The sequence below is a fragment of the Manis pentadactyla genome, chromosome X, assembly GCF_030020395.1.
Source record: "Manis pentadactyla isolate mManPen7 chromosome X, mManPen7.hap1, whole genome shotgun sequence".
NCBI lineage: Eukaryota > Metazoa > Chordata > Mammalia > Pholidota > Manidae > Manis > Manis pentadactyla.
Genome location: NC_080038.1, coordinates 145555344 through 145693759, shown reverse-complemented (window position 1 = coordinate 145693759; position 138416 = coordinate 145555344). Strand labels below are relative to the sequence as shown.

General features: G+C 55.5%; 4 protein-coding genes across 14 annotated transcripts; 1 reads left to right on the top strand and 3 right to left on the bottom strand.

Annotated features, from left to right (window-relative positions):
* The first annotated feature begins 19074 nt into the window (after positions 1 to 19074).
* On the top strand, positions 19075 to 41020 carry CCNQ (cyclin Q). Of its 5 annotated transcripts, none has more exons than XM_057495423.1 (8): positions 19075 to 19250; positions 22199 to 22909; positions 23077 to 23298; positions 32377 to 32539; positions 33091 to 33274; positions 34756 to 34888; positions 36892 to 37119; positions 40479 to 41020. In XM_057495423.1, exons 5-8 carry the CDS (start codon positions 33105 to 33107, stop codon positions 40566 to 40568), a joined length of 621 nt encoding a protein of 206 aa, XP_057351406.1. In that variant the 5' UTR covers positions 19075 to 19250; positions 22199 to 22909; positions 23077 to 23298; positions 32377 to 32539; positions 33091 to 33104; the 3' UTR covers positions 40569 to 41020. The 5 variants fall into 5 exon arrangements, with proteins under 5 accessions (XP_057351406.1, XP_057351405.1, XP_036743111.1 ...); XM_057495422.1 differs by lacking the exon at positions 19075 to 19250 and having other exon boundaries at positions 21220 to 22517; positions 22770 to 22909; XM_036887218.2 differs by lacking the exons at positions 19075 to 19250; positions 22199 to 22909; positions 23077 to 23298 and adding an exon at positions 23740 to 23878.
* Positions 41021 to 47218: 6198 nt separating this feature from the next.
* Positions 47219 to 104923, bottom strand: ATP2B3 (ATPase plasma membrane Ca2+ transporting 3). 6 transcript variants are annotated; one of them, XM_036887136.2, is made up of 22 exons: positions 104677 to 104923; positions 86386 to 86738; positions 82129 to 82326; positions 81773 to 82030; positions 81369 to 81494; positions 80678 to 80803; positions 79319 to 79360; positions 77882 to 78046; positions 77384 to 77598; positions 76413 to 76655; positions 75815 to 76056; positions 73140 to 73374; positions 69556 to 69735; positions 69385 to 69472; positions 68990 to 69096; positions 67764 to 67955; positions 66090 to 66303; positions 65538 to 65749; positions 64597 to 64704; positions 63013 to 63195; positions 57760 to 57846; positions 47219 to 47564 (listed from the first exon to the last, which is right to left on the bottom strand). In XM_036887136.2, exons 1-22 carry the CDS (start codon positions 104682 to 104684, stop codon positions 47244 to 47246), a joined length of 3903 nt encoding a protein of 1300 aa, XP_036743031.2. In that variant the 5' UTR covers positions 104685 to 104923; the 3' UTR covers positions 47219 to 47243. The 6 variants fall into 6 exon arrangements, with proteins under 6 accessions (XP_036743031.2, XP_036743033.2, XP_036743032.2 ...); XM_036887141.2 differs by having other exon boundaries at positions 47418 to 47564; positions 57693 to 57846; XM_036887138.2 differs by lacking the exon at positions 57760 to 57846.
* A 6594-nt stretch (positions 104924 to 111517) lies between these two features.
* Positions 111518 to 124930, bottom strand: BGN (biglycan). Of its 2 annotated transcripts, none has more exons than XM_036887215.2 (8): positions 124781 to 124930; positions 116501 to 116752; positions 116062 to 116174; positions 115347 to 115560; positions 114679 to 114789; positions 114328 to 114421; positions 114071 to 114209; positions 111518 to 112696 (listed from the first exon to the last, which is right to left on the bottom strand). In XM_036887215.2, exons 2-8 carry the CDS (start codon positions 116739 to 116741, stop codon positions 112499 to 112501), a joined length of 1110 nt encoding a protein of 369 aa, XP_036743110.1. In that variant the 5' UTR covers positions 116742 to 116752; positions 124781 to 124930; the 3' UTR covers positions 111518 to 112498. The 2 variants fall into 2 exon arrangements, with proteins under 2 accessions (XP_036743110.1, XP_057351493.1); XM_057495510.1 differs by lacking the exon at positions 124781 to 124930 and adding an exon at positions 121062 to 121098.
* Positions 124931 to 132442: 7512 nt separating this feature from the next.
* On the bottom strand, positions 132443 to 138356 carry LOC118913320 (uncharacterized). Its single transcript, XM_057495417.1, has 6 exons — positions 138344 to 138356; positions 137446 to 137635; positions 137233 to 137300; positions 136913 to 137067; positions 134980 to 135180; positions 132443 to 133384 (listed from the first exon to the last, which is right to left on the bottom strand). Exons 1-6 carry the CDS (start codon positions 138354 to 138356, stop codon positions 133112 to 133114), a joined length of 900 nt encoding a protein of 299 aa, XP_057351400.1. The 3' UTR covers positions 132443 to 133111.
* Between the last annotated feature and the right edge of the window lie 60 nt (positions 138357 to 138416).

Below are 138416 nucleotides of genomic sequence, written 5' to 3'. Positions count from 1 at the left end.
CATGCTGGAGCCCTCAGTTTGCGGTCACTTTTTCTCTTTTTGTTTTTTTTTTTGTACAATGAGCATGTGTTTACATACTGGCTGTGTAAAGTTTAAAAAATGTATTGAAAAAAGACCTAGACTGTTGATCCGGAGCCCTGGTTGTGAGGCCTGGCTTGGCCTCTGCTGTTTGGTGTGGCCTTGAGCAGGCCTCTCCCTCCCTAAGTCTTGCTGCCATTATCTATAGAACCACAGGTTTAGACTGGGGTTATTCATTAATCCTTCATTTATTCATTCAACAGACATTGGTTTAGCGGTGGCTCTTAAGAAAACTGTTAATCATGGAAAATGTCAACCATAAACAAAGGTAGAGAGAATCGTTAATGAAGCCCTGGGGCCTGATCAGCCAGTGTCAACAACTGCCAATGATTTGCTTGTGTTTTGCATTTATACCCTTCTTCTTTTCTGGAGTATTTGTCAGAATTTGCTGTTTTGAAACAATTAGATTTATAGCAAGTTGCACAGAGATGTCCAAGAGGCTGGGGCCCCGCCCCAGGCTCCGGCAGCATCGGCACCTTGAATGTCCCGCAGGCGACGCAGGGACCATCCCAGAGCTGCTTGTGCTTGTGCGTGTCTGCGCAGTTTCACCGCCCGTGTGGGTCTGCGTGGCATTGGCACACTGCACACAGATCCTTGTGCTGCCTCTTTAAACAGAGGTGTTTCTATAAGAAACTCCCCAAATGTTTTCCAGAGTGACTGCCCCATTTTGCATGCCCGGCAGCATGGGGTGAGGATCCACTTGCTCTGTATCCTGGCTGGCACTTGCTCTTGTCACCACTTTGCAGGGGCCATTCGAGCAGCGGCACAGTGGTTTTGCTTTGCACTTCCCTGATGGTTAATGACGAGCGGCTCTTCATGTGCCAACTGGCCACCTGCATGCCCAATTTGGTGAAATACCTTTTGTCCATTTTCGAAGTGGATTGTTTGCCTTTTGGCTGTTGAGTACTGCTCATCCTTTTCATTGATACTTCCCTCTTTTTTCCTGGAATATTTTTTTAAATGAATTTTAGTTTTAGAGAGTTCCCTTGTACCCCCACCCTGTTTTGCTTAATGTTACCACCTGACTGTTCACACCATGGTAACATTGGCAAAACTGAGAAAGTACAATACTAGAAACTTACCTCCAGACTTCATTCACATTTCACCAGTTTTTCTACTCATGTCCTTTTTCTGTTCCAGGATCCCACATTGCTTCTACTCTGGAGTATTTAAAAATAAATACTAGATGTGATGTCATTTCACGTATAAATACTTACCTATGGCTTTCTAACAAATAAGGGCTTCTAAAATGACCCACAGCATCATTATCACACCTAATGATGATGCCCTTTTAGAGCTGGTTTGTTCAGATATGAATGCTGGCATGCTGCACACTTAGCATGAGGTTGATATGCCTATTCTGTCTTTAAAAATCTGGAACAGCTGCTCCCCACCACTTTCCATGCCATCTGTTGGTTGAAAAAGCCAAGTCCTTCCTCCTATAGAGTTTCTTGCAGTCTGGGTGTGGCTGATGGCGTCCTTGTGGTGTCTACCATGTTTCTTTGTCTGCGGCATTTCCCGTAAACTGGTAGAGCGAGAGATGTGATTAGATTCAGGTTAAATTCCCTTTTTGGCACAAGACAACCGCCCCATAGGCGGGGCTGAGCACTTCCCATCCTATGAGGCCAGGAAGTATACCATGCGGTCGCTGCATTTCCATGTTGTTCGGGTGGATCGGCAGATTGAGGCGGTTTTAGTACCACTGATGGTCTCCAGCTAGGTCCATTATTGAGGGTTACAAAAGGGTGATTTTCTAATTCTGTATTTCTTACTGCTTTTCCTAGTTGGAATTGTGTAATGGAAGAACTTGCCCTCATCAACTATTGGGTTATTATGAAATACAGATGATCCTGGAAAAGCCGGGTACATGCACGAGCCTTCTTTCTATTTATTACCATCCAGAGTAATGACTTGGTCCCACAGCAACTTCCAGGATCACCAGTCATTAAGATTGCCTGGACTGTTACATATTGAATATGCTTCAGTCATTGCTGTTGGTCTTCCTTTTTTTTTTTTTTGTAGATAATTATTTTTTTTATTGAAGGGTAGTTGACAGCCAGTATTACATTACATTAGTTTCAGGTGTACAACATAGTGATTCAACATTTATATACATGACAATTCTAGGTACCAGCTATCACCATACCAAGCTGTTACAATATCTTGACTATATTCATTACATGCTGGTTACTTATTCTTTTACCATTGGAAGTGTGTACTTTTCTTTTTTTTTTTTTTTGTGAGGGCATCTCTCATATTTATTGGTCAAATGGTTGTTAACAACAATAAAATTCTGTATAGGGGAGTCAATGCTCAATGCACAATCATTAATCCACCCCAAGCCTAATTTTCGTCAGTCTCCAATCTTCTGAGAACAAATTCTTACATAGTGAATAAGTTCTTACATGGTGAACAGTACAAGGGCAGCCATCACAGAAACTTTCGGTTTTGCTCATGCATTATGAACTATAATCAGTCAGTTCAAATATGAATACTCATTTGATTTTTGTACTTGATTTATATGTGGATACCACATTTCTCTCTTTATTATTATTATTTTTCATAAAATGCTGAAGTGGTAGGTAGATACAAGATAAAGGTAGAAAACATAGTTTAGTGTTGTAAGAGAGCAAATGTAGATGATCAGGTGTGTGCCTGTAGACTATGTGTTCATCCAAGCTAGACAAGGGCAATAAAACATCCACGTATGCATAAGATTTCTCTCAGAACAGTGGGGGTGAGGTTCTAAGCCTCACCTGGTCTTCCTTTTGATGCCCAGATGGTCGGTCTCCTCCCAGGCCTGGGGGAACTCCTTTGAGGCGGCTCCCTTGTTTCCTTGATGCACTCCTAGCTGTCTGAGGGCTTCTTCACTTGTCACAGAATGTCCCAGGCTTATCTTGTACATTTCCTATTCCATACCTAGATTGCGACATTTCTCCAAGGAGTCCTAGCTCCTTGTAGAAGGAAATGATATTCAGAGACACCACACCTAAGCATTGCTGAATACTGCTGAGATTGCCTTGCAGTTCTTTTTATCATTAAGAACTATCCCATTAGGTATGTACAATCAGAGTACGTGTTTACAAGACATTGAAATATTTCTTTGTGTGGTTATGCCACCAAATTTTATGTGGTTCTGTTCATTTGTTTTTGTTTGCTTTTGACTCTTAGGGATTGCTTTGGTTTTCCTTTTGACTTTTTAAATTATAGAAAATGTTTTTCATGAAACAACATCTGTATAGTTATACCTACCCCCATCTATTATACAAAAGATGGTAAATTGTGCTGTGCCTTGCTTTCAGATCTATCACTATGTCCTGGAGACATACCAGAGGGTATATGGAGCCCTTCTTCATCCCTTTATCCAGCTGCATGGTGCTCCGAGATGCAGGCTTAGCACAGCTGACTCAACAAGGCTCTAGTGCTGGATGGTGTTGCTGTTTCTAGTCATTGGCTATTACTGATAAGTACCTACTCTGTACAGGTCTTTAAGACTCCCTTCTTCCTTCCTTCATTATTTCAACACATGTAGAGTGCTGGCTGTGTGCCAGGCACTGGGCCAGGCTCTTGGGGTACAGTGATTTTGGAGGAGACTGCTGGTTGCTTCCCCAGTGTCTATTTGCTCATTCTTCTCCGATAACAGATCTTTAGCTGGGCTCATGACAGCCTGAATAAAGACTATATTTCTGAGCCTCCTTTATAGTGAGGTATGGCCACATGATCAGTTCCAGCCAGTGAGATTTAACTGGGAGTCTTGCATAGCACCTCTGGGAAGCTCCTTTCAGAGATGCTGCTACTCTCCTTGTTCCCCTTATTCACCTCTTCCTTTAGTCTCTTCTTCAGCTCCATTCTGGTGTGATGGCTGGACTCTAGCTGCCATCATGGATCAAGGCAATGAAGGCCACACCTTAGGGATTAAGGATTAGGGAGAAGTGAGTGGGAATGATCTCAAAGGACCCTCGATCCTTAATGATTTTGTGGAATAGCCGTACTAGCCCTGAACATTTTACTCTGAACTTAATTAATGCATAAGACAAATAAATATCTGTCTCGGTTAAACCATCATTATTATAACTTTTTTCTCATATGTGTACCTAAACCTAATCATAATTGACAGATGTGGTCCCTATTATTATCTAGTGGGGGGGAGAGCCATTTGATGACACATCTAATAAGCAAGTGTGTAATTATTATTGCAAAAACATCTATGAAAGAAAAATACAAGGCCATCCTTCAAGAAAACACAAGAGCGAGGAAAAGTACTGGTTAGATGAATGTAACCAGATTTTTGCAATCAGAAAACCAGTCAGAAAGCTGTTTTTATGTCAGCGTTCATATAAATTTTGTGATATTTCAAAAGGTATGAGTTGATTTCTGTTTCCTTCAGTACGGTAAACTAGATGCTCTGAATGATCTTTCTGATAAAACAACTAAAATTGCTAAATAAAATACTTAAAAATCATCTTTTTAAAATGTCCCAGTGTGATGGTGAAAAAGTCAAGACAGGAACCCAGAGAGGTAAACAGAACACTGAAAGCATTTGTCGACCTTGGTGACCTTGAGCTTCAGTCTTCATAGCCTCATGGATTGTGCGAAAGGCCCAAAGCTTGCAAAACAGCAAGTCCAATAGGAATCAACACCCTTCTCCCTTGCTGCATGAAAGTAGGACACAAAAGTTTACATCATCATTGGAAGGGTGAGCTAGAGATACTAACTACCACCTCTTTGCCCACCAGATCTTGAGAAGAATGGCTTATTTCCAAGCCTGGCATGAGAGGGAGGGGAAAATATCTGCTCTGTACATTTGAACTCACAAGCCAGCACAATGTGGATTTGCAACTGGGGTTATAATTCCTGGGTAGTCCATAAACTTCTCAAACTGAAAATATAGTTTAAAATGGTTCTGGGTTGGAGTGTCCCCAGAAAATCATCAGAAGCCATTGCAAATCCCCTCTGGAAGAACCCACCTGCAATCCAGGTTTCAAGGCATTCTCACTATGAAGTTCTAAGAAATAAAAATATCTAGTCAGAAAATATGAACACAAGTTGTGGGTAAAACTAACATTTCCAGAGTATCTCGCCTGGCTTTAGTGCATTTGCATATCCTCAGGGGTGGAGAGAAGTTCACCTCCATGTCAGTGGGTAATTACCTGGGCAACCCAGGGCGTGTCTGAACCTGAGAGGTTAAGGGGAGGGGCTGGTGTGCTTCCTTCTTCAGGAGCAGAGGAGAGAGACGGCCCTGGACTGCAGTTTGTAAGCAATAAACGGGTTTTAAACTTTATTTCTCCCTTTGACTGATTTCGGTTTTTAGACGTATTTTGCCCTGGGATTTCCTCTCCCTGGACTTACACAAGTGAAAAAGGGAACATGACCCCATGGGTGAGTGCCAACAGAATAAAACCCATGAAGACTTCAAATAGTGGAATTATCAGATACAGAGGATAAGATCAGTGTGTCTTATATGTTAAGAGAAAGAGAAATAAAGGAGGGGATTAAAAATATAATAAAGGGCAGAATTCTATAAAAATGACCAAATATAAATGAAAAAGAACCAAATAATACTTTCAAAAATGAAAAATAAAGTAATTGAATTTAAAAGTCAGTGAAGGACTTCTACTTCTGATAATGATAAATTAATTAATTCATGCCTACTTCCTAATGAGGACAATTTATATAAATCACCTGCCTGAAGGCATCACAGAGACAAAAGATGAAGAATTCCAGGCCAGGATGCAGAGAAGGACAGGGACTGAGAGAGGTGAGGCCAGTGTTTGGAACTGATTATCTCCTGGTGGTGTCTACAGAATCTAGAATGTGTGGGTTGGAGACTGCAGAGGGCTATTGACAGTTACACGGGGCTAGAAGGACAGGCATTGGAATCCTGGACCTGCCAAAGGAGCATCCTGGCAATTCTCTCTCATTTTAGTTGGGACCCTGTAGAGCTGTTCCCTAGCAGTAAGGTTATTCAGAAACAGAAAGAGTCTCCTAGGATTTTAGCTAGTTTTTTATCCTCTCAATCCCTGAAAGTGGATTAGGATGATACTAGATTGCTAATGCCCTCAGAAGTTCACAAAATCAAGTGGAATCTTCTCTGGAGGAAGATCATCTCATCCTCACCCTCAAGTTATTGCTGCAAAAATGTTTGCAATTACAATATTTAGCAAGCAACAAAAATAACTAGGCATATGAGGCAAGAAGGCAATATGAATGAAAAGCAACAGAAATAACAGTTAATAGAAAAAGATCCACAGTGGCTCTAGACTGGAAATTATCAAATATAAAGTTTAAAATAACTAAGCATATACTGCTCAAAGATATAAGTGACAATACTGATGATTATGGTAGATAACTGACACTATAAAAAAAAGCCATTTGAAAATTTTAGAACTAAAAATGACAGTAACCAAAACTAAGAAATGAATGGACTGGTATAATAACAGAATATGTTTGGCTGAAGAGGCTGTCAGCAGACTGGAAGATAAGTCAGAAGAAACTATCCAGAATAAAGCATGGAGAGACAAAGGTATATAAAATTAAAAAAGTAAATAGAGAGGATGTGGTGAGATCCAACATATGTGTAATTGAAGTCCCAGAAGAAGAGGAGAGAAAGAATGAGGCATAAGCAATATTAAAATGCATAATGACTGAGAACTATCCAAAATTCGGGGAAACCTCAGACCACAGATTATAGAGGGCTTAGGAACTCCATGCAGAATAAATGAAGAGAAATGCATATCTAGGGACATTAGCATAAAATAGACAAAAACCAAATTACTTAATTGTGAAATGTTGGAAGCTTCATGTTTGAGATCAGGTACAAGATAAGGTGGTTACTGGCTAACACCAATTCTATTCGACATTGTACTTGAGTTCCTGGCCATCTTTGACTTGATAAAGGGCATGTATGAAAAATTCACAGCTAACGTTATACTTAATGGTGAAAGACTGAAAACTTTTCCCCTAAGATCAGGAACAAGACAAAAATATCTGCTTTTGTCACTTCTAGTCAACATTGTGCTTGGGATTCTAGCCAGGGAAATTATGTAAGAAAAAGAAATAAAAGACATCTGTATTAGAAAGGAAGAAGCAATACTCTCTCTATTCACAGATGACATGACCTCATATATAGAAAATCCTAAGGAATCCACTAAAAAACTATTAGAACTAATAAACGAGTTCAGCAAGGTTGGGGACATAAGGTCAATGTACAAAAATCAATTGTATTTCTATACACAACAATGAACAATCCAAATTAAATTAACAAAACTGTTATATTTATAAGGCATCAGTAAGAATAAAATACTTAGGAATAAATTTAACAAAGGAAGGGCAAGGCTTGTACAACAGTATATTGTTGAAGGACATTATAAAAGATCTAAACAAGTAGAAAGACAACCCCTGTTCATGGATCAAAGAATTAATATTAAGATGGCAATACCCTCCAAGTTTATCTACACATTCAATGCAATACCTATCAAAATTCCAGCTGGCATTTTTGCAGAAATTGGCAAGCCCATCCTAAAATTCACAGTTTTAGGGATCCAGAATAGTAAAAACGATCTTGAAAAAGAAGATCAAGATTAGAAGACTCATACTTCCTTATTTCAAAACATACTACAAAGCTTCAGAAATCAAGACTGTGTGGTACTGGCATGAGGATAGACTTACAAATTAATGTAATAGGATTGAGAGTCCAGAAATAAACTCTAACATTTACAGTCAATTAATTTTTCAACAATGGTGCCAAGACAATTCAATGGGAGAAAGAATATAGTCCTTTCAACAAATGGTGCTCGATAGCTGGCTATCCACATGCAAACGAATTAATTTGGACCCCTACCTCCTGCCATACACAAAAAGTAACTCTAAATGGATCAGAGACCTAACTGTAAGACCTCAGACTACAAAAGCCTTTGAAAAGAAAATAGATATAAATTTTTATGACCTTGGATCATATAATGGTTTCTTAGATATAACACCAAAAGTACAAGTGATAAAAGATAAAATAGATAAATTGGACTTCATTAAAATAGTTCTGTGCTGCAAATGATACTATCAAGCAAATAAAAAGGCAATCTATAGAATGAGGGAAAATATTTGCAAATTATATATCAGAGAAGGGACTTGTGTCTAGAATATATAAAGAACCTTCACAACTCCCCCAATAAAAAGACAAATGACTCAATTATTAAAATGGGCAAATAACTTGAATAGGTACTTTTCCAGACAAGATGTGCAAATGGCCAATGAACACATGAAAAGATGCTCAACATCATTAGTCATTAGGGAAATGAAAATTAAAATCATCATGCAATCTGGAGGCACACAATGGCAGTTTGTCTCATTACTTGTGATGGTTACTTTGACCACTTGGTTAGTAGTGTCTGCCAGGTTTTTCCACTGTCAAGTTGCTATTATTTTCCGTTTTGGGGGAGACATTTTGGTACTATTCAAATATCCTGTTCCTCATCAAACTTTCACCCACTAGTTTTTTCATCCACTGATCATTTTTACTTGAATCATTACTATCATGGTTGCCAAATGGTGATTTGCTAGTTCCATCTTTCCTTCTGCATTTATTGCAAATGGTAGGATCTGTTTTTTTCTTATAGCTGAGTAATATTCCATTGTGTATATGTACCACATCTTCTTTATGCATTCATCTACTGATGGACCTCTTCTGCATTTATTATTTGGCTTTTTACTGTGAGAAAGAGCTTCCCTTCTCCCCATTTACTTAATTATTTATATCAGTGTGGACCTATGGGTTCCTTACCATCTGGAAGAGCAAGATGTTCCAAGCTCCTCCAGCCTTTCCTTGTCCCCCATTCCGAGAATCAGCCATTTATCTTAGGATTCCCTAGTTCGTTTTGAGTGGATAATTGTACCTAGAAACCTATTGGGAAATTATACACACACACACAACATACATATATGTATAAATACAAACTATATACATATATATGTGTACACTTCCATACATCTGTATTTATCATCTGTCATCTAATGCCTATCTATCTATCTATCAATTATCTATCATCCATCTATGCATCCACAAGCCCGTACTGACTGACACCTTTAATTCCAGGTTCATTCTAGTCTTTTCCCATTTGCTTATTTGTAAATTCTTTGTCACCGAGAAAGCTGGCTCTCATCATCCACAATATATTTATGTATTTTCTCAACCCTAGAATACTCAGAAAGTAGGTTCAGAATTATCAACTCATGTCCCTGTGAAAAAGAAAACTCTCTAGAGTTCAATATCTGTTTCTATTATTTCTTTTGGCCTTTAGCTTGAAGGTATATAGTTTAAATTCAAAAGTGTTCAAAAGTGAGTTGGGCTAGTTCTTTTCTTTCCCTTCAGGGTAGTTGGGGCATAGTTTGATATATGGTTTGGTCCATTTATTTCCATTTGTATTTCATTTTAGGATGTTTCCCCCATCCTTGGAATTTTATTTATTTTGGGCGATTTGAAGTTCGGGTGCTCTCTGTCTTCTAGTTATGCTAAGGGCATGTAGTTTTATTTGTTCTTGTTTTTTTAAAAATTGATTTTTATTTGGAAACTATGTTGAGAGTTCTAGATTTATGTGACTGCTGTTATCTTGGACCCAGAATTCTCAATGAACAAACAAACAAACAAACAATGTTTTGAACATGCTTACTCTTTCCCATTTTATTTATAGATTGAATACAATTGTAATCTAAATGTCATTTTTAAATGGAGCTTGACAAGGTGATTCTTAAATTTAGATAGAAGAGAAAATGGTCAAGAATAGCTAAGACACTGCTAAGCAGGAGGTGGAGGGAATCGCCATAACACATTCTAAAGTTATTCTAAGGGTACTGCATTTAAGACAGTGTGGTATTGGCAAAAGATGGACAAATAGACCAGTAGGACAGAATACAGAATGCAGAAGCGAGCATGCCATGTGAAGAAACTCAATTTCCGACAAAGCTGGCATTGCAGGTGAGCGGAGGAAGGAGTATTTTCTTCAAGAAATAATGCTGTGATAATTGATTATTCATATGGAAAATAAAGTCTGACAACATCAGGTTGGCCAGTCTGGGGAACTGCAAGAAACCAGATACTGCAGGTGGGCCTGGGAATGGGTGCAGCTGCTTGGGAGAGTGGCTGGCTGTTCCTTAGCGGGGTGGAGGGTGTACATTTCCTGTCCCTCAGGGATTTCCCCCTGGATGTCATCACTAGAGAAACTCATGCCAGCTTCAGGATGCGTGTCCACTGATGCACAGAATAGCCCTGTTTGTAACAGCACAACAAGCGGAAGTAATCTAACCATCCATGAAGCTGACAACGACCTGCACACCAAGCCAACAATGGGACTAAATGGATGGAGGTCAGTCCCTCAAGAGAATAGGACACTCAGAGGACAAATGGATTCCAGCTCTCATGGAGCAGCTGGGATGAGACTTGTGAATCCTATGCTCAGTGAAAAAGCAAGCTGCAGAAGAATGCAAACAGCATGAGTCCATTCATATAAAGTTCACATCAGGCTAAAGAAGATATGTAGTTTGGGGGTGCCTACAAAGGCTGTGAAACTCTAAAGAAACGCACAGGAGTGGTAGATGCAAATCTCAAGAAAGAAGTCACCTCTGAAGTGTGGAAGCCCGGGCTGGGGGACCAGAAGGACCTGAGGCCCTTCGGAGGTAACGTCGTGTCGCCTTTCTTTCTCCAAGCTGGGCGCTGAGTATATCGGGGCTTATAGTTTGTTCTTCACACTCACACATGTTTTGTAAATATTCTTTTGGTCTTGTCAGTATCTTCATAGAAACAATTTTAAACATTGAAAGTTCTGCTGAATCACCTATGGAGAGGCACCTGACTCTGTCGTGGCTGGGAACCTCAGAAGTAGCCCGCAGGTTTCGGCGCCTCCCCAGGGAGCAGGGCCCAGTGCTCCGGCCCTACAGTCTTGGTCACAGCAGCTGGTACCCAGGGTAGGGTGGTACCTGTGGTTAAAGTACTGAAGTACTTCTGCACCCATTGGAAAATTGGAGCTCAATTGCTCCCCACCTGCTAATCACCCTAGCTTCCCCTCCAGGGCCCCCTGCTCCCATCCTGATCCCTGAACTAGGGCTTGTGCTCAGCACAGCAGAGACCCTCTGGGCCTGGGCCATCCAGGGCCAAGTGAGAGGAACATCTAACATTGGAGCTGCCCCTGTGCGGCGGCAAGGCCCGGCACCCCCACTCTTGGCAGAGAGAAGCCCCAAGGGTGCGTCCGCCCACTGGTCTGTTTGCCACTCGGTCCATCCACAGCCAGTTTGCTAACGACCAATTCGCCTAATTACTGGATCACCTCCAAGCCCAAATTTGGAATTCAAATGAAGGAGTTTATTTTCATTTTCTATTCTAGCAGTGGCTCCAGCTTAATCAGTTCTCTAATGATCAATTTGCCTAATTTAAACAAAAGTTAAGCATTTTGAAACCAATTCACCAAAGGCCCTTCTGCCTCTGTGGTATGTTTTCAAGCGCCCCTTCACAGCCGGGTTAGGGGTTACTTGCCCCCACCGGGTGCTCTTGTTCTTCTTTCAAAAGTAGATGTCACTGGTTGTCCACACTAGAGCTGCCCATTTGCCCTTGGACTTGGCATTGCCTTCTTCTGGCTGGGCCTGGAGTGCTGGGCACGTGCCTGAGGTGGAGGCTCACTGCAGCCCTGCTGCTGCCGCTCCGGGCCCTGTCCTGTGAAGGGGCAGGGTGGGCAGCGATGTACTGGCCTCAGCTGCATGTTATGTCTCACTGTATCGCATTCACAGAGGAAACACAAAATGATGTACAAAGTGTCTGGATAAAATATACTTAGTCCTAGAACAAAACAACCCTAGGAAAAGACCTTTATACCAAAAGGCAAAAACAGTCTTTAACGTATTTCAGAGAAAAGAAAACAGAAAAGGACATGTGTAAGATGTGGCAGAGGTGCTGGTCTAGCAGAGTGCCCCCCTGGCTCCTCTCGCCTCCGGCCCCAACAGCTCTGCCTTCGCTGGCCCTTGACGCTGGGCAGGTCACAGCTGCTTCCTCCCCTGCAAAGTGAGGCCAGAGAGGCGCGTCCTTCAGCTTGGTGAGGCCCAGCAGGTTAATCCACTGCCGGTGGACTGGGCTGGGAGACCCCTCTAACTACTGTAAGAATACAGATAAAAGCCAGCTGTCCTTGGGGGAATGCTTCCCTCGTGCCCTCCCTCCCTCCCTTTCTTTCTATCCTTAAAATGACAAAAAGCTGGGAGAAAATAAGGTCTCCACATAGATGCAGACCCAGCCCACTGCATCTGGGGGCTTCACGGTAGCTTCCATCTGCAGCCCTGCCACCTGCTGTGACTTGTTCTGCTCCTCTCTCAGTCTGAAGACCTCCACCCAGATCTCTAGATCCTTCTATCCCTTCAGCACCCTCTTTTGGAAGCCTTCTCTCCGCCCCCATGAGCCTGCACCATCTTTGGAGAGCAAGGCTGGAGCCCCTCATCCTGCCTACCCCGCTGCCCCTCACACAGAAGCTGTTAATGGTTTAAGGAGGGCGGCTCCAAGAGTGTTACTTGGGGACAAGAATCCCTTGCTCTCTCCCAGCAGGCTTCCAAGCAGTAAGTGAGGTGTGGGGAGCAAGTTCCAGGGAAAGCTGGATGGGCCTCCGGAATGGGGGTGCATGCTAGACTCGCAGATGGGTGCCTGCATCTGCTTGCTGGGGTGTCTGGGGTCAGGAGCCTTGCTGGAGGAGCTGCCCAGCTGGGCCAAGGAGGAGCAAGGGTCTGTGCTGGGGAGGAAAGGGTGGGGTGCCCATACCCCAGATCCCTTCCACCCTGGGGCAGGATGCTTGGGGACTAGAAGACTGATGTTGGGAGGGCTGCCTAGGCAGCTGGCCTTGAAGGGGCCACCCACCTGGAGGGAAACGTGGACTGTGGGCACAGGTGGGGTCCCAGAGAGTACTTAGCAAGGAGATGGCTGAGCTCGCCCTGGCGGTGATCCCCTCAGCTGAAGCCATGGGCAAAGATGGTGCTCTCTCCCCTGCTTGACCTTGGGCTGGTAGCAGCCTGAGAGAGGGAGTGGGGGAGGGAGGGGAGGTCAGAGTGCCCTGCTCCGTTCTGGCCCATTCCAGTTCTGGGGAGCAGGAGGGGAAGCCTCACATGGGATGTGAGTCTGGGCTGAATTCTAATTGTCCCAAAGGACCGGAAAAGTTAATGGGGCTGGGGGAGGAGGGGCGGGAACACACCGTGACCAGCATAAACAAACCCTGTCAGTGGTTATACCAGCAGGAAAGGTCTGGAATGGCCAGTGGAGCCCCAGAGAGTTCTGGAGGGGCCTTGGCCCAGGTGTGAGCCCTGTTTCTGGGCTCCGCACCCCAGCCCTGGGCTAGGACTTGCAGTGGTCACCTCACCCTCTCCCCTCTAGGTAGGGCCGGTGGGTAGGCCTCGGCTGGGGCTGGTACATGGGCAGAGCAGCAACTGAGCATGTGGGGTGAGGGGCCTCCCTCAGAAGGCAACTGGGGTGGGGGCCTTGGGCCAGGAGGGCAGCACCCCAGGAGGTGCTCTGTGTTCTGAAAGGCCAGCCAGGTTGACTTGGGGCCCTTCCCTCCCCCGGGAGGCATTTCCTGTAACTGAGGCTGTGGGGGCAAGTGGTGAGAAACTTGGTATGGACAGAAAGCTGCTGGCCTGTGGTCTTGAACCAACAGTGGGGCAGAGATGAGAGGGTCCATGAGTCAGCACATGATCCTTGCCGGCTCTCTTGGGAGTGTGGCAGGCTGCCTGGGGTGGGCAGGCCTACAGGGTGTCCCCGGGCCTGTGAGCAGACTGGGCCCAACAGGGAAGCTGCAGTCCATGGGGCCCCAGCTCAGACCTACTGGCAGTGTCCTAGGCTCCAAACACCAGGGCACAAAAGAGCCAGACCTCAGAGTCTGTTGTGCTGGGCAGGCTGGGGACCCCCAAGGTACCCCTTTGTGGGGAACATGGCTGAGGGTGTCTCCTGCCTTGCTGTGGTTCTTGGGCCAGAGGAGAAGATGGGCCCCCGTTCCACCCAGCGCCCACACCAACAGTGTGCTTTGCTCAAGCATATGTTGGCTTTAGCACATTGTTACTTTTTCCTGTGTAGTTTTGCTTCAAGGCCCCTTGATCTGTGTGCTCAAGGAGTATGTAATGCCCCGACATGTACTCTCCCTGATGCGGAGGGGAGGATCTCTGGGACCAGGTTTTGTCACCCAGCTCTCTTTCTTTTGGCCACCACCAGCTGCACCCCCAGGCAGCGCGAGCAGAGCCGCCTGTTGGGGGAAACGGCTCCCACCAAGCCAGCTGCCTGGTAGCTGAGTGGAAACTATGGCAACAGGAAGCGGGGAGGATCTTCCGTCACCCCGTAGAAAGGGCAGCCTATTTCTGGGACCTGAGCCCAGTTATTCACTAGTTCTGCATTTTGCTGTGAATTTCAATTCTGGAGAGCTGGCATTGAGGGTGCTGGGCCTGAGGTTTGGGGTGGGGGCTGGATTAGTGTCTTGCTCCCCTTCTTCCTCAGAGGAGATGGCAAGACTCAGTCTCTAGCGCCCAATCAGATCCTTTCTTCTGCCAGGATAAGGGAAGATGGCTGCTTTGGGGGTGACTGGGGTGAGACTTGGACCCACTGGGGGCTCCCCCTCACTGCATGACCTCTTCCTATTTTAAGAGCCCGCTTCCCTGTTTCTAGCAGAGGGGACTCTGAGCCACTCCAGCAATGGGGAGGGGGCTCGGACAAGGTGGGAGGAGTCGTCCAACCCAGTGATAAGGGTGCCCCCAAAACACGTGCTCATGCGCACACGCGTACATGCCCAGGAGCGCAGGCTAGCACCGGATCCTGCTGGGTGGGTTTCAGGGTAGACAACTCTGCCCCCCAGTGGCAGGCTGCAGCCAGCACGCTGGGCTCTGTGGGGCGGGCTGCCACCAGACCCACGGGGATTCCTTCCAGCCTGGAATCAGGTGAGGGGTCTTTGGAAATGATGGAGAGAGACAGGAAGCTGGCCCTCCAACTCTGTGTCCAAGGGGAAACGCAGGCTAAGCTTGGGGCACAGCTGGTATGTGGCCACGGGTGGTTGGGAGGGAAGGGGCGAGTACTGGTGTAACAGCATCTGGTTAACCGTAACTCGGGAGATTTGCGCCAGTCGCTGTTGAAAAAATCTGAGGAGACCAGGGGCGAGTTTTAAGGCCTCCTTGGATAGGCATGCTGCCGCTGCCAGTGCCCGGAGGCAAGGGTGCCCTCCCTGGGCAGTGGAGTCTGTTTGGATAGAAAGGCAGCTGGTCGGTATGAGGGCCCCACTGGCTGGACTAGGACTCCAGTTGCCACTCCAGCTTTTTCTTTAGTGAACAGGGTGAAAGGCTTGCGAGGACTGGGAAGCATGGCGGAGGTGGGGGGGAAGAGAGGGGCGCTCCTCTGCAAATCCTCGAAAGTGTGAGCTACCCTTAAGGGGGAAGTGAGGGGCCCGGTGGTGGTCTCTTTGGCTGCGGCATATAGCGGTTTAGCAAGTATAGCAAAGTTGGGGACCCAATGTCTGAAGAAGCCCACCAGTCCAAGGAACGACAAGATCTCATCACCCGAGGTGGGGGGCTGGAGTTCCCTGGTGGAGGTGGTGCGGTCCACCGTGAGGGCCTTGGAGGTCGGGTTAGGGCCACCCCTAGGTAGGTGACTTGTGTGGTGGAGAGTTGAGCTTTGGAGGGGGAGACCCTAAATCCCCATTGTGGCAGGAAGTTAAGGAAGGAGGCCGTGTCCTGGAGGGAGATTTTTTTGAGAGGCTGCACAGGAGGAGGTCATCTACATACCAGAGGAGGGTGCTGCACCCAGAGTCATAGAGGGATAGGTCTCCGGCCAACGCCTGGCCAAAAAGGTGGGGGCTGTCGCGGAATCCCTGGGGCAGAACCGTCCAGGTTAACTGTTGTGTTCGGTGGGTGTCTGGATCCTCCCAAGTAAGGGCAAAAAGTGGCTGGGAATCGGGCTGGAGGGGGATGGCGAAGAAGGCGTCTTTAAGGTCTAGGACAGTGAAATGAGTGGTAGTGGAGGGTATCTGAGATAAAAGAGTAGATGGGTTAGGGACCACTGGATGTAGTGGCACTACGGCGGAGTTGCTTATCCGTAGATCTTGTACCAGTTGATAAGCACCAGACGGTTTTCTGACTGGGAGGATAGGAGGATTGCAAGGGGAATGGGTGGGAACCAGGAGACCCCGGGCAAGAAGCCGACTGACAGTGGGCTGAAGACCCTGGCGGTGGGTGTGTGAAATAGGGAGCTGAGGCCGAGAAGGGAAGCAGGAGGGGTCCTTGAGACGAATGAGGACCGGGCTGTGGTGGCTGGCCATCCTGGAGTGTAAGTGTCCCAGACCACTGGGTCTACCTTCTCAGGGGAAACGGGGAAGTCAGGCAAGGGCTCAGGGTAGGAGGCAGCCTGGGTGAGGGTGAGGACCGGAGTTGGAGGGGCTCGGTGTGAGGAGAGACAGATAGATGCCCCAAGCTTAGATAGGAGGTCCCTTCCCAGCAAGGGGGCTGGACATGATGGAATGACTAAAAATGAATGAGTGAAGGGGCGGCCTTTGAAGAGGCAGGACACCGGGTCTGTTTCCATGGGTTTAGAGGGGTTCCCCAAGATGCCCACAACAGAGACCTGGGAAGGATGTAAAGGCCTGTGGAAGGAGGGTAAAACAGAGTAGGTAGCCCCCATGTCGACCAAAAGGGACATGGACTTACCCGCTACCCGTAGTGTAGCCCTGGGCTCGGCAAGGGTGATCGAGGTGCCCGAGTCCAGGTGGCTTCAGTCGTCCAGGAGACCCAGGAGTTCTGAGGAGGGGCCCATCAGGGGAGCCAGCTCCCCACGGAACGCTGTCGCCGGAGAATGGCTCACCCCAAGGGGGCACTCTGACTTCCAGTGACCCTTCTGTGTGCAGACAGGGCAGGGCTGAGTCGGTGGCCTGGGGTTGGGGCAATGTTTTGCCCAGTGGCCATCCTGGCCACACTTGAAGCAGGCTCCTGGAGGCATGTGGGTCTCGGATTGTTTCCTGAGGCGGGGGCTCTGAGGCCCTTGTTGTGCCGGCCACAGGGCAGCAACCAGGGCTTGGGTTTGAAGGGCCACCTTCTGTTTTAGCCTCTGGGCCCGAAAGGCCTTGGCTTCCTCCTCTTGGGCATTATAAACCTTAAAGGCCATATTTAACAGGTCTCAGAGTGGAGTCTGGGGGCCCTTGTCTGCCTTTTTTAGTTTACGCTGTATGTCAGGGGCGGACTGGGTGATAAAGTGCATAGCTAGGACTGTGGACCCCGGCGGTGAGGAAGGATCCAAACAAGTGTGGAGGGTAAGAGCCTCTGTTGAGTGATTAAGGAAAGAGGCTGGGTCTTCATTAGGCTCTTGAGTGACCTCCCTCAGTTTGTCATAGGAGGACCTGGGCCAAGGAACACCTGACACAGAGGTCTGGGTGGCAGCACAATGCCCAAAAGGCCTGGACATAGGGAACCTCGGACCATTTCCCAGTCCGGTGACAACAGTTGCTGAGATCAGTGAGGAGGCCGAAATCAAAAGGAGAGAGGGGCCTGGCAAAGATGATGGAATGGTAAGGCCTTCACTTTCCAGCCTCAGTAGGGACTGTTGGTATAACAGGGAGAGCACTGCACCAGGAGCTCAAAGCCCCATGTTTAGAATGGTATCCACGTGCTGGGGGACCTTGAGGAAGCCACCTGACCTGCTTGGATCTGATTTATTCATGACATTCTTTTCATCTGTTTTATTTCCAAACTCCCTGGGATGAAGATTGTGCCTTCTCAGGCCTCCTTCCTTCCACCAACAAGGGCTATGAAGGACCCATGCATCGGAAGTGACATCGACCTTCTCTACAGGGCCAAGTGTTTTTGGGCAGACATCAACGGGAAGGCTTAACCACCTACCTCCTTATCCCTTGCGTGAGTGTCCTGGGGCTGCCGCAACAAATGGCCATGCACTGGGTTGCTTAAACAACAGAAATTTCTTCCTTCACAGTTCTGGAGGCCAGGAATCTGAAATGAAGGTGTGCGCAGGGCCATGCTCCCTCCAAAGCCTTCAGGGCAGATCCTTCCTTGGCTCTTCCAGCTTCTGGTGGTTCCAGGCATCCCTTGGCTTATGGCCGCATCACCCTCTCTTCATGTGGTCATTCTGTATGGAGCACGGGCTTGGGGGAGGAGGGCAAGGCTACCGAGGGAGACCCTACCTGCTTTGTTCGAGCACCAGGCCTGGGCCTGGCTCACACAACTCCTCAGTCAATGCGGGAGGAAGGCGGGGAGCCAGCAGGGTGGGGGCCTGGAATCCATGGGGGGAAAGTGTTTGGGGCAAGAGGGAGTGTGTTGTGGTCACTCAGCAGAAACATGATGGACCTCCACCCAAAATTTGGTTTCAATGTGGCAACTGATGGTGCCACAGCCACCAAGAGGTTATGAAAATGTTCCTTAATGAAGCTTTGTTACATACTGAAAATGTTGCATACTGAGACTTTCTGGGAGACAAGGGGGTGACGTGAAGCTGGTCAGAAAATGGCTTGAGAGTGCATGGAAAGGAGACTGAGGGGCTCGTTCTCACAGCCGGGGCTGGCGCTGGGCCAAGGACCTGTGTGCAGTGGGAATTTCCCTCTGGTGCCAAAGGAGGGAACCGCCAGGCTTTCTCACCAGCTTGCCCAGATGTGGGGCACCAGGGGACGCAGAGGATGAATCTTCAAAGACGCCAGCTGCCAGACATTAAAGTACAGAGCCAGACCCTTTATTATAGAGCAGTCAACTGCAATGAGTGCTTCTGGGAGGAGTGGCTCAGAGGCGGCACATGACCTTGGTGGATGCTATGGTCTGAATGTATCACCCCCCTCCCACGCAACCCCAAACTCACATGGTGAAATATGAATGCCTGAAAGTGATGGTATTCAGAGGTGGAGCCTTTGGGAGGTGATTAGGTCATGAGGGCAGAGCTTCACGAATACCATTCATGCCCCTATAAAAGAAGTTCCAGAGAGCTCCCTCACCCTACTGCCATGTGACGACACAGTGAGAAGCTGGCAGTCTGCAGCCCAGAAGAGGGTCCTCACCAGAACCCAACCATGCTGGCCCCCTGATCTAGGACTTCCGGCCTCCAGAACTGTGAGAAATAGAAGTCTGTTGCTTTTAAGCCACCCAGTCTGTGGTGTTTTGTTACAGTGGTCCAAATGGGCTAAGACGAAGACAAGGTAGGAAGGGGACAGGGACAACAGGGCCCTAACGCAATGGGCAGGGCAGGCAGGAGGCTGTGGGGTCCAGGGACACAAGTGGCTCTCAGAGGTGTGGGGCTGAGAAGGGTGGGTAGGCAGAGGGCAGTGGGGGTGGGACATGGACCTGGAGGTGGCTACTGGACTTGCTGATGGTGAGAGGGAGGAAGCCCAGATGTGCTGGTAGAGATGGGGAGCAGAGCACGTAGAGAAAAGAGGGCTGGAGGGGTGGGGAAGAGAGGTGACTGTGGACTGAGGCTCTCCAATACTGAGAAGGTTCTAAGGACAAGTGGCAGGACTGGACTTGGACAAGGCTGCTTTTCAACTGGCCATTCCCTCGGTGCAGTCCGCTGGGGAGGATGTAGGCAGGCCAAGAGCCTTGCAAATCACCCCATGCCTTTGAAGACCACCAGGCTTTCTGTCATCCCTACCTGGACACAGACTTCCCTCTGCACCCCAAATGCCTCTCCCCTTTGCCTCATGAGCACCCCCTCCCTCATTGGATGATAGCACCATTGTGAGGAGGAGGCGAGGAAGTGTTGGGAAGTACAGAAGCCTCTCCTGCTACTATTGCCCGTCCCACCTTTACGGGACCATCTGCTCAGTGCAGAGCCTGGGAATGATCCCTCTGCTGAGGGCAGGGGATGGGGTAGGGCTGAGTGGGGGCTGTGGGGAGTGTGCAAGGGGAGATGCCACATTTGGGAGGGGTGACCAGTGACAGTGGGGAAGAGAACCCACACTGGGTGTGGCTTGCCAGGGGGAGAGGAGGCACTGCCTGCCTACAGGTTTGCTGGCTCAAACTGGTGGCTAGTGAATTATTCATCTATCAACCACTGTGCCGAGGCTGCCTGTCAGGAGGGTGCCTGGTGACCCAGGGCTTTAAAAATTAATGTGTTTGTTGAGTCATTTCCCCAACTCACATTCACAGGCACCTATTACTTGTTCAGCCCAGACTCCATACCACAAAGGGCCCAGTGGGGGAGAGAAGTTCAAGCTGTGCTGTTTAACTGGCAAACACAGCAGGTGGGGCCAGTGGGCCAGGGGCCAGAGGGAAGAGTGATTCAGTTTGGGTGTGTGCACATGTGCAACCTTGCATGTGTGTATGTGTGCTTGTGTTCACATGTGAGTGTGTGGGTGGCATATGTAGTGTGCATGGATGTAGGGAGCTGAGAGGCCGCGGCCCAATCCCCCACAACCCACAGACACCTTGGGTGGGTGGCCCAGGGGCTCTGGGTTTCAGCCTTGGGCCTGGGCATGGGTGGCACTGCTCCCAGTCTGGGGACAAACAGCAGGGACAGAGTGCTCAGGGCATGAAAGGGGTCAGCAGCACAGGCAGCTGGAGGCCCTGAGCACCTCTGAGGTGGGGCAGGGACACGGGACAAGCATCATGATGAACTTTTCCTGCCTAAGTTGAAAAATGGCAAGATAGAAACAGTATAGTAAGAACAGGAGGGACTCCATTTAAGACTAAGATTCCATTTTTAAGAAAGCAGGGAGTTAGGAGGTAGGATTCCTAACATACTTTTGGTAATCGGCCAACAATCGACCCTATCTTAAGGCAGGGCAAATCATCCTAAATGATATGTCTCCACTGCTTGAGGGTAACCATATCTCGGAGAAGAACAGGATCAAGAAATTCCTTGCATTGTTCATCTGACAGAATTATCTAGAGGACTGACTGTGGATGGTATCTCTGGTTTGAGGCATTAAAGGACCACATGTCAAGCCAATGTCTCCCACCCCCCACCCTGCCACCCTTTACCCAATTCCTGAAAGCCTTAAAAGAATCCGAAGCCCTTAGTGCACCTCCTTTCTGAGGTTGCCCGTACTCCTCTTTCTTCAAGTGTGCACTTTCTGCCTTAAATCAAGACTTCTCACTGCTCCACTTACTGTGTTTTGTCTCTGTGCTCTACCAGGGGCAAGCGTCTTTGTTATTCAGCAGTTCATTCAGTTTTCTAGACTTAAGCCCAAGTCTTCACTCTGGCCTACTTCAGGCAAGTAGGGAGGGGCCACTGAGAGCTCTGATGTAGGCTTGCAAGTTCCCCTCGCCTGGGTGACCTAGACAGGACTGCAGAAGTACAGTCCTACTCTTTAGCTTCCTGCTTAGAAAATCTCCTGTCTTTGCCTTTGGGAAGTTCTCAGAACATAATCTCCCGCCATCCGGTGCTCCACAACGCCCCCAGATCCTGGGGTGGGTAGGGGCTTAGTTCTCAAACCGTGCAGATTCAAGCGGACACCGGACACCAGGGGACTCTGGCTTCAGGAGTTGGCAGGGGATCTGCCCCATGCCAAGCAGGAGTTCACTGGGCTTTCCTTCCCTCCCCTGCTCCCCCTCGCTCTCTGCTGCCCGCAGGCAGCTGCCATTCCCCGCTACTCTTGCTTCAATGAACTCCTTCCTTACCTACACTCATCTGACCTGGTCGAGAATTCTTTCTCTTCAGCGTCAAGAACCCTCCCCCACCCAGGCTGAGGTTTCATCTAGTGCGCAGGAAGGGACCTCCCCAGACGCAGCTGCCTGGCAACACCTCCACACTCGTGCATGTGCACATACATGCACACGTACTCAGCCCAGAAGGCCTGTGCCTTGCCTTGGACAGAGGGAGCTGGGGAGCAGGATGTGGGGCAGGAATTCCCTCACTGACCAGAGCATGTGTGAAGACCCTTGGCTGGGGGAGCGTGACCTTCAGGGAACCGCCCGTGGCCCTTGTCATGAGCAACAAAGTGGTGAGACCTGAGGCTGGCCGGTGACAGTGACTTCAGAAGGACTGGCATGTCAGGTGAAGGCCTCGTGCTTTTTCCTGAGATGGAGGGTTCCCCGGAGGGTGTTAGGCAGGGCAGGGTCCATGGCATTTTGGGAAGCTCACTCTGGGGACTGGTGTTGTAGGCTGAGTGGTAGCCCACCCCAAAGTGTGTCCACATTCTGATCCCAGGAACCTGTGAACATGACCTTATCTGGCAAAAGGCTCTTTGCAGATGTGATGAAGTGAAGTACGTCGAGTTGAGATCATCCCGGATCTTCCTAGTGGGCCCTAAACGCTGTGACAAGCATCCTTATAAGAGACAGAAGAGGAGAGACACACAGAGGAGATGTCCATGTGATGACAGAGGCAGAGACGGGAGTGACGTGGCCACAAGCCAAGGACTCTGGGGCCCCCAGACGCTGGGGGCGAGGAAGAACCCTCCCCTGGAGCCACCCGAGGGAGCTTGGCTCCGCGGACACCTTGGCTTCAGACTTTTGGCCTCCAGATGGTGAGAGGATGCATTTCTGTTGTCTTAAGTCCCCCAGTGTGTGGTGCTTTATTACAGCAGCCCCAGGGCAGTAACCCAGCTCATGTGCAGAGAAGACTGGAGGCACTGGGCAGGCAGGGTGGATGAGGATATCAAGGCTGTCCAAGGCAGGTGGGTGGGCAGTGGGGTGGAGACTGCAGGATCACCACCAGGCTCCAGTCATCTGACAAGAAAGGCTTGGGAGTGGTGGCTGTTTCTTCTCAATGTTCCCAGATCTCTCAGATCCTAACAACTCTCGGACTGGATCAGAAGGCCCAGCGTGACTGTCACTAACTTGGGAGTCCCTTTGGTGCTCTACAACATCTCTAATACCTGATGCACAATTTCCTGCTTGTGGAAGACACAAAGGAAAGGTGGGATGCCAATGTGAGTTGAATATTCAACAATGTTCATTCAGCATTTATTAAGTTCCCACTGTGTGCCAGGCTGGAAAGGTATCCAGAAAGCAGATCCCCAAGGGATACAGGGCCCCTGGAAAACCCAGAAACAAACACCCAAAATGCCCTCATTCTGTGCACAGCATTTCCTTTGAGGCACTCCGGCACACCTGGATTCGGGTTTTACGAACACTGACATTGAATCACACACCTTCTGTTGGGAGCTGGCGATGCCTCTGAGTGACCTCCGGCAAGAGTCCTGCACCCGGCTTTGGCGGTCACCTCTAGCTCTCCAGGTCCCACACCATGCAGGACCACCAGCCCGGAGCGACACCTTAGTCCGACCACAGTGGCTCGCTGCTCAGGTACCTGGGGGTGCCGTCGTGTCCCAGCCCCGGGCTGTGACCTAGCTGCGCCCTGGCAGCGAAGCCCCCTGGGTTCCGGGGGCCAGGGGTCGGCCTGAGGCTCCCTAGGTTGGCCGTGTGGCCTCCGCGGCCAGGGAGGGCGGCCCAGGTAGCGGGGCGCCCGTCTCCCGCAGGCGGCCGTCGCTATCAAGGGGCGGGCGGCAGAGTCCGCGGGCGCCGGCAGCGACATCCGGGAGGCGGAGGACACGCCGCTGCCCCCACTGCCAGCCGGTGCGCCTGCGCCTGCGCCTGCGTGCAGCCACTTGCTGGCCCCGGGGAGGGCCCGGGACCGGGGCGGGAGGGCTGGCTGGCCCGCCGGGGCGGGGCGGGGCGGCCGCGCCCGCCGCGTGGACCCCGGAGCTGGCCGCCGCGCGCGTACACTTCCTATCGGCGGGAGGAGCTGCGGCCGCGGGGCCGGGCCTCATGGAGGCCTTTGGCCCGAAGGACTACGGAGGAGAGGACGCGGCGCTGCGCGCCGAGGGGAGGCTGGCCCTCGAGGCAGGGGTGCATTTCCGAGTGACGAGGTTCATCATGGAGGCAGGTAACCGCCACTGGGAGGAGGGCGGGCCCCGCGCGGCCGGGACGTGGAGGCCAGGGCTGCGGAGCTGCACCTTCGCCGAGCCGACCTGCGTTGTGGGGGCCGGCTGGGAAGAGGGAAGAGGCCGAGCCTGACTTGCACTAGCACAGACCGGGAGGCCCGGCTCAGCGGTGCGGGCCTCTGCCTTTCCCACCACGCCCTGTGTGATAGGCTCTCCGCCGTAAGGCAGACGCGGTCATTGCCATTTCGCACGGACGTGCCGGCCCAAAGAGAGGACGTGCAGAGGGCCTGGCCCCAGCTAGAAGGTGGCCGAGTCGGGGCGCTTGCAGCTCTGTTGAATGTTCCGTGCCTTCTGCCACACCTGTCTCCCACCACGAGGGGACTCTGCCTGGCCCTTAAGCACGCCTTTGGTGAGGCTCCTGACAAGCCTTGTTGGCGAGGTGCCGTCACCCCGAGGACCCAGGGTGCAGCTTGCGTGCTGAGCCCCTCCAGGGCGTCCACAGTGGCTTTGGGTGCTGCTACTCCCCAGGCGAGGCACGGAAGCCAGTCAGACTCCTGTAGAAAAATGTTTCTCTCTCTGGCAATAGTATATTGCTCAGCTGGCAGACAGTTACTTCCGATCTTTGTTTCTTTGTGTGCACTCTGAGGGATGGGGTTGAATAGTGAGTCTGCTTTCCGGTCAAGGTGGGCGGAGTCTGGGGAAATGGTGCCTTACTGTTAATGCCTGTGATTTGTACATTTCATTTCCAGGAAGGCCACCTGCAGCAATATCACCTTATCTGACATTTCTGGGAATGAGGGGTCCCATATAGGAACTGTCTATGTAAATGAACTTTAAACCTTGAAATGCTAAAAGCTCTTTCGGTATTGCTTTTGAAGGACTTCTTTATAAAACATATTGCATATGCCCTTGCCTTCTGTTAAAGGCTAAATATTGGTTCTCCAAAGATGTCCCCGTCCTAATCCCCAGAACCTGTGATGATTACCTCACGTGGCAAGAGATTTTGCAGGTGGGATTAAGCATCTCTATGTGGGGGAACAATCCTAGGCTGTTTGGTGGGCCTGATACAGTCACACCCATCCTTAAAGAGAGGCAGGAGGAGGGACAGGCCAAGGAGAAAGCCATGGGATGACGGAAGCAGAGTTAGGAGATGTTGCTGCGCCACTGGCCTGGAAGCTGGAGGAAGGGGCCACAGGCCAAAGACTGCAGGTGCCTCTAGAAGCTGGGAAGGGCAAGGAAACAGATTCTCCTTTGGAGCCTCCAGAAGCAACCAGCCCTGCTGACACCTTGAGCTTAGCCCCCTAAGACTCATTTTGGATTTCTGACCACCAGGATTATAAGAGGAAAATGTGTGTCCTTTTAAGCCACTGAGTTTGTAGTAATTTGTTACAGCAGCCCTAGGAAGTAATCCACCTGCTTAGGCAGAGCGTGTTGAACATAATTTTAATGACTGGTCAAAGCCACCTTCTTTCAGTTGACTGGATGTTATTCAACCTTCTCTTATTCACTGGGGCCACTGTGCATTTGTTTCGGTTCTGTGACCCAGTGCAGTGATTTCCTTAGGAGCTGTTTGGGGGTGGGGTGCAGAATGGGTTTGGGGTTCTGGTCCCTTTTCAGCGCCTGGATGTGGCCACAGGTGTGGCTTTTCTCCTGCTCTGCCTCCAGGCCCTTTGGCAGTCACCCTGCTTGCTCTCCTCGCCTTTTCCAACCTGCGGACTAGGAAACCAGTGCTGATTATCATCTTTAACTGTAACATCAGGATGTGTGGTGCCTGATGCTCAGAGGCCTTTTTTCCCTCCTGTCATCTTGGCGGGATTCTGGTTAGGTGAGCTGTGGAGGCAACCTCCGGTTAAATGCTCACTACAGTGGAAATGGACACACAACAGCTTGTGATCTTTTCCAAGATGTTGTGTAGAAGCTGATATGCCAGGTGCTAACTGAGCAGCAGTCCGAGTGCTTGCTTCTGTCAGTCTCCTCCCCGTCTCCAACCCGCAGATAAAGGAGGTGACGTGATGAGATATTGAAGACCTGAGTAGGCCAGCCAGGGGACTCAAGGCACACCAGCTCAAGAGCGGTGCTGGAAAGGCACCTCTCATGTTTGTTGATCAGGCATCACATTCTTGAGTGGGTTAACAAGTTTCTAGACACAATGATTAACATGCTTTACTACAGGAATGTAATTGCCTCCAGGTCGCTGGGGCAAGTCATCCCTGGCACCAGGCAATGAGGGGGTAGAGATAACAAGAAACAGACCTCGGTTTAGATTTAGTGAGCTGCGGCATGCGCCACAGGTAACAAGGAAGGCAATCAATTCCCATAGAAGCAGAATGATCTATGGATGGCAACCTACATTTCCCCCATTTTTAAATTAAAAAGGAAGAGAAGTCCATTATTCTACTGCAGCTTGGTAAAGGAAGGGGCGATAAGAAATGCCTCGTCAGGGGGAGCAAGGTACTAAGCCACGCCTCAGTTGGCCCCCTCATCCCTCAACCTGTTGGCCCCCACAACTGTGCCTGTTTTAGGTTGTTCCTCCCATGACAAATCTTACCCGTCTCTGGCTAACCAGCCACCTCATGGGGCTGTACAGGGAGTAAATGTAATAGAGCAAAGAGGCATACAAAAGATCTAGGCAAACACCTGTCATCCCCTTAATTGCTGCGAAATTAAAAAATATACAGTGATCTGTCACACGGACTCTCAAGAAAATGACATGCAATTATTATTTTTTGCCATGACTTCTTGAAATATAGCATATGCATGAATTGGCTTTATTAAGCCAGCAATCAGATGGCACACCCATGCTACCAAAACGGGAAGGCAAATGCATAAAAGAAGTAGGCCTACAAGTATTGGCCAGTGAAACCAAGAGAACCAATCAGGTAATCCAGGTAATTGTGAAAACTTATCAATAATATGGTGAATATCATCAACTGGTTTTGAATTGTCTGTGAAAAATCAGGTATATTAAAGCAACACATTCCAGGAAATTGTTCACAGGCCAAATGTTCTTTCAGCAACAAATAGTCTATGGTTGCACGATTCTGGAGCACTGCTACTCGAACTTCTCCAAGTTCCTGATTAAGTTCTGACAGTGTGGAAGCAGTCAGATCTGCAGTCTTGCTGTAGGCACAGGCCAGCTTAGGTATTTCCTTCTGCATTCCTGCAACGAGTCCTGGTACAGGGAATACAAACGCAGCTGCGACAGCAACGGCAACGGGGTCCAACAATTTCAAGTTGTCAGCAAATTCAAGTTGTCGTCACAATCTGGAGGCAGGGCTCGGGTCACTTTTCGGTGTTTAAATCCAGGATGATCTATAAGTGCTGGGAGAATACATCCTATACCACAAATGCCTTGATAATGTGAGGAAAGGGCTTGATAGGTTTTGTTGTCACACAAAAACACCCAGACATTTGGGAGTCTATATCCATGTGGTCATTTTACATGAATAGTAGAATTACAGTAAGAAGGGATATTAGTACAATTGATACATATACAACTAGAAACTATAGTGGTGCTAACTGGTAAATTCAATTGAATTTCTCAAGTAAGAATTTTGGGGGCTAAAGTAATATTCATTCCAGAAATATTAGTAAACACTGAAAAAGGGAGTCCTATGCCTATCAAATTCTTCTTTAAGATTTCACTAATAGAGGAATCACCCGGTATACAAAAAGATGTCTTGTTAAGCCCTTGATTAGCCAATTGCAACCACATATTGGGTGAAGAATACTCATTCTCTGGGGTTAGTGAAATATTCAAATAACCATAACTACTTTTATATATTTGATCAGGGCTTCTCTTCTGGAATTTTTCACAAGAATAATTGCCAATATCATTCCAGGTTAAAACTGTTTTATAAATATCATAGCGGGTATTGTCTCTTTTAGACTGATCAGTAGCATTATCCCAACCAAGTTTTCCTCCATCTTTCTGTCTATATATTTCATTACCATCCTTTTTCCAAATCACCGGGCCTACAGGAGTTGAACAAGTGGAGATACAATGAAGTACTACTCCCCGGCCGAAGTACGGAGGACTGCTAATACTAGCAGTAATAGTACAGGCCACGGTTATGTGTATGTGTATAGAGATTAGAATCAAAAACTTCATTATTATGTAGGGATTCTCACTCCAGTGATGGAACCAGTTGAGGGGCATTGCCTGGGACAGCCGTCTCAGATGGCGATGTTGCTGGGAGTTCCTCTTTATAGCGTATCTTGATCTGCTTTCTAGGCAGCCAGATCAAGTGTTGGTCCTCTGTAATGACACAAACAAACCCTTTACCCCACACCTTAATATGACCTTTATGCCATTGTGAAGAACCTATTGGAGATCACCATACAGGAACTGCTGTTGTTTTAGAAAAATAGTCAGAAAAATGCACTTCCATAGCTGATTGTCCATCACCCTTTAAAAGATCAAAATTAAGGATATGTAAAGCATGTATTAATCATTGATTTGCAGTTAATTTTATCATATCGGGCAGTAATCCCCCTTTCTGTTTTAATGAATAATGCTTAAGAGTAGGATGGCGATGTTCAATTAGAGCTTGGCCTATAGAATTGTATGAAATGCCTGTTTTATGAGTGATATTTTATAGCTGAGAAAAAAATTTTTTAACATAGAGGACAGGTAAACTGGAGCATTGTCAGTTAGCTTAAGAGAAAAAGCTTAAAACATTTTGTCAGCAACATTTGAAACAAAAAGCTATAAAATCATTTTTCTGTAGTTTACTTAATTTTATATAACTAATACCTGTTCTGCTGAAATCTAGTTCTTTACTAGTTTAGAAGTAATTAAACAGTGCTTATAAATGACAAAAGATTTACAAATGACAGTGGTTAAAGATCTGATGAGAACTTACTGTAAGACAGTTGATATACAGAAATTTGGATATTTCTGTAACATAAAACATTCAGTAATAAAGTTTAGCATTATTCCTTTTGACAGTGCTTTCTAGGTAAATATATATCAGGTAAATAAGCCAAATTAGTCAAATATTTTCCTTGATGAAGAGAAGAAATTCCTCTGATATGTTCCAGGGGCCCTCTGGAAAATATCAGAGTTAACTAGAGGTAAGAGCACCTTTGTGAATTTGATTTCGGAAAGTTGCCAGAAGAAAGTTTCTTTGGCATTTGCTTAACTAAGATTATAGGTTGCCATGAAGTAATACTTATCCATTTAACTAGAATTACAACAAAATACTTCAAAGGCAGATACAGAAGTTTACACAGTTGTTAGCAAAGTTTAACTTTTAGTCCTTTGATATTAGAATCTCATTTTCTTAAATACTCAGACAATTCATTGAGACTTTAAGCATGAGAAACTATTTTGATAAAACAATTAGAAAGCCTTTTGCAATCTTTCAACATTAAGAGCAGACTAACAGTTTAAGAAAACTTTGTCTTTTTAACTGAAAACAAAATTCTAATTTTGCTGTGTACTTGATATCAAGACTCACTTGCTTTGATTTTACATAGCGTGACTATATCAATTTTTCCACAAGCTTTCTACAACTTTCCTTTTACATTCAGTGTTCTCCCCCTTTAAATAAATAGCTGTACTTTAGAACAATTACCTTCTTTTACTCTCAACAAAACGAATTTCTATTCTTTATACTTTCTCTTATTAAAACACACATCTTTAGCATACAGAAATATTTTCCTTATTCAGTGAACACTGGAAAATAGGCTACTGTAAACTGTTACACCAGCATTCTTCAGATTGATACATCTATGAATATATATTATCATATTTGGAAATGTGCCTTGCAGCACAGTTTCTCATTAGGCACAAAATATGTCTATATAACTTAGCAAACTTTAAGAATTTTGGTTACCACAAAAATTCTCAGGCTGTTTGCAGATATATACACTGTTATACATTAATACAGTATTATTATTAAGATGTTTATTTGCTACACTTGTTTACTTATTTTTAGCAACCATGCTAGATTACTTACAAAAGTTTTACCAAACATTAGACAAAGTCAAGCTTTTCTTTAAGTATCTTCTTGAAATGTTTAACAGGTAACATCAACTTAAATGACTTTAAGTAAACTTTGGCAGCTGATAACTATAAGGACATGTCCATTTCAGTTAAACCTAAATTAGCATTAATGCTCAATATTTTTTATTAGATTTTCTGGAAGTTTTAGAGTGCCCAGTTTTCACAAGTGCTTGTTTTTAAATCAATTTTTATTAATACCATCCGGAGGTAGGAAAATATTTTTCATTTACACACTTAGACACACAAACATACAAATTGAGACGTAATGACTACAGTTAGCAACACTTTTCATATGAAAACATATACACAGACAGACAAACTGATATAAAGATTTGAGTTACTGATATTTAATTGCTTTCTTTCTTTTTAGCTTACTTGATTAAAAGTACTTCAGTTTTCAAGAATACACTCTAAGGGTGAGCAGTTTACGTAACTGGGTTAAGGTTTAGATGGCCCCAGACTACCAGGGCCGATGAAGGCTCTGAACTGATAGGGACTGTGTGTGTCCAGGGGGCTGGAAATGAAATGCAAGTACAATTCTAGCTCCAGTCATTTAAAACCAGGCTGTACTGCAGAAGAGAAATTTCTTCTATCTCAGGGAGTCTAGTTTAAGACTTCTCAATTTTCAAAGATAATGATGAACTTAATAAGTAGAATAGATTTTCATTAAAAGAATTTAGAAAACTAGTTCCATATTGTAGCAGTTCACGGGACTTTTGACTATTTTCTTTCCTTGTGGCAAAATATATTTAGCTGCATAACTTTATATTGCATACCTCTTTTAGGGGCCAAGCCTCTCTAATCAGAGAGTTTGCACTGGGGCCAGGTTTGTGTGCAGAAGATAAGACACTTCTTTTTTAGAATTTAGGGATCGAATTGCTCTCAGTTCCTTTTCTTAGTTTTTTCTGCCCGAGCTCTAGTCTTTCCTTGAGAGGCCCCTGGCTGCCTGATAAGTGCAGGGACTGGGTGACTTTTTGTTGCTAGAGCCTTGATCTGAGTCACAGGCTTGTTTTGCTTCCCTGGGGCTGCAGACAAGGAAATGCTTAGCCCCAGGACGACTGCCTCTAAGGAAAGGAGTCAATAGAATAGAGCTATTTACATGTTGGTCTGAGGGTTCAGCTTGATTACTTTACAGGCTCTATTTACATCACACAGGAGAAAGTGGCGCAGGCCTAAGAGGACTGCTTTGAAGGGGGAGCAAGGTAAATTCATAAGAGTAAAAGGTTTGTGTAAGTCAATTTTTGATAACTGAGCCTTTTGAGTGTGTTGTTTTACCTACTTGAGTCCTTCAGCTTTTAAGGTTAAGTCTCTAGGACTATTAAGATCTGAGGGTCTTTATAATGTATTGAAGAGATGTTGCAGTTTATAAGTAGGAATATTTAATAATGGTTGGATCTAACTGATATCTCTTAATAATCTTTGAAAATCATTTAAAGTTTTAAGATGATCTCTCCTTATTTGAATTTTCTGAGGGATTATTGAATTTTCTTGAATTCTATTCCCCAGGTAATTCATTGGGTATTGAATTTGTATTTTATCAGGAGCTAATTTTAAGCCCCATGATTTTAATTCAACTTCGGTCTCATTGAGAATAGTAGTAAGAGATAGATGTTTATGTAGAGTTATGAGAATATCATCCATATTATGAATGATATAAGCTGAGGGCCATTTCTCATGTATAGGCTGAAGGGCTCTGTGCACACAATTTGGCAAATTGTGGGGTTCTTTAGCATTCCTTGAGGAAGCACTTTCTATTGAAATCTTTCTGAAGGGGCCTGTAAGTTTAAAGAAGGGACAGTAAAAGCAAATTTTCCCCTATGTGTTATGGCCAAAGGAATTGTAAAAAAGCAATCTTTAAGGTCAGTGATAGCCATATTCCGGTCTTTTGGAATCATAGCCGGAGAAGGGAGGCCTTGTTGTAAACGTCCCATAGGTTTAAGAACCGCATTAATTTGCCTTAAGTCATATAAGAGTCTCTAATTTCCTGACTTCTTTTTTATAACAAATACAGGGGAATTCCACGGGCTCGTGGACAATTCTAATCTATCTAGCTGAAGCTGTTCTTTAACTTGTGTAAGAATGCCACTTTTTCTTTATTAAGGGGCTATTGATCCGCCCAAACAGGCACAGGGATAATGTTTCCCTGTGTGTGAGCCTCTTTGAAATCTCTTCATGCATTACTCCCATCAGCTTGTCTGAGGGTTCCCTGTGGAGGCAACTGATAACAATACTTTTTCATATATTTCTTTTTAGAAGTTTTCACTCCTGGTGTTTTCAGGAGGGCATGGAGTAATTTTAAGTAATCCTCCGGTTTATCTGCTTTAGTTTCATGTTGGCCCATTATAGTGTCCCTGACGTCTCGATCCTGTCCCTACGTACGCTTTCCCAGGAGTCTGACTGGATCGATAATCTTCGGAGCTTCCCCGCTCTGAGTTTTCAAGGGTCGCCTGGAGCGGAGGTTCCCCGCTCTGAGTTTTGACCATCTTTCAGGTCCCTGTTCGGGCGCCAGTTGTCGGCCTCCTCCCCGTCTCCGACCCGCAGATAAAGGAGGCGACGCGATGAGATATCGAAGACCTGAGTAGGCCAGCCAGGGGACTCAAGGCATTCCAGCTCGAGTGGTGCTGGAAAGGCACCTCTCATGTTTATTGATCAGGTATCACATTCTTGAGTGGGTTAACAAGTTTCTAGACACAGTGATTAACATGCTTTACTTCAGGAATGTCATTGCCCCCAGGTCGCTGGGGCAAGTCGTCCCTGGCGCCAGGCAATGAGGGGGTAGAGATAACAAGAAACAGACCTCGGTTTAGATTTAGTGAGCTGCGGCATGCGCCACAGATAACAAGGAAGGCAGTCAATTCCCATAGAAACAGAATGATCTGTGGATGGCGACCTACAGCTTCTCCTAGTGTGGTCTGCAGATCTGCAGCTGAGGCATGACCTGGGGGCCTGGCAGAAGTGTAGCATCTGCGGAGCTACTGAGGGGGCACTGCATTTGAGCATGACCCCCAAGGGCTTGTTACCCCCTTAGAGTTGGAGAAGCTTGGCTCTCAGTCCCTCAGGTAGAGGACCCGGTGAATGACCCAGGTCCTGCTCTTGTCTGAGCAGGGGTGTGTACCCTCAGGGCCTACCCAGTGGCTCCCCCCGTATGTCAGTAGGGGCTGAGCACTGGGTTGAAGCCCTCTCTTGCCTGTTTTCTCTTGGTAGGTGCCAAGCTGGGGATGCATTCCATTCCCATCGCCACTGCCTGTACCATCTACCATAAGTTCTTCTGCGAGATCAGCCTGGATGCCTATGACCCCTACTTGGTTGCCATGTCTTCCCTGTACTTGGCTGGCAAAGTGGAGGAGCAGCACCTGCGTACTCGGGACATCATCAACGTGTCCAACAGGTAATGGCCTCTAGGCCCAGGCACTTGGTAGGACTTCCTGATGTCGAGCTCAGAGGGAAGCCCCTGGGTGCCTTGAACCAGACCCAGAAGTCCTAGCAGCAAAGATGGGCACGAGCCTGATGTCAGAAGCGTGGGGGTGGGATGGGGCTTCTGTGGGAGAGAAGCTTGGACCAGATTCTGGGAGGCCTCAAAGACCAGTTGTAGTGTGGAGGGTGGGTAAGAGGGAGTCTCTGGCATCATGGGGAATGGGCGGCACGGCTGGAGCAGAGGGAGCTTGGAGATGTATGTCAGATTCATCTGGAGTCATGGACTGGAGGGATGGCACCAGTTGGGTTCTGGGGGCCCCTTAGATCAGCCTGCATGGTGGGGAGGATGTGGACCCAGTTGGGCAATTGGTTTATTTAGATGGTGTGAGAAACTGAGTCAGAATTGCTAAGGAAGGTCTCCTGCTCTGGTGTGGGCACAGTGGGCTGTGGGGGAGCCATGTTCCTGCTGGGGAGGGATGTGGGGGTCTAGCTGGCCCACCAGGCTGGGCTGAGGCCTGGGAGGCTGGGGGCATCCCTGGACAAAGTGATTTATGGAAAGTTACTGACTAGCAGTGTGCCGTGATCTTTCCAGGAAGTCCTATCAGTAGGGAAGAAAATTCTTTTGTGCTGCTTCTCTTTTGATATACACATGATGGAGCAAGCCCGCCTGCCCCTGCTAAGCATGACAGGCTCACAGTGTGCTGTGAAAGACTAAGAGGAGAGATAGGAGAGGGGACGGGGAGGGCATTTTGAGGTCCCTGGCAGGAAGGACATGCAAGCGAAATTGTCTGGGTCATTAATTAGACGGGGGCACCTGGGTGGGGGTTCTGTGGGGAAATTGGAAAACGAGTCATGGCAGAGAAGTTTGACCACTTGAGTGTGAGTTGTCTTTTTGTACTCTTGGGGATCTTGTGAAGGTGGGAATGTTGGTTGTATGTACGGTATAAATAAGGACAGAAAGATCTGGAATGGAGGAAAGACAATTTGGGAAACAGGAAGCTGAAATGTTCACTCTCCTGAGTATGTTGTCCCCATGATGTATTTAAATACCTTCCTTGATCCTGGAGTAAGAGCCTCGGACAGACACTGCCATCCTGGGTAAGAAAGACTGTCCCTGATGCCAGGCTGACTGTAACAGGCAGCACCACTGACGTCGCATGCTCGAGCTTCCAGTTCCTCTGGGCATTGCAAAGAGGTCACGTTAAACTTGACATCTTGCTATGGGACAGCCCATGGGGGCTAAAACTAGAAGCTGGCTTCTTTCCTCTGTCCATTACTGTTTTTATCCTATACACTGCACATGTAGATGGAGAATGACTTATAAAAGCATAAGTAGAATGACCCCATATTAATCTGTGGCAGAAGGACACTGGAGTATTGGGACATCATGTGACTTAAAGGGCTCCTCAGGGGAACTTCCGTGGCTTTCGTCAGCAGTGCTCTTACTCTGCACAGGTACTTTCACCCGGGCAGCGAACCTTTGGAGCTAGACTCCCGCTTCTGGGCACTCCGGGACAGCATTGTACAGTGTGAGCTCCTCGTGCTGAGAGTCCTGCGTTTCCAAGTCTCCTTCCAACACCCACACAAGGTACATGCTGGGCAATTGGTAACTGTTTCTAGAAGCACAGACCACTTTGTTGGTCCTGAAAGGACACCCATCTAATCCTCAAGGGCAGGCAGAGTATGGGAGGAAGAGCAAGACTGCTGCTGGCTGGAAACGGGGCTCCCTCCCGGCTCCCTCCCAGCTGCATGCAGTGACTGGCTGCTCCTGGGGTTTTCTCAAGCAGTTCCAGTTCCAGCTTCTGCCTTTCCACCTGCTTGGCTCTGGCCACAGGCTGGGATCCACACGACCCTCTGAAGAACTTGCAGGTCCTGGAACCTGTATAGATGTGTGTGCAGTGAGCCACAGGGAAACAGGGCTGGTGTCATGACCCACCAGAGTCTCTGTCCCTAAGAGTTGGCTGCTGTGCCTGGGGGCTCATATCCTGCTCAGCTGTGCCTAGAAACCCACAAGAAGAGCCGAGTGACTTGAGTGGAGCAGCATGCTTCTAAGTGCTAGGAACACGTTATGTCCTGACAGAGGAGCTGTTTAAAACAGCAGCAAAAGGGACATGTGAAACCCTAAGAGCACTTGGCTGTGATACTGTGGAGGCCACAGGCCCCCGTGCAGGCAGCTTGGGAGGGTGGCCTGCAGAGAGACACTGGGGCTGGGGCTGTTTGTGAGCTGAAGCTCTGCACCAGGATCTTGTTTCTTTTTAATTGAAATTTTTGCCCAGACAATTATAGATTTATAAGCAGTGGGAGGAAATAACACAGAGATCCCATTTGTGATGGAGACTGCCTCTTCTTCCCCAATGGAAACACCATGCAGAACTCTAACACAGGGTAGCAGCCAGCATCCTGATACATGGAGGTGCCACCCAGGGCTGTTACTTGCTTGTTACTTGTACTGCACAGCGTGCTATACAGTCGTATCAACTGTACCTTCATGTGTCCACTGCCGACCGCAGTTAGGATACAAAACAACTCCATAACCACAGGGATCCTTACCATTTCACCCCCGTCCCTCTTAACTGCCTCTCTAATTCTGGAAACCTCTGGTGGAGACTTTGAAGCAGTTGTGCTTTTGGTTCGTCTTTCAGTTGGCACGATGCAGGGGACAAGCAGGAGCCACACTGGCTCTGCAGGGGGTGGTCATGGGGCACCCAGTCTGGGGAAAAGCCACACCGGCTGCAGGGCACTGTTGGGTTGGGGAGCCGGGCTCAGGATTGCTGTGAGCGCAGTGGCCTTCCCCTTACAGTGGGTTGGGACGGGTGTAAAGCAGCAGGTGAATACCCTCCTCTGTGGCATGCTGGCATCCTACATGTGTGTGTTCAAGCCTGCCGAGCGGGCTCACTGGTGTGTTCCGCAGATCGGGAGGTTCAGGCAAAGCAGCTGTCTTCCCAGCGTGGGAGCTGACAGACAGCTGAACTGGAAGGTCAGTAAGAGTTACGGTCAGCAGCCTCTTGTCCTCCTGAAAGCAGGTGTCCTGTCACCAGCTAGCCCCTAGCCTCAGTCTGGGCAGCCTGGCACAGTGTTCTGCAGATAAGGACACTGTTTCTGGAGCTAGTGTTTGAGTTAGGAAAGGGCATGAGCAGAATGATTGCCGGTGGCCAGCGCAGGGCATGTGATGGAGAGGGACTGTGGTGGGGGTGGCTCTCGTGAGTGGCCCAGGTGGGACTTAGGAGCTGGCCTGGACAATGAGAGTGGACAGGCATGTGGGGCCGGGGGCAGGGAGCCGGGAGCAGTGAGTGCCAAGGCCTGGCACGTTTGAATATGGTGGGAGGGCTGGCTGACGGTGCTGAAGCCTGACAGGGAGTCAGGGCTTGGAGGCCAGTGGAAGGCACTGGGGCTTTTTTCTCTGTGACACAGGCAGCCGTTGCAGGGTTTGAACAGGGAGGTGACTCAATTCAATTTGTGTTCTATTCACATTGAGACAGCTTTGGGGAGAGTGGCTGGTGGGCCAAGGACCCACAGTGCCTCACAGTGAAGAGGCAGGTTACTTGGGCTGGAGCCCCAAAGGCCACCTGGCTGACTGGCGTGTCTTTGCAGTACCTGCTCCACTACCTGATTTCCCTCAAGAACTGGCTGAATCGTTACAGCTGGCAACGGACCCCCATCTCCGTCACTGCCTGGGCCCTGCTGCGGGACAGCTACCACGGGCAGCTGTGCCTCCGGTTCCAGGCTCAGCACATAGCCGTGGCAGTGCTCCACCTGGCCCTGGAGGCCTATGGGGTTGAGGTGCCCGCCGAGGCCGAGGCCGAGAAGCCGTGGTGGCAGGTGAGGTGAATGCTCAGTGCCCTGGCATGTGTCCCTCTTTCCTATGCTTAAGGGCTTTCAGAAGTCCCTGGACCTGGGTGTTCATGAATCTTTGTAGTAATTATCCATGAAGAAAGCTATGGGCTAGTTGGGAATATTGAACTTGAAGACACTCTGTCACGGTAATCTAAGGCAGGGGCTCTCCCCATTGCTACTGTGCACCTTTGGGGCCAGGTCACTCTCTGATGGGGCTGGCAACTGAAAGCATCTCCAGACACTGCCAAGTGCCCCGGGGGCTTGCCCCCCTAGTGGAGAACTACTGTGCTTAGCCAAGCACTTCTAGTGAATCGAGAGCTTGTCATAGATCAGAGATGAATAAACCTGCTTCATGTCAGAAGTCTAGGGAGTCCTCTAAAAAGATGGATGGATGATTGGTAGGTAGATGATAGATATCGATGGATAGTGGATGGGTGCATGGGTGAATGAGACTGGCGATCGATAGATCCCCGCCTTCCACCAGACCTCCTGAATCCAAAGTACAGTTTGTAGAGAGTGAGTGGATGTCTTCTGGCAGGAGGGCTGTACTCACAGACCTCTGCAGTCCTATCTGATGTTCTGAGTAGTCCCGCTGCTTCTCAAACTGGAACTTTGAGATCATTTCTGTCTTTCCTTTCCCATATGGAAGTTTGTGTCCTCACTCAAACCACCTCATTGTCTGGACGTGTCCTAGAATGAGGTTCTATATAAGCAGAGTTGGAGGTAACTGAAGGTCTCTCCTTTTTGTGCACAACCCCTCACCCACAAACCCACAGTGGCCAGAAATCTTCTGAAGTGTGCCATCTATTTCCTGAACAGAGGGTGCCCCTTAGGTGCCTTACCAGGCCTGCTCCTGCAGCTCTTGGTTTGAAGGGCGCCCCCTCCCTTCCCTGCTGTACCCCCCCACCTGCTTGCCTTCTGGGATGACCCAGCTTGTCCTTTTCATTGCTGTTGTCCTTTATCATCTGTCTAACCCTGCCCTGTGCTCCCACCCCCACTACCAGAGTGTAAGTGTGTGGTGGCTTGTGTGCTTTATCACTTGCCCTGCATCTTTCTTGGCCCCAATGTCCCCCCACGGCAGTATGGGGGTGAAAGGGTGTCTGTGTGGGCACAAGTATTGCTCCATGCTTGGGCCTCTCAAGTACTACCAGATCGTGTGACCTCAGTGTCCCTGCCCTGTTGGAATCAGGTGGTGTCAGAGGGGCTGCTCTCTGAGGATGTCTTGTGGGCACTGTGACCTCAGTTTGTCTTTTCTCGGATCTGCCTTGTCGCCCCTCATCTGCCACTGTCCGTGCAGGCTACCCTCCATGCGTCTTCCTTTCTGCTCTCCTGAACATCACTGGGCATCTCTGTACTGCCCATGCCCCGTGCTCTCCGCTCTCATGAGAGAAGAGCCCTGGGAAGCAGCTCCATGAGCCTATTTTCTGGGCAGCATAGACTACCCAATAATTGTTAAAACTGGGACAAAGTGGCCCCTTGGGGGTGGCGTGCTCACATTCACCCAGCTCCTCACCTTCTCCAGATGACTGTGGGCCACATGCACAGGAGCGTCCAGCGTGTGGGTGCCCTTCGGGCTCGTGAGGCGCGAGGGCCAGCTGACTAGTGATGAGCAGCTCCCCGTGACAGCCCTGCCCACCCTGGGATGCTTGCGTCTGCTCTGTGCAACATGTTCTCCCCTTGCATGCTCTCCGCCGCCACTTCTTGCAGCAACCGCCTCCCTGCTGTCACTTGTCCGCTGCGGGCTGGGGCTTTGCCACGCTGGCCAGGAGACTTGGCAGAGCCTGATGTGCTTCCCCACCAGAAGCCTGCCTGAGCTCAGGCACAGTCACGGGGGGGGGGGGGTGGCCTCTGTGCCAAGCTATGTCGGGCCTCTGGGTAGCTGAGACACTGACTCTAAAGTGGTAGCATGTGGTAGTGTGTCAGAATTTCCATCCTTTGTGAGGCTGAATACTCTTCCATGGCATGGAGAGGCCACACTGTGTTGGCCATTCTTTCAAGGATGGGCTCTTGAGTTGCTTCTGTTTTGTGGCCCTGCACTATTTTTTAACCCTCATTTCTTGCCTTGGGGTCTCAAGGAGTGCACAGGTAGTGTGCTGGCAGACAAGCTCATATTTCTGAAGTATTTGTTTTCCACCCAGAGTCCAGGGCAAGGTGGCTGATCTTCCTGAGCCAGGAATGGGGGGTTTTCAGGTCATATCTCCCACCTGGAGTGGTAGCCTGCAGAGGGTCCTAGCTTTCCTCAGGGCCTGTGGAGTGGGTGGCCTCAGGTCCAGGTTTTGCCTGGGCTCATCCCAAGGCCTTGACCCTAATGGCACCTCGATTCCCCAGGCAGCAATCCCCCGGCCCGGGGGGCCCACAGCATCCAGCCAAGGGCTCCTCTTTGCTGTTTAACTTCCCATGTCGTCAGGGGTCCCTGAGAGTACCCTTAGCTTCTGTGCTCCACAGGAGGACTCTTAGGTCTCAGAAAAGCCGTTTTACTCATGGTTGTGGTTCTTATGGTGAATTCCAGGAGAGGATACAGGGTGAAATCAGCAAAAACAACAGGAAGGTAGGTTCTGGGAGCAGCCATGGTGTCCAGGGCCTTCACTGGGAGTCCATCCTGTAGGCCTGGAGCACCCACGTGGCTGACCTCAGTGAGTTTCCGCCTGCCTGGAGGTCAAGCCGCTGTGTGTGGCCCAAGAGCCCTTCAGCTATCACGCTGTCCACATAGACTGCCTGGCAGGGCCCTCAGCCCCTGGCAAACTGAGACACTCTCATCAGGCAGGGTGTGCTGGGCCTAGAGAGCCCCTCCCAGACCTGGGCAAGGGCCAGACCCTCCTTGGGGTCACGCATGGTCAGCCGTGTGCCACATACCGCTGTTGCTTTGGTCCCCTGGGGAATCACTTCACAGTTTTATAAGCTGTCAGGCATGGTCAGGAGGATATCTGTTCTAGGGTATAGAGTGGGTCCAGGTGTTCCCCAGGGGCTCTCCTGGGGTGCGGTCCAGGTGATCTAGTCCGCCTATTTCTGGCAATGGACTCCCAGCCCCTTTGCCAGGATTACAGGGGGGAAGGAGCTTGTGCTCAGGGCCCAGCTGTCACCCACTGCCTGTGTAAGCTCAGACCAGTCCCCCTCTCTATCTGGGTTCGATGATCACCAGGGTCTCCTCCCTCTGGAATGTTCTCTGCCTTATGATCAGCCTTGGCAGAATTGAACTGGTTTTGCAGAGAGCCACTGTCATTTCCAACTGCAATGGTCAGGGCCGCGAGCTGTGCCCCATGCAGTGTGATTCTGTGCTTAGTGGCGGGCGCCTTGTTTAACGCAGAGGGAGTCTAACTGGAGCCTGTTTTCCTTCTCCTTTCTAGGTGTTTAGTGACGACCTTACCAAGCCAATCATTGATAACATTGTGTCTGATCTCATTCAGATTTATACCATGGACACAGAGATCCCCTAAGGCCCTGGTCCAGGCCTGCCCAAAGAGAAGCCCGGGACGCTCAGCTGCCTGGGGACGGCATCACCACATCGCTGTGATGGCTGGTCCCCAGAGGACTGGCTGGGAGGACTGGTTTTGTGCTGCTGGATACGGCTGGTAAAGGCGATGACATGCTGCCACTTTGATTGTCATGCTTTGACTGTCCCCGGCAGCCGTGGTCCAGACGGTGACGGGAGCTGTGCCTCCAGCGGGCAGGCCAGGAGTGCGCCATGGGGTGGCCCCAGGCGTCCATGTCTGCTTTTGTTCTTTGAGAGGATTCCGACTGAAATCGAGGCGTGACTTCATGGGAAGGAAAATCAAATGGATGGGACTGTACCCCTGGGGATTTTTTTAAAAGCCAGATTTATAGAAAGTATGAATTATGCAACATAGATGGGATTTTATTTTGTGTAATAAAAGATGATACAAATCAACAGAGACACACTGTCTTTGCTCTGGGCTGTTTATGGATGCTGTCCAGACATGATCACTCTGAAAATACTCTCCAGGTGACAATGCCCCTTGTGCTCCTGAGGCGTTCTTGGGGCAGGCCCTCCATCGCTTCCTGAGGGTGTGATGGCCACTGAGGACAGCCCACGGGTCCTCAGTCCTCCCGCCTAGGACCATTTGCAGGACTTGGCGGTAGTCCTGCTCTGTGAGTGAGCATAACTTTTGGAAAAAGGGGTTAGAGGGTATCATTTGGGTTCAAAAAACCCAGCTCTGACCAAAATGTAACTAGAAAGTAATTGATGGGATTTTTAAATGTCAAGACAGCATGTCTCGATCGGGAGTCTAGAGACTCACAGAGCTGTGGCACCCTCCTGGCTCCCACTCGAAAGGCACTTCTTTGGGAAGGACCAGCTCTCCTCCCTGGGCAGCTCCACTGGGCTGGATGCTCGCTGCTGGTGCTGCCCGTCGACATGCAATGGCATGCTGGCCAGTGGCCTGTCTGGGTGTTTTCCTGCATCAGACCCAGGTGTTGGGGCTGGGTGGATTGCCTGGGATCCACCAGGGAGCTTCAAGTGCTGGCCCTCAGGGTCACAGGGAGGGCTCACACACTGGTGACAAGTAAGGCAGTCTTCTGGGTGAGGGAGCTGAGTATATGTCCTCCTTTCCACTGTGTCCTTTCCGTCTGTCCACCCAACTCAGCTAGGATCCCTCTGAGGGCAGGGTTGGTGCCTCGTCACAGGGCTCAGGGGTAGGGATCTGAGCGTGGAAGGTGGAGAGTGAGGGGCCCAGCTGGTGCTTTCTGCCTCCTGTTCAAAAAGCATCTGGCCTCTGTGTGCCTTCCTACCCACAGGCTGGGCCCAGGTGGCGTTGCCCCAGCCCTGGGCCTCGCCGGCCCTGCACTGACCAGGCACTGCCCTCGGCCAGTGCTTATTGATCAGAATGGAGCCACGAGACAGACATTTCCCCTTTGGACTCTGTCTTCTCTCCCCCGACAAGGAGAGAAGGAGCTTCAGTTGCTTTGGGTCCCCTCAGGTTCAGCCTCCAGCAACTTGTGTTAAACTTCCTCCAACCCACTTGTGTCACACTGCCCCAGGGACTTGCTGGCTTTGTGTGCTGGTCTCTGAGCCTGTCCTCTCAGCACCTGTTACTCAGGGGTCATCTGTATGTTTGCCTGGGGCTGCTGGGGCTGGAAGCCCCACCTTCAGCATGTGCTGTCATTGTAACGCCAGATGTGACATTGTCGGGAAAGGTGTGACAGAGCCGGCCCTGCTTTGTGAGGACAGAGGTACAGGGTGGTTTGAGTTTGCTTTGGTTTCATGGTACTGAGGCTTTTGTGAAAAAGAATGGGAATTAAAGATATACACCCTTCTACCTCCTTTATTTTAGGTTCAAAACAGTCAGCAAGAAGATTGAGGTAAGATTTTCTAGAACCTGAAGCTTCTAAGAGTTTTATAGTCCAGGGCATATCTTAAATCTTAATTACTGTGAAGTGATAAATGGTTGAGCCTTGCGTATCCTGTCAATCTGGTAGAAGGGGAAGGGAAAACCAGGTCCTCCCAGGGACTCAGCCCATCTCGTCCTTTTCAGCTATAATGGAGTGAATGGTGTCCCTCAAAAGATGTGTCTACATCCTAATCCCTGGCACCTGGGGGTAGGGCCTATTTGGAAGTAGGGTCTTTGCAGATGTTGTCAAGGTAAGAAGAGACCCTACAGGAGCAGGGTGGGCCCTCTTCCGATTGGCTGGTGTCCTTATAAGAAGAGAAGAGACACAGAGACATCTGGAGGGAGAGCGCCATGTGAAGACAGATGCACAGGGACGAGGCCACGGGATGACAGCAGCAGTGACTGCCGTGATGTGTGTACAAGCCAAGGAAGGCCAAGGGTTTCTGGTGACACTGGAAGCTGGAAGAGACAAGGAAGGACCCTCCCCTAGACCCTTTAGTGGGAGCACAGCCCTGCCAACACTTTGGTCTCAGACTTCTGGCCTCCAGAGCTGGGAGAGAATGAATATCTGTGGTTTGAAGTCTCCACTGTGTGTTGCTTTGTTCCAGCTGCCCAGAAATCTCATACATGGACCTTCCCGACATGTACTCTTGCTCTCAAGGTGCCCTTGGGGGTTGAAGATGGCTGTGAGCTTCATGGAGGGATAGTCGTGTAGCACTTCCATGCCCCAAGCCATTTGGCTAAGACCAATGTTTTTCTTAATGAGAACCTGTGTCATATTTGATAGCAGAAATCTGGAAAAGAGAATCCACAGACACAAATTAACGATTCTTTTGCGGGAGCACAATGTCTCTCAGTGAGGTGCTAGCTATCTTGATATGGCATTTGATCCGATCTCACTTAGCCTTATGATTCAAGATAGACTGGCCCATCAAAGTGCAAGGGCTCTTTCCTATTTGCTGTTCCCTGCTATTTGTCTTTTTGCCTTTTTTAGATGTGTGAACCCTGGTGGTTGGGAGGAAATTTGGAAGCCATTTTTCTCCTTTCATGGCCGCTTTCCTGGAAAATGCATTGCGAGGTCTACAAGGGTAATGTATGAGGTGACGCGATGTGGATGGTCTTGGCACTGTTGCCGTGGCAGTCGTCTGCAAATTTTGGGCCAGAGCTGCATTCGTGGCCCTGCTGGTGGACCAGAGGATGTCCCCACACACAGGTGTTCAAAGAGACCGGGTGAGCAAAGGAATAAATGGGAGAATGACCCAGGGAGCAATTAATGAATGAATTAATGTTTTCTTTTCCCATTTTTCTTTTTTCAAAGAGAAAGTCTGATTGGAGCCCTTGTGCACTGCCGGGCAGAGGATAAAATGGTACAGGCGCTGTGCACACCATGTTCACAGCAGCATGAGTTGCAGCGGCCAGAAGGTGGAAACAACCCGGGTGTCCATCGATGGCTGAGTGGAGAAAGGAAATGGGGGCTGTCCATACAGTGCGATAGTAAAAAGGAGGGAAATTCTTGATGACATTGTGCTATGTGAAACTGCACGCCACCATAAACAGACACTGTATGGTTCCACGTCTACGAGGTGAGGGACATAGAGCAGTCAGACTCATAGAGACAGAAAGGCGGACGGGGGGCTGGGTTGGGGGAGCGGGGTGGGGAGTTGGTGTCTAACGGGAACAGAGTTCAGCATGGGGAGATGAACAAGTTCTGGGGAGGGATGGTGAGGATGCTGCACAGCAACATGAGTGTGCTTAGCACTCACTGTACACTTAAAAATGTTTAAAATGGTCATATTTATGTTGTGTATATTTTAACCACAGTAAGAAAAGAGGGAGACTGCTTGTGTTCCAGGGTTCTGGCATTTGGGTTGGTGTCCCCTGCCCCCACCTCCTGGACGTTCAGGCCAGGCCCTTCCAGGTCGAGACAGCTAGAGGACCGCCAAGCAAACCTGTGCTGGGAAATAGGCACGCCTCTGGCCCTGCAGGGCAGGTGAGCCCTCCCATTTTCCATAGTGCTGGACAGGCAGCCGCAGCCTGGCAGCTCACCCCTGCTTGGTGAAATGGGTGAAGACACCTCTCTTTTGTTCCGGTGGAGATGTCACCAAATAATAAATAACACACGTTACTCAGACTGGGATTGTAGGAGGCTTTTTTTTTTTTAATACACAGAAATTTTGGTCTATTCTTTAAATGAGGAAGTTCAACTATAGACTTATGCATCTGGTCTTCTTCATTAAGATAATTTTTATTCATCTTTATAACAGGCAGATAAAAATGTAAAACATATTTAATAACCAAACACAGCTGACCAAGCCATTCCATATAATATAATGCTTTGTAGAGAGCGGCTTCCTGATGAGACAGGTCCCTTGGCTTGAAGACTGTACAGAAATGAGAGCAACGATCCAAGGTCACAGCACCCCTTTCTTGAGCCCCACACCCGGCAACTGAGGGATGAGACAATTGACATGCACAGTAGGCAACTTTGTACAGCAGCAGTGAGGGTTTTGTACATATACATTGACTCTTTGTTGTAGCAATGTGTCTGCAAAAGAGAATGAAAAGAAGCCCATGAGTGTAGCATTACATGGTTTATCTTCTTCAATTTAAATATTTCCAATTATATTTCTTGTTTAAGAATACACAGACCCTCAACAAATTGAGTTGCCCTTTTTGTTGTTGTTTAAACAAGGACATTAGGGAACAATTTACATGTGGGTAACATTCTCAAGATGCCCTTTGGAAAAAAGGGATGGCTTTAAGTTATCTGTAGCTGGCATTTTAAGTGGGATATTCTTTTCTAACCAAAATTCCTTTGCCCAAGGTTTGACTACTCCTGCTCAGAGGTGATGTGGCATTATGTTAACGGTGGGGGCTGAGGGTGCTTTGGATGCCAGCCTGGGGTGCTCGCAGATGGTGGAAGTGAGAGGAGCCCCCGCGGGTGGGTGCAGGACAGGGCATGTGATGGGCAAAGCAGCCTTCTGCCAGTGCAGCTGCTGAGTGTGCCCATCCGCACCAGCAGTTTCCGTTCTGACCCTATGGCCCCTGGCTCCCAGCTGTCCCCAGGGCCAGGCCAACAGGCACGTGTACAAGCTGTGGTCACAGCCCAGCCGCCTGCCTGCACCATGTGAGAAAGATGAATTCAGAAGCTGAAACACCCTCCCTGCTGAGTGCGTGTTTGGGGGAACCTAGGCCTGGCACACTGGTTGCCCACACTGCAAGGAGAGGCTCCCAAGGGAACCGTCTGGCAAATCTGACTTCCTTGTGAGAAAGACCCAGGGGAGTGGTTAGGGTAATGGTGTCACGGCGCCGCTGCTCCCCGCATGGCACCAAAGCCGCTGGCTGCAGACACAAGTCCACGCCCTTGTGGGTCCAAGCTGTCCTTCAACGAGAAGACTGGGAACCAAAGAGCGCTGTGGGAGGTGGTGACCAAGAACTTTCCCAGTCATTTTTTGGGTGCCTCAGGGACAACTTTTTGGTATTTGCCAAAGCAGAGTGAGACTCCAGTTGGGGCTGCACTGTGGTGAGTCAGCTCCTCTGGGCTTTTGAAGGTACATCTTTGTTTACCGCTTCCTGTCTGACTCTTGCCAGTCTCCCCCGCACCCCCCACCTGGGACCTGGATCTCCTGGGGCTGCTCCTGGAATCCTGGATCCTCCCATGAGGCCGTGTGAAGCAGGGGCCAGTGCTCCATCCTCTTGAAGCTGGGGCATGGACACAGAAAGCCTGCCAGCCAGCAATCACGACTTGGAACTGGAGTTGAAACCAAAGGCAACTGAAAGCAAAACTCCCTCCATCTGCTGGAGGGGACATTCTCATCAATACTTTGGTATTTTCCTTTAAATAAAATATTCCATCAAAAGGTTTTTCCCCCTCTATAGGCAGGGGTCTCAAAGTGCAAATGTTTCTATTGTAACTGCTGGGACCTTGGGCGTCCCTCCCCCTGACCTTCTCCTGGGGAATCTCAGCAACAACATTCACGGAAACTGGGCCTGGAGGGCAGAGGGCTGAGGAGAGGAGTTGGGCAGCTGTGTGGGGTGGGGTGGTGGTGGGGGCTGGGGGATGCTCCCCAAGCAACCGGAAATATATTCTTGCAGTCTAGTTCCCTGGAAAAGAAACTTGCCACAATAAATAATGAAATTTCAAATTGAAAACACCTGATGAGAGGAATGGACATATCATGCCAATAAATAGCTCCTTATTCTTTAAATATGCCTCTGGTCATATGTGTACATATCTGTCTATACGCACACACCTATCTATGCACGCACACACACAGACAGACTGCACACGTGTCCTGGGGATGGAGTGCTTGGCTGTGCGGGGACGTCGGCAGGTGGCTTCCATGGGTGGGCTGCCTGGCGGGGGCGTCCTCCTTTTCCCTGCATAGCAGCACTCGCCTTATGTCTTTTTGTATGAATCTGTCCATCCATTGGCACTCCAGTGGTGAATGAAGCTCCCAACAAAGTGAGACCAGCCACCTGCCCCACCGCACAGCCCAAATGGTGAATAGCCGGTGGAACTGTAGTGTTCGTTAAAAAAAAAAAAAAGCTTCCATTAGAAAAAAAGGGGGAACACAGCTTTTCTCACTCTCTAGTTTCTCTGTCTCCCTCCTCCTGGGTTCTGGGTAAGAAGCCTTGAACGGATTGGCTTCTTGCAAGTTCCATCTCCAGCCACCTTGGCTGCGCTCCACCCCCTGCAGGCCTGGGTCGCCTGCTGGCCGGTGCGCACGTGTGCAGGTGCGCCCGTGCCAAGAGCAGTTTTGCTTAGAGGGATGTCTCCACGCTGTGGAGCGGGCTGCTGGGTCTGGAAGAAAACACTGACGAGGTAGCTGACTTGGTGCCATGCGTGCTCAGGTAGATGCCGCTGTCTATGGCGTTGTTGTTCTGGTTGGGGGATGGGGGTGGGGGGGCCCGCAGGCGCTCCTCGTTCTCATCCACATCTGTGTCATCGATGAGTGGGATGTTGTGGGTGTAGTCATTGATCAGAAACTCGGGCGTCGCCATGAAGTTATGGATGGAGGTCTTGGATTCTGGTTTCTCCAGGCCTTCATAGAGCGAGCTACGGAATGCTTTCACCACCCGGATCTGGAGTAGGAGGCAGAGCGACAGGGACCCAAGGTGGGAGCAGGGAAGGAGGGAAGGAGGAAGGAAGGAGGGAAAGGAGGGGGGAAGGGAGGGAGGAGACAATCAATGGCAGGCTGGTGCAGGTGAGTCCCACCCACAGCGATGGCAGGGGCTCACTGCATGATCAACGTCCAGCCACTGGGACGAACAAGTGGGGCAGCTCTGCCTGGCTGTGGCAAGGGTTTTGAGGTTTGGGTCTCGGTCTTGCCACTTGGTCCACATTCAGGACAAATGGCAGTGGCTTTCTGTAGGCTGATCTGAGCAGATATTCTGGAACTCAGGAGTGATGGACACACACTGGACTCCTGAAGACCACCTCCCCTTTCCCTGGTCTAGGGGGAGGACTGGCTTAGAACTGGCACAGTCCTCCTTAGAGAGGACTGCGCTCTCTGCCCAATCTGAGTTCCAATTTGGTAGAACAGAAGATGACTTGGAAAAGGAGGATGCTGGAGAGTGGAGTCCACAGCCTCTGGCACATTGCCCTTTGGTTCCCCCAGCTCTCGTGACCTCAGCCAGCACCCACCATGCTCAGACCCATCAGGCCATCAGTCTCACTGCTGCTAAGTCCAGCAGCCACTTCTCTGTCTCCATCTTATTTGATCCCTCAAGGGCACTCAACACAGCCAACTGCCCCTCTTTCTAGAAACTTCTCCAGGCTTCCCAGACTTTGCCTCTGCCTGGCCCTTCTCATACCTCACTGGCTGCGCTGGCCCTGTCTCCTCCATTGCTCCTTCCTATGCCCACAGGCCTGTCCCTTCTCCTCTGTCTACACCCCTAGGCCCACAGCCTACTCTTGGTGGTGGCTTGGGGACTCATCTGGGTATAACCCGGGACTGTGGCCCAGGCCCGTCCTAAAAGCTCCAGTCCTGAGAGCCCACCAGTTCTCCACCCGAGGCAGCCAAGACTGAAAATGGCCAGTTGTGATCTGCACCCACCAAACCTGTCCTGCTCTGTTGCCCTGATCTGCAGCGACCGCTCCTCATACCTCCTTACAGACCCCCCTGGCTGGCAGCTGGCTGCATGTGATTAAGTTGTCATTTCCCTTCACGGACCCTTCTCTCCTTGCATCTTCGGCCACCAGCGGCTGTTTGCCCCTTCAGCCTTTCTCCTCCTGTACTCTCCTCCTCCTCCTCCTCCTCTGCATTCTCCAAGACAGCCACCTTTTTGCAGTGCCTGCAATCTGCCATATTCTCCCACTGCTCACACTTTTCTAGTTCTTTGTTCCCTGGCCACCCTACTGGCATATGTGGCATAACTCCCCACAGGGAAGAGCTTCCCCCAGTGCCCTGCTCCCTGGCCTTGGCTGCCCTTGGCCTCACACACCTCCTGTAGGACCCCACGCCCAGAATTAGCCCTTAGTTTCTTTAATCCCCCCCTCCACTAGCTGCTCTATCTTCACACACACATTTGCTCGGATCTTACCACGTCTATGAGCCACAGAGCTGCTGCCTTTCTTTGCCCCCTCCCTAGCCCTCTAACCTGAGCTCCCTCTTGCTTCTGGAAGGCAGTGAATGGGAAGGCCTCTGCTGGGCCCTGAATCAGCCAGCTAGCTGTGCACTAAGAGGGAGAAGCCAGCCCCTCCTTATGTGAGTGGTTGGACACAACCTGGATCCTGAAGTCCTCTCCAGGTCCAAGGTTCTGGGATTTGGGTTTCTTGGTTTAGAGAAGGTGTTCGTGAAGTGTGACCTCAGGGCTAACTCTGGCCCTCAGCCGGGTTTTGTAAATAAAGTTTTATTGCCACACAGCCATACCCATTCACTTATGCATCTCTATGGTTGGTTGTCTTAGAGATCCAAGGGCAGAACTGACAGTTGTGAAAAGGACCTGGTCCACAAAGCTAAAGATAGTTACTCTCGGGCCCTTTATACGAGAAGTGTGCTGCCCCCCAACATGAATCACACTGTTGACAATGGTCCCTTTCAACCTTCCAGTGTCTGCATCCTACGGCCAGCATTGCTCAGCCAAGCACATTGCCCCTAGATCAGTTTAGGCCAGGCAAACCTCACAGTCTTTTGAGTGCAAAAGAAGTGAGCCAAAGAGCTCCATAAAATTGGAATTTTCTAACTGTATAAATCCTGTTGGGATTTTCTCTGAATTTGATGAGGCCACATCTTCCAGATTGCAGATGGACAACCACTTGCCTTTAGTCCCCTAATTCCCTCAGACTGGTGTTGGAATTGTGAATCATGTGATGAAAATAAACAGAATTCACTTTTTGTAGCCATTGTAGATGTTGCCTCATTATTTGTCTCTTTTCTGGTGCTCGAATTACGGGGAGGCCCCTGGGATGCTGGCCAAAGTGGCATGGCGGTGGTGGTGCTGCACTCACTCCAGCTGTCAGCCTCACCCTGTGAGTCACAGAAACTAGAGCAAGCAGTGTGCTGCTGTCCTTGACCCTGGGGGTGCTTATTGTAAGTTGGCCAGCAATGATCTGGTGGCCGATGACCGTGGCTACACCCCCTTCCCTCGCTGAGCAGGTCCCTTCACTTGGTCCTGGGTCATGTGCTGAGGTCAGGCCTCCCTGCTGCTGGCTGAACTCCAAAGTCTTTGCCCTCAAATGATGGCCAGCCCTTCCCTCCACAGCTCCTGTTGCCCTAGAAGGTTCCTTCCGGGTACTCCTCCCAGGTGTAATCAGACACATTTTAGTGTCTGTCTCATCACCAACCTCAAGAGGAGGAATTATGCCTGCATGTTGGCTGCCTATCGAGAGCCTGGCATAGAGCAATCACTCAACCAACAGCGGGTGCCAGGGCTGCCTGCTTGCTGTTTGTCACCCAGAGTCAGCGGTTAACTATTGCCTTGGTGTTGTTTTTATGATGTGTGTTCAGGCCACCCACCACTGAAGGGCATGGTCAATTCCTGGGACGCTGGTTTGGTGGGGGCTGGTGAACATTGCTAAGAGAGGCCAGAAGGGGCGGGGAGGAGGAGGAATGTGTGTGTGTGCGTGTGCGTGGGGGTTGCCGAGGACTTCCGTCCCACGGTGGGATTTTGTATGTCCCAGCAAAAGCGTGATCAGAGCTGAGTGGAAGCAGCACCCTTCCCCAGTGGGCAGCCCTTACTGCCTCCTTAGGCTCCCCTGCAGTCCCGGGGCCGTCCCAGGGGCCCAGGCTGGGTCCTCAGGCCACCTCTCCACCTCTACCTCTCGCAAAGGGACCTAGCCCACAGACCGCCTTGACACCATAAACCCCTCGGGACCACCTCCATCTGCACCGTAGCCAGGCCGCCCCTCCTGGCATGCACCTGCTGCTCCTGCCCCTCTGAGAGCTAATGGGCTTAAAAGGAGGCCAGGAAGGACCCTCAGCTTTGTCCCACTAGTCCTGGTCTTCTCTTCCCAGGGCAGGGCTTGGGCCAAACTTCAGAGGCACCTTGACCCCTGAGCCCAGAGCCATATATCAGTGTGTCCTGTGACCCTGAGTCCCCAAACCTCACTACAGCAGAGCCTTCCCCACCTCCACTGCTGCTGTTATGTCTGCTGTAGCCCTGGAGGCCCTCTCAAGGGCATAGACCCGGCCTGCCTGGTCCTTGACCTTTCCCTGGCTCCTGGGACCTTCACGGCTGGCACTCAATGCTCCCCATACCATCCCCTGCTTCCTGCATGGACACAGGCCTCCAGCTCCTACTCCTTCCCCTCCCCATCCCCACATGTCCCAGGGCACCAGGGCTTGCTCGTCTTTTAGACCCTTTCACTTCTTCACCCACATTCATGTCTTTCCTAGGCTCTCCTGTCCACTGTGGCCTTACATACTACCTGTCCGCTAACAAGTCCTGCATCTCTATCTCCAAACTTGGGATGCCATCTACTTCTTCAACTTCAAACCCCACCTCACCCCCCCGAACTCCTCCTCCCTGGTCTCCCTGTTGCCACCCTTGACTTCTCCAGTCTGGTCTCAGCACAGCAGCCCAAGCACTCCTTCGTAATGAAAGCGAGAGCATGTCACAGACTTCACTGGCCTCAACCGTTCAATAGCTGATCTCCCTCAAAGGAAAACTCGAAGTCCTGCCAAGGCCTTGGGCCATTCTCTTCCCTTTTCCTCCTTCAGTCTCTCCAGCCTCTGCCTCCTGGTTCTCCTAGAAGCATGTCAGCCACACTTCTGCCTCAGGGCCTTTGCACTGGCTGTTCCCTCTGACAGGAAGGTTCTTCCCTCACAGATCCCCCACACCTCTTTCCCTGTTTCCAGTCACAAGGCACCCACCTCCCTCGGTATCCCTGCTCCTCTTCTGCTTTATTTTCTCCCCAGCACAGCTCACCTGCAAGCACCTCACAATCCCATTCTTCTCTCTCCTGTCTCCTTTCACTGGAGGGCAGGAGTCTGTCTGATTCACTAATGTCCCCAGCACCCAGCATGGTGCCGGCATCTGGGAGAGATCAGTGGGCAGGTGCTGCAAGTAGGGAGCCCACCTGGCCTGGCCTGCTTTCACTTTGCAAGTAAGTTTCCCGTGATGGCATCACCTGACTAGAGCCTTGCCACCTGTTTTGCTCTAACCAGCTAGCTCGAGTCTCACCCAGGGCTATTGCACCTGCCCTGTCCCCATGCCTACATTTGTTTTCCCACCACATTGTCCTATGCTGGTCTTTTCTCCTTGTTTGGAACTCAGCTCACATATCCATCCTCCAAAAGGCTGTTCTGGACAACATTTATCTAAAGAGCACCTCAAACATTTCTCTTGCTCTACGTTCTTCACTTCTGAGGCTTGAGATGGGCCATCTGCACTTAGAATAAGCTTACTTCTCTGTTTTTGCTGCCCGCTCCCTGCCCCCAAATGGAAGGCCTGGCCTGCCTTCACCTAACCCACCGTGAGCTACATTAGTGGGACAGGTCATGAGGCCACAGACCACAGGGCCCCCGCAGCCACATGAGCCGAAGCAGATGGGATGCCTGGGTCAGACTCTGCAATATGACCATGCTACTCATGATGGCTGAGTCCAAGCAGAGGGGGTGAGGGCCACAGCTGAAAGGGGTGTGTGCCCCTTCTGTTTTGACCATCAGTCAGTCAGGCGATGCCAGTGGGGGTGGGGGGCAGGGGGAGAAAGGAGGAAGGCCAAGCAAAGACCGAGGGAATGCCCACCCCAGGGAAGGGACACAGAACTGGAACAAAGAGAAAAGAAGAAAATAATAAACGCAAAGGCTCCTGAACAACAGTAACAGTAACAACAGAAACTGTGCCTGGCACCATCTGTCCCCCCTGGCAGTGGGGCAGGGGTGGGGGGCAGCCACGATCTCTGTTCCTATCTTACTGCTCAGGCTCACACAACTTCACATGTGTGCCCTGCCTTCTGCTGCTTCCTGTCTCTATACCACCCACTAATCTAGAACCTTCTGTGGGAGGACGGGACCTGTCAACTCCCCTGGCATCCAGGCTTTGGATTTAGACCAAATTCTGAATGCAGCAGCCAGTAAGAGCCATGGGTTCCCAGACCCCAAATCCTCCCTGCAGGTGGGAGGGTGGATCATGACCTGAAAGCAACATAAAGAGGTGTGGGGTGATGTGCCCAGAACTGAAGAGGAAGCAAGGGGAAGGCCCCCTTCCTCACCACAGAATTAAGAAACATGCAACACAAACTCCAGAGCTGACCCTTTCCCTGAGGGCTCAAACCCAAAACCAAACTAAAGGTGTGGCTTTGTGTATGCCAGCAAGCTGACAGTGCTAATGGCCAGCAAGTGCTGTAAAGGTACCCCCCATTCTGTGTGCGCCCACTGAGTGCCCAGGACTGGGAAAGCCCAGACTCATGCTCATGCTGCCAACATCAACAGGACGTCGCGCTGACCTGAGCCAGGCATGGCAAATTCTGCGCTTTTCTGGTGGTTGGTCTTGCCTCTCATCCTGGCCATGTCCAGCTACAGGGCCTCCAGTAAGCCTCCTGAGCTTCCTGGGCCCTGGCTCCCAGCTCTGGGGCCAGCCTGGAAGTGCTGCCTGGGGAGAGCTCAGAGCAGAGGTGGGTGGGCGGATGTGTGCTTTAGGGACTGCCTGGATGGTCTTTCCCTGCGGTAGGGCCCAGAGTTTTAGGAAGACCTGGGCAGGGTGGGGCTGATACTGTTCCTAGTATGGAGGCACTATGGACACCGAGAAATAGATGAGAAGAAAGTGCTAATACACTAGTCCCAGAAATCCAAGCGGGGAGACTTGACTAACTCAATGACCTTCCACAAGAAGTAGCAAACTCCTGCAAACAAGACTGCTTTCCCTTTGCAAGGCTCCTTCCTCCGGGGCCTGGCTTGGGTATGGGGACTGCAGTCCCGGCAGGGTGTGGTGAGCGCGTCTCCCCAGGCTCCTGACAGGCATGTTCAAGGAAATCTTGGGGGCTCACCTGGCCCTGCTTTGCCAAGTTGGAAGGAAGGTTTTCATGTTGCAAAAGCCAATTAAAATAAAGCCCCTGCCGTGATGGGTTTCCAGCATGGTTAATCAGAACGAAAGTGCCCTGAGGGAGCCCTTCTGGCCGCACTCACAGACCGTCCCTGCCCCTTTTGCTGGGCTGGGTCAGGAGCCCTCTCAGAAGCACTGCTACAGTAAACATTCGAGTATAGAGGCCCAGCGGTGCTGCAGGAGGACCAGGCTGGGTGGCCAGCTCCATGGCCTAGTGCCATGGGAGGGCCATCGGGCAAGCCCTCGGACAGCAGGCCTCGGCTCTGTGGCCGGGGTGGGGCTGGGCTATGTCTGAGTGTCTCTGCTTGTACCTGGAGGCAGCCATCAGGCACCCAGCTTGCGGCTCGTTAGTAAAACCTAGTGACTAGAGTGCCCACCTGTAGGCATGCCATGGGGATCCTGACACCCAGCCAGCGCGGTGACTGTGTGAGCGTGATTGGGGCAGGACTGGGGTGTGTGACACTCCAACAGCGGACAGGGCTTCACAGCTCTTGGTTCCCAAAGACTGAAAGTGGTCATTGTACAATGGTCTTTCATGCACCACTCAGGTGGGCCAGACTCGAAGGCATGGCTGAGGTCCTGCGGGGCTGCTGTGAAGGACAGGAGCGACAGCCCAGGTGGAGAATGAAACGGCCATGATGGGGGGCAGCCACCAGGCCAGGCAGGGAGCAGGAAGGAGGCCGCCAGGGCCATCTGGGAGCTGCGAGGTCACTGCGCTCCCCTGAGAGAGTGGGGGCTGCGCTGGAGCTCCCAAATCCAGAAGTGGGAGAGACGCGCATGTGTGTGTGGGTGTGGGGAGCCAGGGGGCCAGAGGTTGGCTAAAAAGGGTGGGTGGGTGTGAGCACCAAGGACCAGGGCAGCTCTAGGCCTCACTGGCCACCCCTCCGGGCTGTTCGCTTCTCCCTCTGGCTCCGAGGACCTCCTCCAGCCACTTCTTGCCTGTGTTGGTGAGCGGCCGCCTATCACTCTGGCCCCCGGGCTCCGTGTTCACACCCCGCACTGGGCTTTCCACCCGGAGTGCCGGAGGTCCTCAGTGGGAGTGATGTTCTGGTGTGCTAGAGAGACTTGGCCCTGCACGGAGGATAAGGGGCAGAGTGGCTGTGCATGGGCGAGGACAGGAGGCTTCCCGTAAGAGCCGGGCTTTTCCTTAGGAAACCTAGTGACCTGAGATGGCTGGACCTCCTGCAATGCTGTCTCTTGGCTAGCCGAGGAGCTCTACCGTGGTCTGCACCCTGCCTTCCTTCTGGCAAGTTCCAAGAGAGGCTGAGGGCCTGGGGCTAGCCCCCACTCTGCCAGGCCTTCCCTTGATTTGTACAATGAGGGTGCTGGGCTTGGTGATTTCTCAGGGTCTTCGAAGCTCGGACTGGGGGGCCGTTTAGAGTGCTAAACCCATCTGCCACATGGTGATGGTGGCAGGAAGTGTTTGGCTGGTGACTTGTGGTAGCAGGCGTGCCCCCCAGTGTTGCTTGGTCCTCCAACCAGTATCTTCCTCCACAGTGGGGGTTCTTTCTCAGGTGCTGCTGCCCAACTGGGAGGAAACTTTGAAGCCAGCCCTTGTGAGCTGGGGCATCAGGACCCCTGTGCTGTCACCCCAGTGCCCTCCTCAGACAGAGGTGCTCAGCTCTCCCTGGGTCCCTGCCGGCCGCTCCTTGCCCAGCAGCCCTTCTTCTGGCCAGGCACTAGTTATGTCCCGCTGGAGTGGCTTGTGGCTGGTGGGAGGGGTAGTGTCTCTCCTACTGCTCTTACTGGGCACTGCTGGGCCCCCAGAACTGGGGGGATGGGGTGCAGATGGCTGCAGAAGGAAGGAAGGTGCTCGGAACCTAGAGCCCAGGAAGAGAGGAGAGAGGGAGGCTGCCTCCAGGGAGGAGGCCCTGGGACAGTCGGCCTCCCCAGGGCTGGCCGTAGAGTGGAACAAGGCCAGAGCTGTGGAGAAGGCCTGAGGGGCATGCACAGTGGGGGCTGTGTGACAGCTGCCTTCCCCCCAAGTCAACAGGCAGATGGACAGACAGGAGGGGCAGAGAGAGATGGCAAGGAAACATGGAGGAAATCAAGAGGGAGGGAGGGATAGGAGCAGGTCAGTGTGTGCCCCTTGGGCAGACCCATGTCCCCTCTTGTCCCCTTGTTCCCAAGGAGAGTGCTGCTACCTAGCCAGGCCCTGGCCCAGGATGGCCTGGGAGGCTGTGCACCACCCGTGACAGCTGTTGGCCAATATCTGTGACCTGGGTGGGCAGCCCAGTGAGTGTTCAGGGAACTGGATTCGTAGGTGGCCTGTGGTTTGAGTGTGTGTGTATGTGTACATGTGCACACACATGTGTTGTTTTTGAAGGGGACCAGTGCAGCCCACATCCCTCCCTTAAAGGGCAGAGTGGCCTGAGACAACAGCTCAAGCAAGAGGAGGGACGTCCCCTACTGGTTCCTAAAAAAAGAAAGAAAGAAAGAAAAGACAAAAGAAGAAAGGAAAAGAGAAGAAATCAAGCAAAAAGAAAATCCCAGAGTCTGGTGTGGGAAAAGGTATGGTGAACAGCCCCCCTCCGTGGGGAAGTGATGTGCTCCCGGAGGTGAGAGCTGCCGGGCCTCACTGGAAGGGAAGACGTGGCATCAGACCCTCCGGCAGGGGCCCCGGGCTCATACTCGAAGGTTTACTGTTCGGTTTTGAAATCTTCAGTTTGTTAGGAGAAGCAGGCAGCCCTGGCTGGGAGCAGGGGTCCCACCCTGTTCCCTGCATCCCCTCTCAGCGGGGGAGCCCTAGGGTAGTGGGTTCACTGGGCTGGTGGCTTTCCCTTCATCTTTGTGAAAAATGGGAGCAATCACAGAAGTTTGTACCTCTTTAGGACCATCCCTGGGTTCTCTTTAAAATGTGACTGACAGGACAGGAACTTTTCATTGGAACGTAAAGAAGGGACTCAATTTCTCCCAGCTTCTCTGAGGAAGGAGGAGGAACTGTGGACTACATTGGGTTAACACCTTCCAATCCCGAGGCCTGTTTGGAAAGAGTGAAGGTGCTTTGAGAATAAATGGAAACATAACGGAGTGCAGGCTTGGAGGGCTGCACTTCAAGGGAAATCTCAGACACCTCTAACACCCGGGGGCTCAGGGCAAGGGCCCACGGGGAGGGCAGCGCCTGACCAGGAGCAGCGAGCCACCTCTGAGCCCACCTGGGGGCACATAACAGCAGCCACATCAGGTCTACTGCCTTTGGAAACCCCCTCAAGGAGAATTCTTGCAGCTGCCACTTTCGTCCCAAGTAGGTGGGCTGGACTCCTCCACTGTAATGATGCCAAAGAGACACTTGCCTCCTGCTCTAACCTCAGAACGTAGCCCTGAGCTGCGTGCCTCCCTTTCACTGCCCCACAGAACACCAGCCAAGGCCCCACCCTGACGCCAGACACCATGAGGAGTGGCCCAAGTTCATGAAGAACCATCACCAAACGCAGACAAGTTCCAGAAAAGAAAACCAATGACAGAAGGAGCACTAAATGGAAACCGAAAACCAAAGAAAAGAGCAGGAGGTCCAGCAGTGGCGTGGGTTCAATACATTTCATAAGAGAATATGGCTTTGGAGAGACACACCATCTGGGCGGGAAGGTGGACAGGGCGACAAAGAAAGAGCGGAAAAGCCACGGTGAGCGGAGGATGCAAGACTGGAAAAAAGAGAAGGAAGAGCTGGGGAGGCGTGTTCTTCCCCCGAGATGCCATTTATGAGAGAAAAGGGGACTCAAGACTCACTCCCAGCGGCACTGGTGGGATTGGCAGCAGAGAGAATTACGTGAGTAGGGGTAGAAAGATTGGTTACGTCATGGAGCTGGCTGAGGACCGAGGACCGCCGGCGCACAGCACCCTGAAATGAAGCGCTTCTCTTGAAGGTACTCACTACCTCCATCTGTGGGAGAGAAAATGAGATAAAGTTTGGCTTGCACTGCGTCCCGGCTACCACACATGTTGTGACAGCAAAGCCTCCCTGGGAACTGACGGTGCTCCTGACAGGGCCGTGGCCGTGGCTCAGGCCAGCCTCTGCATCATCCACCAAGAGAGGGTTTGCTGAGCAAATGACAGCTCTCCGAAGACCAGGAGGGCAGGGGTTACCAATCATGGCACACTGAAGACATTTTAGAAAGTCATTTGCGTTCACCATATGCTTGCTGCAAGCCATTTGCCAATAAATACCTGCGTCTGGCAATACTCTGCTATCCTAGGCCAGTAGTTCTCAACCTTTTTTTCCTCCCCAATACACCTGAGGGACCTGATATGCTCCCATGAGAAATGAGGCTCCCTGTGGCACGGGGACAGGGGCCCTTCCCTGGTCTGCCCTTCCTCTGCGTTGCTCTGAGCAGGGGCCCTGTGTCGCTTGCTGCTCCCCAGCTGGCCTGCCCTGCCCTGCTGGGAGGTGTGGCCATCACCCTCCTACAGCCCTTCAAAGTGATGGGGGGGCATGCCCCTGGTGAAGCCAGGAAGCCAGAGCAGAGGAGGGATTTGCAAAGAGGGGAGGGAGGTTTCCAGAAGGGCCTGCTTTCTCAGAACTCCTTGCCACGCAGCCATGGACACAGTGGGGGCAGGGAAGGGCTGGGGGGCGGGGCGGTTGTGCTGTATCACTGGCCCTTTAATTTTCCTAGGAGTTGAGAGGGAAGTGGGTCTGTGGGAGGTGAGAGCAATGTGCGTGCCCCTGCTGGGAGTACCAGTGTCTTGGTACTTCCTGACCCTGCCTTTGACCAGCACTGGGGTCTGGGGGCCCAAGAAGCTGTGGCCTAGTGGCCACAGTGGGCATCCCCCCACTGGGAGGCCATGTACCAAGATTCTGGGAGGCCAGCCCAGCATGGTGAGCTTTTGGCTGCCTTTCTGGGAATGCCCTCAGTTGGGAGACGCTTTGGCCTTAGAAGGTGAATCCGCTCTCTGGAAAATGCCACGTAGTTCACTAGATGATGTGAGCAGCAAAGCAGGGTGACTGGCTATCTGCTCTGGGCCCACGGCCAGGCCCTGTCTCCTCCCATCCTGAGCCCTCCGTGGCCATGTGGTGGCCGCCAGGTTCAGCAGGCTGTCTGACACAGGGCCAGGCTTCTCGGAGGAAGGTGGCTTGAGTCCTCAGACACCCCACCTGGCACCACCAAAACCAAAAGGTCCATCATTTCAATCTTTGGATGCGCTGCAGAAAAGATACATAATTGTGTACTTGGCGGCCAAAGCCCCTTCTACCCGGACACCCTGCTCCAGAGCAGAGGCCCTCACGGCCAGGAGTGAGCCCCATGGCTGCGGTGCTCTGAGTGCCCATGGGGCACTGGCATAGTGTTGAGTGTGCCCCAATGCACGGAAGGAAGAGGAGTCATGCCATGGTGTCTCAGTCTGGGGGTGCATCTCCTCCCCAGATCGAGGAGCTCTTTCTGAGGCTATGGAGACAGGTCCGTCTCAAGATGAGACTCTAAATGCGGCGAAGGTGCCCTTCCTGCCTCTGATCCCGCCTCTCCGAGTGCTGTCTTGTCTTGATGGGATGGTGATGGTACCAGTCAAGATACTGTAAATTTGTCACACACACCCCCACCCCCGCGAAGTCCAGTCCCTGCTGAAGCTTCTTGCTGGTTGGTAATGGAATGCCAAACAGACCTTGTCATGAGCACTTCAAAAAGCTCGCCTTTATCCTGTAATGACCCCTAACCATCCCGTACATTAATGTTAGTGTGAAATGATGGTGAGAGCAGTAGCAGGTTACAAAATGCCTTCACTTAGCAACACAACAAGTTGTGCTGGCCTCCAAAAGCTGGGGAGCAACTTTGTGGTTCACACAATCCAAAAATCTAGGGCCAGCTGCCTGGAGAATGTTTCTCTTGGTATGGGGTGTACATACAATCTGGGGGGCTTTATTTCTCCTGGGTTCTACTTCTATTTTTCAAGCAGGTATTTTGAACCAAAAAGATAGATGCTTTTAAAAGTGAGCTAAAGTAACCAATTGGTTCAGCATTCTTGAGAAGCATGGTGAATTCAGTGTGACAAGATCCCGCAGAGGAACGAGTGGCTCTGTGGTGATGACGAGAAGTATTCTGGGGATGGTGGGGGGGATTCTCACTGGATGGCCCTGGGCAAGGCCCTTCTGTCTGGGCCCCATTTCCTCATGTACAGCAGGGACTTGACTGGCCAATATCTACGTGGGCGCTCACAGAATGGCCCACACCACCAGGACTCTGACTGGGGTGACCCACTCTACTAGCCAGGCAGCAGTGGCAGGCCCAAGAGCCCACAGGCACACAGAAGACACAGATGCATGGGTGGATGGGGCACCACTGACATCCCCCACCCCCGCCAGTGCAGATGCCACAGCTTGGGGCAGGGCTGCTGTTCCAACTGCCAGAAAGCTCATGCTGCTTGGGCTCCCTGGTAGGAGTGAGACGGGATGACTAGAGGGGCCTGGTGTTGCTGGGCTCCCCCACACTCCCAGACTGGGGCTGGCTCTGAACTCTGCAGCAGAGTGGGGGCACCATGGGCAAGAGCCCACTGGGCCAGGGTGGGGTAGGTGGGGGCTCACAGTGAGGTGGCCAGGGGGCAATTAGGGGAGATCTGGCTACAAAGGTTCCTCCTGCTCTTCTACTGGGTGCTTGGTGTCATTTCCTAGCTGCTAGGGAGCCAAGAGATCTGGCCTCCTGCTTCTCCACCGACAAAGCCTCCCAAAGCCCCAGGAGCTCCTTAGTGGAGTTCTTTGGTGCCATCTCACCTAGCCCTGCAGATCCTGAGCTCTGGGGGCAGCCCGGGACCCTGCTCCCCACTGATTCCAGCACCCTGGGCTAAGGAGCCCAGACGGCCGTGTGCAGACATAACTGCCCGAAGTTGTGTGCCTTGGACACGTGAGGGCCTGCGGTGGCAGGAGGGAGTGGACTCTGAGTGGGCTGCTGCAGGGTGAGAAGGGCCCGAGGACACATGGTGGGAGCCGGGGAGACCGACGGCCAGCCAGTGGCTAGCATTAAGGCACAGTGACATGGGTGAGCAGTGTACATTTCTGGAAAGGCAGCAGGGGTCATGGGGCATTTGGGGATGACACCAAGGCAGGAGCTTGAAGGCCACAGTCAGGACCCCGGACTTCACCCTTAGGACAGGGAGAGAGGCTGCACAGTCCATGGTGTGGAGGGGGGCACTGGAGGGGCTAAGCTGAGCAAAGGCTGGCAGAGCAAGCAGAAGGCTGGGAGCTCATGGCCAGAGCTGAGGCTGGGGTCTGTGGAGGAGAAGAGGGGTGCCCTGAGGCTAGGTCCTATGAAACCTCCAGGGGCAGGCATGGGCTGCTGGGAACGCTCTGGGTCCCTTCCATGGAAGGTTCTTTGGGATGAGTCCCTGGCAGTGTGTGACAGGCTGGAGGTAGACACTGGGGAGAGGTGTGGTCTGAGGCCCTGTTCCAGGTCAAGGGGCCCATGGCAGGAAGTTGCCTCAGCCAACTCCAGAGATGCGCCGGACCATGTGCAGGATAGTGTCCCCTCTTGTGGGACCCCGGGGAGGAGGACAACTGGAGCTGGGTGAGTGGGAACGGGGGCCCTGGGGAGAGTACAGGGAATGGCTGGAGGGCTGTCACTGCGTAGCCATGCTGGGAGAAGGCTGCAGGGCGCCTGGGTGGCAGCAGGGGGCCTTCGTCCCTACCGGGAAGATGGGGAGCAGGGGACATGCATTCAAGGGGGCAGAGCTGAGCTCACGGGATGTGCCCGTGCACCAGGTATGCAGGGAGACAGCAAGAAGGACAGCTCCAGGGCTCTGGCTTGGGCGGTGGAGGTGATGGATGATGGAGCCATCGGTCAGGACCTGGGGGACTGGGAGGAGGTGGGCTCAGGGCTTGCTCCAGACCACAGTATGGGTGCTAAGGGGCATTTTGGTGTGGGTGTGGCACTCTGGGGCTCCTGGCTGGGTGGAGGAGGAGGGGGTGAGTAAGGGGCACCGCGCTGACATCTGGAGGTTTCGAGGGGAGGAGCAGGCTGGGGGGAATTGGCCAAGAAGAGATCTGGGTCCTTGGAGCTGGGGTGGAAGTTGGAGGAAGGGAGCTGCAGGTGAGATGGGTGGGGGCTTTGGGGTTGTCAGGGCTCCAGCAGGCAGGGCACCGTGAACCCACTCCTTCTTCCTTCCCTACTGTGTTCAGCACCACTGGGTCTGTGGGATTTTCCACATTTGCAGGATTGGCTGAAATCTCAGGGGAGAGGGGTCTGCCAGGTAAGTGAGGATGAGGAGCAGCGAGATGGCGAGGGGACAGCAAGCTGCCAGGGACAGCAGGGCCAGCTGCACTGGGGAAGGGCACTGGGCAGAAGCCTCAGAGCAGGAGGGGGGCCTCTGGGATACTGAGGCCCCAGGCCAGGCTGAGATGGGATTACCAGGGAGTGTGACAGAAGGATGCGGAGACAGTGAGCATGGAATGTTCTGACAAGAAGACTGGCAGGAAGAGTTGGGGGCACTGAGCAGGGGTGGCTCAGCAGGTGATCTCTCGTGAAGCCTTTGCAAGTGCCCATGCCCGGGAGGTCACTGTGGGGGACTACAGCTGTTGGCCTTGGCCTGGACCAGCCCTGATATGTGGACACTGAGATGAACAGAAAGGACCGATTTAGTCAGCTAGAGTCCTCTTCCCAAATGAAGTCTTTCCATAGAATTCACAATATAATGCAATGAATGTTGAGTTTGCCAAAGACTATCTGAAAGAGATACCTCTCCCACCCCAAGAATGTCGCTTCCCCATGACCAGGAGCAATTTCTGCCAAATGAAGTGAGGCTCAGCAGCTATGTGGACAGTGGGCAGCCCGTGCCCCCGAGAGATAGCCGCTGGTCACAGCACACACCTTTAGCTGACACCTGTGCCCACTCTAGGGGAGGGTCACCTGGGCTCTGATGGGGTGTTGTGGACAGGCCATCTCAGCCCCACAACTGCTGGTGGGCATGCCAAGAGTTGGCTGGGGACACCAGCAACTGCCCTTGTGATCTTGGCAACAAGACCCAAGGGCTTCCCTGTTGATCTCGGGCTCATCTCACCCATTCTCTGCCGCTTGCTTGCCACCCTCTCGAGGCAGGAAAGCCAGAGTATCCACATGGCATGGTGGCTTACCTGTGTCTGGATCCGGTTGAGGCCCCGGAACCAGAGGATCTGGCCTCTGCGGAGCTCCCGCTCAGCATGGTCGATCTCTTCCTCCCCCTCCGCCAGCTCCTCGTCGGTCATCTCATCCTTCCCAGGCCCGTGCCCTGCTTCCTTCAGGCACTTGAGCTGACTGGTGGGGATGGTGGCGATGACCTGGGAAACCAGAGGGGAAGGACAGCAGGCAGGGGTGGGAGCTCTGCTGGGCCCAGGAAGGTACCCAGACTGCCCACCTCCCTCTGACACAGGCCAAAGCTGGTGTCTGTGCTCCCCATCCCCTGGCATCACACACTGTTGTTTCCTAAACACCTCTTCCCTGTGGGCACACTTGGGGATGGGGCACCTTTCCTGGTCCCTGAGGCTGCATGTCTGGACCGCCTCTGCATGGTGCCAAACCCTGCTTTCCAGAGGGAGATCCAGTTTCTTTCCCCTGACCGAGAGCAGTTCCTGGGAAGCTGGGCATGGAGGTTGCTGGGGGCTGAGGGGCAGTTCCCACTGAGGGGCCCTGTGCGCATGCCTGGGGCTCCGCCTCCATCAGTTCCTCGCTAGCCTGAGGGTCAAGGAGCAGCCAGTGTGATCTTGCTGCATAGTGTGCATGGTAAGAGTTTCACCTTGCCAGAGAGAGGTCTGGCCCTTGCCTGGGTCTGGGAGGGGCCCTCTAGGCCCAGCACACCCTGCCTGATTTTGTCAGGGGCTGAGGGCCCCGCCGGGCAGTCTATGTGGACAGCATGATAGCTGGAGGGCTCTTAGGCCACACACAGCGGCTTGACCTCCAGGGGGGCAGAGACTCACTGAGGTCAGCCACGTGGGCGCTCCAGGCCTACAGGATGGACTCCCAGTGAAGGCCCTGGACACCACGGCTCTGGGGAGCTTCCCCAGTGGCAGTGCTACATGCGTGCTGTCACACTTCAGCGCTGGGAGAAATTGTGCTGCCATGTGCTTACACTGACAGGCGACCTGGAAGTGCGTGCATGGTCTCTTCTGGACCCTGCCCTACATAGTCTTGATCTTGGACTTCCAGCTTCCAGAGCTCTGAAAATAACACCTGCTGTATAAGCTGCCCAGTCTGTGGCACTTTGTTCTGGAGGCCTGAGGTGACCAAGACATAAGGCAAAGTGGATCCTGGACTTAGCCTCCCATGCCTATGTTCTAGAACTGCAGAGAACTGTTTTCAGAGGCCTCTTGTGTGCCCATGGGGCGGTCAGCCCCAGCACCCAGGCTTTCTTCCTAATGCAGTCATCAATGCTGGGACCCTGCCTGTGTGGGGGGCTTCAACTGCAACCCGCCCAGCTTGAGGTGTCGCCCTTTCACTTTCCATCAGCTCAGAGTTTTGCCGGGGTCCTGTAACATCCTGACCATGGCCCTTTGTGGTCTCTCTGTAGATGTGGTGACTCATGGCCTTGCACCTGGAGTGTGGCTTTCCCTAGGTCTGAGCCCTCCTGCGTGCTGCGGCCCCTGAACACGCACTGCATGTTTTCCTAGGCATGGGCTCTGTGGCTCCAGAGCAGGTTGCTGGGCAGGGGCAGCGCCAGGCAAGCCGACAAGGCAGACACTCACCTGTCCCCAGACCAGCTCCCCAACACCAACAAACAGGCACCAGAGCCACTGCTCTGTGGACAGTGGGGAGCAGCTGAAGGGCTTCCCACCAAACTGGACGATGACGATCTGCATGAGAGGGGTGGGAAGGAGGAGGGTCCAGTGGCAGGCCCAGCCTCCACCTGTCAGGGACCCCCTGTCCTCCAGGTCCCCCTGGTCAGAGTCAGGGGTACTGTTGGTTCCCCCCAGGCAGATTCACCCCCTTTCCAGCTTCTGTAAACTTGATACTTGAACATCTGCCCTGGGCTCCTCAGCCCTCACCGCCCCCTCCTGCGGAGGACCCCCTTCCAGGGGCAAGCTTTCCAATGTAGGCTGGTGCCCCCTCCCTGGGCTCTCACTCCAGGCCACCTCTGCTCACCCGCTGACTCCTTGTCACAGCTTCTCCCCCAGGAGCCTCAGTAAAGGCTTTCCTGCCCACAGTTCCCACCCTCCCTCTGCCTCCCCGGGGGTCCCTCCTCTGGGAACCATGCAGAGTGGGCTCCTGGAGAGCTGAGTGACCAGCCTGTCCCCAGCACTGAGGTGGCTAGAGGCTGCTGTGTCAGCACAGGGCACAGAGGCCATCTCCAAAGGAACTTTCTGGAGTTATGGTGGCCTGCTGCCAAGAAGTCAAATGCTAGGAATGGAGTGGCAGACCCAGAGGGAGCTGGGAGGGAGTCAGTTCTGAGGAAGGCCCATGAGCCCATCTGGAGCCCAGAGGGTGATTGCAGGGTAAGGCTGGAATGTTCTGAAGATGAGGTGTGCCTGCTTTGTGCACACCAAGGGCACAGGGTTCCAGGGAGACCCACAGGGGCCAGTGCAGCAGTTGGGCAGAAGTGGTTCTGGCTCAGAACTGGGCAGGCCAGTTGAGGGGGGCAGGTCTCCTGTTCCCCCACTTTTCCCAGGAGTGGAGCCGCCCCTCCTACCTGAATTGCAAAGGTGCCCAGGACGATAGTGCAGAAGATGGGGTTGCTGAAGATGCCGTGGAAGACGTTGCGCTCGCCGTGGATCTTGCGGGCATTGATCTCGTTGAAGAGCTGCATCATGACGAAGGTGTTGAAGATGATGGTGTAGTGCTCTGAGGGCGGCGAGTGCAGGGGCGCATTCCTCCCGCTGTCGATGTCAAAGAAGAGCTCCCCTGCAAGCCAAGGCCCCAGGCATCTCGCTGTGGCGGCCCCGGGGGCCCCGCTTCCCCGCCTCCCCCTGCCTTCCCTCCTCTGGCTCGCCTTGTCCTCCCCCTCCTCCTTGCTCCTGTCCCCTTGCTGTCCTGCTCCTTCAGCAGAGTGCTGCGGCCCCTGTCCCCTGGAGGAGCAGTCCCGTGGGAGTGCATGGATGGGGGGCGGTCTGTGTTTGGGTGGCGGATGGGCTATTCTGCCCGCTCTGTGGAGCGGTGGACGGTTTCATGGGTGCTCAGGGGCCTGTGGCACCCCGGGGAAGCGCATACAGAGAGCACAGCAGGGAGGTGAGGACCAACCTACCAACGAAGAGCAGGGTGAAGATGACGGTGAGCTGGTAGACCGCGTGGCCCAGGATGTTCTTCATCATGGTGCGGGAAATCAGTGGCTTGTCTCGGCCGTATGGCTTCCGCAGCAGCAGTGACTCAGTGGGTGGCTCTGTGGCCAGGGCCAGAGAGGCAAACGTATCCATGATCAAGTTCACCCACAGCATCTGCACGGCTTTGAGAGGAGAGTCCTGTGCAGAGAGGAGGCAGTCACCCCTGTGTGGGACCAGAAACCCCACTCCTAGGAAGAAACTCAGTTTGGGGTTAGTGTCCCCAATTTCATTCAAGTGAAAATGCAACAAATCCAAAGTCCCCATAAAATGTGACATCACCATTGCTACGTTAGCAAACAGGCTTGCTGGGTTTTCAGATTCCTGCTCTTAGAATGTTGCCACTGTCCCTTCTTTTCTCAGCTGGTGGCAGTGATCGGGAAGGTGCGGTCTGAACTGTTAGCAGGAGAGTTACAACCCCCGCCAGCCATCCCACACCACGAAAGCCTGACTGCTGGGTGCTCTCCCACCCTCCCACACCCAGGGGGCAAGAAGGGGCAGAAACTCCACACTGGACCGTCCTTTCCCTTATTGCCTCTGACTTGGGTAAAAATCAGCCTCCCATAAGCCAGACGCAAAGGACCACATACTGTATGATTCCTTTTCTATGAAACTTCCAGAATCAACAGGTCCACAGAGACAGAAAGCAAGGGAGTGCCAGCCAGGAGCCGGGGTTGGGGAGAGTGGGGAGTGACGGCTTAGTGGGGACAGGGGGCTTAAGAAAGTTCTGGAGCAAGACAGAGACTGTGGTTGTATGACACTGTGAATATACTAAGCAGCACTGAGTTGTGCACCTTAAAATGGCTATTAGGGTGCAGTTTCTGTTATGAGAATTTCATCTCAATAAAAAGTGTTTGAAAGAGAGACAAATAAATTCTGGACACTCAATGCTGGAGAGAATTCGACTATTGAAAAAAGGGGAAGAGGCTCCTCCAAACAGTAATTATAGGGTCCCACTGGCCCCAGCACTTGTGCAGAGCATCCAAAAGGTAGAAACACCCCAAATGCCCATTGGTGGAGGAATGGATAAGCAAAATGCACTCTCTCCATACAGTGGGACGTCATTCTGCCATCAAAAGGAATGCAGCACTACTGATCCACGCCTCTGACACACTGTGCTAGGTGAAGGAGGCCAGGCACAAAAGACTGCCAATCATGTGATTCCATTTATGTGAAATGTCCAGAACAGGTAAGTCTGTAGAGACAGAAAGGAGATCAGTGTCTGCCAGGGGCTGGGGACCAGGAGTGGGGAGACACTGCTAATGGGGACAGGGTTTCCTTTTCATGTGAGGAAGTGTTCTGGAACTAAGAGGTGACAGTTGCACAAAACTGTGAATGTACTATCTGCCACTCTCAAATGGTGACTTTTTTGGTATGTGACTTTTATCTTAAAAAAAAAAATCTCCAGCAAAGAAAATACCTAGCTCTTGCACCTGGGTCCGAACACTCCTGGGGTTGGGGTCCCGGGCTTGCTCCCTGCACCAGGGTCCAGGTATATGGGGCACGAGGAGCCTGGGAAACCACTTGCTTCCTGCATGTCCCATGGGTTGTGGGAGGGAGATCCAGAGTCCTCCAAGGGCACAGCTGCCCCCAGTGCCCACCTGAGTAATGCAGGCACCCGTGAAGGCCACGATCACAGCCACTACATTGACTGTCAGCTGGAACTGCAGGAACTTGGAGATGCTGTCATAGACATTGCGGCCCCACATGACTGCCTTGACAATGCTGGTGAAGTTGTCATCGGTCAGGATGATGTCTGAGGCCTCCTTGGCCACATCAGTCCCTGCGATGCCCTGGGTGAGGGGCACACACACAAAGTGTATATTGGCCTCTTCCCCAGCCCCACTTGATCACCCAGCCCAACTAGGCTGACAACCTGCCTGCCCCTCCAAACGGGGCTCCCCACCAGCTGGGAACAGCTCTTGTTTCATGCACCATGTGCTTGTACTCCGAATGGCAGCTGTCCCACAGCATGGCAAGGGGCTTTGGCATAAACCAAGAGGGTGCTGTGCAGCCAAATCATGGCCTCAAGCACGAGGCCCAGCCACTGCCACATGGCTGCCAACTGGTCTTCTGTCCGGTCTTAGTGAGTTAGAGCAGCTAAGGAGCGCCCATGGTGCTGGACGGGGACGCCTTTGGCAGAGCGAGGACATATCTTCTGGTGCACATGGGTTGGAGGGGCTGATGCAGGGCGAGCTGCAGCTGCATGAAGCCACACACCCAGGCTGCTGCCCCAGGGCTCAGGGGTCACAGTGCCCGGGGCCTGAAGCTTGGCCTCCCCAGGGGTCCTGGGTTCTGTGAAGGACTACCCTGTCCACACTGGGCCCCACTGAATGTGGCAAAGTGAACAGCGCTCCTTCATGGTAGGGTGGGGAGAAGGGCCTGCTGGGTGCTGGCCCTCGGCGGCCAAACACAACTCCAGCAGAAGGCTGTGGTGCCAGGGCCAGCCACTGGGGCAGCGCCTGTCAGGCCACCCTGTTCAGCAGGGTCACGGTTTTACAGAAAGAACTAGCTCCATAAGAACAGCAAGAGAGACGTGCACACTTAGACTGGCCCATGAGGGGGTGAGGTGGGGGAAAACCAACAAGCTCCTCACAGCCCAGGACAGCCCAGCCAGGCCGCACTGCCACCTCAGGTATCATCACACCAAATGCATTTCAGTAACTCCCACGTGTGTCCCCTGACCAGCAGAGCCAGTCTGCTGAGGCCAGGATGTGAGAGAAAGCTTCTTTCACCTATAGCTCCCACCTTCATGCACAGGGCTAATGTATTGGAGACAAAAGGCCCTACTTGGCATGGTGAGTCAGGCGGGCAGCAGGCGACTTACCATGGCAAAGCCCACATCTGCCTTCTTGAGGGCTGGCCCGTCATTAGTACCATCCCCCGTCACGGCCACCACTTGCCGCTGCTCGCCGGTGCTGCTGTCTATAATCCCTGGAACACAGAGCAGGGCTGGAGCCATCTGTGGCCTGGTGTGATCGCCCTGGGGGCTGCAGGGGGCTGGTTGGCTCTGGTGTCCTTTGGGATTGGAACTGTGCCCACTGCTTGCAGCCCTCCATTCCCCAGCCCACCATCCAGCGGCATGACACAAGGCGATGTGATACGGTAGAACGTGGGGGCCCCGCACTGTGTGACTTGGATAAATGTCTCCGGGGCCTGAGTATCCCTATCTGTTATGATGAGGCCAGCCTCTACCAGTGTCTTCCATTCAAACTCCATTACCTTTGACTAGAGTGTGCTTGTCAGTGGGAGATGATCGCGCGAGGACCCTCAGCTTGGGCCACACCTTGTCCAGACGCTCCTGCTCAATCTGGGAAGGGGAAGCACACAGTGGCTGTGGATCCTGGCCCCCAGTGGGCTCGGGCAAGCAGGGGTAGGGGGGTGGGGGCCCACCTCGCCTTTCTCATTGCGGATCCGCCGGTTGAACTCCTTCCCCTCCAGGCACAGGAAGTCCTCCCCAGGATGGATTATGCCACACTTGGCTGCGATGGCCCGGGCAGTGTTGATATTATCCCCAGTCACCATGCGGACCGTAATGCCCGCACGTTGGCATTTGCGGATAGCTTCAGGGACCTGGAAGAGACAAGAGAGGTGGGTGGGTCCATGAAAGCAAGAGGCATTTGTGTCCAGGATGTTCCCTTCCCTTCATCCGAATCTGCAGCACAGTGTTCCCCCCACCCCTACCCCAGCACCCATGGTCTGTCTCCTCTGTTGCCATGGTCAGCCTACATCAATAGCTAGCAAGGCTAGGAGAAGCCACTGGAAGCTTTTCTGCTGTTGAGGGTCACCAGCAGAGTTGTGTCTGGAAAAGTGATCATAGAAATCACCCAGCTCCAGCAACCTTACCTTCCACTGCCAAATGGAGCCCAGAGCTGCTGAGCTCGGATCGGCCCTGGTTCCCAGGGCTCGCCCCGGAGGGATGAGGGAGGACCTCTGGGCCAGCCCCCTGCAGGACAGCAGGACCACCGCGGGCCTGTCCCCCAGGGGGCCCTGACTCAGGGCAGGCTCCTGGCCATCAGGTGGCTGTGGATAAGCCCTGGGTACCTGTGGCACTTGTCCCCCATCAGAGCTATAGGTCTCACACAGTAAAGCATCATCTCTGCTCGTCAGGGAACAGGGAGATTGCTTTGTTTCCAGAGCACACATTTCCATTTCCCAAGTTTACCATTTGACTCTGGATAAGGATAAACGAATGACACACCCCCTAGTGCTGAGCGGAAATAGGCTGAAGGTCATTGAGATTGGGCAGGAGGTGGCGGCTCCCACTCCCAAGCTAATGGGGAGGCGACTCCTGAGCCCAGAGATTGTAGTGAGGAGGGAAGCGGGCATATGGTGCCTGAGGGGCCATGAGGGGAGGCAGAGGAGGAGGAGGCGGAGCAGGCTCAGAGCTCAGGAGGCCAGGCCTGTGAGCTGCCTGGATGCAGACGTGGGCGTGGCCCGGGCCCCGAGTCCTGGCTCCCTGCGTGTCTGACGGCCCAGTGCCTCCCGGTGGGCTCCCCGTGAGCACTGCTGGGCTGAGTGGAAGCCCTGGGGACAGGCTGACCAGAGAAGAGACGGCGCAAGGGCAATGTGGCTCCTTGCTCTGAGCTTCAGGGACACTTTCTGCTCTTTGAGGATCTTGGGGTTCTGGACGATGAGGCACCAGGCACCGGGAGACACCCCCCCATCAAGTGCACTCCGTTCTGTCCCTGAAAATGTCTGGCAGGCACCCCTCTGCTGCCACCCAGTGGCTGTGATGAGCCTGAGCCCCTGGGTTGCCGGCCTCTTCCTGTGTGGGATGCTGCCCAGGCCGTGCCCCTCTCAGGTGCCCTCTCCCTCTGCAGAGATTGTCCTTCCTCACCTGCCTGCCTGCGGTCCTGGTCCCTGTCTGCTCCGCCAGGTGTCTGATGGAGCCCCCACTCCTCCCAGGGCCCCTATGGTGCTGCAGGGCAGAGATTCCCAGGGCCCTCCTCTGGCCACACCTCCCAGCACCCTGGCAAGTTTAACGGAGCTCCATCCACCCTCCCACCTGCCATCAGCACCCATAACTCCACTGGGCCCTTGGCCCCCTCCTTGGCCACCAACCCTCTGGCTGGTCTTTGTGGGGGTCCGCCTGGACCCCGCAGCCTGGCAGTGTCAGTGCCCTCTGCTGCCCGGACTCTCACTTGGCCCTCTCAAGCCAGAGAGGAGTTGTCTTGTTCCCTGGGCCCTTCCACCAAGGCCTTGTCTGGATCTTAAGTGAGCAGCCCATTGCCTGGCCAAGGGGCCTCTCCTGCCCCATGCTTCCGCCTGCTGCAGCAAGCCTCTGTGACGGGGCCTTCACTGTGCCCATCTTGTGACATTGGCCTGTGCTCCACATTTTCTAAACTTACGAAAACCAAAATGTCCTACTCTGAGAAGGGTACTGACGGGTTGAAGGGCTGGGCCCAGCTCCTGTGCAGCAGCCCTCTCCCTGCCACCCTCAGATGTCCCCTTCCCCCGCTTCTCCCAGGCTGCTCCACCTGCTACCTGCCTTTGCCGGGCTTGTTCGTCTGGCTGGAAGTCTGTCTTCTCCTCTCTGCCACCCCCTGCTTCCTCCCAGGCTGGTCCCCAGGTGCCCCAAATCTGCACATGGTGGTCCCAGCCTCCTTGGAATGTGGGGAGACACTGTCGCTGATGACCCATGGCCAGTGCTTAGATGTGGTAGGTAGTGACTCTGGATAGAGACTGTTTGGTGCCTGATGCGGTGTACAAACACCTGCCTTCCTCATCTCAGCACCCCCAGGGCGACTTGTACCTGCTTTCAGGTTGATTGGCACGATCAAGGTGGTCCTGCCTCTGACATAAGGTGGGTGCCGCTGGAGAGGCCCTGGCCCTAGAGGAGAGAGAGGGCCCTTCCCTGCACCCTCTAGCAACCTGCACCCCCTGTGTCTGGCATTCTCCCTCTGGGGCCTGTTGTCCTACATCCGCCACTGGCACCTGGCTCCAGCCCTGGCAGGCTGTCTTCCCTTGAGGCCCTCCCACCTTTAAGGACTGCTTTCCTCCACACCCTGCCCCAGTTCTGCTCTATATCTCTATTCCCTCTTCAGTAGTGCTCTCGGTAGAGCTGTCTACCATGCTGGCCCTTTGCTTTGCCAGCCCACAGAACCTGCTCAGGTCAAGGTCTTCACTGGCCTCCCAATGTCAAGGGCCCTCCTCTGCTGGGACCAGGCAAGCTGCTCTTTTGCTTTGGCCAAGTGGCCCTTGTGGTCACCCTGCCCCGGCTGCCCATCCTTCAAGTTTCCTTTGAAGGCCCTTCCCACCTCTGCTCCACTGCACACCCACCCCAGACATCACTTATGTAAGAATGCTTCTGGAATGTCTCTCCTGCCAGGAACTTTACTGTGAGCTCTCCACTCTGATAGCCACCTATGCACTTGACATCTCCATAGGGATGTCCTGAACCTCACTTGGCCCCAAGCAAACCCTCGACTGAGAACTGCTCCCCGCCCCCAAACCTGTGTGCCCTCTGATTTCCCAGCCTAGGGATGTCAGCACAACCTGCCCGCTTCTCCAAACCAGAGCTCTGGGAGTCACGCCTGGGTCCTGCCTCTACCTTGCCGTCCCCTCCAGTCCATCGGTCCTGTGGGTGTCACAGCCATTTGGAATCTAACGATTGCCAACCCTCGCCTGGTAGAGGTAGAACCTGAGCCAGTCCTGGAGGCCAAGCAAGAGGGTGTCTTCAAGTGGGTAGGACAGAGCCTCTGTGTGGGTGCAGAGGTGAGAGGGCAAGGGGGTATCCAGTATGATGGGGAGGGTCTGATCTGGGCTGTGGCGGCCACACCCCCTGCATTGCCAACTGTCCCCAGCCTTGCTGGACTCCGGCAGGAAGTGGTGTGACCGCTGGGAAGGTGGGAGAGAGGGGCGGGTCTTTCTTGCATTATGTCTACAGTCTAAGCTGCGGAGGCTGGATGACAGGAAGGGCTGCCCCTCCAGCCAACCCGACAACTTGGGACAGTCCCAGAGAAGTGGGTGGCTACCTCAGGCCGCACAGGGTCCTCGATGCCAACGACAGCTATGCAGGTGAGGTCACCCACGACCTCACTCTCGTTGTCCCAGTCGGGCTCCTGGGTGGCAGGGAAGTCCCGGTAGGCAATGCAGATGGTGCGGAGGCCATCACAAGCCATCGGCTCAATGATCTTCTTCACCATATCGTCCCGGTCCCGAGGGCGAAAGCCACGCAGTTCGCCGTCGCCGTTCAGGGTGTTGGTGCACCTAGAACCGGGGCAGAACCAGAGGGGCTGCGGCAGCGCAGCAAGCGGAGCAAACGGGGCGGCTGGGAGGTGCAGCAGGCACCGGGGAGAGCCTTCCGGCCCACACTGCACACATGCTTCTCCAAGGAGGTAGGTGCGCTGCCTGTGAAAGGCTAAGCAGTGCACCCCTTCCCCCAGTTCCGGTTCTTCCCAGAGCCTCAGTCTGCGACCTTACTTGGGAACAGGCTTGTTGCAAAGTTACAATGAGGTCACACTGGAGTGGGGTGAGTTCAGTGACTGGGATCCTTATGACATGAGAAGAGGGCACATAGAGACACAGACACACACAGGGACAAGGCCATTTCACGATGGAGGCAGACACTGGAGGGACACATCTACAAGCCAAGGAAAGACACGGACTGCTGGTGTTGTCACAAGCTGGAAGACACAAGGACCCTTATCCAGAGCCTGTGGAGGGAGCGCAGCCCTCACCTTGGCTTTAGACCTGGCTTCCAGAGCTTTCCAAGTATAGATTTCTGTTGTTTTAAGCCATTAGGTTTCTGTTACTTGGGTCTGGCAGCCCCAGGAGCCAGAAATCCATAGACTGTCACGGCCCAGGAGGTGTAGCCCCTGGGTAGGAGGCTGGAGCCAGGGCCCTTCGCAGCTTGGTGTGGACTTGATGGCAGATGGGGGACATCACTCTTGCCCCGTGGGGCTTTAGGGAGAGAGTGTGGAGCATCAGCGAGAAGTGAATGGCATGGAGCGGGGCCCCAACAAGGCGGTGCCCTGCAGTATGAGCCCTGATGACCCTGGGAGTTTCTTGGAAGGGCTGGGATAGGGAGGGTGGGATTCAAGTGCAGAAGGAGGAGGAGAGAACCAAGGGCCCCAGAGGCAGGCATAGTGTGCAGTGAATGGGGGCTGCCAACGGACTAGTGAAGGACAGAGGATGCTGGCTGTGGAGGACAGAGCAGGAAGTTACGAGTACAACCCAGGCTGGCAGGGAGCCCAGCCTTTCTGTGGATTCACTTGTGTAATTCTCATAGCACGCCCAGGAGGGCAGTATTCCTGCTTCCTCCATGTTACAGGCAAAAACAGAGGTCTGAGGCAGAGGAGGAATTGCATCACATTCATACAACCAGCAAACAGAGGGGCTGGGGTTGGATCCCAGCACCCAAGTGCAGAAATAAGGCTTTAGCCATGGTGCCTGCCAGAGGAGAAGCACAGAAAGAAGGCCAGGACCTCCAGATCCTGCCGCCACACCCGTGGGGACCCAGAGCTCTGCAACCATCACTACCGTCAACTTTAGAGCATTTTTATCACCTCGAAAAGAAAACTTGCACAAGCAACAAGAGATAAACTGGACTTCATGCTAAAAAACATTTCTGCATCAGTTGAGTGAGAAGACAGCTCACAGAATGGAAGAAAATATTTACAAGTCAGATATGCGTTAAGGATCTAGTATCCAGAATATATAGAGAACCCTTCCAGTTCAACAATAAAAAGACAACTCAAATCAAAGACAAGCAAAGGACTTGAATAAGCATTTCCCCAAAGAAGACGTACAAATGGCCAATGAGCACATGAAAAGATGCTCAACACCTCTAGTTATCAGGGCAATGCAAATCAGAACCACCATGAGATCCCACTGTACATGTACTAGGGTGGCTGTAATAAGAATAATCATGATAATCATAAGAACCAGAAAACAGCACATTGGTGAGGATGAGGAGGGGCTGGAACCCTCAGGCAGTACTGGTGGGAATGTAAAATGGTGCAGCTGCTGTGGAAAACAGTTCAACAGTTCCTTGAAAAGTTAAATATGGACTTCCCATATGACCCGGCAATTTCACTTCTAGGAATATGCCCAACAGAATTGAAAACACATGTGCAAAGAAAACTTGTACAGGGATGTTCATAGCAGTAAGAATCACAACAGCCAAAAGGTGGAAGCAACCTGAGTGTTCACCGACAGGTGCAAGGATGAACAAAATGTGTTCTGTCTATTCAGTGGAGTATTATTCGGCCATAAAAAGGAATGAAGTGCTGATACATGCTACAACATAGATGCACCGTACAAACATTATACTCAATGAAAGAAGGCAGACAGGAAAACACACATACTGTAGGGTTCCACTTATATGAAATGTCCAGAAGAGAGAAGTCCACAGAGAAAGGAAACCAGTGGCTGCCAGGGGCTGTGGAGGAGTGATGGGGACAACCACTTAATGGGGGCAAGGTTTTCCTTCTGGGGCGATGAAAACGCTCTGCAGCTGGAGGTCGTGATGGTGTGCAACATTTAACGGCACTTAATGCCACTGAACTGTACCCTTTAAAGTGATTAAAATGGCCAATTTCATGTTATGTTCATTTTACCACAATAATAAAAGCAGAGCCCGTGTACCCTTTACTGGCCCCGGCCCCTAGTGTCCCCAGCCTGGGGCTTGCTCCTCTCACCCACTCACTTTTTCAGCAGGATCTCTGAGGCACCCTTGCTGAACAGGCGGAAGCCGCCGTCAGGCATGCGGATGACTGTGCTCATAGACTTGCGGACCGAGTTGAAGGTGTACACTTTGTAAAGCTTTTCTTCTGGAATCTGCTCTCGCACAGGCTGGAAGTCCCGCTTCAAGTCCAGGACGAAGCCGAGCAGAGCGCACTCCGTCTTGTTGCCCACTTGGCGTGGGAGGGCACCTTCCTTCTCTGGAGGCTGCCAGGTGGAGGAGAATGCACATGGCACCGGGGCCCAAGTCCACCCTCCTTGCTGACCCTGGGGCCCCAGCCTGGCCCTGGCTGACACATCTTTCGGGTGTGGTGGCAGGGAGCCAAGGAAGGCCTCCAATGTGGACTGGATGGGCAGGTTTCCTAGGATTCACTGAGCTTGGATGGTACTTCCAGGATCTTCAGGCCCCACCCAGCAGCCAGGGCAGGAGCACTCGTCCAAGCGCAAGCAGAAGGAAAACTAGCACCCCAGAGACCATAGTGGCCTCTGGCAACAGCTCACACTGCACGGCTGACCCGGCCCCCTTCCCTCGCCCCAGGCCCCCACCAGTTCTCTCAGCTCACTAGTATTTTGGTGGTGTAGGCACTGTTGATGGAGATGGCATGGACCAGCAGATCGAGGATCTTGGGGCTCAGGGTGCTGGGGGCTGGAACTTCTTTGTGGTGGGTGTCCCCGAGGTAGGACTGGACCACGGTCATACGGTTGGTGGTGAGCGTGCCTGTCTTGTCTGAGCAGATGGCCGTGGCGTTGCCCATGGTCTCACAGGCATCCAGGTGGCGGACCAGGTTGTTATCCCTCATCATTTTCTGTAAAGGGCATAGGTGGGGGCTTGGATGGCCAGCTGTCCTTGGGGAGGTTGGTCCATGGGATGGGGGAGCAGCAGGTCTTTAACACAGCATCACATATGACTCTGCTCTGCCCAAGCAGTTACCCATGTGGCAGTAACAGCCTGGGGGTCCCAGTCAGCAGGGATACATCCTCGCCTCTGGGCCAGCAGCAGTACCCAAAGGCAGAGCTTGGAGTGGCTGCAGGGTGGTGGGCAAACTGGGCAGTGGGCTTGTAAGACATAAGGACTCTGATATCAGACAGGCCAAGCGGTTGACTCTGAGTGGCCACTCTCTGCAAGGCCTCTCCGGGGCCTCCCTGCTACCCAGGATGACTCCCCTGCCCAAAATCCCCTCCTGGGCCACCTGCTGGCCCTGCAGGCCGCTCCCGACAGGCTGTCTCTGCCAGGCTCTGCCCACTGTCTTCCAGTATCCTCTGCCCTTGATCGCCTTCCTTCCTGCCCCTCTGTGCCCCCGGCCTACCTGCTTTGCAGCTCACCTCTCTGTGCTCAGGGAACGGGGTGGATGAGGATGGTTGAGTGCGGCTCTGGGCCCCTGCTCACCCCCTTTGCTCTTCCCCTGAGCAATCCCAAACTTTCCCCAAGTCCTTATTGCATCTGAGTCGCATAAGGACTTCGCACCCCAGTTTCTGGGTCTGTATCCTGCTATCAAGGGATTTTTATTCCTATTCTGTTTATTATTATTATTACCTTGACAGAGTAAGCTAAGGAGATGGTGACAGCAAGAGGCAGGCCCTCTGGGACAGCCACAACCAGCACAGTGACCCCGATGATGAAGAACTTCACGAAGTACTGCACGTAGACAGGCGTGCACTCTGCCAGCCACACCCGGCCATCGACAACAAAGGTCTCGATCACAAAGTAGAGGACCAGGATGATAACGGTGATGGCGGACATCACCAGCCCTGCCCAGCCGTGATGGAGGCCACAGAGGGGATGGGCAGCAGGGGCCGGCAGCAGTGAGGGAGGAAAAGAGCAAGAGGGAAGAAGAGGTAAGGGACGCTGCAGCAGGGACGGCCTGAGCCAGAGTCAGGGCTCTGAAATCATGCTCATCGCAGTGGAGCGGGACCAGGCCCCCAGTGTCAGTGCTGGCGCCTGGCCTGCCCCCTGCCGCCTGGCCCCGCGTCCAGGAGCCCACTGTTCTCCTCACCCACTGCGGCCCCGGGCTGCCCCCTCCACTGCCCCCACCTGCTTTCCCGATCTGCACAGCCAGTTTGGTGAGCTTGCCCTGCAGGACCGACTTCTCCTTCTTAGGCACGCTGCCTTTCTTCTTCTCTCGATCTTCCATCTCTCCGCCCTCTGCACTCTTCAGGGGCTGCATTTCCATGGCAACTGCCCCATCCTGCTTCTTAGCTGCACACGAGGAAGCCCATGGCCTAGGTTAGGGCCCAGCCTGGCGGCCACTATAAGAGGCTTTCACAGGGAGACATGCTACACTGTACGAGAGGACATGAGGTTCAGGGGATCACTCTGCTTTCTGAGTGTGACACGGCACAGGGGCTCTCTGCTCTCTCCTGGCAGCCCAGGCCCCCCAGAGATGAGTGGGCGGTTCCAGTGCAGTCCTGGGCTGGACAGAGATGGTTCTCTTGGGGGCTCATGGGGAAGGGAGGACAGACACAAGCACAAATAACTTGGGCACACAGATAGGGTGGCCAGTCCTGTAATGCCCCAAATCTCAATGCCTGAGAGCAGAGGCTTGGGGCCCAAGGAACATTCCAGAACCCTGAGCTGCCTCATGGGCCCACTGGTGTTGAAGCCACCTCCCTGCTCCCCTCAGGGAGGCTCAGGGGCCCCTGTGCTCTCTTTCCCTGCCCAGCTTCTAGCAGCACCCAGCTCGGCATGTGTATGTGCTCTCCTCTGCCCCCTCCTCGGCTGCCCGAGGCTTTTGCTGGAATGGATCACCCTGGGCAAGCCTCACGCCTCTGTCTCCACTTCCCTGGGGGGCCCTGTGCCCCTCACGCTACCCCCGATGTGGGGGGAGTGTGTCTCCCACCCTGCCTCTGCCACTTCTATGGCCTATGGGGTCTCTAACTCCACTGGCCACCTTGCTGTGTCACCTGCTCCCTCTTACTTCCAGTCTTCTCACCTGTCCCTTCGCCCCTTGGCTGCCTGAGACCACTCAGAGTCAGTGACGCTCAAGGGCCCTGCAGCCGGGTCCCTCTAGTCTCGTTCCCCACTGATTGCCCTCGCAGTCCCTTTCCTCTCAACTCCCGTCTGCCTGTCTGACCCTGTCTCCCTTGCTGCACTTGATCGTTGCCCCAGGGGGTCTGTCCCTCTGGATGGTGACCTTTCTGAGGGCCAGGACCGTGCTTTATCCACCTTCGCATTTCCAGCACCTACAGTTAACAACCATTCATCCTGGCTACTGAGTATCAGTGCCAACCAGGCACTGGGGCTGAGAGGAGAGCAGGCCTCGGAGCCTCAGAAGACGGGCAGCTGAGCTGGGAAACCCACAGGCCTGAGTCACCCTCTCTGAGCCTCAGTTTCCTCACAAGAATGGCCTCTCATAAGCAACCTTTGTGCACATCTGGCAAGGTGTGCAGATGGCCTCTAGGTGCCGCTCCTGCAAATGAGGCTGCTGGCCCCCCACCCAGCCGCCCACCCTGAGCGTCAGGCGCGCATTACCTTTGGTCTGGCTACTCTCCATCGCCCCATCCTGCTGCTTGCCTATGATGGAAGAGGAATGACAGACACGGAAACTTGAGGACGTCCATGTGGCCCTGGCACACACACACATACGCGCACAGGACAGCAGGGCACAGACAGAGTAGCTGGTGAGCACAGGGGAAAGGAGGTTTCCGGAAGGCCTGCCACCATGCGTATTTAGGGCTGCCAGGTGTCTGGTCCCAGCTCTGCAGCCCCGAGCAGTGCCCCCCAGTCAGATTCAGCACAAGGGGGTTACTGGGGGGCTCCCGACCCCCGCTGGTCTAGGGATCAGCTTTCTCTGCAGCACAGCTGGCAGTTAGCTCTGGGTGTCCATTAGAAGGGGGAGGAGTCATGGGTGGGGCCTCCGTGCTCAGGACCCCTGTGGGAGTGCAGTGGGGTTCAGAGGAAACTCCCCGGGGGAGGGGGCACAAGGTTAGAGTGACTCAGCTGCCAGGGCTTTGAGTGTCACTGACGCTGTGGTCCCCTACAGCACAGGGAGGGGGCCGGGGCTGGGGACACTGGCTTCTGTGGGTGGGAGCCTGTGCTCTGGGCTGGCCTTCTGAGAGTCCTGTGCCGGTACCCAGGCCCGCGCCACTGCCCTCACAGCACACGTGACCGCCGCTGTCGGGTACCATCACACATGCCCTTATGCTGCTCTGGTCCCAAGTTGCCGGAACAGACCGAGGGGCCGGACAGAGTGAGCCCTCCTGCTCAGCAGGCCAGTGGCTTCGCCTGACTGAGGTGGGGCTGGCGGCTGGTGGGGATGCCGAGGGCAGCTGAGCTGGGCGCTCCCAGATGGCATCCGGCCCACAGTGCTTCCTTGCGGTGAGGGCCCCCTGCCCCTTCCCAGCTTCCTCTGGCCGTGGATGCCCTTTGAGGAGTCTGGTCTCTTGGGCCCTGGAGCCCTCCACCTCTGCCCGGGACTCTCAACACCTTACCCTGGGGCTCAAGCACCCCTGAGGGTGGGCATGAGACCCCCAGCAGCATTCTCCCAAGCCAGAGCTGCTGGCCCCTGTCCCTTCAATCCCATTCCTACCCAGACAGAACACTCCCCTGACCCTGGCACACGTGTCCCAAGGCTTCTGGGGAGAGCCGTCTGAGGGAAGCTGCCCTTACACAGAGCTGGCGCAGAGGGGACTCCCAACCTGCTGGCTCTGGGGCAAAGAACCCAGAAGAGGGGTCCTGAAAGGAATCAGAAGGGAGGGTGTGACCTCTCACCTGACGGCTGGCTCTCCCAGGAACCAGAGCTGAAGCCCAGGACTGGGTCAGCAGGGGACCACCAGCAGGAAGGCAAAAGAGGAAGAGTGGGCTGCAGAGAGGCAGGCAGTGTTGCCTTACCTTTCTTATCCTTCTTCTCCTCCTCTTCTCCGCCGGCTCCAAGCAACGTAAAGATGATGCCTGTCTGGGAGTTCACACCAACGGCCGTCACCACCATTCTTCCAGAACCTTCCATGACATGAGTGCCTGGCACAGCAACACAGAGAGACTGAGATAAGAGAATTGCATTGCCCGGCAGGAGGCATGTTCAGCACCTACAGTCCTCTCCTGGGAATCCTACAAGCAGGGAGTCAGTGTCTGGAGGTCCTGGAGGCCATGCTGACTCTGAGCCTAGGCTGGAGGGGGACCAAAGGCCCACACAGGAGCAGCTACTGGCCCAGAGGCATGGGGTGAGCTGTTCACATGGCCCGGCTGGGACCTCCAGCCTCTTTGTTCTGTCTTGCACTGCATTTGCCACTGGGATAAACACTGGGCTAAGCTGGAACCTTCTGGAAAGGGAACACTGCCCCCACTGGCACTTCTTGGTTTGCGTTAGGGAGCAGCATGGCATTATGCCTACCCAGGCCCCGCCCCCACGTCTAGGGGCTCCCCTCAGAATACCAGGGGCCCATCATGCCTCCCACGGGCCACCCTGGCCTCATAGAGGGTGAAGTCTTCAGCTTCCATAACCGGAAGGGTTACTCAGAGGGTTCCTGGTTGAGGGGGTGGCCAGACCAAATGGCTTCCCAGGCTGCCCGGCGCCAGGCCTCACCTGAGAGCAGCATGGGGTCTCTGTCAGCTGCCTTGCGCACATGGTCCGACTCGCCTGTCAGGGAGCTCTCGTCGACCTTGAGGTCATTGCCCTGGATGAGCACCCCATCAGCAGGCAGCAAGTCTCCTATGGAATCACAGACTGTGGGGCCCGCTGGCCTCTCTCCCGCCACCTCCTGCCTGCCCCAGGGAAGGTCTCAGTGGGGTAGGTCCCACTGCCTTTGGTCTCCTCCTTTTCCTGGGAGATCTGCCCACCCCCAGCCTTGTCCTGCCTTCAATAGGCCACGAGGACAGCCTACTTTCTGGGGCTGTGAACCGCTGGTCCATGTGCTTTTCAGGGAAGGCCTGCCCTGAGGGGTTCCTACATTTTCCTGAAACAGGGTGGGTGGTATGGAGTGCACTCACCATACTTGACCTGGGCAATGTCCCCCACTACCAGCGCTGCCACGGGGACCTGTAGCAGCTGGCCGTCCCGGATGACCGAGAACCTCTGCTCTTGCTCGATGCGGCTCTGCAGGCCCCGGAATTGCCTCTCCTTGCTCCAGTCGTTGAAGGCCGTGACCAGCACCACGCAGGTGACTGACAGCAGGATGGCGGCCCCCTCAATCCAGCCCGCCTCGGCCTCCCCTTCGTCTTCTGCCCCCGCCGACACGTTCCCACACGCTGCATCCAAGGACAGGAGGGGTGGCAAAGGAGTCACACTGTGGCCCCTTTGTGTCGGGTCCCATTCCTTCCCTCTGGTCAGGTCCTCCCATGCTCACCTTCGCTTTCCTCTCCAGGCGGTGCATAGAACGAGAGACCCAGGGAGACGATGGCGGCCACCTCCAGGATGATGAGGGTCACGTCCTGCAGAGCCTCCCACACCAGCTGCAGGAAGGTCTTCGGCTGTTTGGGGGGGATGAAGTTCTGCCCGTAGATCTGCCTGCGCTTCTCCAAGTCGTTGGCATTGTCAGCCAGGCCTGCAAGCCACACAGAGATCAGGGGCACAGGGGGCAAGCGTGGGAAAGGCCAGCTGCCAGTGTGGCCCGCTACACTCAAAGCTCCCGGAAGGTGTGACCTGCACTACTGGCCTGGCGTCAAGAGCCTTTCTGCGGACCCTGGGGGTGTGTATGTGGGAGTGTGGGTGCGGCCCCTCCAGCTGCCAGGAGGGCGTGGGCATGCCCCCAGGTGGGACCTCCAACATGATGAAGGGCCAGCCCATTCTCCTAAGCCAGCGGTCTGGGAACTACAGAGGATCCCTCCAAAGGGGAGAAGCAAAAGAAAGTGTTAACACCTGATGTAAGTCCCCCATCACCCCCCCTTGCCCTAGTGGTGCCACTGTTAGGCAGAGGGAACCCTGCTGGGCCCGGGGATGGCCAAGTGTTGTCGCCCAGAGACAGGAGCAGAAGAAGCCAGCCAAGGCTGCCCCAAGGAGTGAGACGGGTGGAGAGCATGGGAGTGACAGCTCACTCTCAGCTGTCCCCCAGGTAGCTAACTTCCCTGTGCCCATGAGTGGGGGCTCCTGATAGCAGCCCAGGACCCCTCTGGGTCAAGATGACACGAGTCTCACCTATGCTGAGCCAGCAAGAGGTGGGCATGGTCAAACCATGTGCACAGGACACAGGACCTGGGGGAGGCTGGGGTCTAGCAGCCCAAAGACCTTGTCAGTCTTGCTCACACTGTCTAGCATAGGCCCTGTGCTCTCGTGGCCCGCCCTCCAGAGAGGGCTGCCTCCTTCCCCAGACTCTGCTGGGAGGTCATGGTGAAGGGCAGGGATGGGACATGGGCTCCTTGCTCTGCCCATGGTGTCCCCAGCTCCTTCCTCTAGTCCTGTGGGGCTGCTGGGATTGTCAGTGGTTCATGATGGTGCCCCCAGGCCACCAGGAGGAGGGCAAGAGGGTGAAGTGTGGGGGAGCCAGTCCCAGTGGGGGACTCCCTGTGCCCTGAGTAGATGACACACTGTGATGGAAGGCTGAAGAGCTTAGAAGGGCCCAACTGATGGTTCTAGAGTCCTGGGAGGCCCCCTCCACATCCCAGACAAGCTGCTATGTATGGGAGTGGCTGGGAGAGAGGGTGGGCCTGGTGGGTGCAGGGGACCAGAATGAACAGCCACAAAGGAGCTATCCCGGCATTCAGAAGCAGGGCACTTACTGTGCATTCCTGGGCCAACCCACTTCCTACTCAGGCCTGCCCTGAGGCCTCGGGGTCTCTGCCTCAGTTCCATGAGTCTCCTGAGACCCATGACTGAAGGCACCAGAAGCTTCCATGCGGGTCTGGTATCCAGGCTACCACCTCCCAGGGCCAGACACCCACACCAGAAGCTGGCAAATGAGACGATGCAATCCCCTGGCCCTCAGCCCTCAGGACGCTGCTTCCTTCCAGGCATCAGAGCTGCCACTGTTCCCTAAGTGCCAGCCCCACACTGACACCTAGTGGACGGACCTCAGCTTGCAGTTCCCAGCCCTGAGTAGCTGGGACTCAGGGCCTCCTGAGGGAGAGGCGGGTGTGATGGGCATTAGGAGCATCTGGGTCCCAGCCCATGGGGTGCTCCCAGACAACTTGGGAAGGCACGCAAGACTTGGCCCAGAGGCCTCGAGAACAAGAAAGTGCTAAGTGTGGTGCCTAAGGAGTTGGGAGGAAGTGGGGGGCAGGGTTATGTGCTCTGGGAAGGGAAGGATGGTTTCTGGGGAGAGGCAGTGTGGGGCCCTACGGAGGTGGAAGGACCGACAAGAGCAAAGCGCGGAGCCAGCACAGCCTTGGCATGCCCCTGGAGCTCGAGCATGGCCAGGTGCAGGCCTCCCACCCAGCAGGGCTGCCGCTCTTCCCCCCTTTCCCCCCAGCCTCACTGTGCCCTGGGCCAGTTCCTGGAGGCTGCAGCTTCCCAGCTGGGTGACTGGGAGAAGCTCAGGACCCACAGGAGATATGAAAGGCGGGGTCAGCACTAGGGAGCCACTCAAACCTGGGGTTTCCCAGATACCCCGGGCCTCTGCTACCCCTGCCCTGGGAACTGGCATGATCTGGAGCCCCTGAAAGGGACAGAGGCCCATCCCACCCTCCAGAGAGCCCACAGGTCCCCGGGGCACTGCCTCAGCCTCCGTGCCCCTTCCCTAGGAACTATCTTGCTCCCTTTCGTCCTCCATCAGCCTGCCCCTTGGCTTTGGTTTGCCCTTGATGCTGCAGCAATGCTTCTCTCTTGCTCTAGACCAACCCGAGGCTTTGGCCTTCCTACCGGGCTCGGGGTCCCAACAGCTGCTGCTGCTGAAGCAGTTGAGGAGGGCGGAGAGGGCAGCTGCAGCCCCTCTGGTTCTGAGCATGCAACAGCCCAGCAGGCCCCCAGGGGCAGCCCAGGTCCTGGGCGCCAGGTTAGGGGCTGGCTGGTTGGCATGGACACACATGGGCGCCCTGCCCAGAGAGAGGCCAGATGCCATCAGAATTCGGTTAGGACCACATTGTGCGGCTGCCGGCTAAACCACCTCCTCCTTCCCATGACTGCCAGAGGAGGCCAGATGGGAAGGGCTGGAGCCCAGCTCCCCCCTCAGGCTTACCTCTGAGTCTGGCCTAAGACTCAGGTTCCCTGGCTTCTGAAATTCTCTTGGATTGCTATAAAGGCCGGGACCACTGATGTGCTTTTCACCAGGAGAAGACAAATTCTCCACCCCCCTGTACACCACACACCTCCTCCTCCGTACCATCCCCAAAGCAACACTCTGTCAGCACCCCTCAAGTCTTCCTACCTTGCTAGGGGGTTAGTGTGGAGCCTGGGGCATAGCTAAGCTGGCCCCTCCCAAGAGCTCAGGCCACTGCATCTGAGCAGGCGGAGGGGGTCTGGGTGAGAACTCTGGGACCCAGCCAGTAGGCATGTGCTGACTCCACACCTGCTGGGGGCCGGGATCACCCGTCCCTGGCTCCCGGACCTTCAGGGCTCCAGGGCTCAGAGAGGCGAAGGGTGGTCTTCGCCCTGCTTATTCTTTGGGATGCAGACCCGGGCTCCCTCTTTTGGGGCTGGGCCATCTACCTGGGATCCTGCCCTTCTCCGTGCCCACCCCTTCACAGGCACTGAGTGAGCTCCGGAGCTGCTGTGGCAGAATCAGGCAGGTTCCCAGGGGCCTTGACATTTTAAATATTTAACAAGGCCTGACAGACAGAGGAAAGAGCTGCCAGCTGAAGCCCATCTGCTTCCTTTTATGTGGGAGAGGCCAGAGCCCTTGTGGCTAAATGGCCCTCCGCCCCAGCCTCTGCCTGGCCCCAAATCCTGGTGCTGGGTGGATAAGGTAGAGGGAAGGAGAGAACTCCTCTGGCTCGGAGCCAAGCCATCTGCCCTGCTGGCACGCCAAACCATGCTGGGTCCCTTTAATGGGCAAAGCTAGAGAGACCCAGGTGGTCCCTGGTGGGAGGCCACTCCACCTGGAGTTCCTGGCCTGGCCAGGTGGGCACCCTCTCACCTGTACACAGATGGGGCCAGGGAACAGGAGACAAGGAAGGGCGATGATCAGGGCCCTGGGTGGGCAAAAGTAAGATCAATCAATGTTGGCCAGGAACAGGTCAGGCACTGGGCTGGGACAGCCCCAGTAGCCATGACAGGGAGGCAGCACTGGCCCAGAAAACTCTCCAGCTCCTGGAATCTCGGGCCAAGCCAGGATCCTGGTGGTCCTGGTCTCCCAGCAGACTGAGCAGGCAGGCCTGCTGGTGCAGGGGAAGAGGCTACAGGGCAGAGATGGGGACCCAAGATGGCAGTCAGGTCTCCACCCTTGAAACGTTCTAGAGGACATGCCCCAGGCTCCCTGGAGGCTCTCTGCAGCAGATCTCCTTAGACCCTCACCGCTTCAGGCTTGCATCTTTTTGGCATGGCCTCTGGCCACTGCCACTTCCACTTGGCACGCTATCCCTCTTCCCTGGGCCACCCCCTCCCTTCCCAGGGATAGGCCCCCTGACCCAGCACCCCTTGCGGCTCTTTCTATCGCCGTTCGCTGGACCAGGGCCTTGCCTTCTTCCTTCTCTGTTCATGGGAGGCCATGCTGGGGCTCTGCTGGCCAACTTACCCTCTGTGGGCGAGGTCTTCAGCCTCCTGCAGAGCCCACTGACGTCCCCGTAGGCTTCCTGGACCTTCTGCAGCGCCTCAGCCCCTCGGAGCTCCATGAGGGAGCGCAGCTCAGCCAGTGTGCACCCGAAGCCACCTGCATGGGGGCCCTCCCGCTGCTGCTGGGGCTTGGGGTGGAACTCGATGGAACTGTTAGCCATGTCACCCATCCTGCCTGTCACCCAGGGAGGAGAGGGTGCTGGGCCTTCTTGCCGGTGCAGCCTCTGCTGGGGGCAGGCAGCCACCTGTGGCCCCAGGGCCTGGGTGAGGTACAGTGGAGGCAGTGGCAGCAGGGAACTGGCCAAGCCCAGGCACCTGGGGAGAAGGAGGTGAGAAGAAGCCAGGAGCACAGTTGACACAAAACAGAGGTCTACTCTGTTCTTCTAGAACATTCTCTGCAAATCTGCACTCTATCTGAGCCATGGCTTATGGAGCACAATATTCACCTCCCGGGCTGGGCCAGTGGCGTTCATGCCTGCCAGGCTACCCCCTCCCTAGTCCTGCCTACCGTGAGCACCCAAGCCGGGAGGGCTGGCCCAGGCAGGGAAGGAGGAAATGTCGGTGCCTCCAGGCGGGCACCTGCTGCCGTCAGCACCAGCCCAGCTGGGATATGGAGGCTTTGTCCCCAAATCCACTTGGGAACCCACACTGTAGCAGGGGTGATGCACTGCGACTGACAGGTGGCCAGTCCCATCTGGCCTGGGTGGGTCGTCTGTGCCACGACTCTGCCTGCCTGTGTCTGCTCCATCATGCTCCCCGCTCTTGCCTGCTTAAGATTTGTCCTGGGTGGCCAGCATGCTATAAATCCCCAGTGGCAGCGGTGGTGTTGGTCTTCTGGTCCAGTGGTCTTCCGGCACGACCTCTGCAGCTCACAGTGTCAGGCCTACGGCTGCTCAGGGGCCCGGGGAGCAGGCCAAGCCATGGACAGGGCCAGCTGGGCGCCAGGTCAAGGCTTAGCGTGCTGGGTGTCTCTGCTTCCCTGAGGGTACCTGGGGAGCCAGGTCAAGGAACTGAGGAGGCCCAGAGGGAAGGCAGAAGGAGAGAGGGAGGAGGAGGGAGGGGAAGGAAGGAGGGATGGAAGGATCGATGGAAGGAGAGGATAATGGAAATGGAAGGGGGGAAGCAGAGAGCAATCACAGGTCACCGATGACTTCTCTGTCACCCTGCTCCACAGCATGGTGTCACCCATTCCTCTTCACACCCTTCTGCTCTCCGGATGACAGAATAAGGAGCTGGGGTCCCCAGATGCTGAGAGCAGCCAGCCAACTCCCAGACCTTGCTTCCTTCCCTCCTCTGCAGAGCATCATGAAGTTGTCATCATCTCTGTCATGTCCCCAACACCCTGCTGCCATTACTCCCACTTGCCCAAGGAACTGCTTGACACCTGGGCTGCCCCACCCGTGGCCTTCCCAGGGTCTGGCACTGTGGACCTTGGGGGCCTGCTCAGCTGCCCTGTCCTGAGTTCCTAGTTTCTCTTGCTGGTCTTTCCCCACCTCTGCTGCCCTATGGCCTGAGCATAAGTAGAAGCATCTCCCAAGGCCAAGTGCTAAGCTCCCAGGGTTGCACATGGCCTTGGCCTTCACACCAGCAAAGAGGCCTCCTGGCAACATGGCTCAGTTGGGCCTGATTCCTTGCCTTCGGGGAGGCTCCTGGCTTAGAAGGATCCTTTCGGAAGTGGAACTTGGGCACCAATTCAGTTTCTGATCTAGAACCGCCCATGGAAAGACAATAGCCCAGAGCCTCCTGGCCTCTGCTCTCAGGAGAACCCCTGCCTGTTACTCAGAGCCCAGTGGACACTGGAAGCAGTGTCACATTCACTTGCCACAGCCCTCAGGGGACAAGACCAGAGTCCCTGAGAAACAAGGGCTCTACCTCCATGCCCACAGCCCTGAAGGCAGGCAGCTGCTTCTGAAAGGGGCCATCCAAAGTGATCCATGGCTTAAAACTTTGGGCACCGAATTATTAACACTCTAGACACTTTCCACATGGAGCAGACTTCATTGCCAGAAGATGTGGGAACAAAATGGCAGACACTTGAATGCGACGTCCTCTCTACTCCCACACATCTCCCCACCGCCCGTCCTTCCAGTTTGCCATCTGACAGATCTTTACCGAGCAACTACCATATGCCCACCCTGGCCAGAGGGGCGGCACTCTGTCTGGCAGGGAGATGGGTACACAGCAGGTGAGAGGACAATGGGGCAGGGGGCAGGGAAGGCCTCTCAGAAGGGGCACATTGAGTAAAGACTACCCAAGGTGGAGGAGTGAGACATTCTTCCAGAAGGAAGGTCTTTCTGATGCCAGGAAGAAGGCAAGGAGTAGCACAGGTCAGTGGGTGAAGGGGCTGCAGAGCCTACGGGGCCACAAGCGACATGGGCCACCACCAAGCAGAGGACTGCTGGGACAGAAGCCGGGCGACAAAGGAGGAGGCTGTGGCCAGTGGAACCGCCTGGCCAGGGGGCAATGGTGGTGATCCCTGAGCTCAGGGGCTTGAAGAAATGAAGGTTTTCGGGTGCATTTGGCATTCCTTCTGGGGTGCTATGTGAATATACCCCCACCCACTTGGGTTGGCATGGCAGGAATCAGCACCAGCACAGGAAACCGAGGCTTGGCCAGGTGAGGTGGCAGAGCCGCTAGGACGCTGGTCCTCCCACCCCTGCGCGGGCCTTGGCGGGCCATCTCAGGAACCGCTGCAGGCAGCCACGGCAGCTTTCGGCCGGCCCCCCCCACCTTGATCCCCCCCAGGGAGCCTCGCCTGGCACTCCCACCCCACGCCCTCATCCTCCCACTGGGCTCTTTCCCCCTGCGGACCGCTTCAGCTGGGACCCCTGCTGGGTACACCTTCTTGCCCTTCTTCTTCCGACCCCGAGCTTAGTGCCTGTGCCTCTGCATTCCAGGTCAGGAGCAACTTGGGTGACACTGGTAGGAGTGGGTCCTATCTCCCCACACCCCTAGCCTGTTGGCTGGGACGGATGGGGTCTGGTTCAGCCATGTGGGCCCAAGCTGGGGCCAGCCTCAAGCCTCCCTGACTCAGCTTCCTGGGCCTGGGCTGTCTTCTGGCCCCAGGAAGGCAGGGCAGCTGGGACAGGACCAACCCAGGGTCCATGTGAGTGCTGGGGCAGGGTGGGGGACATCCAGCAAAATCACACTGCTCCTGAGCAGAGGGCCCTGGCCGCACCAGCCTGGCAGTGGGCGCCCCTCTTAGGCTCACCTCCGGCTCCAATGCCCTTGCCAGGCAGGCGGCTGGCCTGCATTCCCAGCCCTTGTGCATGCAGCTCTGGGGCCCCAGGGGCCAGCCGTGTGCCTGCACAGCCCCCACTGAGCTGTCTAGGGACTCTATGGGGGTTATTTCTAAAAGGGAAGCCAGATGAGCCATTTTTCCTTTGGAACCTTTTTATCATTTGGGTTTCTATTTGGAGAAAGCTCAGTTGGAAGGCACCTGGCCCTGCCCGCATGGCACTGGTGGGCTCCAGAGTCTCACAGAGCGATGGCACCTTGTTGGGTGGGCTCTTGGGCAGGTGCTGGGAACCAGCAGCTCATCCTGGTGGAAATGCCCATTCCTTGGAGCAGGGACACCATGCAGTCTGGCAGCAGAGCCTTTGCCCTGGCAACCAGCTCCGTCCCCCTCCCCCTGCCCCCAGTGTGCCCTGCCCTCAATTAAGCACCTGGCCCAGACAGAGCCGCACAGGGTCCTTGAGCTGCTCTTCATGGTGCACTATCACTGCTGTGGCCTAATGGGCCTGCGGTGACTCACGGTAAGGGGACAGGGTGGGGAGGTGAGGCATAGCCTTCTACCAGGGCACACAGCACTCCTGCTCTTTGCCACGGCCCCTCGGCTGGCCTTGCCATCTCAGGCACCTTGTCTGCTGCAATTGTGGCCTGGCTCCCTCTCCCCCGCTCCCCACCAAGCAGGCCCCACATCCGTCTACCACCTCATAGTTTTCCGTCCAGTCAGGTGGCTTGTCACTACCCTGCTCTGGGTCACTACCTTCCCTGGTTCAGGCAGTGTCACTCTCTCTGCCTCCAAGCTGTACTGGCTTACAGTTTCAATCCTCCCCCTGGCCCCCATGCCCCCTCATCAAGCAAAAGGCCACATTCCTTCAAAAGACCTTCTAGTTCCTCTCCTGCTCTGGCCCATTCAGCCTATCTGTGACCCCACTCGCCCTGCCACAAGGTGCAGCCCTGCCAGCTCCAAGTGCTCTGAATGTTCCCTGCCCTGCGTATCCTTCTGTCCCCTCTCCACCTGACGACTTCTGATGAATTTAAGTGGCAATTCAAGCGAACAATCTCCAGAAAGTCTGCCAAAATTGATTGCTGCTGAGTCTATACCCCCATGACTGCTCCTATTTCACTCTGCTCGGCATTGCAACAACCTGTGAACACGTTTTGCTCACTCTCAGGGCCGTAAGCAATTTGAGACACGTGGTTATGGAGCTGGTGGGCAGTCCACTGCGTGGTCAGCCCTGGGTGGGGGTGGGAGCCTGGGGGAGTGAGTGTGCAGGGGCCTGGCTGGCCACACGGGAGCTGAGGGCCTTGGGAGGGAGGAATCTCCATCCTGGAGAGCACGAGGGTGGGGCAGAGATGAAGGGCAGTCTGCCCAGCAGGCTTTGCCCTTAAGTCAAAGACTGTGTTCATGCTAACCTTCATCATCTTCATTAACTCCACAGGCCACAGGGCAGGCAGGAGCCATCAGTTAAATCAAATCTATCTTGAGTGACTGTTAGCTGCTGTAGAGAGCAAACGGCATATAGTCTTGTTTCCTTGGGTTCTCTGTAAGCCTGGTCAACGGTCTCCTTCAGTCTGAATAAGGACAGCAGTCGCCACGGAGCTAAATGACCAAGAACAGAAGTGCCCGGGCCTGTCAGTTCTGCAGGCCTGACAGAGACTTCCCAGCCTGGGCCAGCTGCCTAGAACGGTCTGTAGGAACCAAAAGGGCATTTTTGTGCACCATTTCTGTACTCTTTCATCTTTCAGATCTTAATTGGCTTAATTGAATATAAAATCTCTACAGAGGGGGACTTGGACATTCTGGCATTTGCTCCATCCGGGCCCCAATGGGCCATCGCAGTGAGGCGGTGAGAGCAGAGAGCTGCGGTGGGTTCCCTGGCCCGCCTCACTCTGGCTCTGCGGCCTTCACTGGGCTGCTGCCTCAGGGGGCTGCCGGGGCAGGGCGAGTGATTGCCTAAGTCCAGGACTGTCACCCGATTCCCTTCCAGACCCTTCCCTCCAGTGGGGCCTGGACACCCCGAAGCCTCATGCCCCTGGGCCCAACGACGTGTACCTGACTGGAAACCCAGGTGATCTCCTCCCCTGTGCCTGCCCTCACAGACACCTCTAACTGAGCTTTAGGGGCTCTCCCAGCACCTTTGACTCGGTCTGCTTTGATCCCCCCCTTTGCCTCCTTGACACCCTCCTCCGGGCCCTGGGCAGCCCACCACCCTCCAAGAATCTAGAAGCTTCCTGAATCCAATGGGGCACCTCTGTTCCCAGGCTCCCCTCTCAGAACCCCGCTCCAAATGCCCCCCTCATTGCATTAATACCGTGTGAGGGCAAGAAGGCATCTTATCTCCGTTTCACAGATGGAGATACTGAGGTCCAGGGAGGCTCCATGATCCCAGACCCGCTGGCCCTGCCTTCTGTGCTCCTCAGGACAGGCACAGCACCCCAAGCAGCTCAGCCCCTTGGCTGCCAGGAAAGAGAACACCTGTGCATCCCCAGCAGGCCTCCCTGCTCCCTGTGGGGCTGCCAGCCTTGCCTGTTCAGACGAGACAAGGAACGGAGGACAAAAGCCTGCCACTGTCCCCAGAGTCACAGGTTGCAATGCATTAGAATTCACCCTGTTCTTAATTATGGAAACACAGTCCCACTGTGGCCACTGTCCACTACCAGTCTGCAGTTGCTGGGTCTGAGTGGGTACCTGCGCCCGTGCTGATGGTGGGGCACTTGCTGCCAGGCATTGCTGCCTCCCCAGGATGGACAAGGCCTGGTGGACGGCACTGGCTAGAAGCTGGGAGGCCTAGGTCCTGGCATCACTCCCAAGCCACTGGGCCCTCCTGTCAGTAAGCTGGGGATAAGAACATTTCCTCTGGGGGAGTCCTGATGCCTGGGGGAAAGGGCCGGGTCCCGCTGCCAAGGAGCGTCCACAGGCGCAGGATGCCATGCTTCCAGGCAAGAAGGGAGCAGAACCTGGCAATGGCCTAGTCCTGAGATCCAACTCCCTTATGAGGCAGAGTCAGAGGACAAGAGATGCAGGCCCTCCTTGAGGCACACCAGTCATTGGCGTCTCTGGACACACAGACTGAGCAGGGGCTAGCCTTCCAGAAGGACCCGTGGTTCAGCAACATGACTCACTGAAGGGATTCCTTGAAATAGCGATCCCCTTCTCTCTCCACCGCCAGGCATCTGGAGCCAGGGCCAGGCCCCACAGGCTGGCCCAGGGCCTCCAGAGCCCCTGCAGCAGTGGGCGGGGCTCGGACAGGGCAGCATGGCCATCCGGGAGCAGGTGGGGAGCAAGCAGGGGAGCCAGCCAGGGGCCCTCTGAGGACCCTGCTGGCAGCACCCTGCCCTCTCCTGGGCCTGCTTTGATGCGGGCAGGTGAAGTCAGTGGCTGGAGCCCCTTTAACCCTTGACTTCCCACGCCACTCCTTCCCCCACCAGGCCCTTTTCCAACGCCTCCCCTCTGCTTGGTGCACCTTGGTGACCATGTGGTAGGGAAGGGAAGGTTCCGAGTAGGAGGCCTGCATGCTGGGGGAGGGAGAGAGGGAGGCAGCCGGGGAGCAAGCCTGGGGGAAGGAGCTGAGGCAGAGAACAGCCTCATTAATATTTCAGAGGCACCGTCACTGCAGCTCCTGGGCCCTCAAAGCTCCACCATTTGTGCTAGTGGAGGGAGGAGGATGGGAAAAATAAGGAAATAAAACAGAGAAAACAGATTTAAAGGGACAGCCCCAGTGCTCACCTACCCCCTTTCCCCCCCCTTGTTCCTGGTACAGTCTGTGCACAGGCCAAGTGGCTCTTGCAGGGAACAGTTTTGGGCAAAACAGTAACAGCAGAAAAGGGTCAACCACCACTGTGGCACCCTCTCCCCACATTCACGCACACATGCACCTGCTCACACCTGCACAGCTGCCCACAGGGAGGGCCTGCTGTGCTTTGACCAGGGCACCAGGGCCACCTCAGGGACCCACTGGTGCTTCCTATCCAGTGCCCAGTCCAGACTCAAAGGACCATCTGAGGCCAGCAGAAAGACAGACGCACAGACTCCAGGCATTGGAAGTCCCTGCTAATTTGAGTCCATCGAGGGGGGAATTCTGGAACCCAGAGAAACACAACAAGCCTAATTCCTGGAGGTGGCAGGGACCCGGAGTTTACCAGGTTCTGCCCCTGCCTACAGGGGGTGAACTTCTATAGCATTCCTTGGGAACTGATGGCCAGCATGCGTCAGTCTAGAACAGTGGACGCCAGACCTGGAGGGGCCCCCTTTCCACAAGTGGACTTAGGAAATGCATAGTCCCAGGGTGCTGCACGGTGTACTGGGGAAGGGTGGGGGAATCTCAGGGACTCTGCAGAGTCCCTCCACCCAGGGGATCTGCAGGTCCAGCCAGGTTTGATACCATACATTTCCCTGCCTTCAGAGGCTCCAGGGAGCGCCCAGAATTCTCCAGGTAAAACAAGCCCCAACAGAGAATGTAAAATGGGACAGCTGCTGTATAAAATGGAATGGCAGCTCCTCACAAAATTAAACTTACAATTACCATAGGATCCAATAATTCCACGTCTGAGTTTATACCCAAAAGAGTTGGAAGCAGGGTCTCTAAGAGATCTGCACACCCATGTTCACAGCAGCATGATTCACAATAGCCAAAAGGTAGAAGCAACCCAAGTGTCCATCAGTGGATGAGTGGAGAAAGGAAATGTACTCTCTGCATACACTGGGATGTTACTCAGTTTTAAAAAGTAAGGAAAATCTGACACACTCTATAACATGGATGAACCTTAAAAACGTTATGCTCAGTGAGATAAGCCAGACACAGAAGGGCAGATACTGTATGGTTCCTTTCTACAAGGTGCATAGAGCAGTCAGACGTCAGATTCATAGAGACGGAAGTCCGGTGGAGGGCTGGGGGCTGGCGGCGGGGGGCGGAGTTGGTGTCTAATGGGGCAGATTTCAGTTTGGGGAGATGAGCAAGTATGGAGGTGGAAGGTGGGGATGCTGCACAGCAGTGTGAATGCACTTAATGTCGCTGATGGGAAGACAGGAGCAGGAGCAGCTATCTTGCTCCACCTTGCACACTGACTCTGCGTGTTGCGGATGGCAACACCACTGAAGGAGCCCAGATCCCTGATGGCCAAAGTAGCTGTCATACCAGCCCTAGGTTGCCTACCTAGATTTTTATGTGCAAAAGAAAGCAACTCCCTCTCCATCTACGCCTCCATTAAACTGGGTCTCTATTAAAGATGTCAAGCCCATCTCCTGGGCAATTCAGGTGTGCAGGGAGGAACTCAGCCTCAGTCACCAGGTCCAAGCCTGCCTTTCCTCTCTGCCCAAAGCCAGCCTTGGTTCTGGGAGAGCCAGGAGGTCTCCCTGAACATCTCCACGACCTACCAAAGCCCCACATTTCCATGGGCTCCTTCTCACCTGTGCCACTTGATATTGTCCTAGAAGTCCTAGCCAAAGTAAGAGAAGACGCAACGACGAGAGTATTGAAGAGACAGAAAGACCATCTGGTCACAGGAATGCCGGGCACCTGGGCTGTGCGGGGCATTCTTCTCCTTGCTTTGGTGGGGTTAGGCGTTCCCTCTGAGCTACAAGCCTCTAAGGTGGGAAGACTGATTATCTTCACTTCAGAGCTGGAGCCGCTGAGGCACAGAGAGGTTAAAGAGCTCACTCAGGGTTGCACATCCAGCAAGCAGTAGAGGCTGATGTGAACTCAGGTGGTCTGGCTCCAGAGAATTCCACATTGCTCCTCTGCCAAGTGACTACCCCAGAACCCCAGAAAAGCAATGAACACACGATTAAAGCCAATTGAAAGAGTTCAGCAAAGTGACTAGACCTGAGATCTGTCTCGGGAAACCTCAGGGTTTGGGAGTACAGGCGGTGGAGTCAGGCCAGCTGTGAGAGCTAGCACACCACTCAACCTCTCGGGGTCCCCATTTCTGAATCTGGGAAGTGGGTCCTGGCTCCTCCTGGCTGCGTTGCTGAGCTCCATGCACACATACCCATCTGAGCCCATCTGGACTCCAGAATTCATAGGTCAGGCCCAGGCTCCATTAGTGAGGCCAGAACATTGTGCTTGGCCAGGGACTGACCCCATGTGTTCCTGGGGTGCTTTCCCATTTCTGGGGCCATTCTCAAGGCGGCCTGGGCCCTGAATCCCGCCTGGAGAGCGCTAGGCTCCCCGGAATGCTTCTAAAGGGAAGTCCACCCCTGCACCGGTGGTGCTCACAGCACTGGGCACCCCTGCGTCCCGGATGAAAGTCAGAAGCCCCTTCCTGGCTGGAGCCTGGAAATGTCGTTAAGGGGTCAGGACTCTGCCCTGGGGGAAGGGCAGCCATTTGTTTTCTGCCAGAGAAGGCAAGAGCTGGGGAAGGAGTGCGAGAGAGCTGGAGAGCGAGAAGAGAAGCTGTTGGGCAGGAAGCATAATGACACTAATTATCCAATTACAGCGCAGTGTGCGAGGCGGGAGCGCTGCATTGCAGCAGGGAGCTGAGCCAGCTGCCCCTCCCCCGCACAGCGGCCTGGCGCACTCTGGCCCACACCCCTCCTGCTTTCTCCTGGGCGCAGGTGGCTGGCAGTGAGGTCCTGGGCCTGCCCTGCAAAGCATGGCCCGACCTGTGGTCTCAGGAGTGGCAGTTGTGAGGGGACCCAAAAACTTCATAGCTGGCCTCTGGGACAGGCTTCCAGCCCACAGTGGCAGAGAACCCACATCTGGGGGCGGGAGGTAGTGCATCTCTGCCCTCTAGGCCTTCATAGCCAGAGAACATGAGGGTGGAATGAGGGGTGCCCAATCCCAATCCTCTCCCAGGTCTTCTCGGCTCTGTCTGTGGGACCAGGCTGCCCTTGCCCCTGCCAGCTTCTGATCCCAGAGCCAGCTCCAAGCCGCCGGAAGCAGCCAAAGCTTAAACAGGTAATTAAGGAAATTACAGGCAGCTGGAGGCTGTGGGGGTGCTGCAGGCCCAGGGGTGACTAGATAAGGACACTGCCAAGACACACATGTGTCCTTCTGGGGACAGGTTCCAGAGAGGCTCCAGTGAGGGTCCTGGTGAGGAGGGCATCTGGTTTCTGGAAACAGGCTAAAGCCCTTGGGAAGCCAGGCTTAGGGAAACTTACCGGGTCAAGGTCAGGGGCCAGGGGACTGTCAGGGAAGGAGACTCACTTCTCTGTGACCAGTGAAAGAGTCCAGAAGGCTGGGACCCAAATTGGGGATCAAGAAGGCAACTTTGGCTCACTCCAGGCTGACTGAGCTGATGAGGCTCTCACCTTACAGAGACCCTGACCACTCTGAGCCCTTAGAAAAGACCTTGGCCTTGGGTACTTCCTTGGAGTGGAGAGTGGAAGTGTGCTGGGTGGTGCAGAGAAGATGTGTTCAGAGTAAAGACGGGAGTCAAGTCGAGCTGGCCTTCTGTCACCCAGACTCAAAGAGAACTAGCACACTAAAGCATTCATGCCACCCTTCCCAGCTGACCGTAGAGGGGCACCCCTGAGCAAGTACGCTGAAGGTCACCAGGGGCCTGGCTGCCATCTGAATCGTACAGACTGAGACCTGCTGGAGCCTGAAAGATTATTTCTGACAGTGGACCCTGGTTTACAAATCCAGAAGCATCTCCAGCAAAGCCCTGAAAGGATATCACAAAGCTCTTACAGGCCCAGTAAGTGCCAGAAGGGTGTGTGCTGGGGGTGCAGAGGCAGAAGGGCCCTTCTTGCATTGGGGTCTGAGTCTCCCCTCTTGGTGTGCTGCACAGCCCATCCGGCCCATTGGCCAAGGAGCCAGGGGCCACTAGAGGGGGAGCAGAAGGGGTGAGGAGGGTCCAGGCCGGGCCTGTGCCTGCGCCCGCACCCCTCCCTCCTGTCCTACTGCAGGTGCTGGGCCACGTCAGGCGGGAGCCTCCTTCTGACCACAGGGGCCACCCCACTCACAGGGCACCACTCAGGGACCCCAGCTGCCCGAGGGGCCCAGACCACATGCATCCCTCCCAGGCCCGCGGCTCCAAAACAACAACATTCTGTGCGGGTGGGGCCACCACTGAAAGCCGCTGCACGCTTGCTCTGATGACTGAGTAGTCCTCCTAAGCTTATATATAGCCTTGGGGACCCCAAACTTGACCCCCCCTTTCCCCTCTGGGGCTGCAGAGAACAGGCAGCCCAGACCAGGGGTGCCACAGGGAGCCTGAGGGCACGGTCACAGTCCCTGTGACCCCGGCCAGCTCCTTAATGGCTGATCTAAGAGCCAAGCCTCAGTTGATAAATAGGGTCTGCGTCACCCTCATGATCACAGCACCCCCCACCAAATTCTCCCAGGAGGAATGGGGCTGAGGACCGAGAGTGGGTCGTCAGGGAGGGTCCCGGGCCTGGCATGGCAGGTGGAGGCCTGAATGCAGCCTGGGAAGCAGCTGCACGGCCGCCCCTCATCCTCGGCTCTGAGGGCACCGAGCGCTTCCGGCTGGGCCGTCCACTGTGGAGGGCCCTCCCCGAGTGCTCATGCCCTGCCACTGCCACAGCCCATGCCAACCGTCATGCAGACAGTGCTTTGGCAGAGAGCCACCGCTCCACAGGCCTCGAGCCTGGTTCAGGGCTTGCGTCACCACAACGGCGGGCGGGGGGCCCGGTGTCGGGACAGTCCAGGGACAGACGTTGTTCCCAGGCCAGTCGGGGGAAAGTGGCCGTGCTGGCTCTTCTGAATACGCCTCCACTCGGGGCAAGCCAGGGGCGTGAGTCCCAGTGACAAGCACAAAGATGGGAGCCCTGCCATCCAGGTCCCCTGCAGCGGGCATGGGGATGGCCAGCAGCGACTTCTGTGGCTTTGCGTCCCTTCCTCTGTTGTCCTGTTTCTTAGCCAGGAGGCCTGGTGATCCTGGGCCTTCTGGCCATCCTCAGCTGTGGGCTTTGGCTTCTGATGGCACTCTCCTGCCCATGCCTGCCTCCCCCTGCGCACCTCCTTGAGGAAACCCACAGCGTCTGCAGAGAGTGAGACACCACCCAAGTTCGTGGGGAAGCACATGCTGCTCTGAACTCTAAAGAGGCTCCGGAGGAGGCAGGAAGGGGTACTTGGTACATGGGTCTGGGGTTCAGCAGATAGAGAGGCAGGCAAGGAGAGCAAGCAGTTTTGTTCTAAGAAAACACAAGGTGAGAACTGCGGGTCAAGTATTAAAAGATACAAGGTACCAGAAACAAACTGGCACAGGAGCCCACAGATGTGCCCACAGAACAGGAAGAAGGTTCAGAAACAGGCCCCAGTGCACATCAGAACCAGTCTGTGCTGCAGGCGGCATCACACATTAGGCAGGGGACAAATGAGTTGATAAAAGAAATGGGGACAATGGGCTGGCACTCAGAAAAATGATGTACCTTAGACCTCACCTCACACTAGTCCCCAAGACAAATTTCCTTTGGATTAAACAGGATTTGGCAAACTATGGCCCAAGGGCCAAATCTGGCAGCCAAGTGTTTTTGCGAATAAAGTTTTACGGGCACACAGCCACTCCCATTCATTTCTGTCCTGTCTGTGTTCGTGCTGTGATGCAGAGTCACGCAGTCAGGACTCAGACTCTGTGGCCCACAAAGTGGAAAGTATTTACTATTGGACCCTTTGCAGATAAAATTCACCCAGCCCTTGGATTAAAGAGTTAAAATATCTTAAAAATGCGATTATGCGCACACGCAGACACACGGCAAACCAAGAAAAGGAGAGTTCTCAGATTTCTGGAAGGGATTTTGTAAGCCTAGAAGCAATGGAAGAAATCACAAAGAAAATTTTAAGAGAAAAAGTGTTTACCTTTTGCTTGAAAAAATTAAAAGGCAAAGAACAGGTTTTAAAATTATCTGCAACACCTATGCTAGGTTGTCACCACCTGTCATGTATGTATAAAGTGTATGCAAACCCACAAGAAAAACACCAGGACCTCAATAAATAAAGGTGAGGAACAGACAAATCAGTAAAAAACAGAGATACAATTTAAATTAAAAAATGTGGGGAAATGCTCTCGTTTATGAACCATTAAATGAATAGAACCTGAAGTAGGTATTTTGGACCTGGATATTTATGCAAGGTGTTCAATCATAATACCCCGCCCTGGCAGGGCTGCAGAAAGCCAGCCCTCTGGGAGCACTAAAGGGCCTTTTTGAGGAAGAGTTCGGCAGAATGAGCTGCTTCTGTCTGGACCCTTTCTCCCCGGGACAAGATGCACGTTACCCACCAGTATGCTCAGAGCCTCACGTATGAGAGTGAAACAAATTTGACTGCCTGGATCTCTGCAAATAGCCAAATAATTAAGCGAATTACAATCTCTTGAGAGAATATTATTCAGCCATTAAAAATTGTAATTACAGTCCTGAGGATCGTCCTGATACATCCTGGGTGCTTGATGAATAGCTGTTGAATGAGCGAGCGCTCACTCGTACTTCCTTCTTTGCATGGTTCACATTCTTTATTTTTGCAATAAGCACTTAACCACTTTCATAATCTTAAAAAAATTAAACTATATCCATTTTGAAAAAAATTCATTTAGGAAGAGATTATATTAATAAAGAAAATGCCTATGTGAAGTAAAAAATAGATTACACAATTGTGCCCATGGCATAATTACAGTAATGTGAAAATAAATAGCCTATGCAAAGAAACGGAGCGGAAACGAGTCCAATAAAATGGAAACACTGGCTTGCGTTTTGGCGATAGGATGGAGGGGTTCCTGTGTCTTCTACTGCTCTGTGTTTTATGAATTTTCTACAGAGACCGTGCATGTTAAGAGCATTATTTTTAAATGGAAAGAAATAAACATTATTAAAAAAAACCTTCACGTGGCTCACCCCTCTGTGCAGAGCTGCCCGCCCCACCAGCACTGCACGGTGAGCGGTGAGCAGACGGAGCCCGAGGCAGGGGCCTGATCAGAATGGGGCAGGGCTGCTCACTGAAGGGGACACTCTCTCACCTCCCTTGTCACATTTGTGGGGACACCTGGGCTGGCCCCTGATGAGTGTGGCAAAGGCCCCCAGACTCTGTGGGGGGTAGACAGGCCCCCACACCTGCATGACCCACTCCCTTTCAAGGAGCCATGGGAGAGTGAGCAGAGTGGCTTCAGGTCCCTGCGAGGACTCCGGTCTGCACTGGCTCTGAAGTGGCAGGCCCATGTGACAGAACCTTCTGGAGTGATGGAAATGCTCTCTGCCTGCACCTCCGATACAGTAACCACCAGCCACGTGTGGCTACTGAGCACTTGAAATGTAGCTAGGGCACCTGAGGAACCGAATTTTAAATTTAAGTTAATTTTAATTAAGTCGCCTCATTTGTATTAAAAATTATCTCTTTTACTGAGGGACCCACCTACAGAACACTGAAGCAGGCTCAGGACCCCTTTAAATAAGGTGCTCCCCTTTGCACAGGTCTGAGTTTGACTCATTTTCAGAAACTTCTTGTGCTCCAAGTCCCCTGCCTGTCCCCAGAGGTGGGATTCAGGGGAAACCTCCAGCCTTTTCCTCCCCCGAGGGCCTTTCCACCTCACCCTTTGGCTCTGGTCTGGGTACCACCACTTACTCAGGCATGTGACCTTGGCCTTGTCCCCTTTCCAACCTTGGCAGTCCAGGATGCCCAAGCCTTTGCTCCTGCATCTGAGAGCCTCTTTCCCTCTGTCTTGGTGATATGTGGGCTCAGATCCTGCTCTCCAGGCAGCACCCCCAGGCACACTTCTAGCACCTCCCACCCAACAGAAGGTGCACAGGCAGGGGAGGGCTTTCTAGCCAGGCACCACTTGGCCTGGCTTCTGCCAGCTTAGCCAGGGCAGGGAAGACAGGAACAGAGAGGAGCTGGGGTCCCAGCTAAAGAAGGGGCCTTCTGGGAAATGGTGGGGGTGGGGAGTAGACATCTGCACATTCCAGGTCTCTGTCTGCCCTACCAAGCAGTCACAGCCAGAGCTGGACTCCTGGACCCATCTCAGAGATGGCACTGGTGAGGCTCCTGGGGGCACACTCTCAGTTAGATTTAAGGATGTACTTTCAGGGCTGCAGTTTACACACATAGATTGCTCCTTCATGGAGGTGCCCTGAACAGCAAATCGTTTCCCAACTTGCTCTGGATTGATATCAATCCAGTGTGTCCGTTTCTCTCAGTGGGTAGATGGAGGCACAGGTGGCTCAGTTTCTGGGCTGCAGGGTCTTCCCAGGGCTGGAAGTACCCTTGACAATTGGCTCATGTGTGCAATGTTCCATTCTGCCAAGTTCAGCACAGATTTTTAGAGGGTATGAAACCTGTAGCTACACGCACAGACCAGACTTAGGAGTCTCATGACCCACCTTCCAATCCTGTCCTCTCTGGGCCTCAGTCTCCTCATCTGCCAAATGGGGATATCAACAGCTTCATTTGGTGGTGGTTTCAGTGGTATGAGGGCATGTGTGCCAAGTGCTGAGAGCAGTGCCGGGTGAAAGGTGAGTGTCATTGGCATCACTCCTGGCATGACTCTCATTGTGTGGTGCGCTAGTAAGCTCTGACGGACATACAGCCACCAGTTAAATACACACTCCCTCAGTTTAAAACTGGAAGGGAGTGCAAGGGGTATAGCCTACATATGTGCTGACAGCTTGCTCTGCAAGGGAGGCGGGGAAGCTGGGCCTGGCTTTGTGAGCTTCAAGATTCCCAGCTGAAGCTCCACTCTCAGAGTCCCCAGGGACCCCGGGCACACTCATCTTGTCTACATGGAAGATAAGAGGCTCCTGTTTATGAGCCATGCTGGGGTGAGGGGAATGGGCACAGCTGACCATGGCACCCTTCGGCTGCCTTCCTGATCCGGGAGTGGTTCTGGGATGGAGAGCGCTCACTGACTCACAGCCCAGCCTCTCCCCTGCTCACTCGCAAATGATTCAACCTCTGAAGCTCCAGCCCAGAATTCTGAAATGTCAGCGGAGTCTGCTGAGGCCCACCCCCACCCTCCCTAGGCCTGGAGCAGGGAAAGGACTTGGCCAAGGTCACAAAGACCATCAGGCCCAGAGCATGCACCAAACCTGGGAGTTCCGGTGCACGTCAGGACACCTCCCACATGGTCTTTGTCCCCATGTTGCTGCTGGCCACCCCCCTGGCCCTCCTCTCTTCCCACCTTGCTCTTAGCCTTGGGGGCTTCCTTCCCCAAAGGACTGGCTTTCCTTCTGGCTGTGCACAAAGCCCCCTCCCACGCCACCCAAGTTCCATCTGCCTGTATTACCACCCACCCCCCACACACACTTCTGTGCCGGAGCTGCCTGCCCCTTCGCTCAAACCACCTGGCAGCACTGGGCACAGACCACGTTGATCTGATCAAGACTAGCCAAGTCCTTGGCCCTTCCTCTCCTCGAGACCAGCAGCAAGGACAATCAATGCCCTGGAATTGCAGCGGCCCATTCTGACTGCTTGCTTCTCAGGGGCCACTTCCACCCTCGGACCCTCTGCTAGGCCTCAGCTGAGGTCCACAGGGGCCTGGGCAGACCCCAGGCCTCCCCTCTGCAGGCCAGCTCAGGCGGGCATTCCCACTACCCTGGTCTGCCTCCCAGATTCCTTCTTATGAGACACATGGCCTTGGTTTCCTCAGCTGTGAAAGGGGCCATGAAAACAGTGACTGTGAAGAGGCGCTGACGGTGAGACTTAGCTGGGGGTCCAGGGAGCTGCTTAGAACCTTGCAGGGAAGTGTGGGAGGCCATTCTCTTCTCAAGCCCATGGGAGTGCCCCTGGCCATTGTCCATCCAGTCAATGCAAGGCCAAGTCCCTCTCCCTCTTGGGGCCTCAATGATCCCATCTGGAAAATGGAGGCAAAAATCCAGGCCTTGCCTTCCTCCTCAGGTGATTCTGCAGGTTCAGTGAGGTCAAGGTCATGAATGTGCCACACAGAAACCTGTGCCCATTCTGTGCCAGGTCTGTGCTGGGCACTCATGCAGCTAGTGCACATTAATAATCAGTCCTTGACTTAAGATGCTCACAGAATAGTGAGGGGTGACAGTGGGGCCTGGAGTGTGGTGGTGCAGAGCATTTGGGCAAATGAGGGGGATGCATGCCAGCTGGGAGCCACAGGAGGTGGGGATGGCCAGGGTCAGGTGGCCGGCAGGATCCCACTTTGGTCGGAGGTCCAGTGGCCTCATCTTTGAAATACCGAGTGGCCCCCCTTTCCTGCCCCAGCTGGGGGAGTGTCAAGTTCCTAGCTGATGGATGCTGGCCCTGCCCTGCCCCTTGAGGGAGTGTTTTCACACTCTATCCCAACTCCTCACCTGGCCGTCACCCCAAGTTTCCCTCTAGTCCTGCCCTGCCCAGATGCCATGCCCCACCCTGCCTGCCACCCTTCCACAGCTGGCTGCACTGCTAAACCCTGCAGGGACCAGCAGAAGGAAGGAGACTGGGTCCTAGAGAGAATCAGACTGTCCCAGGGGGAGGTTCAGGGCTCCCTCCTCTGCGAGATGCTGCTTCAGTGCTCCAAATTCCAGAATCCTAAACCTACCGGAAGACTGAGGCCTGACAGGGGAAGCCATCTGGCCAAGGTCACACAGGTAAGGAGGGGAAGGATAGCTGTGCACACAAGGATGGAGAAAGAGTCACCCAAGTGTGGCCAGGGCGGTTGGCCTGTTGCCACTGCCCCTGCTAGCAGCGGGGTCTCCTCGGCTGCTGTGTAGGCGTCGGAGGGGATGTGTTGGAGCGTGTGAGGGTTTCTCAGACCGTGTGTTGTGGGAGGATGACAGTGTGAGGGCGCAGGGGGTGGGGGTTTCTAAGAGCCTCCAGGAAGGTGCGTGCGCGCGGCCTGGCTTTGGCCCAGGCCTGGAGCCCCAGGAGTGACCGCCGGGACCCCGCCCGCAACGCCCCGCGGCCTTTTTCCCCAGACGCAGATATGAGTGCGCGCCGGATGCGGGGCGCAGGGTGCGGGGTGCGGGGCGCTGCCGGCTGGCCGGGGGCCCCGCGGTGACGCGCGGCCGCGGCGCGGCAAGGGCACGCAGGCCGGCCGCGGGGCGCAGGTGCCGTGGGCGGGGACCGCGTCCCCCCACCTGCCGGTCGCGCCACCTGCCCGCCCCCGCCCGCGCGCCCCGGGCACCACTTACCCGGTCATGGGCACGGCCGCTGCCGCGGCCTCGGCTACAGCGGGGCTGTCGCTGCGGGCGGACGGGAGGCGCCCGGCGGGCCACGATCCTCTACAAGGACAGAAAGGCCCGCACAGGGCGGCCTGTCTGGCGGCACCAGGCGCGACCCTCGGCGATAGACGAGGGCTGTGGCCGAGTGCTCCCCACGCTCCGCACCGGCGGCGGCGGGCGACGCGGCGCGCTCGGCTTCAGCCGCAGCTCTGAGCGTGGAGGGAGGGAGGGGAGGAGGGAGGGAGGGGAGGAGGAGGAGGAGGAGGAGGGAGGAGAGAGCGGGCGCGGGGGCCGGCGCGCAGCGCAGGGGCCGCGGGGCTCTGGAGCCACAAGCCCGCCTGGTGCGCGCCCTTCTGTACCCCAGGACAAGGGAGGGTGCCTGCCCTTCCTGGCCTGGTGATGCCTCTGGAGGGCACTGGCGGGTGGGGGACGGGGGTTGGTGGTGGGTGCAGCTGGAAACTGGGGTGCCCTGGCACCTGGGAGCACGGAGAGATCGCTGAGCATGGCACTGGGGCACCCTATGAGTCGGGCTCCCTGACGGCCAAATGGGATGTGGAGCTGGGCTGCTGATTTGTAATGTGGGGGTCCATGTGCCCCTGAGGCCTCCGAGGGGTTGGTGACCCTCCTGAAACTGCCCGCTCACTGTCCGGAGGAGGACATCTAAATGCATTTTGAGGAGGGAAGCTGGAGCTTAGGGCAGATTCTCAAAGTCCCTGACCCCAAAGGTTATTACACAGTCACAGTTGTGCAGGACACAGAGATACTGCGCACAGGTGGACACCCAGAGAGAGACACCCAGGGACATGGTCGGGGACACAAGTGCAGACAGGCACACAGATAAGCCCCACTGCAGAGAGGACCCATACTCCCAAAGGCAGCTAGGTGCGTCTGTGGACAGAGACCCAAGTGTGTGCCCATGGACATCTAGTGCCAGGTGGGAGCTGGCTTGCCCATGCCACTCATCTTTACAGCTCCAAGCTTCTTAGGACAGTGGGTGCCTCTGAACCCAGATTAGGCCTTTGCCATCATCTGTGAACAGCGAGCAGAAGTGCAAGGTGGTAGGAGTGGCACAGGAAGGGGGCCGAGTGTGTAGGAAAGAGAAGTGACAGGCCCCCAGTGAGCATTACCACCCCTGAGCTGGCAGGGCTCAGCACCCAAGAATGTGGCAAGTAGAAGAGGTCTGGACACAGTCACAAATTCTTTCTTGCCTTGGACAAACAGGGTCCCAGGGCATTCTGTGCACCAGGCCCAGGCTGAGTGCTGGGGACACAGCAGGGACCACAAACCAGGGAGCTGGCAGGCAGAGAGCGTGGCAGCACAATTGGGGTAAGAGCCCCATGAGACCATTGACAGGAGGAGATGAAACACGGTGCTGGGAGCTCAGGGAAACTGGGAGCTTCTTTGAGGAGGTGTCACTGTGACAGAGACCCAAAGGACACAAAAGCACTGTAGGGGTTCTTCTCCCAGGGACTGTCAGACCTCCCCATACCTGTCCCTCCTGCAGGAAGCAGCTGATTCCATAGACAGCCCTTGAGTCCTGGCACCTGTCAGTGCAGGCAGAGGCCACATGCCCACTTGCACGCACTGACATGTGTTCATGTACGCTCACTTGCTCATGCATGCACATTCACACACCAGCACACATGTGCCCAGCCACACTCACACACAGTCATATTCACATAGCTCACACTTGATGACATATTACACCTGCGGTCACTCACACATGACCACTGACAGGTTGAGACATGGCCCTGCACTCACACCACACATGCTCACTCATGCACATTCACACAGAAGCTCACACATGCTCACAGACACTCATGCACACTTGTGCATGCTCAATCATACACTCAGTCACACCCACACAGGCTTGTTCAGCTCATACACTCACTTGAATAGCTCTCATGCTCACACGTTATATAGTCACACACACTCAGTTACTCACACACCATCACACACATCCAATCGCTGACAGTCACATACTCACACACACTTGTACACACTCAGAGTTATTCACACACACAGTCACACAATCCACACTTACACAGTTATTCACATACATTCACACTCACACCCACATTTATCCACTCAGTTATGCAGTCATACTCTGTCACACACAATCTCACACTCTCCCGTAACTCCACACAAACTCACACAGCCGTTCACACGTGCTCTCTCTCTCTCTCTCTCTCACACACACACACACACACACACACACACACGTGTACCCCCTCCAGTACTCTCCCCTTCCACTTCAGCCCCAGCCGCTGTTCCTGGGTGTCTGAGGCATGGGGAGGGGGCCGCCTGCTGCTCTGTGCCCGGAATAGGCAAGATGAAAGTCCAAGCGAGCCCCTGATTTCCTGAGCACCTATCATGGGCTCGGTGCTCGGTTAGCCGTCAGCCTCTTAGCAGACATGTGTCGGCAGCTCTGGTGAGACAGGGGTGGGGAAGAAATGGGTGCTGAGCGGGTCGGGACAGACCCACACAGGAAGGCGTGTGAGTGGCTGAAGAGCTGAGAGGGGACTGTCACTGTCCTCCCTCAGGGGCCGGGGGTCATGCCGATTGCCCCTGGGGGCATGTTCATTTTACTGATGGCTGTTGTGCACATGGGGGCACAGGCTCCAGCATGTGAGGTCTCTCCTGCCCGTAGAGCTCAGAGCTGGGGGTATCCTCAAACACCCAGGGAAGAAGCACGTCAAGGAGAGAAAATCCGAGGCAGGGAACACCCACTGCTACCCCTTCGTGTCCCCCCACCCACAGTGGGGCTGGGGGGCACTGTCCAGGGTTAGCCCAAGTAAGAGTCGCGTGTGCCACACCCCTTTGTGATGGCGCCCACTGCAGCCAAGGTCAGGCAGCCAAGGGACAAGTTATGTGGTCTTTAGGAGGCCTGAAGGGACAAAGCCACAGCCCTTCAGGGTGCCATGGAAGTCCCCAGTCCCTAGCAAATGGCAATCCCCAAGCAGCTAATGGGCTCCAGGAAGGGAGGGAATGGCCCCCTTTTTGTGGTGCGAGTCATTGTTGGTCCTTGTCTGTGGCTCTGAGACGGAGGAGAGCCCAAGCCTGAGAGTGAGGGAGGCTGGGTGTCGGGCAAACTGCTAGTGTCACCGGCAGCCCTTGGTAAACAGCCAGCCATCTTGGTTTCTCCATCTGTACAGAGGTCGGTGGGGAGAGCTTTGCTAGGAAGCTCTTCCTTATGTCAAGCCCTCTGTACTAGAAATGCTTAGGGAGCTGCCCCAGGGAGGTCAGTGGCCAGGGGCCAGGCCGAGGAAGGTGCCTGGCTTAGTGGCCCAGAGCTCCCACTTCCCTGCGCTCTGCCTGTCCCTGTCCTCTGGCCCCATACCTGGTCTCCGCAGTACCTCCTCACAGGCCTCAGACCTGGGTCACTACCCTTCCCTCCTACATTGTCATGTATCCTCTCAGGACCACCTCAAAAGTGCTCTCAACCTAAGGAATAAAGCCAAGAATGAGAGGCCTCTCTCAGTCCTGTGCCCGTCCAGCTGCAGAACCCACCCTCCTTTGCCTCGTGACCTCCACCCACAGTCCTCCGTCTCCTCCCCCACTCCTGGAATGCTTCCTTTCCTAGGTCCTTGGCCACCTGTCACCAGGCCCCTCCTGTTTGCGGGCCCCACAGCTGCCACCCCTCCTGCCTTGCCCGGTTTCCCTCCGGCCACTCTTGCTGTGGCTGTCACAGCTTCCTCTGGGGACAGTGATGCTGGGAGTGGCAGGAAGGAGCGCCTCCTACAGTGTTTGGAAGAAGCATTGCCCTGCTGACACCTTGATTTTGGACTTATGGCCTCTGGAACTGTGAATCAGTTTCTGTTTGAAGCCACCTGCTTGTGGTCCTTTGCTGTGGCAGGCAGCTCCAGGAGACTCACACCGGCCTGACCTGGCTCTGGAGAAGCCCCTGCCCACAGCACACCTTGCCCCAGGCCCCCCAGGGGCTCGGCCTCAATAGACCCCACCCCGGAAGTTCCAGAGAGCCGGGGTCACCCTTTCCATGCTGGGGAACTGCTTCCTGGGGCCTGCCTGTGGGGAGGTGGTCTTTTGAGCACAGCTACTTCTGCCGGCCTGGCTCCAGCCTCTGGGGCCAGCTCAGCCCCTGGGCCCTCCTAAGCCCTGCCCTGGCTACCCACGGGCAGTGGGGGGCAGGGCCCCCAGGCCCCACATGTCCGGAGGGCATGCTGCTTTGCCTCCGCTCTCTCCCAAGGATGGAGCCTGGAACCCACTGGGGCAGGGCCTAGAGCCCACAGGGGGACCAGGTTCTTAGAGCAGCCCGCCCCCCGTGCCCTCAGGCTCTTCAAGGAGGGGCTGTCCTTCTGAGGTTCCCTGCCCCCAACCCTGGCCGTGGCCTGTGGATGCCTGGCTGGCTGCCCCTCTGACAAGCCCCAGCTTGTCTAAACCCAAGTGGTGGTTTCAGCTTAGGCTCCAGCTGGGCCCCACCACATCCAGAAGGCACCTGACCTGCAATAAATACTCAGAAATGTCCCCGGCCCCAGCCTGTGTCATTCACAGTCCGCTCCGTGGAGGCTGCACCTTCCACGGGGCAGCCCTCCCTGCAGGAGCTGTCCCGTGACTTGCCCTGCCTTGTATGCGGGAGTGCAGGTGCACACCGGACACGGCCCTGTTCCTTGACGCCCTTCCCTCCAGGAAGCGCGCCCCCTGGTGCTGACTTGAGTGTGTGTGTGAGCACGCATGTGTGCCCCCCTGGCCCTGACCTTCAGGTGGCTTTCCTTGTGGCCCTTTCCCAGCCCTCCAGGGGCCTCAGGCAGGGGGGCCCTGCACCCTCACCCTGCCCACTTCTTTCCTCTCGCCACATGTGCCATCTGTCCTCAGGTCCTGGGATTCCTACTCAACCCCTCCCCCGTCTTTCCTGCCCTTTTCTACTGTTGCCAAGGCCTTTTGACTGGGGTCACCCAACCCATTCACTGGCCATAGTCCCAAGTGGACTCGCCGCACAGCTCTGCCACCGCAGGATTCCTGTGACCTCAGCCAGGCCCTGAACTCCACGAGGAGGGCCTCTTCATTGCATAAAGTGTACATGAAACTGCCCATGGCAGCTGTCAGCTGGTGGGGATAACCTTGACGTTGCCATCGGGTTTTTTTAAAGCCCAATCAATCAGTCTCAACTCTTTACTATTATTACTATTATCTAATAGACTGCAGCACACTTGGTAGCAGAGTGAGGCTAAGTGATTCGTCTTTGACCAGCTGCTCTGTGTGTGGAGTCCTCCTTTCCAACCACGACCCACAAGCCCTTGCGAGGCATGGCCCTGTTCACCTACCTGGGCTCCTGCCATGGGTGCTGAGAGGTCCCCTGGGTGCCTCATAGCCTCTGGTCTGGGCACAGTGAGGATCCCGCCTCCAGGGCAGTATCCCCTAATGTGCCGGGTGACCCACCAGGCCCACAGGACGCCTTCCCTGCGGTCCAGCCACGGGGGTCTCCTTTGCACCTACCAGCATTATTACACTTGTCCCTGCTTGTCGTGGTGCCTGCGTCCCTGAGTGACAGGGACGCAGAGAGGAAAGACAGGGCAGGAAGGCAGGAGGGAGACAGGGAGAGATGACAGAGATCCACAGGGGGCTGTGTGGGATCTGGTGCCCTGGACCTGTCCACAGAGAAAAGCCTGAGGGCTCCATGCTTCTGTCTCCTCCAGGCCCTGGTGACAGCTGCCCTCCTCCTGGCCAGTGAGGGGACCTGACTGAGGCCCTGACTTCTGGCCCCTGGCCAGTGCCCTTGCTCTGAGCCTGCCCAGCTCAGCAGACATTGCCAGGCCCTGGAGCACAGGGCCCAGAATAGTGCTATGATGCTGATGGGTGACATTCTATCCCTGTGCCACCATGCTGTGTCGCCTCCCATTCCCAAAAGGAGAAACCTGGGGATGCTGGGCACCCCGGTGCCAGGCCAGACAGAAGGGCATGCAGCTGGCACGCAGAGCCAGCGTGCAGCGTCTTCAGGCAGCTTCTCTTCTGGGCCAGGCCTTCTGGGGGACTTCCATCGGTGGCCCTGGCTGCTGCCACCTCAGCCTGGGAGGCTTACTACCTGAGGGGGACTGCTCTGAGGACTGCCCTCCCCTGCACCGACTACCCTTTCTGGGGCACACCTGGGTCCCTGGTGAGCAGGTGTGCCAGGCCGTGCCCTGGACCCTCTCTCGGGAAGCAGCACCAGCATGCTGCAGACTGGGCTTGGCTCTGCTGGCACACAGCTGACCTACTGGGAGGAGGCTGTGGCAGAAGCCCCGGCCGGGCCAGCACAGGTGGGCCGCACAGGACGCTGCCCTGTTCCTTGAGGCCCTTCCAGCCAGGGAGTGCGCCCCCTGGCGCTGACTTGCATGCAGCCCACAGCTCTGAGTGCCTGTCTGACCAGCATTTTGCTGAGGCCCCAAGCCCCATCAGGTCCGGCAGGCAGCGCCCCCTAGGATTTCCAGGTTCCCCTCTCGGGGCAGGGGTCTAGCCTGGTGCTCTGCAGCCGACAGGTGCTTTGCAAATGCCCCACTCTGGGAAGGCAGATGCTGCCTCGGCTGGGCCTGTTTCAGGAGCCCAGTCTAAGGACAGCTGGGGCATCCCAAGTACCTAGAAGGCAGGGGAAGGGGCCAGCCTGGGGCTTTCCATCTACTCGCCAGGGGTTTCCTTTCCCAGCCCCGGACCTGAGGGTGCCAAGGACCCTCGCCTGAGGGCAGGGAAAGCAGCAAAGGGGAAGTCCAGGGCTCTGAGTGGGCTCCTAGAGAGAGTGAGCCTGGGTGCCAGCCACAGCGGTCCTTGCGGTTCTCCTTTCTGCTTGGTGCCCAGTGCCACCAAAGGCTGCGCACAGAGGCATATTGCACAGTGTTTCTTTAATTGAAAGACAACAACCGACCTCAGAAACAGCCCCTCCTCAAGCTGGGTGTGATCGCTTGACACTCCCAGCACACCAGGAGCTGGAAAGTGAGGGAAGAGGAGACGTAGCCATCATGGGGGAAAGGGGAACAATGAAAAGCATGCTGGGTCCCTCTTGACTGTGGAGCACATGGCGGGGGGTGGGGGGTGGGCAGCACCTCCACCTGCCCACCTCCTCCAGGACTGTGCAGGCTTGGGGGAAGGCCTGGGTAGGGCAGGCCGGGAGGCATCTGCCCCCCACCTCCCAGCCTGTCTGGGTAGGGGATAGGTAGAGGCCCGGCGAGACACAGACCAGAGCCAGTCCAAGGATGTGAGAGAAAAAAGGGAAGAAGAGGGAGAGACCGAGAGAGAAGACTGGTCCAGGGGCCAGGGGGGCAAGGAGGCTGGGATGGACAGGCCGTGAACTCTCAGAAGGGCCGAGGTGGGGGTGACGTGTCTGAGGCCAAGGGCAGCAGGCCAGGCCGAGGAGTGTCAGAAGCTAGAGGACAGGAGAGGGGGGGATGTGGAGAGCAGGTGGGACGGGCTTCACGGGGCCCACTGACTCCATCCCTGTTAGCCCCCATCACCCCCCGCCCGAGGCCCAGAGACCATTTTCCTTGAATTGGACCCTTGGACAATTTCGTTTTAAGGTGAACGGGAAGAAAACTTCATGGGGGCACCTCTAAATGCTATGCTGTGGGGCAGGGCAGCTCTGAAGTCAAGGGACATGTGATGGGGGCTGGGCCTGCTACCCCATTTGTTTGCTTAGGAGTCAGGGCAAGGGCATCAGGGGACAGAAAATGGGGACTGGGGATCCTGGGTGGGGCTGGGTTGGGTGCAGCTGGGCACTCGCTTCGACCCATCACTCTGCCTCCCTCTTTAGGTCCTCAGCTGTGCTACCCAGACACCCTCACCCAGGCCACCACAGCATCTGCTGCCTCTACTTTTTGTAGTTGCCAAACTGGATGGCCAGGCGGTCGGTGACACAGCGAAAGGTGGCTGGCTGCACTTCCCAGTAGGGCACAGGGTTATTGAAGAGGCTGATGCCATTGTAGTAGGCCCGCTTGACCCCGAAGCCCACCGGGCAGAAGTCATTGACGCCCACCTTGGTGATGTTGTTGGTGTGCAGATAGACCACCTGTGGGTAGAGGGACAGGGCCTAGGCTCAGTACCAGCAGCCCAGTCACCCCTGACTGCCCTTCCCAAGTCTGTTCTGGACTGGGTGAGCTGAGCAGAGGTCAGAACATGGAGAGCTCGGGCCCTGCTTCCTGGCTGAGCCCCACCCAGGCCACCTCATGGGTATCATTTCATTGCATTGCATTCTAGCAAGGCTGTTTGAGGGCCTGGACGTGAGGCTTGGGCATGGTTGTTAGGTGGGTGTTGGCTGGGGTTAAGGCACTGGCATGTGACCAGGGGCAGGGATGAGAGGCTCAGGTGAGGTGTGTGGTGGTGGAGGCGGGGTGGTGAGCGGCACGTGGGGGGCAGGTGGGGTTGTCAATGCAGGAAAGATGGCATCTTGGGCTTACAAAGGGTCCCTGGCTCTCCTTTCTTGGTTCCTTGGGCTCTAGGGCTGCCCCCAGAGGAGCAGCCTCTCACTCCAGAAAGCTGGGGTCACTGGAGGAGAAAGAGCCTTCAGGATGACCTCCTTTTCTTAGTCCTCAGGGGCATGTGCCCTCTAGCAGCATCCCCCCTCAACTCTCTGAAGTCAACTCACTCCTAGGGGAGTGACAGAAAGAACGTGCAGGAGGGTGGATAAGGGATCCCAAGGTCTCTGACTGCGGCAGTGCCCACTGTATGGGGAGAGAACACTGGCCACCAGAGGGCGTGCTCAGCAAGGCTTAAGTCCAATGCCAGACTCCGCAGGACTTGGCCCATGGGAATGGTGGGTCCCTGGCATGTGTTAATGGGTTTGAGGAAGACACTGAGGCCCAGAGCAGGGCTTGGCAAGGACAAGTTCACACATGTGACCGGAAGCCAAGGCAAGGAAAGGGGCCCCTGAGAGAACCCCAGACAAGGCCCTGCACCCCTCATCAGCCCACTTTCAGCCCTGGGCCGTCCTTACCTTGCCACAAATCTGAACACACCCATGCCCAGACCAGTCTCCAACGTCCAGGCCCTGCCACACATTTCTGGTGTCCCACCACCGAGGAGAACTTCAGCTCTGATATCAACCAGGCCAACTCCTGCTCATCCTTCACAACCTCTCTCTACCCTTGTCCTGCCATTCTCAATGTCCCCAAGCAGAGCCCCACACTCCTTCTTCTCTTCCTCAGCACAGAGTGTTGGCACTGAGCTGGCACCTTGTGAGTGCTTCTTTCCAGATGAGGAGGCAGAGGCAGAGAGAGCAGGAGCAAATGGCCAGAGCATGCTGGTCCTGCTCCGCTCCCCACCAAGGCTCCCCGAGCTGGGTCGGAAGAAGGGCAGAGGGCCCAGGAACTGCCGAGGGGACAGGGACTACTTCCCTCCCCCAGTCTTAGAGGACCTGGCGCTGGGGGCTGCCCTCAGCTCTCACCTGGAGGAGCCTGAGATCCGGAAGGCCAGCAGGCACCCTGGACAGCTTGTTATTGTCTAAGTGCAGCTCCCGCAGGGTAGGCAGAAAGCTCAGGCTCCCGTTCTCTATCATGCGGATCTGGTTGTGGCCCAGGCCCAGCCTGCAGAGGGGCAGATGGGATGTACTGACAGGCCAAAGGAGGAGAGGATGGTGGGGTGGAGCCCACAGGCCACACAGCGCTGGGAGGGCATGGGCACCCTCCTCAGACCGCAGCCCACCTGTACAGCTTGGAGTATCGGAGCAGGTCCTCCAGCTCAATCGCCTGGATTTTGTTGTGGTCCAGATGGAGTTCATTCAGGGTCTCAGGTAGGTCTGCCAGGAAAAGAGGGTGCACTGAGTGGAATGTGGGAGGGGAGGCCGTGTGTGGGCTGGTGCTGTGGAGGGGGGCAGGAAGAGAGGCCCTATCTCTGCCCCCGGTGTGGGGAGGGGGCTGCTGAAGCCCTCCCTAAGTAGACCAGTGGCTCCGGATGGCTCCCTTTCACTGCTCCAGCACGGACCTTCCCCCCGGGCCCCCTGCTGGCCCATCTGTGCGCTGGAGGCCGGGCAGCAGGGAAGGGCTGCCTCCTTACCTTTGGGGATGCCAGTGAGTTTGGCCTCAGAGATGCGCAGATAATTGAGCTTCAGGCCGTCGAAAGCTCCAGGTTCAAAGCCACTGTTCTCCAGGGGGTTCCCACCCATCTCTAGGAGAAAGACCCTCTCAGCCGTGGAGCCACAGGCTGGCAGCTGCCTGCACACCCCTGGGGCCTGTTGGCTTCCCGGCTTGGCTGGCCTGAAGGGCCCTGATAGCTTCCTGTTCCCCAACTGCCCCCTAAAAGCAGTTCCACTAATGTCTCAGGCTAACTGCACACTCCTAGTTGTTCAAGACCATGAGGCTTCCAAGGGCACTGGTCCTGGCATTGACCTCAGAGGGCAGGGGGAGAAAGGGAGGTGAGCCAGACGCCAAGGCAGGCCTCCCGGCAGCCTGCCCAGCCCCTGCTGGTCCCGGTGGGCTGTGCCAGCCCGTTCCCTTCCATCTCTCTGTGCTGCCCTGGTTTCTCTTCACCTTGCCCTGGCGGCTCAAGGGCCTGCTCCTAGATGGGCTCCAGAATGTTCTGTGTGACCCACTGGGACTGTCTGTGGTTGGGCTGGATGGCCCAGCCGGCAGCTGCTCCAGCCCGAAGAGGCCCCTCTCCCTGAGCCCCTCCAGCGCGGGGGCTGTGGTGGAGATGAGAAGTGCCAGGGGCCGGGCTGCACTCACCGATGCAGTTCATGTTGCGCAGTCCGCTGAACACACCCTTGGGCACCTTGCGGATGCGGTTGTCATGGATGCGGAGCTCCACCAGGGAGCTGGGCAGGTTGGGAGGGATCTCCACCAGGTGGTTCTTAGAGATGTAGAGCTTCTGCAGCTTCCTCAGGGGGCTGAAGGCCTTCTCATGGATCTTGGAGATCTTGTTGTTCACCAGGACGAGGGCCTGAGGCAGAGCGGCAGTGGAGGTGACGGCACCTGCTGCTCACCCCGCCCTGCCCTCTCCTCTCCCTCCGTCCTCTGTCACCTGAGCTAGGGATGTCTGCATCTCGAGGAGATCCATCTGTGTCACAGACAGAGGCCAGTGCAACAACTGCCCAGCACAGCTCCTTGCTGCCCCGTGCCTCACTTTCCCTACCTGCACCCTGGCTACAATGAAATCTTTTCTTCCTATGTTGCTGGGAGCAAACAATAAGATGAAAAGTTTTCAGCCAAAAAGGGAGTTGGGCTGAGTGATCCTGTCCTGCACTTATGGCTGCTGACACCCACACATGTGACCCACGACCTGGGTGTTGCCACCATGCCTGCCTCCAGACTTCTCTCAGGATGCCATGGGTCCCCAGTCCCCTCTTGCGTTGCACACAAGGTGCACACACCCACTTCGCCCCAACTTTGCAGCTGCAGACTGCGCACCCCTCACCCCTTGGAAGGGCCAGAGCGGGCTTACGTAGAGGTGCTGGAGGCCTTTGAAGTCATCCTTTCGGAGCTCAGAGATGTCATTGTTCTGCAGGTCCAGCAGTGTGGTGTCGGGGGAGATCTCCTTGGGCACAACCTTTAGACCTGGGGGCCAGCGCCACCGTCACCTGTGTGAGCCCCGGCCCCTGCCCCTGAGTGGCTCAGCACATAGGGACACGCATGCACACAGACTCTGCCACACACAGGCGGAAGCTATAGAACTGGCAGACGGAGGCTGCTCTTGCTCCCCACTCGCTTGCAGCCAGACAGGTGGACACCGCCCACACTGAAACCAGGACCCCCAAGCCTGCGTGGTGTCACCCTATACCCCCCATGCCCATCCCACAGAGCAGGCAGTATTCCCTTGGCAGGGACACTTAGGCTAGGCCTGCACTTCCACGCACCGCTCCCGCCCCAGCCTCGGGACTGACCCAGGTCGGAGCACTGTACGACCCGCAGGTGGCAGTGGCATCCAAAAGGACACATGGCGCTGAAGGTGGGTGTGAGGGAGTCCAGGTCTGGGACACCTGAGGTCGTGTCGGCACCTGATGCCTCCTCATCATTCAACACGGGCAGCCCATCGTCCAGGGTGAAGTCCCAGAAGCCCTTCTGCTCAAAGGGCAGTGCCTGGCTCAGGGCCAGCAGGGGTGCAAAGAGCCACAGGGACCACATGTTGGGTGTGCCTGGGAGGCCAGGGAGAGGAGGGGTCATCAGGAGGGCCCAGCCAGCACCCGTACCCACCCTTTGGCCCCTCTCCTGGCCACCGTCCGAATGCCAGGGACTGAGTTCTGGTATACGTTCACTCTGGGACCCCCATCCCTCACTGGGGATAGCCAGAACCCCTGGGCAGTAGCAGCAGGGAGTGAGGGAGGGGAGGGATGGTGTGGGTGGCCAAGAGGCACCTCCTTCCACTCGCCTCCACTCTCAGACAGTACTTGGCTCTGGTGGGCTGGGCTGTGTCTTCCCGGTTAGCAGGTCTGCAGCGCTCCTCCCACTGCCCAACATCCACCACTGCATCAGCCCACAGCCTGCCTGGGGGTCAGCAAGGCCAGTGGGAAAGCCCAGCATCTGCCCCCAACAGGCTCTGAAGATATCACTGGGGCCTGGACCAATCCCTCATGCTCAGGACAATGTGGGCATGGTCAGGCTTGTGCTACAGAGGACGGGAACTGCTGCAGCACACCCACAGTTTTCTAAAATTCTGAGGCCAAGACACCAGGCTGGGCATGCTGGGCCAAGACCTGGGCCAGCCCTGGAGGCAAGGCAGACAGGGAGAGGGGTGGCCTCTCTGGCCATGGACTAAACTGTCAGGATAAAAGGGGACATGGCCCCCGGCCCCCACCCCCACTGCTCCCGGGGCCTTGGCATCCCCCCCTGACCCACAGGCTTTCCCCTAGCTTGGCTGGCAGAGCCCTAGGGCTCCCATTCTGCCCCTGCTTCCCTTCTGCCCATGGCCCGGCCCCCTAGAGAGGCCATGCCAGGGAAGCAGGCTGCCGCCAGGGTGGCAGCAGGGTCAGGCTTGTCTGGACGCCCCCAGGCCAGGCAGCAGGGTGAGGGTGAGGGGCAAGCTGCCCCCGCCTGACCTGCCCCCACCCTGCGCCCACATCTGCTTGCCTCCTTCCTCCTCCAGTAGAGGCCGCCCCCCATCCAGGGACTCCTCTGCAGGAAGGCATTGTACGGAACAGCCCTGAGCCCTTGCCTGTCCTACCACCCAGGCTACCTGGATGTCCGGACAATTCCTAGCCAGCCTCATTTTCCCATCTGTTATAAAGGAATAAGCATGCCTACGCTGCTTGCCTCCCAGTGTCTGGGGTTGCCCTGGGTGCATCTGTGGGCAGGGAGCCCAGCTGGGTCCCAGGGGCCTCCTGCAGACCAAACCGGACCCACCCTAGAGAGGTCCTCATTTGGGGACCACACTGGCCAGGGGAAGGGCTCTTTGGGGCCTCAGTGGGGTTGGGTGAGCGCCTGAGCCTGATTGTGGCCTGTGAAGGTGGAAGGAGGCCCTGGGGGGTGAGGGCTTCAGAGCCGCTCCTGCCTGCTGCTCTCCCAGGCGGGCCCAGCTGACGTGGGGCCGGGCCGGCTGCCAGGGGCCACCGCTCTGCAATTCCCCCACCTCCAGGGCCAGGCACGACTGCCCTGCACCTTGGGTTCTTATCAGTCCCTGGCTTGCCACCCACTCCTTAACTCTTGGGCACCTCCTGAGCAAGATCATTTGACCTACCCTGGCCCCCACCATCCCTGAGGACAGAACTGCACCTGCTGGCGGTGGGAATGGGGCAGCCAGAGCTGTGGTGTGCTTCGCGGGCTCACGTGGCCAGCCCAGGACAGGCCCCAATAGTCCTCTTGAGAGCATGGCCACCAGTGACAGGCTCAGAGAGGCTGCCTGCCTGGCCCAGGTCACACAGCGAAGTGAGGGTCCCCGATGTGGGGAAAGCATCCAACCTCCCTGGCTCCTTCAAGCCTCCAACCCTGTGATCACACCCCAGGTCCTGCCAGTCCTGGGCTGGCCCAGCAGGGCCCAAGGGAGCCCCCAAAAGTCCTTGGTACAGAGTAGGGAGAAGGCCCCATGCCTGCCTACCTGGAGAGAGTGTCCCTTCTTCTTCCCTCCGAGTTTGCAACCCCCAGGGCAGAGCAGGGTGGGCCTAGGCCTGCTGTGCCTGCTGCCACTGCTCAGCACCCTTACCCAGGGGCCACAGGGCACCCGGGACTGTGATGGGGAGGAGCAGTAGGAGAGAGAGTAGGAAAGGGCAAATGAAGGAGGGGGAGCTGCTACCTCACAGTGGGGATGAGTCAGCCCTGGCACGCCCAGTGGGAGTCTTGGAAGGCTCTGGGATCCACGGTCCACCTGGGCAGGTGGGAGTGGATGGGGTGGTCTGGCCAGGCCCAGGAGTCTCCACAGGGCACCTCTGCCCTGGAATCTGGCCCTTCTGCCAAGGAAGAGGAGGGACAGGTACTGGGAAGGCCAATGAGGGTGAGACCGGCCCCTGGGGCTCCAAGAGGGCTCTTACCCCGGGGTAAGAGAGGCACTAGAGGACGTGAGCCAGCTCAGAGCAGCCATGTGCATGACTTCGCTGCATCCGGGTGCTTCAATGAGGCTGAGGGAGGGGCGTTTGGCTCTAGCATAGGCTCACTCCGAGTCGGGGAGGCAGGCTGGGTACTTGGGGGCCCTAGACTAGGGCCTCGACACAGAGGCACAGGACAAGGTTTGATGGGTGCTTCCCAGCTCCTGGCTGGGCCCAGCAGTAGGCCAGATGGTAGAGTGGGAGCCAGGCAGGCCGAGACTCAGAGGCCAGAACTGTGCAGAGGAGAGTGGGTCGGCCAGATACCAAGCCCACAGGAGGCTGCAAGAGACCTCCACAAAGCCAAAAGGAGCCAGGGAGGAGCCTTGAGGGGGCAGTCCACGAGAAGGCCCTCCTGTGTCCAGCACAACTGGTCTCCCCATTTATGGAAGAGAAAACTGAGACCTGGAGAGAGGAACCAACTTTCCTGAAGTCACTCAGCTTGACACTTGGAGCCTAGCTCAGGGACTCCAGGTCCTGACCTTTTAGGGCTTAGCTGTGCCCCTCAGCCGGGGCGGTCCCCACAGAGCGTGGCTCTACGTGGGCAATGATGCAGGAAGCCTGGGGGAGGGGCCCAAGGCTGCTGCTGTTTCAGGGTCAGGGGCTACTGTGCCTGCCTTCTCACACCACCTCACACTGGGACTCCACCCGTGCGTGCGTGCACACACACACAGAAGGCAGGTGGGGCCAAGGCCCGGGAAGTTGGAGCCCCCATGGACAGATACTGCGAGACCCATGGCAAACCTCCTCCTCAAACCCTATCTCCCCACACTACCAGGGTTGTGGGCCTCAGTTTCCCTTCATTGGCTTTCCTGGGTGTGTCCCCAAGGTCTTCAGCCCCATCACAGTGTGCTTTGAGCTTGCTAGGCCCCACCTCCTCAGAGCAAAGGAAAGAAGTGGGAATAGCGGGGAGGCCTGGCGCCCACGGGTATGAGCAAGGGTAGAGCTGGGCTTCCTGGAGCCTGGACCGCTGACCCAATAGGGCCCTCCTTGTCTGGGCCTCTGAAAGCCAGTGCAGTCCTCTGAGCGGGGGGGCCCAGGCCACAGCCAAACAAGACACATTGGCAGCTTCTGAGAACATGGAGGGGCCGTGCCAGGCATTCAGGCTGGGCCAAGGGCGGCAGGAGCAGGACTTGATGTCTGGCATGGCCTGGGAGCTCGCCTGCTGATGTGTGTCCCACAGCTGCCAAGTCGCAGACGCTGGGCGCTGTCCCTCAGCCTTAGCCCAGGGTGTCTGGCCCCACCAAGCAACCCGACCTGAACTCTGATGTGCATGCCACCCAGCCCTGCTGGGTCCCTGGGACTGTGTGGGTGGAGAGGGGTGGGAGGGAGGTGGGCGACACAGGGGCCACCAAAGTCCTCCCCTGCCCAGCTTCAACCAGCAGACCAGAGGCAGGGGCACTGCCCAGAGCTGTGCTGGTCAGGTGGCTGTGGTACCCAGGTTGACATCTGGCTGCTGCCTGCTTCCTTCTCAGGCCCCAGCCCACCAGCCACCCCAACAGTTCTAGTCTGCACTTGAGTGTCACCCAGAGAAGGGGAGGGCGTGTGCCACCTGTGGGTCTGCTGGAGCTTACATGCATGGGTGTGTGTGGGGGTGACTGAGTGAGGGGTTGGTGGAGGGGGTGAACCCTGAGCCCCACCCAATCTGCATGTGCACCCTGGCCACCCTGAGCCCACCACCAAGCCCTCCAGGCTACAAAGAGAGCTGCTGCCTAGGTGCGGCTGACCAGGGCAGCTCCATTCTGCTGTGTCCCTGGGTCTGCTGAGGTGATGGAACAGAGCTGTGCCTGCACTGTGGCAGCCTTCAGGGACAGGCTTGACCTGGACACAGGTGCTGGAGGCTGCAAAGGGCTGCACCAGGGAGGTGACAAAGGGGCTGATGCTGGCCGGGCCATCCACCCCACCCCCACCCTGCCAGAAAACATCTGTCTACCTGCGCATGTGTCTGGCCTCATCCTCTGCCACTGCTGACCTTGCTTCAGGCCCTAAAGCCACAAGACCCCACACTCCCTGCGCTGTGCAGGGGCCTGACCAGCCCCAGGTGCCCGGAGAAGACTGCCGCGTAGCCCCCTCACGTGGGCCGGGAGGCAATGCCGTTGGTCACCACAGGGTCCTGCTGTGTGGATACTGAGCCCCCTCGCCGACATCATGAAGCCTGTGGAAATGTGGCGTCTCTGGCTGTAACCATCAATAGTTCCCCACTGCCCACGGGGCCAGACACCCTTCCTCAGATGCAGCGCACCCACCGGGCCAGCCCCATCCCTGCCGCCTCTGCCTGTCTGCAGGAAGTCGCCTGGAAAAGCCATCATTCCACCTGGGCAAGGGTGTTTCCTCTGAGCATTTTAGGTCCCAGCAGATGCCAGACCGCACAGGGAGATGTTCTCATTCTGGCTCCCAGAGCCTCGCTCCCCCAAGCCAGGCCAAGATAGGAGCCTGTTCCCCGGGCAGGAGAGCACTGCCCAGGCCTCCAGGATGGATGGGCAGTGCCCCCAGTGCCCTCAACCTGAGAAACATGCCATCACAGGGAGGGAGCAGGCACAAGCTGCCGGAGTCCTTGGTGGCTATGCTGGGCTCAGGACCATCTGTGGGGCTGCTCTGCAGGCAGTGATGGGAGCCTGGTGGGCTCTAGGTAAAAAGATGCTCTCCACAGCCACCCAGGAGCTGCCCCCACCCAGAGTGGAGAGGTTCAGGGGAGAGGCCAAATGGGGTGGGACTGAGGTGCCTCCCAGGAGCCTGGAGTCCCAGAGGGGGTGAAGGAGGCCCCAGAGGACCTTCAGGCCCTGCATTCCAGGCAAGGGAAAGGGCTTTCACTTCCTGTCTGAAAGGTTGGGGGATGAACCACAGCCCCAGAAGCACTGGGAGGCTGGCTCTGAAGGCTGGAGAAGGGGCTGGCCAGTTAGCCTCAGCGGGCATCCTCCCCACCCTCCCCATGACCCCCACCCCATCCCCACTGGCTCCCCCTGGGACTGCATTTGCAGTGAGCACCCCTGCCGTCAGTGTCTGAGTAGAAGAGGATAGACAGCAGGGGTGCTCACTGACGGCCCCAGGCGCCAGCTGATGGGAGGGCCCAGAGCTGGCAGGACCTGGGTCTGCCTGCCTTCAGAGGGAGCCCATGCTCACCTCCTACCTCATGGCTTATGGCAGGATGCCCTGGGAGGATCATCACCCACCACTTGCCCAGCCCCTTGTTTTGAGCCAAGTCCTTGGGCGGGTGCACCCCCTCCCACCAGTGGGGGAGACAGGCTTAGGTGGAGGGGTCAGCTTGGGGCAGGGGTCAAGCATTGGGGAAGAGCAAGGAAGGAGGGGTGGGAAGCCCTGCCGGGTGGCTCTGTACAGATGGTCATGTGTGGCCTCCCCCACATTCCGAGGACTTGATGCTGTCGCTGGAAGGGGCGCTGTGGGGTCTTGTTGGAGTGACTACAGAATATTACTAAAGAAATATATTACTAAAGAACAGTAATTCCCTGTTCATGGTTCTTCAATGGGCCAGGGCCACTGGTGGGACTGGGGAGAAATTCTGTCAGAGGGATGGCACCCCAAATTTCTGGGCCCCTAAAATGAGCCAGCACAGAAGTGCCACCAAACTCACTGATAAAGGGGCTGGGCCTCAAACTCCCCATCTACACAACGTGGACCCTGGTCCCTGTCCCAGGGCAGGGCACAAAAGCAGTGGGTTGGTTAATGCCCACTGTGGCCTGGGTCTTTAGGGCTGAAGGTGGGCCAGTGGGTGGGCAGGCCAGGGTGGCCAGGCAGCCACTCAGCAGCTGGCTGGCTTGCTAAGGGAGCCTTCTGTGCCCCCCGCTCCCAGGCTGCTCCCACTGCCTGGCCCAGGCGACTTGGAGGCAGCTCTGTGCCCATGGTAGCCAGACATGGGCAAGTTCCACACGAAAGTGCCTCTACCCACGTGCCAGCTCTCCCAGGGTTCAGATGGCACAGGCCGCTGCATGTCACCAGGAGGCACTCACCTGCACGTAAGCATTCTCACTCCTCTTGAACCCACATCCCTGGAGGCAAATTCCCTGGAACCTTCCTGGCACTGAGGGATGGCTCCAGCACCTCCAGCTTGCCTCAATCCCAGTAAATCCCTGCTGCGCAGAGAGCAAACCGGCCAGGGAAGGGCAAAGGCAGAGAGGCAGGAGCCCCCTGAGGACGGGACTGGCCTTCGCAGCACCCTGAGTGGCCCTGGAGACGACTGCTCAAGAATAATCTCCCAGGCCTGGTGAGGTCTGCCCTGCCCATGCCTGCCCACCACCCTGCCCTGGAAGAGCCGGGTCCTCCTGCTCCTCTCAGCAGAACCAGCTCTGCAGGCAGCCCTCACTAACCAGTGCCCCAGGCCTACCCATGGAGCAGTGAAGGGGTGCTTCACCGCCCAACCTTCCAGGGCCCTTGGTGACATGCCACTCTTCCTGGCCACCCCCGGTGGGCCCCTTGGCATGCCACCCATCTTGAGAGCTTGGAGAACAGGGCCCAGTGGCTCTGCCACCTCCCACTCTGATCCCTATACAGTGCTATCATATTAATGCCCAAGTGACTTTGAGGGTTCCCTGGGTAGTATACAGTTAGGAGCTAGCGTTTGCCAGTCAGGAACCTTGGGTTGTGGCCCCAACTCTGCCCCTGCCTGGCTGTGCAACTGGGAGTAGATTCCTGCCCTCCGCATCTCAGTTACCCACTCTGTACAATGGATGGGGTGGAGGGTGCTTTGCATCTACACTTTGCTTTAGACCTGGGACTCTCCTTTCCTGGGACTCTTCATACACCAGTGGGAGGGCTGCCTTTAGGGGACGGCATCTAGTCAGGGAGCTCTTGAACCTCACCCATCCCTAAAGGCACCCATCTTGGGATAATGGTGTCCTAGCTTGGAGGTGGGCTTTGTGGCTTCACATTTACCCAGGGTCCCCTGCTGGGCTTCAAGCTAGGCCTGCCCAAGATAACTTGCCACAGTTGCCTGAGTTTCTTTCTGACCCCCTCACCCCATCCCGAGTCCCAATACTAGGGGGTTCTGAGGACAGACAGGATGGAGCTACCCAGGCAACGTCACTCAGGGCCTTGGTAGCCAGGGTTCCATGAACCCATACCTCACCCAGGAGGAGGTGGAGGCAGGGCATTAGCCTGTGTGTAAGCCAGGAATATCTGGGCAGCATGCCTGGGGTGTGCTGGGGAAACCAGGTCTCTGACTAGCCCAGGACTAAGGGGGCTAGCGGGGACCGCTCCCTGGCACTGTACTTGGGCAGCAGCCCAGAGGTCCTCCTGACCAGGGCCAGGCACAAAGAGCAACGCTGGCAGCCGGGCAGGGTCCACCCCAGATTTGCAGGGAAGGGGGATGCTCTGGGGTGGCAGCCACGGGGAAGGAGCCCGAGGGGGTGGCAGAGAGGGCAGACATGGAGCAGAGCTGGGGCAGGCCACTTGGGGGAGGGAAGCAGGGCAGGGAAGGCACCCGGGAGCAGCGGGAAGAGGCGGAAACGGGGCAAGGACCCAGGGAGCCACAGGGTGGCGATGAAGGGGTGTAGACCCGGAGCCTGCGGCAGCTTGGGGGCAGGAGAGGTGGCGAGGGAGCCGCAGGGACAAGGGCAGGGGCGCGGAGGGGTGGCATGGGGGCATCTTGAGGACAGTGAGGGGGCAGCGGGGCCAGCGGGGGCTGGCCTGGGGCCCTACCTGGGGAGGGAAGCAGCTGGGTGCAGGCTGGCCACCTGATGGGCTTGGGTGTCGGGCCGTCCGTGCGTCCGTGTGGGCCAAGCCGTCAGAGAGCCGCCGCTCACTCCTGGGCCGTTGGTGGAGAGAGGGAGACCGAGGCTGTGGGAGGGAGGCTAAAGCCTGGGCGGGCGGACGGGCTGACGGGAGGGGATGGCGTGGAGGGGCGGGGAGGGAGGGGAGCACGGCGGGGCTGGTGGGGCGGAGAGGGAGGGACCAAGGGAGGGAGGGGGCAGGCTTCCCGGGCCCCCCTGGCAACTTCAAAGGGAGCAATTTTCTTGAAGACAGCTGGGCTAGTTACACCCCCTGCCCCCCTTCCTACCTCCACCCCTTGCAGCACCCGCTCGCTGCCCCAGGCACATAGTAAAGGGACACATGTACTCTCACACACACACAGGACCCTTGGCGGCTCTGGGCAGGCACAGCCTCAGAGAGTCAGACTTTCCACTGTCCAGATGGGGACACTGAGGCCCAGCGAGGGGCGGAAACTGGCTTGCTGGTGCTAGGCCCAGCTGAGGAAGGCGGGAGGGCAGAAATGGAAGGGAGACGAGAGGGAGGCCAACTCTGGTTGCCAGCCCAGTCCAATCAGTGGTCCCTGGACTCCTGCCCTGAGCCTGCCCAGAACCTGTGGTAGCCTGGCCCTGAACAAGGAGGCGGTTCTCTGGGCTTAGGGAGGGCTGGATCTAGGCTCCCAGGCATTCCAGACACCCTACCCCCCACCCAACTCTAGCCCTTTTTCCCTAAAAAAGAGGAACCAGTCCTGTCTGTGTGGTTTCAGGATGCGACTTAGCTGGGGCCCGGCAGGAGGCCACCGCAGTTTCGGGGTCCTCCCTTGCTTGCCTGCCAAGCTGAGGATGGGGACGCTGATTCTGGGAGGAGAGGCCTGGCCGGTCAGCCGTCTTGATCCATTCCTGTGGGTCCCTGGGACGTGATGACCACTCTGTGGGTGGACACTTCCTCTGGGCTGCGCACTGTGCTGGCTACTTACAGGGGCCAAGCGGGCCAGCCCACCAAGTGTCCCAGGAAGAGGCCGTCATCAGCCACACACCCCTGAGATTACTGGAGGCTCACTTGAGGGCCCACGTGAGCCCAGCTCCACCTGTGTCTAGAGCCCAGGGCCTTAGCACAACTCCTTCTCCTCATCCAGCAGGGTCCCAGTCCCTCCCTGGCCTGTGGACCCAGCATGCAGCCGGGCCAGGCCAGAGCCAGCTCTTGGTCACAGGCTGACCCTGCATGAAGGGAGACTCCCACAGGAGCCACTTCAGAGAGACCAAGGTGAGGGTCTAGACACAGGGGAACTGAAGTAGCGAGCAAGCTGACATATGCAAAGGAGACGCGGAGTCTGTCAGGGGAAGACACTCAGGCAGGCAATGCAATACAGCGCAGGTGCCCTGCAACCCGGAGAGAAAAGCGTAGAGGGCGAAAAGCTCATGGAGCCGAGGCTGAGTGGAGGCCAGGGAAAGGCAGGTGTGAGGGGAGCAGGAAAGGGGTGAGGTCTGACGGTCTGCGTGCACCCACCCCTGCCAGCCCTGCCTGCTGTCCAGGGCTGGTATGCAGGTGGGGTCTAGAAGGTTCTGCTTGGGGGAGTAGCTGGGCCCATACCTGCTTTCTGTGTGTCAGCATAAGCTGAGGGCTCCCTGGCAGGGACCTGGGACACATGGTGGCCTGACTAAGCTTAGTGCCTGCCTGCAAGAAGCTTCCAGGCTGGGCAACAGAAGAAGGAGACATGGGAAAAGCAGGGTCTGGGTGGGGAGCTCCGGCTGCCTCTTGTTTTTGTGGGCAAGGTGGCTGCAAATGGTTGGGACCTGCAGAACGGAGAGGACACGTGCCCTTCCACACAAGGGGAGTCAATTGGTCTGCCTGTTTGCTTGTGTTTTGTACTGTTTATTGGAGACATATTCAAACATCTCTGTCAGTACAAAGACTACTATCATGCAGCCCATGTAGTGCCACAGACCTTCAGCATCCACAGTCATGGCCGGGTAGCAGGAGAAAGAGGGTCCAAAACATGTACACAACATTGTGCTCTGTGAAAAAAGCTAGTTGCAAAAGACCACATACTGTATGATTCCACAGGAAACGTCCAGAATAGGCAAGTCTACAGGCAAAGGAAGTAAATTAGTGGTTTCTTAGGGCCGGGGGGTGGGGCATAGAGTGGTGACAACTAAAGGGTATGTGGTTTCTTTTCTGGTGGTGACAATGTTCTCAGGTTGACTGGAGATGTTATGTGCTTTTTGAACATCCGAAACACCGTTGAATTGTAGATCTTCAATAGGTTAATTGCATGATATGTGAATTATATCTCAAGAAGGCTGTTCTAAAAAATGAATAAAAACAAGCAACTCCATGTAAGACACACCCATTGCTCAAGGAGACTTTAACCACACTGCTTGCCAAGTAAGGCCCTACCTGGCCTCATGCCCCAGCCGGCCCTCCACTGTGCCCCGCACTGCTCTGCAGGCTGGGATCCCAGAAGCTGTCACTCAGGGCCTCGGCCTTCAGGGGTCCCAGTGGGGGTGAAAGAGTCCTGGGCACAGTGGTCAGGGCCGGGCTGGGGAAAGTCCATGCTGGGCGCTCTGCAGCTGGGCTCGGAGCCCCATGGGGAGGGGAACGCGACCCTCTTATTTCTTGCCTCCCCAGGTTACACACAGCACCAAAACCTCAGGAGGGATTCCTGGAGGAGGTGACTTGGAGCAGACACAGAGGGAAGAGGGACGCTGGCGGTGGAAGGAAGAGCACTTGCCGAGGCGTGGACGGGGGCGTGCAGAGCAAGGGGACAGTATCTCCTCCGCATGGCACTGCGACAGTGTGCTCTGGTGTCAGTCAGGCTCCTTCCTGGAAGGAGCTTGGGGGTGGCGATGAGGCGACCCCCTGAAGAGGCATGTTATGCACCCGGAGCTCTTCCCTGCGGCTGGGGAATGTGTCTGGGGCAATATTTCTGTAAATACAGTTCTTCCGCCTGGAAGGCTCTTTCGTTTGTGGTTTGTAGTCTGCAATAAGCTGTGACTGAGTGCCCGGCCCAAGGCCCACTGAGTCACTCTGCCTGGGCCTCTAATTTGGGGGCCCCTCCCAGACCAGCCGGGCAGCACCTCAGTCCTGGGACTCCCCTTCTGCCCCTCCCCCCAGGCCTCCGCTTCCTGCAGCACAGGAACAGCCTAGACCCTGGCTTAAGCAGTGTGGGGACAGCACGTCCTTGCTGGCTAGTGGGAACTGGCGGCCTCCTGCCCTCTAGCTGACCAGGAGTTAGGGGAGCGCAGGCATGGGGGGCAAGGCAGGAAGGAAGAGAAGGCATTTCCTGAGGCCCCGAGGCTCTAGAGGAGGCTGATGCACAGCGGTCAGTGGTGGGCAGGGCTGCACGAGTCATAAAGGGTGGGGGTGGGGGGCAGAACCTAGACCCTGCCAGCACGAGCCCTTGAGTCATGAGGGCCCTCTCCCAGCATGCCCTGCACCTCTGGGACACCACTGGACAGGCTTCCAAAGCCCCAGCCTGGACACTTCCTCTAAACTGCTACAGGGTGATCCTGCTGACACTGGCCTGTCCTCAGCCCAGAACCCCCCCAGACTCCTCCACAGAAGCCCCTTCTCCTGCCAGAGGAACCAAGAACCTAGTCCTCTGGACCTGAGAAGGAGCCCGGGGGCTGGTTCAGGATTCCTGGGAAAGCATCCCACCTGGCCCTGCCAGGCCCCTAGACACACTGCTGGCTCCCTCCTTTAGCCCTTGTTGGATCATTGCCCCAGCCTGCTTCCTGGTGCCCAGTCTGGAGCCCCAGAGCACGGGGCAGGTGCCTGGAGGCAGTGGGGCGGTGGGAACAGTCAGGAGCCGACATGAGGATGGAAGGGCACTGAGAGGGGGACAGGCAGGGCTGTCAAGCAGCTGGGGGGCTGCCCCAGGCAGGGCAATCTAAGCCCCTTGCCGTCTGGTGGGTCTGTGTGTGAAGAAAGACCCAGAGTCGACTGCAACCCATCCCCCCACAGCTGGTCTGCACCTGTATGTGCCATGGCTTCAGAGCTGCAGGGGGAGGCCCAGGAGAGAAGTAGGCAGGCAGAGGACAGGCTTTGAGCCACTAGTCAGTCCCCTCTGGGCCCCAAACCCGCCTTTGGTACTGGTCCCTGGAAGGCAGAGCCTGGGGCCTGGGTGGTGGCCCAGCAAGCAGGGCTTGCAGGGATTCAGAGGGGTCCCTACACAGGTGGCAGCAGCTGAGACAGCAGAGTCTCCCCTGCTCCCAGCTCCAGCCCACCCAACTGCTGGTCCCATGAGCCTCTGGGGCCTGGAAAGAGCAACCCGGCCCTGAGCTTCAGGAGCCATCTGCCAGCCCCCTTCCTGGGCCTTTCTGTCCTCCTGTCTGTTCTTTCCGGCTCCCCACTCTTTCCTTGGGTCTCCCCTCTGCCTCTCGGCCCCTTCCCTGGACACTGAGTCCGTGAGCCTTGACTTCCACACATGCTGCTGGTCCAGAAGCAAGGACGTGTGATGGTGCCCAAGAGCGGCGGTCACATGCCCTGTGAGGGCAATGGCACGGGCCCGGGTACCGGCACAGGACTCTCAGAAGGCCAGCCCAGAGCACGGGCTCCCACCCACAGAAGCCCCCTTACGCCCCAGCTACCAGGATGAATTCCCAGGGACACATCACACACACACACACGTAAGTCACTTCTTGAGCAAGTGACCCCGCCCGGAAGTGAGCTGACATCTCAGAGACCCCTGAACCCAAGCTGGCGCCCCCAGGTTCACAGCCTGCTGGCTCCATCCAGTCCCGATCTGTGAACTCTAGGGGGAAGGGCAGGGCAGGGAGAGGGCTGGGCCCCCCGGTCCCAGGGAGGTGCCAGGCCCTCAGGTGCCTGGAGGCCAGAGCTGTGACATTCTGGAGCCCCAGGCAGCGCACGGTAACCTGTGCCCCCAGATGGGGCTCGTGCTAAGAGACCCAAGAGGGAGCCAAGCGGCTGCAGAGTGGCCCAAGCCTCGTTACCTGGAAGCTTCCCAGAGCTGAAGGCCGAGGCGTGGCCGGTGAAAGCTGGCACTCTCCATGCCAGTGCTTTTTTTGACCTTCCCCTGAGAACATAATCACACAGCGCTCTCCACATGGGGCTGCCAGGGGTGTAATTTCAGGCCCCGAAAGGGGGCTCTGCAGAGGCACAGACTGCATCTAGCTATCTTTAGAGGGGCACGTTCTGGGGTGTGGCCACATGAGGGTAGATGGACAGGAGGCCGAGCCACAGGAGGCATCCATGGTCTTCCCCTGGGGGACACCAGCCCCCAGGAGCAGTGCCCAGATCTGCCTGCTGCCTGCAGGGCCAGGGGGCCCTGGTGGGGGTGGGGAATGAAGGTGGGTGGAGGGGAGGGGCCTGGGCAGCCAGTGTCTCCTGGACTGGCCCTGGGTGACTGCTGTGGCGGAAGCTGCTGCAGGGCCACCCCGTGAGACACAGCCTTGGCCTCCCCATCTTGCTACACTCCTTCCAGGGCCTGTTTCTTCAAGATGCGGGGGCTTCGACAAGCCACAATGTGGGGTACAGGACAGGCGGGAGGCTTGGAACTGGGTGTGCAGAAGCTAGGCAGGGCGCCTGGTGAAGGAGCAGCGGCTGGCCCTCCCATGGGGGTGCTGGGGACAAAGAGAAGAATTTGGAGGTCGAGGGGCAGGATTCTGGGGCTGTGGCTGGGAGGGGCAGGCAGAGGTGCAAGTTCCCAAGGAGTACTCCACTGCTCCCCGTCCCCATGGTCTGCCCTTCCGCACTTGGTAGCCTACGTGGCTTAAGAAGTCTATCAAGGAGCCTGACGGCAGACACCCCCCGAGCTGCTCTGGATGGTCAGGGGAGGAATGGCCTCTGGGCCTGAGTTCAGCCCACCCAACAGCAACCCCAAGGGCCAAGTGGCTTCCTGCTAGTAGGGCAATTTTCCTGGACAACCACCTGTGCTCTGCCTGCTTCCACAGTCCCTCCTACCCTCCTCTGGTCCTCTCCCCACACTCCGTGGACAGGCAGTGCAGGTGGCCCAGTAGAAATAAGGTGAGAGCAGCAATGGGGCAAGGCCCACAGGGATGGAGGTGACAAGGGGATTCACCCAGCCTGGACTTCCTGTGCCTCTCAGGTCCCCACCTTTGTAACAGTTGGGAGGGAGGAGACTGGGGACTGTCCCTATTAGGAGGGGCCAGGCTGGGGCAGCCGGCCAGGGAGGAGGGGTCACGAGAGCTGAAAGAGCAGCAGGCCCTCCCCATCAGGCCAGCACCCCAAGGGCTGCTGACCTCTGGCCCAGCCCAAACAGGAAGTGCCATATCTGTTGGCCCAGGCCCGGGAGGAGAAGGAATGCAGGGATGAGTCCAAAGCAAATACTCCGCCAGCTTCCCAGGCCTCTCCCATCCCCTGCCTGAGAATCCCAGGGAGGAGGGGGCTGGCTACAGAGCGTGACCCATGCAGACTCCGGTTCTCAGGCCAGATCCCAGTCAAGGTCTCCGCACAGGCACCTGGTGCCCTTCCTCCTTCACCTCACCCACACCCAGCAGCTGGGGGCAGGGGCCAGGTGGGCCATGCTGCCTGCTGGTTGTCCTCCCCCCAGTCCCTCCCCCACCCCAGCACTGGGCATGGTGGCATTGCGAGCTGCAGAGGCTGACCCAGGGACCCCACCCCGTTCCCGGTGGTCCCCCACACAGGCAGGGCCACCGCCGCAGTGGCCTCTGGGGGCTCTGCAGACCCCGTGTAGCCACCCACACAGCTGGCCCGTCCCACCTCAGGGCTCACCACGGCTGAGCCACCGCAGCCCGCTGTGTCTGTGTCTGCCTCCCCCACCAGGCGGACCATCAGCAACCCCAGCCAGGGGGCCATCGCCACTGGGTTCCCAGGGCTGGGCTGGCCCTCCCACCGACCCAGTGCTTGCACCCCAAGGATTGCAGAGTGGATGCTGTTCCCACCCTCCCCTGGTACCAAGTCTGGGTCCCACATCCCACATCCATGGACCCCTGTGCTGGGGACCCACAGTCTGGCCTGGGGACAGGTGTGCACAAGGGATGGGGATGGGGAACCAGTATGAGGGCCCCAGGACCTGGATTAGAGGGAAAGGGAGCAAGTTACCCCTGGACTTGGTGCAGGTGCAGCTGTAGGTGGCTCCAGCACAGAGGGGCCCTAGGGACCTCCATGTTAGCCCTCCCAGCTGAGCCCACCTCCATCCATCCACACCTGGGACTGGGACACTTCCTACACCAGAGGGACTGATGCCCCCTGAGCAAAGGAGGTGAGCTGGGCCCCCAGATGGCTTGGGGCTGAGCTGCAGGGGACTTCAGGACCCTGGCCAGGGTAGGTGCGGGTGGGGAGGCTCTTGGGGAAGCTTCTGGAACCAGGCCCTCTTGACTCCCTGCTGACAAGGCAGCGTCCAGCATGTGGGCCCTGGGCTGTAGACCCAGGAGGGAGGAAGGGAGGCTGGTGGAGGCGCGTGGGCTTGAACGAGATGCATTTATTACATTCAAGTCCAAACCAGCACCACACCCTGCTGAGCCATTTACTAAGTGAAGGGGTCTCAGTAGTCAATGGGAAGTGGGTGCATCTGAAGCAGCAGTCTTCTAGATCTTTCTCCCAGTGGTGCAAAGATCAGGTGGAGCTGGGCCTGGTCACACCCGCACCCCAGTCCTGGACGAGCAGGGGCCTTCCAGGAGCCCTTCCTAGCTCCCTCCCCTGCTGGGGCTGGAGGCCCACACTGTGGCAGGCCTGGGTGCAAGAGAAGGCAGTGGGTGGGATGTGGCGCAGTCGATGAGGTTGTTCTCCAGGTGCATGGAGATGAGGTGAGTCCTGGGCCACACAAGTGACACAGATGGAGTTCGGGGGCATGTGTTGTGGAGTGGGGGTAGCAGGGGTGAGCAGAGGAAAGACCCCAGAAAGGGGAGTCAGGCATCACAATGGGGGGGGCAAGGTGGAGGGGGTAGAAACCAAGGTGCAGAGATGAGACCCAGGGTGAAGGGTCACCACCTGCCACCTTCCCATTTGGGGCCCAGCCTCCACCTCAGCAAACAAGATGGATGAATGGATGGGGGTGGTGAAGGATGTCCCCCACCAATTCTACCCTCAGCTCTGAGAGCTGTGGGTGAGGAGCCTACAGGCAGAATGGGCACAGGCAGGTGGACCTACCTGATCTTGCTGGGGCTCTGGTGCAGGGCCTGCAGCCCCCAGAGGCCCAGCCGGCCACACATGAGGGCATGTAGCTGCTGGTCACCCAGCAGCACCTCAGCCAGGGAGGCATGTAGGCCCAGACAGGATGCACTGTGGGTGCCATGGCATGCGGGCTGTTGTGAGACAGGCGCAGGAGCTCCTTGCTTGGCTTCATGGGTACAAACATGTAGCCAGGGACGTGCTTGATGCAGGAAGGAGGGCACTTGTACCAGCTGGTTTGTGGGACAGGTCGAGGGTCTCTAGCTTCCTGCATGGGCAGGAACTACAGCCACAGCTGGAACCCCAAATTGGGGTCCCAGGTCCACGCCCAAAAGGGGAGTGGGGATTTGCCCCCAGAGCCCTGTGCCAGAGTTTCCAACAGCTGGGAAGGGCTAGGAGGCAGGCAGGCCCCATCTGGTGTCTGTGGCCTCTGTCTGCCCAAGTCTGGGAAGAGGGGCTCATGTGAAGGCTAGCGGGGCGGTCCTTGGTGTGGAGATGGCAGACCCCCCTCCCATCCATTTACACCAAGGGGAGGTGCCTGCGCGCTGCTTAGGCCTGGCCCTGCCCCACCCTTCCTCGGCCTTTCAGTCTTTCCCTCTCATCCCTGCTGGAGAGAAAAATAAAACTCCTGGGGATCAGGGCTGGGGACCCCAAGAGATCACTTTGGCTGACGGTGAAGCTCAGGAGGCCATGAGGCCGGCTCACTCCAGGGTGGGCAATAGGGCGGTGGGCAGGGAAAGTGGTTTGTCTTAGTGGTATCCTCCAGCCCCCCTGGGTGGGGCCAACCTTTGAACCTGGGGCCCTGGAACCCTTACTCTGTGGGGGTGGGAGATCCTGTGACTGGTGCCTCCAGGGCCCGCCAAGACAGCAGCCCCCTTCCCTTCCGCCAGCCAGAGGAAAGCTGGGTGTTGCCGTCCCGGGCCTGACTGGCCGCCAGCCCCCTGCCCAGGCCCCATGGCGAGAGTGGAACAGCAGCTGGGCGGTCCCTCCCTAGGCTGCTGTCTGCTTTTCTTTGCCCCCTTGGCAAGAGGGGGAGAGGAAAAAAGAATAATTAAACCCAAACGTTCTGGTAAGTTTTTCCTGGAACATGAGGCTGCAGGGCAGGAGGCTCCAGTCCCTGGAACGGCAGGTCAGACAGCTGACCCCCGTGTGCGCACCCCATGGGTTGTGCCTTCCCAGCCCTCCTGCCACTCCCAGGACCAGATCCTGAGTCCTGGGGCGATGCCTGTAAGAGCTGGGCCTCCTCCTTGACCTCTCCTGCTAGTGCCCAGACCCAGCTGTCAGACCAAAACACAGGGACTTGTCCTGGACCCTTGCTATAGTGGGGTGAATAGTGGACCCCAAAGATATGTCTACCCAGAACCTGGGAATGTGATCTTGTCTGGTAAAAGGGCCTTTGCAGACGTAAGTAAGTGAGGGACCTCAAGTTGAGAGCTTCCTGGATTTCCCTGGTGGGCCCTAAATGCAGTGACAAGTGTCCTTATAAGAGACAGAAGAGGACAGACACAGTCACAGGGGAGGCGTCCACACGGCGACAGAGGCAGAGACGGGAGTGATGTGGCCACAAGCCAAGGGCCCTGGGGTCCCCCGATGCTGGGGGCGAGGAAGGACCCTCCCCTGGAGCCTCTGCAGAGTCCCGCCCTGCCCACACGGTGGCTTCAGGCTTCTGGCCTCCAGGACTGGGAGAGAAGAAATCTCTATTGTTTAAGCCGCCCAGTGTGTGGAGATCTGTCACGGCCACCCCAGGACACTTCTGTAGTCTCTTTGCTGGTCCCCCTATCTCTTCAGTGTCCCTTCCTACCCCTATCGCCTCTTACCACCCATGCTGCGCCTCTGTGCAAGACCATGGCATCTCCCAGGTGAGCTTCTGAGGGGCCTGCAGGGTAAATCTGGGCACGAGCAGGAGCACTGGGGATTCTTCTGGGCAGGTGGTGGCTGAGGGCCCTGGCTACCCTGAGCCCTGGGCAGGGAGGCAGGTGACCCGGGTAACCCGTGTGGGACCAGGCCCATCCCCAGCCTTCTCTTCCCTCCCTGCCGACTCGCTGGGGTCCCTTGGGCGAGTCCTCCTTCTCTGACTTCCATGGGCCTGTCAGGGTGAAGCTCATGAGGTGCCAGGCCAGTGGCAGCACCCACGGGAGCACAGTCCAAGCTTGCGGTGCCCGCCGGTCCTCCTGGAGTGGGTTCTTGCTGAGCACCAGCATGCAGAGGTCTTGGCTGTGGTTGGGCACATGCTCTGTCACCTGCTCAATGACATGGGTGCCCAGATGCAGCTCCTGGGGCCAGGGCTGGGGGTGAGGGGCCCACCTGCCACTCGCTGGCTCTGAGTCCCTTCCACCCGGCCTTGTCTGTGGGACTCAGATGCCGCTGTCTCTGCTACTCTTGGAGCCATGGCCATCTGTGTAAGGGATCCCAGTGACACCTGCCATTTGTGTCACGGCTCCTCAGAACCCCACAAGACAAAGAACTCCAGAGCTACTGCAAAGCCCAAGGGGATCATGCAACCCAGACAGAGCATGGATCTGGCACAGGGACACTCAGCAGGTCTGGGATGGTCCTCAAGGCCCAACTCTGAGCTTCTGGGAGGCCTGGCCAGGCAGAGGAGAGGCCCTTTGGTGCTGAGGCTCTGTGGGTTTATTGTGACAATTCCCCGCATGGGCAGTGCTGGTGGCAGACACACTGGTCCTTTGAGCACAGTATTGCCTCCCCTGGCCTAAGGGGCTCCCAGCTCATCTGCATAGAGCAACAGTGGACGACGGGGACCACCCCAGACCTGCCAGCCCTCCTCCCAGGCCCAGGACCCCTGAGAGAGCAGACGGAGGGGGCAGTGGAAGGCCTGGGGGTACAGCCCCAGTTGTCCAACTCGTTCTTGCTCAGGTCCAAGCCACTGCAGGTTGGGCAGCCCCAGGAATGTGTGGGCTGGGATAGTGGCCGTTTCATTCCCGTGCACATGTGGGGCAACCTTGCTCTTCTCTCCTCAGGAGCTCTCAGCCTTCTGTCACAGATCTCCGGGGCTACCAAGTACCAGAGACTCCGTAGTCTCCCCACCTGCTCATGGCCCCACAGAAGGGGAGCCCAAGCACCAGAGAAAGCAGGGTGCTGCTCAGTGTCATAACAGGCTGGAGGTCCCTAGGCCAAGTTGCCCACAGGGGTAGGCCCAGGGGAGCTTCTGTGGCCCTAGGCAGGGGGCTGGGCATGTTCCTGCACCTCCTGCGCCCCCATGGGTGGGTGCTTCTGGGCAAGGTTGGGTGGGGACAGCCTCTAGGATGACAAGCAGGTTGCTACCACCTGGCACAGTGTTTTTTTGGAGGTGGAAGCCCCAGTGCCTGCTGGGAGGGGAGGCTCTTGTGGTGAGGACAGCCTAGAGGCCACCTTGAAGCGCTGGCAGCCATGGCAGCCCCAGTTCAACCAGCATTCACCAGGGGCTTTCTCTGCAGTTCCTGTGTCTGCCCACTGGCCCCTCCTGCCCCACCCCCAGGTCTGCGGTGGGGCTACCAAGCCTGGTGCCAACCACTGGCATATGACCAAGGCAACACCATAGCCAGCCTCCTGGGGCCCCTTATGCCACCACACCGCAGCCCCAGGCCCCCTGACTTCCAGCTCTCTGTGCTGCACCTGGACTCCTCAGGAGGCCTTAGGGTGCATGGCTCAACTCCTGCACCAGAGAAGCAGGGCCCGCTCTTCTAGCCCCAGCTGCAGCAGCCTGCCCTGGCAGGGCTTCTCTCCCTCCTGCCTCTATGCCAGGTGATGGGCACGAGGCCTCTCAGACTCTGCATCCCCCTTCACCCTCCAGGGAAGGGTCCTTATGGCCCATGGGCCCCTCCCACCCCCTCCCCAGCACCCAAGGTGGGCACCACACAGGCAGCCTCTTGGTGACCTGCTTTCACTCCCCCTGCCCCAGCCCCAAGGGGATTCAAGTCGTGGGCTAGGGCGCTACCCTCTGCCAGCCTCTTCCTGCTCATGCCACCTACTCACCGTCTGGAAGCCCAGGGGGTTGGCAGGGCTGTGGGCTTTCTCAGGCCCAGCCCCTGCTTGGCCAGGGCCCCTCCAAGGCTGCAGCCTACCCAAAGAGCCAGAACTAGGAGCAGCACGCTCTTCATCGCCACTGCGCGGGCACGCGGGCTGCTGGGCTGGGAGAGGCAGGATGGAACACAGGGGGACAGCGTACAACAGTCCCGCTCCCCGGGCTCCTGGTCCTCACTGCGGTACCTGGAGCCTCCCCCACAGGCCCCAGCCGTCCCCCAGGAAGGCCCCCAGGCAAATAAGCACCTTCCCAGGCCTTGCTCCCAACTTACCCCCAACATCCCTGCTTCCATCTGAGGAGAAAGAGACAGCGTTTTTCTTGGACCAGAAAGCAGGCCCACTGTGTGTGCAGACAGAGGCCTGCATTTATTCTGCACTGGCCCAGGCCCAGTGGTCCCTGTGAATAGGGCTTCTGTGTCCACACACAGTGGGCCTGTGAGGCCCACCACAGAGCAAGCTGCCCACCCCAGGCTGCCAGGTCCTACCTCCATGCTTGGGATAGGAAAGCAGCTGGGCCATGCAAGAAGCAGGCCCCAGGGCCTCCTGGGTCTTTGGGAGAGGGGCAGTTGCCCAGGCCACCTTCTGGAATCTGCCAAGCCTGCAGGATTCTGCCATTGGGGCTGGGGCTGAGGCCTCCCAATTCTGGAGGAAACTGAACACCCAGGCAGAGGCATGCTTCAGGATGGTCCTTCTACCAGCTCCCTGCCTACCTCGAGGCTGGGGGTGGGGGTGGGGGGCAGGTCTACGTGCCCTGTGGCCACCTCTTGCTGTGCCTCCCGCCGCCCTCCCCCCACCCTGCCATTGGACTATGTGCGGACCAGGGGCTGCTGGGTTCTTGAGGGACCCTTGGCCTGGACAGCCTGGAGGTGGCCTGCGCGAGGCCCTCTCACAGACCCCCTCCCCCGCCCTGACTTCTTGGCCAAGAGTCCCAGGTCCCAGTCACCACTGTCATCAGACACACCTAAGATTTCCCCAGGCCTCACACACACTGTCTTGGTCAGGGAGCACCTGGTGCTCAGGATGGGGCAATGCAGAAAGGAGGCCAGGCCCGAGGGAGCGGGTTTTGGGGTGGAGCCAGAGGCAAAGATGGGGGTGCCTGAGCCTTGTGGGAGCCCAGGGCGGCCGAGCAGGGGCTGGCGAGGAGGCTCAGTCTCAGCACGCGGCTCTTCGAGGCCAGCCTTGAGGAAGCTTTTCCGACAGCTCTGTCCAGTGTTGACTTATGTTTGGAAGCAGTCTTAAAAAATGAGTTAATTGTGGGCAAGGCTTGGGTGGGCGGGAGAGGGGAGAGGGGCGGGGAGGAGCTGGCCACAAGAGGCGTGCAAGAGCCCGGGGACGGCATGGGGGTTGGGCAAGGCAGGGCGGCGCTAGCCAGTGGGTCTTCACCGGGCTCCTCCATGTTTGCCCACTTGGGTCCTGAGTCCCACATGTACTGTGCTCGGGGTGTGGCAGGGACACG

What these genes read in the sequence shown, in the direction of transcription:
- CCNQ (XM_036887216.2), top strand. Translation starts at nt 23,761, where the DNA reads ATGGAGGCCTTTGGCCCGAAGGACTACGGAGGAGAGGACGCGGCGCTG. An exon ending in ATCATCAACGTGTCCAACAG is followed by an intron (nt 33,275 to 34,755) that starts GTAATGGCCTCT and finishes TACTCTGCACAG; the next exon opens with GTACTTTCACCCGGGCAGCG. An exon ending in CCGAGAAGCCGTGGTGGCAG is followed by an intron (nt 37,120 to 40,478) that starts GTGAGGTGAATG and finishes TCTCCTTTCTAG; the next exon opens with GTGTTTAGTGACGACCTTAC.
- ATP2B3 (XM_036887136.2), bottom strand. An exon ending in CCTACACCACCAAAATACTA is followed by an intron (nt 76,057 to 76,412) that starts GTGAGCTGAGAG and finishes TCCACCTGGCAG; the next exon opens with CCTCCAGAGAAGGAAGGTGC. An exon ending in TCAACCGGATCCAGACACAG is followed by an intron (nt 57,847 to 63,012) that starts GTAAGCCACCAT and finishes TCTCTCCCACAG; the next exon opens with ATGGAGGTAGTGAGTACCTT.
- BGN (XM_057495510.1), bottom strand. Translation starts at nt 121,083, where the DNA reads ATGAGGCCAGACACATGCGCAG. An exon ending in CGTACAGTGCTCCGACCTGG is followed by an intron (nt 116,175 to 116,500) that starts GTCAGTCCCGAG and finishes GCTGGCCCCCAG; the next exon opens with GTCTAAAGGTTGTGCCCAAG. An exon ending in GCGCAACATGAACTGCATCG is followed by an intron (nt 114,790 to 115,346) that starts GTGAGTGCAGCC and finishes TCTTTCTCCTAG; the next exon opens with AGATGGGTGGGAACCCCCTG.
- LOC118913320 (XM_057495417.1), bottom strand. An exon ending in TTCCTATCCCAAGCATGGAG is followed by an intron (nt 137,301 to 137,445) that starts GTAGGACCTGGC and finishes CTGCACACACAG; the next exon opens with TGGGCCTGCTTTCTGGTCCA. An exon ending in ACCCCCTGGGCTTCCAGACG is followed by an intron (nt 135,181 to 136,912) that starts GTGAGTAGGTGG and finishes GTCATTGAGCAG; the next exon opens with GTGACAGAGCATGTGCCCAA.